Source organism: Leguminivora glycinivorella, chromosome Z, assembly GCF_023078275.1.
Source record: "Leguminivora glycinivorella isolate SPB_JAAS2020 chromosome Z, LegGlyc_1.1, whole genome shotgun sequence".
Lineage (NCBI taxonomy): Eukaryota > Metazoa > Arthropoda > Insecta > Lepidoptera > Tortricidae > Leguminivora > Leguminivora glycinivorella.
Window position 1 is genome coordinate 1,727,967 of NC_062998.1, and position 144,179 is coordinate 1,872,145.

The 144,179-nt window shown below is 37.7% G+C and overlaps 2 protein-coding genes across 2 annotated transcripts; one reads left to right on the forward strand and one right to left on the reverse strand.

The window, feature by feature from the left end:
* The first annotated feature begins 20,913 nt into the window (after positions 1–20,913).
* Positions 20,914–22,657, forward strand: LOC125241620 (innexin inx2). Its single transcript, XM_048150182.1, has one exon. The coding sequence runs from the start codon at positions 21,014–21,016 to the stop codon at positions 22,100–22,102; it is 1,089 nt and encodes a 362-aa protein (XP_048006139.1). The 5' UTR covers positions 20,914–21,013; the 3' UTR covers positions 22,103–22,657.
* A 25,679-nt stretch (positions 22,658–48,336) lies between these two features.
* LOC125241428 (dual specificity protein phosphatase MPK-4-like) lies at positions 48,337–106,894 on the reverse strand. The gene is made up of 11 exons (XM_048149919.1): positions 106,412–106,894; positions 106,211–106,242; positions 104,451–104,511; positions 103,261–103,360; positions 101,951–102,004; positions 93,546–93,669; positions 89,819–89,876; positions 67,628–67,801; positions 63,212–63,372; positions 54,139–54,325; positions 48,337–49,627 (listed from the first exon to the last, which is right to left on the reverse strand). The coding sequence occupies exons 1-11, from the start codon at positions 106,515–106,517 to the stop codon at positions 49,524–49,526; spliced, it is 1,161 nt and encodes a 386-aa protein (XP_048005876.1). The 5' UTR covers positions 106,518–106,894; the 3' UTR covers positions 48,337–49,523.
* Positions 106,895–144,179: the final 37,285 nt, after the last annotated feature.

The following is a 144,179-nucleotide window of genomic DNA, read 5'->3' on the forward strand; positions in this document are numbered from 1 at the left end:
GTATCTTGTTTTTTTTTAATGCATGTTAATTATAAGATGTAATGTTTTGAAAAGAAGTGGCCCGCCGAGTTTCTTGCCGGTCCCATAGTGGATACCCTCCTCCAACTGAGGGGGGACTGAAATCTTCTCGAGGCTGAGGCGTAGGGTTAGAGCCGGCGTAGTTTTATTTGACGTTCATAAGCGCATTGTAATATGCCTACTTGGAAAAATAAATATTTCATTTCATTTCATTTAATTTCATATAAAAACTATAAATTGCTATTATGCATTACTTAGGTATGAATATGAACAAGTTAATAATGGAATTTATGGAATAATTTTATATTATAATGAGGATAATAAATGTAGACAAGAAATAATAAACGCGTTAATTAAATTATATTAATGATTTAATTACTACGGTCGGTTGCGATTACCGTGATAAAAATAATTATAAATTCAAAGCATTTTTTATTACATTTTCCGCAAAGACTTCTATTAAGATTTGCGATTGAGGGGATGTAAATGTGAATGATGGGTATAAATAAATATTTAATTTAAACATTAATAAAACACATTGGTAAGTTTTTTAAGTTGCAGGTAGGTAACTTGAATTTGAGTTAAATTTTAACTATCCATACTATATATATTAATAAATTAATATTATAAATGGGAAAGTGCGTGTGTCCCTTTGTCCGTCTTTCACGGCAAAACGGAGCTACGAATTAACGTGATTTTTAAGTGGAGATAGTTGAAGGGATGGAGAGTGACACAGGCTACTTGTTAGGGTTCCGTAGTCAACTAGGAACCCTTATAGTTTCGCCATGTCTGTCTGTCCGTCCGTCCGTCCGCGGATAATCTCAGTGACCGTTAGCACTAGAAAGCTGAAATTTGGTACCAATATGAATATCAATCACGCCGACAAAGTGCAAAAATAAAAAGTGGAAAAAATGTTTTATTAGGGTAACACCCCTACACGTAAAGTGGGAAGTGACTTTTTTTTTTTATTGCAATCCTAACGTGTGATATATTGTTGGATAGGTATTTAAAAATGAATAAAAGTTTACTAAAATCGTTTTTTAATAATATTCATATTTTCGGAAAAAGTGTCCCCCCCCCCTCTAACTTTTGAACCATATGTTTAAAAAATATGAAAAAAATTACAAAAGTAGAACTTTATAAAGACTTTCTAGGAAAATTGTTTCGAACTTGATAGGTTCAGTAGTTTTTGAGAAAAATACGGAAAACTACGGAACCCTACACTGAGCGTGGCCCGACACGCTCTTGGCCGGTTTTTTTCTGTTTTTAACGCGAACGAAGCCGCGGGCAAAAGCTAGTTCTCTGTATACTCGGTTCTGGTCATCCAACCCCAATTTACACCGAAACTTCGGTTTCTTTACGTTCCCACGCCATGCCGGAGCAATACGATTCGTGTCCCATTGTCTTAACGTGAGCCGAATACAAACATCGACTCATTCGATCATTCCCGTTATTTGTGGCAACACTGGCTGTTGACGCGTAAAAAGAGAACTTGCATATTGTAAAATTAAAAAGTTATGAAATTTTACTAATGAGGAGGCACATTGACATTTTATCCCGCCAGGCGGCGCCTCTGCAAGTGTCTAGGTATGTCACTGTCATTCATATGTGAGAGAGAGAAAAAATATCTTCTGAAATTCTTTATAATGAGGTGGCGCCATCTGTCATAATTTTTGAGTGTGCCTCCTCATTTGAGTGATTATTAAGCATTCGTTTTGACATTATCCGATCAATTATCGGACTTTGACATCCAGCCTACATCCGATATCGGATTGGATTAGTGTGCCAACGCACTATTTAGTTTATTATCGAAATAAAAGCACAAAAATAAAAAGTATGACCTAGAGCTTTACTTCCATAGAACATTTTAATTTGGCGGCAAATTTTAGTGGCAATATTTTAAATAGGTACATTATTACCGAATAACTTTCTCGGTATCTTAAAAGAATGCTTAAAAATAGTCTATGGCTTGATTAAGCCCATTTAAAAAAAACCCTAAAACAATATTTTATTATAATTCTTTATGTCTAAAAGATTAAAAAATATATTGTCTTCGGTAAAAAGATTAGAATTTACTCTTTCCTAATCCCAGATTATTTTTATCATAATCAACTGTTATTGTCTTATTGTTGTACATTGATTTCGGTGCCTTTTGGTTTTTTCTTCGCTTGTTTTTTTGGCCTTAGAGTTTTTTCGTCTAAATTAATTAAAAATAGGAAGGATTTTCTAAAGGAATTTGTCAGCAAATACATTTTGTTTTTGTTGTTATTATTATTTGACGACCGGTCTGGCTCAGTCGGAAGTGACCCTGCCTGCTAAGCCGCGGTCCTGGGTTCGAATCCCGGTAAGGGCATTTATTTGTGTGGTGAGAACAGATATTTGTTCCTGAGTCATGGATGTTTTCCATGTATATAAGTATGTATTTATTTACCTATTTAAGAATGCATATCGTCGCCTAGCACCCATAGTACAAGCTTTGCAAAGTTTGGGGCTAAGTTGATATGTGTAAGGTGTCCCCAATAATTATTTATTTTATTTATTATTTATTTATTATATGTTTAAACACCGCCCACGTAAAGTTTTCTGCTAAACTACCTAATGCTTTTAATTTATTTATTTTTTAAATTTTCGAAAATAGCTAGCTAACATTCTAAATAGCTACGGACACCATAGTATTAAAAGTAAACCTAATTGATGATTAATTTAGCCTTAAATTTAAATCATAAAAGTTGCACTAGACTTGAGCAGTCATGTGTTCTGGCTACCCCTTTTGGAAATACAGACATGAGTTTACACGTATGATAATCTGATTAATAAACCTCTTGTTATGTTGCAAAATTTAATAATATACTATAATACCCAAGCAATAGGGTACAGATCTCAACATTCATAACTATCGCAGCTTCTGAACTAGCCAAAAACCAAGCAGTCAAACATAAAAAAAAACATTAATAAAACAAGCCAGACACGTAAACTTTTTTCAACGTAACCTCTATTTTATTACTCAAAATGACTTAATTCTTTTTAAATAACGAACTCGGCCGTTCTGAGAATTTTAAAATTCGAACACGGTTCTCAACTTACGAAAAACCAACCTTCAAAACGTCTCAACAGCTACTTCAAAAACATTACAAAGTCAACTTTGTTCTCAATATTTATGGTTGATTTTGGAAAGCGTTAAAAAGTGCACAGTACAAGAGATCTTATGTCACAGACATAGCGAGTTGGAAGTTTCATTTAAGGCTCAAAAGACGTAAAAGGAAGAATAGAAAGGCGATCCATTTCACTTCAAATTGAACCTTAAACTTTTCTACATAAAGATGGTAAATCGTATGTAATTTTAAGAAGGCATTTCGCATTGAAGTGGGGATGTGGATAGACGGGTTCCGTGTTACTCCCCCTTTCCCGCTGCGTCTGTTCTCAGGGCCTACCGCGAAGTACATACGAGGATCTTACCTCTCTGTACCACTTAGGTACCACTACATAAGTGAGAGAGAGTGGGAAGATTTTTTTAGTCTTTCGTAGTTGGTCTCGGAATGTCTTTTTGAGCGCAACTCGTTTGTCTCATGCCAACAAGACACATGATATTTGCTTATGTTGCATCCTCTTTTTCTGTATGGGAAATGATAGTGATGGTATGCTACGCGATAACCACGGAGTGAACTGGCTGCTTGATAAAAGCAGTTTAAAAAGTGTCAATAAGGTATACAATAACTATGTAAATAGGTATGTAATATATGTATAAAATAGGTAACATATAACACTCTTCAAATTCTAATCAACTCAAGATCTCCAAAATTACTTATCTGGTTTTATATTGATAAGACGAAATGTTAATGATAAGCCGCACCTTTTTGATTGTCATAAACGAATAAAATAAGGCGCGGCCGATTATTATGAAATAATGATTAATCAAAAGTGTGATAACCACAATAATGGGTGAAAGGGACAGAGTTATATTTGTAAAAATTAGATTATAGAATTTACGCATTTCACCGACCATAAAAACGTAAGGTACAGCGGGGCAAATCTCGACTGGGGGGCAAATGTAACTAAACCATTTTTTTTGCATTATTACACTATGATGTTGAGTTCAACATGTATCCAACACTACCATGTATAACCGGTGGACACTATATTTAATAATGAAAACATTGTAAAACATGGATAATGGACCAGTTACATTTGGCCCCCAGTCGAGATTTTCCCCGCTGTACCTTAGTTCAAACAAAACAAAGTTCATCCTCACTTTCTCGACACATGGCAAACCAAGAACAAACGGGCCTCTCGATCGTTTTTGCTCAGAATCAGGGGCGGCTCACTCCGCGATTCTATCGCCGCGCTACAAGTACATGCTGGCGGCCGCGAGTTCGCGGCCTAATCAGGTGTGGCGCGCGTTCTCACGGAACGCACGTTCGCATTTTCTATTGTTTACATTACGTAGCGAGTTTTTTCAAGGTTCATATGCGATGTCCACATGTGGAATGGCTAATAATGCTTAGTTAAATAGACATCATGAATAAAATAGAACAATCTTACACTGATCTTATTGATTAAGTCCAACGGAAAAGTTCAATAAGGCTTGTGATGCTGAAAGCTGTAACAAAAATATATAAATACTGTATTATATATCTAGAAAGTAACCAAGACTTTAATATATAGTATAACTATTTATCTGAGAATTAATGCGTTTTAATCCATAGGCAACCCTATCGTCCGACGCTGCGCACGTGCGGCTCGTTTCTTTGTTAGAATTTTGTAGGCATTTAAAAAGGCGGCATTTCGTGAACATCAAAGCAGTGGGCCTTCTGTACTTGTACTTATATATATTCTGTGTCAGAATGTGTAAGTTGTGGAATGAGCTACCTTCTGAGGTGTTTCCCTTGCGCTATGACATGGGGTTCTTCAAGAAGCAGGTATTTAGGGTTCTCAAAGGTCGGCAACGCATAAGTGGCTCCCCTGATGTTGCTTATGTCCATGGGCGGCGATGACTGCTTCCCATCAGGCGGCTCGTCTGCTCGTTTGCTGCCTATTTCATAAAAAAATAAATCGCTCGTTAGTATCCTACAATATGAACATGCGTTTAGACGACTCGTAAGCGTCTTCATTCCGCGTCAATAGGTTTGGGGAAACCCTAAGAGTGTTTTCACACTATCCGGTCCGATATCGGATGTAGGATGGATTTCAAAGGCAAAAATCAAAGATAGCGGCTCAAATACATGGGATATCGGTCCTACATCCGATATCGGATCGGATAATGTGAAAACAGACTGTCTCGAAGTAACTGAACGCCTACCTATCAAATACTATAAACGTTAAACGTTAACACTTTTGTTCTTGACCGTCATCACAGCACTATCAAAGAGGTCAAGGTCTGATAAGCGAAAGTATACTTTAATTCAACGCAGTAGTGTCAATACTACGTTGATTGGTTGGTGACAACTGTTTTTTTACGAAGTACATGCTTGAAATAAAAACGGTTTAAATGACTTGATCCGCAAATTTATAGCTTTTTATTTATTATAATGTTAAATAAGTTACATATAATACAAATCTTACACATCTTATGCCAAATCTTGGGATTAGTTGTCAAAGCGGACCCCAGGCTCCCATGAGACCACGTGACCCCCCTTGGGGCCCCAGGCCTTTACCACGTGACCCCCCCCCCCAGCCACGAAGCTGGATCCGCGCTTGCGTTCATTGCCTGCTCAACAAAATATTGACGCTGAGTTATCCACCCACAAATAGGCACAGAATAAAATTGTTAGTGTCAAGTGTCAATGTCATTGCGGTGGAACAGGCCACAGGTGTTTGTTGTGTCAGACAACAAATGTTTTTTTCAGAATTATAAAAAAAAACAAGCATCTGGGTTTTTTTTCTAAATATAGTTTTTTTTTTCAGATGAACAAATAATACGACAATAACGGTTTTTCGTGATTTGTAACGTTTCAATAACAATAACTTACATTTATTTTTAATTCGATAAACATACAGTGTACAAACATTTATTGGGGAATCCCCGATGCGGCGTGGAGAGGCGGTGGTGTTGCCAACAGTAAATAGCGATAACTACTAACTACAGATTGTGTAAATGTTAGTTTTTTAAAACCAGAAATTAAAGTTATAGAAGTTAAAATTGTTTAATAGTTAACATAAAGTCTGAAAAACCGTATAAAAGTATTAACTGTTCTGCAAAATTTTGAGATTTCGACCTTTAGAAAAAAAACGTACTCCAGAAAAAAAAACTGTTTTTTTTCCGGTTCTTTTTCATGATTTTTTTTCAACCCTAGATATAGGTATGGTAGACGAAGAGACGTGCTTAAACGGTACCGTCTATCGTATGGGTAAATTTTCTGACTCACTACAGTCAATGAATCTGCTATTATGAATGGGTTTATTGAAATGTTCATACTTACAAGGAAAATTGTGATTTTTTTATAATACTACTACAATTACGACAATATAGTATTGATATTTTTCTGGCAATAATAGTTAATAAAACGAACCATATTTTTAAACCCCGACGCAAAAACTACGGTGTGTTATAGTTTGACGTGTCTGTCTGTCTGTTTGTCTGTCTGTGTGTGTGTCTGTCTGTGGCATCGTAGCTCCCGAATGGCTGAACCGGTTTGGATTTAGTTTTTTTTGTCTGAAAGCTGAGTTAGTCGGGAGTGTTCTTAGCCATGTTTCATGAAAATCGGTCTACTATCACAGAATATATAATAGTACAAGTACAGAAGGCCCACTGCTTTGAAGTTCACGAAATGCCGCCTTTTTAAATGCCTACAAAATGATTACAAAGAAACGAGCCGCACGTGCGCAGCGTCGGACGTTAGGGTTGCCTATGGATTAAAAAATAATAATACTCAAATAAAATGTTATGTTATTATATTCAAGTCTTGGGTACTTTCTAGGTATATATACAGTATTTATATATTTTTGTTTAAGTCCCAACGTCACAAGCCTGATTAAACGTTTCCGTGGGCCATAAATGACATAGTCAATAGTAGATCTGTGTAATATTGTCCTATTTTATTCATGATGTTTATTTAACTAAGCATTATTAGCCATTCCACACGCGGATATCGCATATGGACCTTTAAAAAAACTCGCGACGTATAGTAACAATAGAAAGTGCGAACGTGCGTTCCGTGAGAATTCGAGCCACCCCTGATTAGGCCGCGAACTCGCGGCCGCCCGCATGTACTTATAGCGCGGCTATGGAATCGCGGAGTGAGCCGCCCCTGCTACTATGTAGCGGTCGGGGGTATTCTCAAAATCAAGATTTTAAGGATTATTATTAGGGGTAGTTAATAACCTTATGTAAGGCTATTTATCGATAAAAGGATTGTCGATGTTTTTATTTTCTCAAGCACTAACAACGTGACGTTCGTGCCAGAAGAATATCTACAGGTATAACGACAATCGTAACGTCTAAGTACTAGTACAGTCAACCAATTGAAACCTTAGGCCACTCTACAACCATGACAAAATGACAAGCAGTAAGAGATTTCTTACAATCTGATTTATAACGTCACTGTGACATAGTTCTACAGTGGCCTAGGGTTCCAATTGGTTGACTGTAGTAACAGTAAAACTAAGAATATGGGCCAAATTGTCAAAAAGTTTTAATCTTGTCGAGAGATGGCAATCTTTTCATTCTGACTACGCATTTTACTTTGACAAATCCTATGGCTAAGAACACTCTAGACCAATTCACCTTTCAAACAAAAAATTCTAAATCTATATCCATACTTCCATACTAATATTATAAATGGAAAAGTGTGTGTCTGTTTGCTTGATTGCGTGATCTTTTAAGTGGAGATAGTTGAAGGGATAGAGATAAACATAGGCTACTTTTATCTCTTTTTAATGCCTCACTGCCCTAAAAGGGGGGGGGAACTTGTATGGAGCGTTTCGCAATTATCGCATTTAACGCAAGCGAAGCCGCGGGCAAAAGCTAGTTTTATATCTATCTATTACTTTGATCACACCGATCACGTCTTTTTCTTTTTGTACAACATAAAGCATGGCTATACTCTGTCGCGGCGAAATAATCTCGCGCCAATCATGTGCTACCATCTTGATGTGTATCATCTTGGGGCGAATGAATGGTAAACGCGCTTGGGGTGGGGCTCGTAAGAGATGGTCTGACTGTGTGAAGAAGTCGACTGGCGGCAGCCTATACCGTGCAGTCCACATGGCTTATGACCGCGTTCAATGGAGACACGCTACTTGTGGTCGCGATCCTCAGCATTGAGGGAACGAGGAAGAAGAAGAAGAGTGCTACCTCTGCACACAATACCAACTCCATTTTGTTTCTCTTATCTCATTTAAAGGATAACGATTCGCCGTTATACAATTACTAATACAATAATAAATGGAATTACTATAAGGAAAATTCAATCGTTTAGATGTCTTTCCCTGTTTTATGAATTAGTAATAAAAATCGGTCAGGCCCGAGTCCGTCTTCTGTACCGAAGGTTCCGTACAAAGTTATTTTTCATGAAGAATAACGTCTAATAATATCGTCGAATAATATATATATATATATATATATATATATATATATATATATATATATATATATATATATAATGTATTGTAAATTTACACCTTCCTAAAAATTAAATAAAAATATAGTAAATCTGATGATTGTTAAAATAAATACCTCAAAAACATTAATAAACAAATTTACATAAAATACAATAAAATAATAATATTAAAATACTACTAAAACACCATACCTAATAACTCACATTGTAACTAGTTCCTTAACGTAGCTTACGTAACTTAAGTAACACATTAACAAATACTCCAAAAAAAGTCTGTATCGGAAACCGCCAATTAACTACTGCCTAAAAATACCGTTTTCACCACACCAACTGTTAAAGGCTTACTTTGCTATTCGAAAACAGATAGCAAAATTGCATTTTATCCACAAGAGTGCAAAGTAATTTCATACAAATTTTAACTTCATGTCTCAAGCTGGCTGGTAGAATTTACCGATGAATGATGATTTTGAATCATAAATATTGAATACATTGACAGATTTGATTTAATTTGATGTTTTATAGTTAGTATTTTGTTCATGTTGGTGTGCTGAAAAATTTTGTGTTTCACTCGGTGGCAAAGTTTGTTTAACCTTCGTGCCTTGAAACCCTCGCAACGCTCAAGTTTCCACTTTTTGAACCACTCGCTACGCTCGCGGTTCAATATTGGAAACTTTCGCTTGCTCGGGTATCAATATTGGCACGTGCGGTTAAACAACTACATTGCCCCTTGTAAAACAAATAACTATTAACTGGCCCTGCAAACAGTGTAAACAATGTAGATGTTTACTAAACAACTTGCACAAGTGCATAACTTCGTCGTAAGTTCCTACTAGTGGACAATTACATATAAACCTTATGATAACAACATAGGGTCGATTTCTAGTTAACATTATTGTATCATTATTACATTAGTTATAATAATGCAACTGTTTATTGTTAAACATAATCACACGTGCTTGTTTAATAAACAAGCACTTGTGAAACAATGTTTATTGCGTACCTAACTTGTAATATCTTTAAGATAGTATTTATAAGTTGTCTTGTAAGTGAAATTTCTGTAATTTCTTAGACAATAAAGTTTCTTTAAACCGAAATAAATTTTACTTTACTTTACTTTACTTTACTTTATAATAGTTCAGGTCAGGGCATGGCCGTCCGGCGGTCTGGGCCCATTTCTCGAAGCTACAAGTTACAATTCACAAGTGCATGGTTGTCAATGTTTTATGTGACAAGTTGGAAAGAGACTTCCGCTTGTAACTTGTCACTTTCAGTTTTGAGAAATGTGCCCCTGATAGTCAGTGGGCATCTAAACCCTAAGGCCGTTTTCACATTATCCGATCCGATATCGGATGTCGGAAGGATTTCAATGGAAAAAATCCAAGATGGCGCCTGTAATGTATGGGATATCGGTCCGACATCCGATATCGGATCGGATAATGTGAAAACGGCCTTAAGGTTTCCTTGAGAGCGTTTTCACATCCTATATCGGATGTAGGATCGATATCCTATACATATATGAAAGGCGCCATCTTGGACATTTGCCGTTTAAATTTTTCATACATCCGATATTGGATCGAATAATGTGATAACGCACTGAGAGTGTAAAAATTATACATTGACGACAAACTACCCGCCAGTCGGGGTCATTTTGTATTGAAAATGGGGAGCTTGGCGTTTAATGTAAATTTTATTCCACAATTTCATGAGACTTCTTGTACATTTATTATCCATTAGATACCTCCACAACATCTTGACATATAAACATAATTAAGTAGGTTATGTTCAGTGTCTTTTGTATAGGTATATTTTTACTTTGATTGTTTTATATGACAATAAAAATACAATACTATAAACAGACTGATGGACAAAGTAAACAACAAAGTAAATAAGTAATCTTATAAGCGTTCAGTTTTCCTTTAGGCCTAGCACATGATGGCCGCGGGAGTATGTCGCCGCGAGATAGATGACACGTCTTTGTCTAATTGTATTAATGACATAAGGACAGGTAGTCTATCTCGCGGCGACATACTCCCGCGGCCATCATGTGCTAGGCCTGCTTGTGTCGTACGGAACCCTAAAAACTTTACATTTCAGACTTGAAACGAAGATAAGATATAAAATGACGCGGCAAAATGTTGAAGTCTAATACGTACCTATGTGTTTTACTTTACTATTTATTTTCATTTTTAACCGCCGCCTCAAATCTCTCAAGGAAGGTAGTTTTCAATTCGTCGGTATGTTTTTTTTTTTTTAATGTTTGTTCCTCGATAACTTTGTCATTATAGAATAGAATAGAAATCGTTTATTCGTGGTAAATTACAATAGGTATTAAAAATACAAACATTTAATTATTAAAACATAATATAAAAATTATCGTTTACCACGAAATGGTCCCGCCTCAGCATAATGCTAACCATACAGTCAGCGCTGGTCTTCCGGCGACACCATTTGTGGGCCACGGACGCAAACGAATAGGCAAAAAACGCTGGACCGATTTTGAATTTTTTTTGATTGAATGTATTTGCATACAGATTGGTCCCATTTTTCTCAGAACCCAGTTCTGATGATGGGATCCTGGAGAAATCGAGGGAACTCCTCAAACCTGAAAGGCACACATGATGATATTATGAACCCCCAACGCAAAAACTACGGGGTGTTATAAGTTTGACGCGTCTGTCTCTCTGTTTGTCTGTCGTATTTAAATTACAATTTTCAAAAGTATTTTGTAAACGTATGTTTTAGCAATTAAGATTACAAATAAAAATTATTTTGGCCATTTTGGAGTTACGTGCATATTCCTTATTCTATGCCCGGTTTAATTTATCATCCGTATATGTCCGTTTACACATTATCTGATCCGATATCGGATGTCGGAAGGATTTCAATGGAAAAAATCCAAGATTGCGCCTGTAATGTATGGGATATCGGTCCGACATCCGATATTGGATCGGGTAATGTGAAAACGTACTGGCTAATAACACCGTAATGACCTAACTCTCATTTCTGTTGGTTTTCGGACCATGTTCCATACAAACGCCCATGGTCCTTTATAACTGTTTAAATTTTAAAACATGAATACGTAGCTACCTGAGGTTTCCGGTGACTCAGGTACAAAAAGCATGATTCATGGCACCTTTCAAATGCGGTTTTTATATGCAGATATTGCTGATGTCTGATACATTTAGGTTTAATGCTTAGAGGTAATACTTACTATGAAAAATATTTTTTCATATGCGCATTGTAATATGCCTACTTGAAAAATAAATATTTCATTTTCATTTCATTTTCATTTGGCACAGTTTTGTCACACCTCGGACACTGGCGATCAAATAAAGTGACGCGTTCCTAGCACACAGTCTAAGCTCGTGTAGGTGAACGCGTACTATGCTTGTAAGAGTGAAATATGACAGTTCGACTGTTCGCGTTTTTGACAGGCGGTAACTGTGAGGTAACCCAGAGGGGGTGGGCGGCACTTTCAGCGGGGAGCGGGAATGGCCATACTGTACGACAGTCTACGTGGACCATGAGATTTTAACATGTGGAAGCATATCGATATCGTATGCAACGCATTGCATTTCGTCCACTGATAGAGTGCGGTCAGTTGTCGCACTTGTAAGACTTTCTAAGTATACAAAGAATACAAAATGCGATGCGTCCAATACGTCTTCTGTGGACCTTTACTTTAATACCTAATTACTCCTAACTCACAAGCCCGCTCCAGTAGGCCTAGCACATGATAGCCGCGAGAGTATGTCGCCCCGAGATAGATGACACGTCTTCTTCTAACTGTATTAATGACAGGAGGATGGGCAGTCTATCTCGCGGCGACATACTCTCGCGGCAATCATGTGTTAACCCTGCTGCTAAGCCGCGGTCCTGGGTTCGAATCCCGGTAAGGTATTATTTTATCCCGATATTTATTTGTGTGATGAGCACATAATATATTTGTTCCTGAGTCATGGATGTTTTCTATGTATATAAGTATGTATTTATCTATTTAAGTATCTATATCGTCGCTTAGCACCCATAGTACAAGCTTTGCTTAGTTTGGGGCTAAGTTGATCTGTGTAAGGCGTCCCCAATATTTATTTTATTTTCTATTCAGAGAATACAAAATTCTATGCGTCCGATGCGTCGGTGGACCTTTAATACATAAAATTACTCCTAACTCACAAGCCCGCTCCAGACTAGAAATTTTCATACCTTTGCCGCGTTTGCTCCATATATTAGTTGGTTCGTGGTAGTCTGGAGCGGGCTATACAGGCAAAAGGCTAAATATAGCAATTTGGCAACACAATTGCTAGTAACCAACATACGATTGCCGCATTGGTTCAATACGAACCAACTAATATAGGAACTATAGGGAGCAAACGCGGCCATGGTATGAAAATTTCTTGGGATCGTGTTGCCCGTGCAAGAGCACCGTAAATTTTCCTAATAGGCTTGTTTCCTATACTTAAAATACAATGTTTTATGCAGTGCACGAAATAACGCACTATACTATTAGAAGAAAAATATGGACAGTAGTTATGTTTAAACATAATTTCTATTTAATAAGTCAAAGAGAAAGATATAAAGTAAATGGATTGACCGTGACGTCACTCCTCAGTATTTCATAGTAATTCCATATAGCAAATCGTTTTGACAGTTCTTAAAAAGAAGCTGATTTGACTAGTAGGAAAGTAGCATATTCCTATTTTTAGTTCCAGTTTAAAAAATGGGGATAATATTCTTCAAGGTTGTAGATACTATTATTTAACTATATTTTCCACATGTAAAAAAAAACTACTGTGTAACCGTTAATCGCTTTTTATCTATAGATACCTACATTTGCAATATGATATGTACCTATGGTTTTTAACAGTACCTAATCACCCAAATTACTATGAGTGTAATTCAGTAGAGTTATTATCTAATCGCTTGGCCATGATACATTTATTGATTCATTGCTGACATTGATATTTCGTGGTTTTGATATGACCAAATAATGTGGAAAAAGCGATATGATTAAACGCGAAAACTGACGGGTGAAATGGAAGGTGATTCGATTTGCATAAAAAATCTATATTTAAAATATAAATACATTCCAATATTTCCAATATTAAACATGTAAAATCGGGTAAATAAAAGAGCATTATTTATCTATTCCATAATACAATATTTATTGATGGTCCTGTTTCATTTTCCTTTATCGCTATTGGCCGCATTGTTTTTGATCTATGTACATTCGTAGCTGTGTTGTTATAGTATTTATATATGTACGGTATATTTAGGTTTATTTTAATTCCTATTTATGTATGTTTATTAGTATTAAGATTATTTGACGTTTTCTATCACTCACTGCATCACCTACTCAAATCAGTTGTTTTTTGTGTCTTGTCTCCACTACCCAAAGGTTGTCTAGAAGAGATCGCTCTTTAGCGATAAGACCGCCTGTTGTCTACCATAGTTAATTAAAGTTATGTGATGTAATCTTGTTATATTGGTGAACAATCCATACTAACATCCAAACTCTGTCTGTCTGTCTGTCTGTCTGTCTGTTACGCTTTCCCGCTTAAACCACGCAACCGATTTTGATGAAATTTGGAACAGACTATCTTTAGACCCTGAGACAGAACATAGGCTACTTTTTATTTCGAAAAAAAGGGATGAAGGGGTTGAAAAAGAGGTTGAAAGTTTGTATGGGATTTCTTAATTTTAAAAGATAAAACCATGAAACTTTATATTTTAGCACTTGATAAGAAATCATTAAACATATATTTAAAGTCACATACAGGTCGAACGCGATTAATTAACATTATTTTTACCTTTAAAATAAACATGGTGAGAAATAAACATTAACTAAAAGCGGGTAGATTATATTTATTTGTCTACCCCGAACATTTATATAAATTAATATCGGGTAGTTTTGTGTTGTTTACATCTCCGGTGACATTTTGCTGGGACGTCAGTCTTCCGCGACCACGGCCAGTGCAACCTGGCCGAAACGTTGGAAAAAAAGGTAAAAATAATGTTAATTAATCGCGTTCGACCTGTATGTGACTTTAAATATGTGTACAAAGCGCGAGAACTTAAAGTGTTATATCATTAAACATCTTGATAAGGGATAGGGATAGGGATAGGGATAAGGATAGGGATAGGGATAGGGATAGCAATAGGGATAGCGATAGGGATAGCGATAGGGATAGCGATAGCGATAGCGATAGCGTTAGCGATAGCGATAGCGATAGCGATAGCGATAGCGATAGCGATAGCGATAGCGGTAGCCATAGCGATACGGATATGGATACGGATACGGATACGGATACGGATACGGATACGGATAATATGGGTATCGTTAGAGGGATACGGATAATCGGTCGGCGGTCTCTTACAATCAATGTGCTCTAAGACGATCGTTGTTTGCTTGCTTGAAGATTACGTTTGCGATAAGTATAAGCAAAATGTAAAAAATTGTAAGGGATAATAGAAAAAAGTACTTTTTACCCACCGATCATAGTGTCGAAATACGGGCTATGTGGGATGTTTATAAAGGTTTCCCCAGCGTATATAGAATTACCTACGCTGTAGTCGATGTGTAATATTTCTACAATCATTGCAAGCAAAAGTATTATGTGCAATCGAAATAATCGCAGATAAATATACCTACAGAGAAACATACGGTCCCTACGGATCCAAATGAAAATCTTAATGAATACTTTTATTACGCGGGCGAAGCCGCGGGTAAAAGCTAGTAAAGAATATTTGTATTGTATTGTATTGTAAATAGAAAATTTTGGGAGCATTTTTTTGTCTCTTGTTTTTTATCCTAAATTGAAAGGGCTCGTGACTCTGAGTAGGAAAAACATAAAATTTACCTACCTATAGATAAAAATAATTTTGTGATTGTTCTCGCGAAAATGCCCAAACATGAAACAAACCAGGGGGCCGATTTTTGAGTCTCACGCGTTCGAATTCAGAAAATTGTCACTGAAAATAATAGGCAAGTCACCGTTTTCAACCGGTATTTTAGTGAAAGTGAGATTCAAAAATCGGCCCCCAGTTGGTAGAATTCGAAATCAAGTAAAAATTTGTATGATATTTTGCACTCTTGTGGATAAAATACAATTTTGCTATAAGTTTGCGAAGAAAAACAATTTAATTTAAAATTATTATTACGTGCGCACTTAAGAATCCCAGGACAATACCAAGTTATGAAGTTATTTAGCCTATTTTCGCACTGTGGTTATGAATCAGTAGAATTACTACATTTTATTACAGGAAAACAAATATGTCTTGATGGGTTTTCTCAATACTCAAGAAGGCATAGAAGATGAAATACAATACAATCTTAGGTATGAAAATAAAGGCATACTTGAAAAATATAGCTCTCACCGGCCAATGAGACACACACTGACATTTTATCCCGCCAGGCGGCGCCTGTGCAAGTGTCTAGGCATGTCACTATCGTTCATATGTGTGTGAGAGAGAAAAAAATATCTTCTTCTCGCTCTCACGTACGAAATTATTTATCTGTGCAATGGACTAAAAAGGTGGCGCCATCTGTCATAACCTTCGAGTGTGCCTCCTCATTGACTTCATGACACGTGTGCCTATCTAAACCTTGACTTTGACGGAATCATCGACATTTAAAAATTGATTATTTAATGTAGGTATTTATGTTATTTAAAAGGCGGCATTTCGTGAACATCAAAGCAGTGGGCCTTCTGTACTAGTACTATTATATATTCTGTGGTTTAATTCCGATGGAAATTTTGAATTTCGCGCTATTTTTTAGCGTCAAGATTTGCTTGTACGTGTAAATCCCGACCAGAAATAATGACTTTTATCAGGAGGGCGCTGTTATTCTGATGTATGGAGTGACAGTTCAGTTTAGTATGTAGAAAATAGTTGTAATGAAATTCCGCAACATGGCGCCTAGTCATATGAGCATTTCTTTTTTTTTGCCGCTTTTATGAAGTGTGATATTTTTGAAAAAAAAAAAATGCTATTTCTACTCAGAATTACTAGCCTTTTCAATCCTAGTAGTTAAAAAAATTGTCCCATACGATTTTTTCTTATTTTGTTACCATTTTCCGTACATTTTGTATGGGGCAACAAAAGAGGAAAGTAACAAAAATGTATGTAAATTCTAGGACACTTTTTGTCTCCCAGTGAGATTGAAAGTACTCGTGATTCTGAGTACAATTGACCTAAAATTCCCTAAAACAATAAAAAAAAAAATTGGCAAAAAAAAATGCTCATATATTATTTCTGGCCAGGCTTTGCAATGTAATTCTTGTCATTTCGGGTTGTCCGCTCCACTTCTATTCGGTTGTGTTGGACACAGGCGTTGCCAGATAACGGTTATGGTAATCTCAACCAGTATTGGACACTGCTAGTTTTGGGTTTTGACACGTAGCACATTGGATTGGAATATAGGCTTTGCAATCGGATATGTATCTACCTATAATATTGCTATTGTACTGAATTCAATAAATAGAATAAAATGTAAATATGTAGGTATATCCAGCTTCATTGGAAGTCGGTCAAATTTAATTTGCAAGACCCATAAAAAATCGGAAAATTACCTATTATTATTTCTAAAGATTATTTTTAACCCCAGGCGCAAAAACGACGGGTTGTTATAAATTTGACGTATCTGTCTGTCTGTGTGTGTGTCTGTCTGTGGCATCGTAGCTCCCGAACGGATGAACCGATTTAGATTTAGTGTTTTTTGTTTGAAAACTGAGTTAGTCGGGAGTGTTCTTAGCCGTGTTTCATGAAAATCGGTCCACTATGTCGCGGTCGGGGTTTTTTTCAAAATTTTAATTTTGTGGTTAGGTTATTTACGATGTGACTCAAGTAGGTCATTCATTGATGCATATTCAGGCACAAAAAAATAAAATTTAAATACTAAAATAAATACAAATAGCACTAGTTACTTGACATTGACACACATTCCGTGATTACAATCATTTGTAACCTAAAACCGACCATAACCTAAAATTGAATTTCAACAAAACAAAAATAATGCAATTCAGACCGCACCAAAAATCTCCGTTAAAATTAGACTTCTCTTACAGTGACTCTAAACTAGAATCAACCGATACATTTCCCTTGTTAGGATTAACAATTGACACAAACGTAAATTGGAAAGACCACATACAGAATGTAAGCAACAAATTATCTAGATTCTCCTATGCCTTATCTGAATTGAAAAAGACAACTGATTTAAAAACTGCCACTTCCGCATATTATGCCTATGCCCATTCCATACTCCGTTACGGCATACTTCTTTGGGGTAACAGTACAGACATCAATAACTTATTCATTTTACAAAAAAGGTGCGTTCGAATTTTAGTTAATATAAAGCCTCTGGACACCTGTCGACCTCATTTCAAAAACCTGGAAATATTAACACTAACCTCTTTGTACATCTTTGAAGTCTGCACTTTCGTGAAACTAAACAGCTCTTTCTTCCTTTTAGCAAAAGACCGACATGCCAAACCATTAAACCTCCGCCAAAATAACCACCTTTCACTGCCCACATCTACTTTAAAAATATGTCACTCCGGACCACATATGATGTGCATAAAAATATTTAATAAACTTCCTCAATCTATAAAACAAATAGACAGTATTACATTATTCAAATAAAAACCGGCCAAGTGCGAGTCGGGCTCGCGCACAAAGGGTTCCGTAGCAGCAAATATAATAAACCAATAACTTAACCAAAATTACAGTTAAATCAACCTATCTCAAAAACTATAAGAGATACTTTGATCAAACCAAAAATCGTTGAAAGAGTTAATTAGCATGCATCACCTCTATTTTTTTTAGAATTTTATACCCCGTAGTTATAAAAATAGAGGGGGGGGACATACTTTTTACGACTTTGAGAGCTGATATCTCAAAAACCGTTCACTTTAAGAAAAATGTTTTTTAGAAAACTTTATATCATTTTAAAAGACCTTTCCATTGATACCCCACACGGGTATGTACATCGAAAAAAAATTTTCATCCCTCAGTTACATGTATGGGGGCCCCACCCCCAATTCTTTTTTTTTACTATTTAGTGTCATAATTTTGTAGCGGTTCATACAACACATATTCCCATCAAATTTCATCACTGTAGTACTTATAGTTTCCGAGTAAATCGGCTGTGACAGACGGACAGACGGACAGACGGACAGACGGACAGACGGACATGACGAAACTATAAGGGTTCCGTTTTTGCCATTTTGGCTACGGAACCCTAAAAATCCCTTAACACATATCTAATAAGCAAAACCTTTTATACATTGCAAGAGTTTTTTGATGACAGAATGTTTAATTAATACCTATTATAACAAAATTAAGTAGCTAAAAGTATTATTAATAACTTCTAAAACCTAATTTGTAATTTATTTATATACCTACTATTAAGTAGTTGTAAGATTGCTGCGCCCTTGCAGGGTCATATTACTCCCACATGTTATATGTTTGTAATATGTTTGCAATAAATGCTTTGTTTGTTTGTTTGTTAAGAGTGTTATGTGTTTGAAATGGGCCACAAAATATTTGCTTAGGTAAATACAGAACGTCTGAAAGATAATGTTATTGTGACAGATTTAAAACAATACGAATTCTTTAACTTTGTGGTTTAGTTCTGTGGTTTTGATTAGTAAAATAACTATCTTACCTAATTTATTTTAATAATATTAACAGCAATAATAGCAGATAAACAACATAAAACATTATTGTTGTAAATCCACCATAGAAAATCGCGAATTTACTTACGGTATGACTTTGAAACTAACTTTTCATAGTTGCCCTGCGTGTTAAAGCCACCCCGGTCCGGTTGACTAAAAGGGCCTTATTGTTATGTGGAACTTACTCCTTTTCACACATGAGCGTTTATCTTTTATCCTTTTCATCATACCCATAGTTTACATCGTGATCATCTAAGGCATTACATGTTACAGCCGCAGGTCTCTCCAGTCCGATCTACTTGCCTTCCTTCTCCAACTTTTCACTCTTAAGGTCCTGATGTCCACCAGGACATCAGGACAGGTTAGACGGCGTATACCAATACGCCGTCTAACCATCTGAGCTTGGGCTTGCTTCTATAGTTTACATCTGTTATTTTAAATATAAAGTTATGGTACTTTCGACAAATACAGCGGATTAAGGGATTTTATCGTAAGATGCTGAGTTTTAGATACACCGGCGATAAGATAAGATAAGATTGAGACGTTTGACTTGACGGAGATATATATCTTTTGATCAAAAGTGTGTTGATACGTATTAACTGATTATTTTCTCGAGATTAAGTGGGACTGGGCTGGACATGTCTGAATCATGCACCCGGAAATGTGCGCAAAAAAATTAGATGACAAATTAAAGTATGTATTTTTATAGAAATTATTTGTTCTTTTTTGGAAGTTGACAGACTCCTAAATTTCTTGGTATACTTACCTACCGAATTATTGCAGGGTAAACTCGCCTGATTCGGTGACTCGCCTAATTCCGTGAAACAACCAAAAATCGTCTTTCGGAATAGTGCTTCGAATTAGGCGTGTCACCGAATGAGGGGAGTTTATCAGTTTACCCTAACTCAGATTATAATATCGAAGATACTTTCGTTCAGCAATTTTTAAAAATGATGAAATCTTAAAAAAAATGTTTCAGTGCTTCGTGGTACTTATTCAAAAAGTTCTTTAGGGATTATTTTTTTGTTTTTTTATTTAAATTGACAATAATTGATACATAGTAGTGGACATTATACTTTGCACGTTGCGATTCGTAACATGCATAATGCTTATGCAGCATAAGCTTGATGCAAAATTCCTCGAAATGAGTGAAGTCAAGGAAATTCCACTGCCAATTTATTGGAATTACATAAATAACAATTAGCAGGTTTATTTGCACTCACTACCTGTTTGTTAGTCATTTCAAAATATTGTAGATTATTTTAGATGTTAAAAATTAGGTAAGGCCTTCAGCTTTTCAAGTTGAATAAGCGTCTTGGGCTTTCAGGGTGATGCAATTAAAACGATACGTATAAAGTGTCCCTGACTCCCTGTATGCAATGTTATTTTGTCTTCCCTCAGGCACGTCTGAGCCGATTGTTACCGACAAGTTCTTCCTCAAGCCAGGATTCCCAGGCAACAGGTGACACAGTGTCCCCCGCGTGACGCACAGCAGCGGCGCTACATTGTTTACAATCCTTAATCACAGCCCAGAGTTATTGCGTAAGTGAATCGACCATTTGACTCCAATAATCGGCGCGTCTGTTAATGGGGTCACTTCACTTCGTATTCTCCAGCCAGTCCGTCCCGCCCCGCGCCCGCACCCCCCGGGCCCCGCGAGCCGCCGTCCCCTCCGCGCCGCCGCCATTGCTCGGCCGACGCGCGTCCCGACCGCGCGCCTCTCTCTCGCGACTCAACGACGCGCCGCGCGCTCGCGGCTCCGACGCTATGTTTGACGTTTTCGGCTCCGTCAAGGGCCTTCTCAAGCTCGACTCGGTCTGCATCGACAACAATGTGTTCCGCCTCCACTACAAAGCCACCGTCATCATACTCATCGCCTTCTCTTTGTTGGTCACCTCCCGGCAGTACATCGGCGACCCGATAGATTGCATCGTCGACGAAATACCCCTCTCTGTTATGGACACGTACTGTTGGATCTACTCGACGTTCACGATCCCGAACCGGCTCACGGGCACCGTCGGGCACGACATCGCGTATCCGGGCATCGCGTCGCATGTCGACGGCAAGGACGAAGTTAAATACCACAAGTATTACCAGTGGGTGTGTTTTGTGCTGTTTTTCCAAGCTATCTTGTTCTATGTGCCCCGTTATCTGTGGAAGACATGGGAGGGCGGACGCATAAAGATGCTCGTGCTCGACCTCAACTGCCCTATCGTGGAGGAGGAGAGCAAATGCGACCGCAAGAAGCTTCTAGTCGACTACTTCCACGCGAACCTGCACACGCAAAACTTCTACGCGTTCCGCTTCTTCATATGCGAAGTGTTAAACTTTATCAACGTCGTGGGGCAGATCTACTTCATGGATTTCTTCCTGGACGGCGAGTTCACGACGTACGGCCGCGAGGTGGTGAGTTTCACCGAGATGGAGCCGGAGGAGCGACGGGACCCGATGGCGCGCGTGTTCCCGAAGATGACCAAGTGCACGTTCCACAAGTACGGTCCCTCGGGCACCGTGCAGAAGTTCGACGGGCTGTGCGTGCTGCCGCTGAACATCGTCAACGAGAAGATCTACGTGTTCCTGTGGTTCTGGTTCATCATCCTGTCGATCCTGAGCGGCATCTCGCTGATCTACCGCGCCGTGGTGGTGGCGGGCCCGAAGGTGCGGCTGTACCTGCTGCGCGCTCGCAGCCGCCTCGCGCCGCAGGAGCAGGTAGAATCCGTGTCCCGTAAGCTCCAGATTGGGGATTGGTTCGTCCTTTACCAGCTCGGAAAGAACATCGACCCTCTAATTTACAAAGAACTGATGGTGGAGTTGTCGGAGAAGTTCGATGAAGCGAAAGATTCGGTTGTCGCGTAAGCGTTGTTGCGTCTTTAAGATGCATTCTGTCGAATGTGTTTTAAAGATGGCCGGGCGCTGGCAACGTCGCGTTCCCACATTCCATTAGTGCCCGGGCATGCTCCCCAGACTGCTTTGTTCTTTCCAAGCTATACAAGTTCCGAGTGAGGCGTGCCAGCGTATATCGTAGTATCTCTGAGGCAGGTCGCGGTCAGGGGCCGTGGCAGCGTTGCGAATGGGTTCTTGACATGTCTGGCAAAATGGAAGCCTCGGCGCCTGATCTCGTGCCTTTTAGTGTGACTATGGGATGTCTCATTGTGATATTGTAATTAATATAAATCTAAATTAAGTGTTTATCGTGGACGAATGAACTGAACAGCTTATCCCTAAGTTTTAAGATAGATAACTTCGTTATGCTCGATATGATTGTAAAAAGCAATAATTGACTATTATAAGTAGGAAACTAGGGTTTCCATCGACAATAGATTGTACTTTTTATCTTGTCTACACTTTTTTTATTACGCCAGAACGGCGATACGGTTCATATTTTCTGAATATATTTACTGCCACATATAATCTTTGTTTTATTTTGTGATTCACCCCGTTCTTTGTGCTCGTCGGTACGGGTGGCGCCATCTATGGACAGTGGCCTGAACTAAGGGAGTTTCGCTACTGTGCAAAAGATGGCGCTGCGGCGGTCACGTAATCGATGAAATTATTAGTTTATGACATGACATTGTGACTTGAAACGTTTTGCACTGCGAACTGCATTGGCTTATTATATAATGTATTGTAATTTGCTTTGCGAAAGTACTCATACAATTTAGGCCGTTTTTACAACCAAAAAACTTTATATTCACTGCCCAGCCTTGCAATTTTAATTCTTTGTAATTAATACTTACTAATTATCATCAAAATTTGTAATTCTTGGAATAGAACGACGATTAAAGATTTGTTTGTTTATTTGTATTGTAATTACCTATAACGGTATGCATAGTTTCAATGAATTGCGTCAATAATTTGTTCATTAGTTAGACTCAAAGTTCAAATTTAATGCCGTTTATGTACCTAAATCTAGGAAAGATCTATAAGTTAATAGTTATTTGTTTTACAAGGGGGCAAAGTAGTTGTTTAACCGCACGTGCCAATATTGATACCCGAGCAAGCAAAATATTCCAATATTGAACCGCGAGCGTAGCGAATGGTTCAAAAAGTGGAATCTTGAGCGTTGCGAGGGCATCAAGGCACGAAGGTTAAACAAACTTTGCCACCGAGTGAAACACAAAATTTTTCACCACACCAACACGGACAAAATACTGACTATAAAACATCAAAATAAATGAAATCCATCAATTTATTCAATATTTATGATTCAAAATCATCATTTATAGGTAAAATCTAGCAGCCAGATTAAGACATCGAGTTAAAATTTGTATGAATTACTTTGCCCCCTTGTGGATAAAATGCAATTTTGCTATCTGTTTTCGAATAGCAAAGAAAGCCTTTACCAGTTGGTGTGGTGAAAAAATTATTATCATGGGATATAAAATTTTGCAATCTTGAATTCCTGTAAAGATGGTTTTGATAATAATTAACAGAAGAGCTGTATTCGAACTTACAAATCCATTTTTGTTTTGATATGTATGCCATAGCATCATACGCTTAAGGCCGTTTTCACATTATCCGATCCGATATCGGATGTCGGAAGGATTTCAATAGAAAAAATCCAAGATGGCGCCTGTAATGTATGGGATATCGTTCCGACATCCGATATCGGATCGGATAATGTGAAAACGCACTAATTTGACATCAAATCAGCCTCTTTTTGAGAACTGTCAAAACGAATATGAACGATTTGCTACTCGTATATTGAATTAATATGAAATCGAGTCGAGTGACGTCACGGTCAATTGTTCGACTTATGAAATATAAATTGGATTTAAAAGGATGAAAAACTGAACAATGTTTTTTTATATAATTGGGGCCCATTTCTCGAAGCTACAAGTTATAGTTTACAAGCGGTTGTCAACGTCTGATATGACAAGTTGGAAAGAGACTTCCCCTTGTAACTTTCAGTTTTGGTAAATGGGCCCCGGATGCTTTATTTCATGCATGGTATAAAATATTTTATTTTAACGACAGGCGCCGCAATCTTTAGATGGACAATAGTTATTTGTTATACAAGGGGGCAAAGTTGTATTTTAACGCCGAGTGTGGAATTGAAAAACGAGCAAGTGAAAGGATTCTATAGTTGAACCACGAGCGAAGCGAGTGGTTCGAGAATAGAATCCTGAACTTAGCGAGTTTTTCAATACACGAGAAGTAAAATACATTTGCACCCGAGTGTAACACAAAACTTTTCCCCTCGCTATAGCGAGGAAACTACAACGCAAAAAATGCATTTATCACTGCTTCTAGTAGTTCCACAGGTGGTAAATCATCTTTATTACTAGATTCACCTACTTTTATCAATTTTAAATCAGTTAATTTGACTTTATTCAAGGTTAAATTACTTTACCCACTAGTGGATAAAATGCGTTTTTACCCGCTGGTATTAAAGGACAAAACACGTGTTTCCGAGCTAGTGAGGGGAAAACAATTTTAATATTTAAAAAATCAAAATTCCTTCCCATTTATAATAATTAAAAAATATATTTAGTATGGATGCAGAAGGCGAATAATTGGGATTCGATTCGGCGAAGTAATGGACGCCAGAAATACGGCAGACTTTAACGGATTCTAAACCAAAATCTGGTCATACCTCTTTGTCCTGTTGTAAAGGGTTTTCAACAAACACTGCATCTCTCTCAACAATACCAGATAGAAAGAGACAACACACAACTAATACAAGCACTTGTCAAACAATGGAAACAAAGAAAGGTACCTGGTAAAGCTTACCTGACTTGTGAAGTTTTCTACTTAAAGATTTATTGTGAGCTGTAAATAAGGCGGTAATTCCATGGAGATTCAATTGGATATGGACCTTGTTGATAAACGACTGTGTAGTGCCCTTTTCTTGTGAACGTCACATTTATAGGCCAAGAGCCAAATGACGTATACGTATTTCGTTTTACGCAGGATTATAGAATGTATTATTCTTCTATTAAAGTTCCGAAGGAGTGATGGTGGTGTAAGTTGGTTTTTGAATAAAAAGGTGTGAAATACTGATTATAGGAAGAAGGTTGTAAGTATATGTTTCACAAAATGCACTTTAAAGCTATGGCATTAAGTAAGTTAATTGAAAAAGATATCTACCGTTTTTTTTAGTTAAGCATTTATGAAAAGTGATCTTTGAAAAGTAAGTAAGCAAGCGAGTTGTAAAACATGTAATTATTTTAAGAATAAGTAGTTCTTTTTGGCACTGGATTTTGTAGGCGAGCCTTCATCTAAAGATCTTTGTTCTACATGTCTTCTTCAAATGTTATTTAAAAGTTATTTGTTTTACAAGGGGGCAAAGTTGTTGTTTAACCGCACGTGCCAATATTGATACCCGAGCAAGCCAAAGATTCCAATATAGATTAGTATTACGATTTGCCATTGTTACTTAAAACCACTAGATTCCATATATTACTTATTATACTTACATACAATTAAGTATTACATTTTACAACACCATGTGTAACTGTTATAGTTTTCTCCGTTGTTGATTTGTAAATTTTTAATATTAATATACATATAGGTAATATTATAATTAGCACATCTATAATTAATTAAGGAAACTGTAGGTCTTTAGCGTAGACAGTATCATTGTAGACATTTTTGTATATGACCGTTTGTTTCTTAAAATTAAATAAAAAAAAATAAAAAAATATATAAAGTGGAATCTTGAGCGTTGCGAGGGTTTCAAGGCACGAAGGTTAAACAAACTTTGCCACCGAGTGAAACACAAAATTTTTCACCACACCAACACAAACAAAATACTGACTATAAAATATCAAACTTAATCAAAGCCATCAATCTATTCAATATTTATGATTCAAAATCATCATTTACAGGTAAATTCTACCAGCCATCTTAAGACAAGTTAAAATTTGTATGAAATTACTTTGCACTCTTGTGGATAAAATGCAATTTTGCTATCTGTTTTCGAATAGCAAAGTAAACCTTATCTTTAAAAAAAAATATAAACGCCCGAAGAGAACAACAGGCACAGGAATTAAGAAATACCTTCGCATTAAAATTAAGTACTTAAGTTAAAACAGTGTCTATTTCATGTTTAATTAGACAAGTCTCCTATTTTTATCATATGTTTTAGCATTAGCTAGGACCATATAATACCGGGACATACAAAGCAAAAAAGCATACCCTGAAATGTATGGGCATTTGAGGTTTAAAACTAGATGGCGCTGTTTTGCAACCTGGACGTGGCCAATATCATATTTTCCCCATATATTTTTGCGTTTTTAGGGTTCCGTAGTTAACTAGGAACCCTTATAGTTTCGCCATGTCTGTCTGTCCGTCCGTCCGTCCGTCCGTCCGTCCGTCCGTCCGCGGATAATCTCAGTAACCGTTAGCACTAGAAAGCTGAAATTTGGTACCAATATGTATATCAATCACGCCAACAAAGTGCAAAAATAAAAAATGGAAAAAAATGTTTTATTAGGGTACCCCCCATACAAGTAAAGTGGGGGCTGATATTTTTTTTCATTCCAACCCCAACGTGTGATATATTTTTGGATAGGTATTGAAAAATGAATAAGGGTTTACTAAGATCGTTTTTTGATAATATTAATATTTTCGGATATAATCGCTCCTAAAGGAAAAAAAGTGCGTCCCCCCCCCCCCTCTAACTTTTGAACCATATGTTTAAAAAATATGAAAAAAATCACAAAAGTAGAACTTTATTAAGACTTTCTAGGAAAATTGTTTTGAACTTGATAGGTTCAGTAGTTTTTGAGAAAAATACGAAAAACTACGGAACCCTACACTGAGCGTGGCCCGACACGCTCTTGGCCGGTTTTTTATTTTTTATAAGAACAAATAGATGCCAATTCTCCATCTTTCTGACGCCTGTACAGCCAACCAATTGGAACCCCAGGCCACTGTAGAACTATGTCATAGTGACGTTATAAATCAGATTGTAAGAAATCTCTTACTGCTTGTCATTTTGACATGGTTGTAGAGGCCTAGGTTCCAATAGGCAAGACGACTAAAAAAAACTAATCAGTCCGTCAGTTAGATTATCAAAGAATTTTAGACACGTATTTTTTCTTTTTTCTCGTAAACGAAAAATGACGACGGTACAGTGCGTTGAAGTTTCGCGTGACGTCACGCCTAGGTACAATTTTTACTTAAAGTGACGTCACAAGCCCACACTCCGGAACTTTGATGCTCTATATCTTTGTATTTTTTCATTATTAGAAAAAGCGAAAAATATTAAGTGTTCAGTATTTTTGGACGATCTAACTGACGGACCAAACAGAATGCCATTTTTTTATGTAGTCGTCATCCGTATTGGTTGGCTGTAGGTACATTATCACTATCAGTAGGTATTACGACGTTCGTAATGTCCTCGTCCGCAATTATGACGTATGTTTCCTCTATTGTACGGGCTACGGTCGACAGTATCCATACTATTACAGTACATGTAATACAAAGAATCTCTCGACACAAGCTTAAAACTTGAACCTCAGTTTTGACAATTTGGCCCATATTCTTAGTTTGATATGTTTTAAAATGTCAAATATTAATATGAGCGCCATCTAGCCGAGCGTACCCCAAAGGTGTATCGCCATCTAGCTCACCGTCCCTTTTTCTGTATGGTTTTGGGGTACGTTTTTTTCTTAGACTTTATCGGTCTTTACGAAGTTATATAGGTCTTTGGCTTAAATATTAATATTTGGCATTTTAACACGTACCAAAGCTAACAATATGGTCCAAATTGTCAAAACTGAGGTTCAAAAGTTTTAAGCTTGTGTCGAGAGATGGCAGTCTATGCACTGTGATTACACGTTTTACTTTGACAGTAACTCTCTATAATACTCGAAGTCCTTTGACATGTATGAAGGCAGTATAATTGTGAGTGTGCACGGGAAAACGTCCCAATTTGTCGATTGCTATAAAGCCGCTTTGTCAATTTATTCATATAAAGCTACAAGTAGATAAATCTCGCCTTAATGGTAACCGACAAAGTGGGACGTTGTACTAAACACTCACATAAATAGTCTTAATTCGTAAATGTACCAAAAAGATAAGTACTCCGTGGATAAGTACTAAGGTACCAGCAGGCCAAGCACATGATGGCCGCGAGAGTATGTCGCCGCGAGATAGATCACACGTCTTCTTCTAACTGTATAAATGACATAAGGACGGGTAGTCTATCTCGCGGCGACATACTCCCGCGGCAATCATGCGCTAACCCTGCAGGCTACTCTAGAACCCTGTCTTACTCACGCCGTGCATTATTGGCTATAGAAGTCACTTTGGACGTTGACACTGAAAAGGTTCTACAGTGGCCTAATAGGACTCAAAGTGGTTGACTGTACTTTGAAACAAGTGGACATAAAAATACCCTGACTAAGGTAATGGCGCCTATTAACGTGGTACTTAAGGAAGATTTCAAAAGATACCAAAAAATTAAGTGTATCAATGTTCATTAACGACCACAAATATTTTTTTTATGGAAGAGTATTTATTGAACTATTAGTTTTGAAGAGTTTTAGGATCATTTTAGTTTATTATATGTCATAAAATGATTATTGAAGCCAACATACCTAAATTTTCTATTACCGTGGTAATGAACAGGCTGCAGTTCTATTAACGCGAATTGAGATTTCATTACCGAGGGTATGAATGACAATGTTTTTCTGCCATCGGTAAATAGAAACCCATCTCAAAATTCGGAGCTTAATACCGACGGTTGAATATACAAATTATGACAAATACATATACCTATACTATCCTCCTTTATGAATACCCACAGAAGACTCAGTTTCACCTAAGAAATCTGTACTTACGGTACACTAAATGTCATATTTTGATACAAGACTAATATGTCGCTCGGTAATAGATACTTCTATAGCAACCCATTACCGACCCAAACAAATATTGCATGGATCGGTAATAGATTCTTATATATTCTATTACCGATGGTTATCTGATCGTACCATCGGTAATAGGCATAAATTGGAGTATTATAAAATCTAATTCCGACCCATAAAAACAAAGTCATACAGATGTATTTTCATTACAAATCAAAATAAAATATTGCAAACTTATATTAAAACCAAGTTTACATAACTGGTAAATAAGCATCAGACTTTATGTCAATGTTTAAAAAAATTGACAAATTAACGGTTTTCATAGAAACTACGAAATCAGTCATGAAGTTTTTGCTAAAAATTAAGGTTTTGTTGAATAATTTTCATACCGCGTAAATAGTTCTTTGATAGCGTGAATAGATCAAGATTGAAACAACTGTAAGACATTATATAACTGATCACATATACTTAAAATAAAGCAAAAAGAACTAATATCACTACTTTAACTATTACTGTGGTATACCACAGTAATAGAATCTACTCACGAAATGGCGCCTTTCACCGCTGTCTTTTAATTTCCACTTTAAACACATTTCCAGGCTAAACAATACGTAAAAAGTACTCAGAAGTCATGTAGAAAACTATAAACAATAATTTGAAATGCATAACTTTCACCTGTTTGCCATAATTATTACGAAAACTACTAAATGAGATTGGAGTTCACTTAGGTTCAGCGTCACACGTCAGTATGACACAACCTCTTCTCGCGGCCCCGTGGCAAAAACTGTCAAATAGCGAGCGTCTTCTTTCATTCACACTCTCTATCGCCTATATGTGCGTTAGTCAACTAAACAGGCTTCCTTTGTGTGAGTAACTTTTTTTAAGAAATTGGTCGGTTTGCCTATAAAATGCGTATTTGCAAATGCGGCGGTAATGGACGTCGATTTCGATACCCGCGTTGATAGCCGCCGTTACCTTAGCTGACTCCACCACTTCATACGGTGGACACACCTCGGACACTGGCGATCAAATACAGTATGTAAACCAACGAAAACCATTTACTGAAGCCTGGCCCCGTAGCCGAATGGCATTTCTCCGACGCCAAACGAAAGCGATACGCCGCTGGCTCTGTCGCGCCAATACGCAAGCGCGATAGAGATAGATATCTACTAGCGCTTCGTTTCGTGAGCGTTTCGTGAGCGATTGTGCCATTCGGCTAGCCACCCTGTTAATATTTAAGTTACACAGAGCAACTTTTACTATGGGACCAACACCCAAAACGCGAAATAAAAATTTACTCTCCCATAGGAAATACTTACTATAAAATAAAACTACCTATGAAACTGTCAGAAGATATTTTCGTGATTTCGGGGTTGATCCCATAGTAAAAGTTTCTCAGTATCACCTGGATATTTACGGGTTACAGTAAATGGTTTTCGTTAGTTTACATACCATATATGAAAGAGGCGCGTTCCTAGGACACAGTCCAAGCTCGTGTACGTGAACGCGTACTATGCTTGTATGGGTGAATACTTTTTGTATGCTTGTATGGGTCGACTGTTCGCGTTTTTGACAGGCGGTAACTGTGAGGTAACCGAGAGGGGGTGGGCGGCACTTTCAGCGGGGAGCGGGAATGGCCATACTGTACGATAGTACACTTTATTATATTGTACCTTGGAAGAGAAAGAAGGATTTCAAAAAAACTGGAAAATTTTCAGCTGATCTCATGATGGAAACAGGAGAACTAGTGCAGTGGTAGGCAAAGCACTGCAGTAAAAATGCATTGACGACCGGTCTGGCCTAGCGTGTAGTGACCCTTTCTGCTAAGACGCGGTCCTGGGTTCGAATCCCGGTAAGGGCATTTGGGCCATTTTTTTTTCAATGTTGTCCACCCCACTTTTTTTGTAACATAGGTATTTTTTACGCGAGTATACTCAGAATCGCGAGGTCTTTCGATCCTGACGGCCTAGCACATGATAGCCGCGAGAGTATGTCGCCGCGAGATAGATGACACGTCTTCTAAGGTAACTGTACACTATTCCGGGATAGTAAAATGTGGTACATTATTCCGGGATACTTTGGTTTTTGTCGCATCGCAAACTAAGGAAACTATCAGTAAAATCATAATTTAATGCAGTATTTTATTAACTATAGATCAAATAGAACCGAAAAAGTCGATTTTCGAATATGTATCATATCTTTTGAAGCCGTGAGGTACCTCCAAACGCGTCAGTCGCAACCACGCAGTGGTTTCTATGGGCGTGTTTGACAGTGAGCTTAACGCGGCAGCGGAACTTCTTAAGGGTTTACTGTGATGCGGGTAAGTTTATTTATATTAAATTTGTATCATATAGGGATCATCCACATATTACGTCACACCAAATTTCAGGTTTTTGGACCCCTCCCCCCCCCCCTATGTCACGCTTTTTTGTATCCCTTTAACAGGGATTGTCACATTTAGTATGACCCCCCCCCCTTACACTGTGACGTAATATATGGATGACGCCTAATGGTCTTATAGTTATTAAAAAATATTTATATCATCTTTTCAAATTAATTTAAAGCATATTTTAATTAAAATACCCGCTCCCGGGATAATGTACACCATTTTGACGCGGTGTACATAATTGCGGGAGTATCACGGAATAACGGAAACACAGTCTACAATGTTTTTATGTTTTATTACTATTTGCGGTGAATTATATTTATATATTTGATGTAAATATATTGAGTAAAGATTTCAGATTTATAGTGACATAATTACGGCACATATATTTTTTAGATTTTAGTCTCATAATTGAGTACGAAATGTATTCTCGTTGAGTAATACGTGCGAAATATTGGAGTGTGGCATCGACATTAAATTTGTTTTATTTCATAAAATTAAAGCACAAAGGTTACTTATTTCGATGTTTTGAGTATAATTGTTATATAATCTTCCAATTTACTAAGAATAAAATCTTGTTTGTCTTTTAATATAGCCTCCGTTTTGACTGCCGTAATTAAGTAGACGACTTTATATAAGTGTATCTTATTCCGGTATGCCCATATAAAGTATATTAAAATATAAAAACACAAAATAAGGTATAGAGACCCGACTATTATTATGTTTTTAAACTTCCTTAGTTAGCTAAAAATCTTTATACCGCACATTGGTTTGTCCGTCAGTCAGTCTGTCCGTCTACAATTTAGCTCAATCATTATTAGTACTAGAAAGCTATATAAATATCAAATAGTACAAATTCGTCGGACAGTCAATCTGTGTAAGAACGGCCTATAATATTTATTGAGTACTATTTATTTATATATACATACTTGAATAACGTATCACCACCATATATGTATACGGTGTAGCTCAGTGATCACCAGTAACAAAAAACTGAAATTTTCACGAGTACCTTGCAATTTTTACAACCGGCAATAGCTTCTGGATTGAAATTAAATTTTGAAAAAATAAACCCCGACATTGTGAAGTGTTTTTCATCAAACATGGCTAAGAACACTCTCGACTAATTCAGCTTTCAAACGAAAAAAACTAATCTAAATCGGTTCATCCATTCGTAAGCGATGCCTTAGACAGACAGACAGTAAAACTTATAACACCCTGTCATTATATCATACAATCGTTATACCGTAAAATATCATGTTTCCCATCCCACCCCAACCCATCAAAACATTGCCAATTATAAAAAATACACTCTGTATAAGCATCTATTAAAACGATATGTGCATTTATATATTTATGTAAACAACATTTTTAATTCATTTTCTTACATTATGCTTAAAGAACGTCGACTTTAAAGGTATCCCGTAATTACGTACAACGACTCCCGGAATTGAAGCCATACCAAAATTGTATCCCGGAATAATGGGCAAACTAAGGGTTAAGTAAAACAACGGTAATTTCTATAAATTAGAAGTTACGATGGAAAATAGTGTCTTAAATCCATCGTAGAAGACTTATCTTTAAAATAAAATAATTAACACGACTAGAAACTTCGCATTTTTTTTACAATCTTCACTCAAAGTAGGAAACGTCTTAAGTTCCCGTAATATGGGACAGTTACCTTAACTGTATTAATGACAGGAGGACGGGCAGCCTATCTCGCGGCGACATACTCTCGCGGCCATCATGTGTTAACCCTGCTGATAGGAGAAAAAAAATTGTCCCAAGATTTCCATACATTTTTCAAACCTTCCATTCCGTTACCGCCATACAAAATGTATAAAAAAATGGTAACGGAATTGGAAAAAACCTTGGAACACTTTTCTCCTATTAGGATTGAAAGAGCTCGCGATTCTGAGTGGAAACCACATAAGAATATCCAAATACAAAAAAAATGGCCCGTTTATTTGTGTGATGAACAGAGATACTCGCTCCTGAACGAGTCATGGATGTTTTTTATGTTTGTATTTGTAATACTTAGAGAACCTTAATGACGAAATAAAACTTAAAATAATATAATAGCAATATAAAACAGCAATTCATCAAAAACATCTTGGTAACAAAATAGGAATAAAACTAAAAATTTAACTTTTTCCTTAATTTTTGTACAAACCTCCTGATAACTACTGAAGAATGTCCTATAATTTATCTTTGTTCTAAATCTGGTCCGCTTCTAAAATTCTTTAAATTTTGGCCCGCAATGATAGTTTTCCTTATTCTACCACTGGTCTATAATCCAAAGTGACCAAAGTCTCATAGCAACAAGGTTTTCTAGCTGAAGTCATACTAACCACCTGCGCTCAACCAACATAGCGCTATGTTTTCAAAACAATCACGTCTCGCCTACAGATGGTTTATCAAGATCTCGTAACTCGAGACTGTTTTATAACTGTCGCGACATCGCTTTCAAACAATGTACGTACAGACGCACGCTGTATTCCCAAACGGGGTAGGCAGAGCAAATGAAAAAGTCTCAAGTTTTTTTTAATTATAAATGGGCTTACTCTTGGACACAGACTAGCCGAAGGCAAAGACGTGGCCTACGATGGAGTGAGCTCGCTCGTTATACGAGCTTAGAAATATAGCCGCCGGCAAGGAATTCCACTCCTTGGCAGTGCGCATAGGATTCATAAGAAAATAAGTTTCAGCTGCTATTGACCATTAAGGGGTTAAAAGGAAATGAAATTTTGATATTGCAGTGACATGTTGCCAGCCCATCGCTCACACCAATGGAGCGTATCCTGCAGTCGACTTTTACAACACCCAAGGGAAGAAAAGTCAAGTAGGTAAGGTAAGAAAGTATAGAAACGTAAATAACAAGTTAAAATCTGGTTTGGTGAAAATAGGTAAATATATCACATATAGGTATCTAAGAACAGAATATTAGTGCATTACGATACCTGTGCGGAAAAGAGGAAGTTCAAACCGAGTTAAATCAACACGAATTCATTCATTCATTGTATGTAGGTAACTATTTTAAATGAATCATGATAGCGAAATAAAGTTATTGGGCTAAGTATCCCCTGGATAACAGTTACAAAGAAGAAAAAACACGAATTTCCTTTTCGCACATAAATCTTACGACGTTTTTCAGTACAGCAGCAGTTCTCGAAAAGTTTGTACAAAAATTAAGGAAAAAGTTAAATTTGTTTTTATTATTCCTATTTTGTTACCAACATTTTTTTGATGAATTGAAATTTTACTAAGTTTTATTTCGTCATTAAGGTTCTCTAGTATCAATATTTTCTTAATTATAACAATAATCCTGTATATATCTTACGAAAGTCGACTTATATTACTAAATGTTGGTAACAAAATACGATCAATTAAAATTTGCTGACGTGGCTATGTACAAAGTTGCCGGTTGCTGCTCACAGATGGCCCTCTGAAGTTTCGACCTGACAAGAAATGACACTTTGCGCACAAAATCATATGTACGCAGCGGGGCAAATCTCGACTGGGGGGCAATTGTAACTAATCCATTTTTTCCATGATTACACTATGATGTTGAGTTCTACATGTCGTCACTACTTTTAAAAAATCTCGTATCTCACGCTGCTTCCCAAAGTTAAAACGCAGTAAGTCTATATGCATTCCATACATACTTACTACAATTTTCTTTTCATTGACAGACGAAGATACAAGTTTTTTTAAAAGTAGTGACGATGTATCCACTGGACACGCGTGCCATATATACTCGTAACCGGTGGACACTATTTAATAATGCAAACATTGTAAAACATGGAACAAATGGACCAGTTAAATTTGTCCCCCAATCGAGATTTGACCCGCTGTACCTTATTGAAAAAGTATAATGGTGTCGATATACGAGTACTAGATGTCGTTTATTGAACGGATTGGATTGGACACAAGCCGGGATGCGTGGGCGATAAAAACGTGTCTAAATATGGCGTAGAGGATGGCTATAAATAGCCATAAGATGTAGTTCAGCTGGCGTTTGATTTCTGTTATTACCAACGAGCTAGGATTTAGATATGAAGTTTACGAATTAAGTGCTGAGTTTTATAATAGATTTAGAACCGCACCGGCGGCGGTCTGGGAAGTTGAGCCCAATAGTAAAACACGACCCAAGAGTAAAAGTGGCGCAGAGGCTCCCAAGCACGCGAAGATAAGAGTTTAAACTGATCGACGCTGTAGGTAGTGATACAGAGTAGATCTGAAATGCATAGCACTTAACTAGTAGGCGCGAGTGCATGTCGGTATCTGAACTCTCAAACATTAAAGTTTGAGAACATAATTATGATGACTTACTTGACTTAATGTCCTGTGTCCCCTAGATGGGGCAGAGGGCATCCACAGTGCGTCGCCATCCCGAGCGGTTTTGAGCTTCGCGCTTTACTTCGCTCCAGGTCATCCCTATCGCCTTCGCTTCTGCAGTGTCGTCCGCCGCCAGGATTGCTTAGGACGGGCACGTCTTCGCTTTCCTTGGGGATTCCAGTCTAGGGCTTGCCTCGGTATGTGGCCGGGGTCCCTTCGGAGCGTATGGCCAATCCAGTTCCATTTGCGGCGTTTGATCTGCTGGTTGATCAGAGTCTCACCGCAGCGTTCCCACATATAATTATGATACCTACGTAATACATTTCCGACACAGACATCAGCTGTTAAGACAGGACTATTGAGACCATAGAGGCATAAGTAAGGGAAGAGTTGTAACTCCATACATCAGTAAATGCGGGTTTTCTGTAGTGACATCTAGCGACAGTCACGAGTCAAATAGACTATCAGTACTGTTACTTGTCAATAGATGTCGCGACGAACGAAGAGTCTAATACTCATAAATTTTTAGCTTATAAATTACAAATATTACAATAGTATTAATCAGTATTCTGTTTTCAATTCTTTCTGCTTGCAATATTAGTTGTAAACTGTCCTAATATTAATTTTTTGGCAGACGAGACACTGTTGATACCTAGTATCAAAGAGGATCGAGTAATAAAGAGAGTTACTGTCAAAGTAAAATGTGTAATCACAGCTGCCATCTCTCGACACAGGCTTAAAACTTTTGAACCTTTGTTTTGACAATTTGGCCCATATTCTTAGCTTGATATGTTTTAAAATGTCAAATATTAATATTAGCGCCATCTAGCCGAGCGTACCCCAAAGGTGTATCGCCATGTAGGTCACCGTACCCTTTTCTGTATTGTTTTGGGGTACGTTTTTTTCTTAGACTTTATCTGTCTATACGAAGTTACATAGGTCTTTGCTAGTATCGAGTAGTGGTACTGATAATTTACGCTATTTGACGCGTGATTGTTGATTCACTGTTGAACAGTAGGTAACTTTACAGCAAGTTTGATATATTTTGCATAGAAGTTAGGCCGTTTTCACATTATCCGATCCGATATCGGATGTCGGACCGACATCCTACATCCGATAGTGTCGGATGTCGGTCCGATAAAACGCATTGTTCCAAATCAATGAAGTATGATTTTGTGTCAAAAAATATTTAAAAAATGTTTTATATTTAATAATTATAAGCACTATATCCTAAATATTATATTGTAAAATTAAAATAACGAGCATAAAAAATACTCAGGGTGTCAGGCAAAATAAATAATTTTACATTCAACTATATCTACAAAAAGATGAAAAAACTAGTATCCGCAATTCGGACCGATGCATTACAACCTTTTTTTTTCAATGGAAATTGTCAACTAATTTGAATTTCGATCATTAGCAGCTGTTTAATAGACGCCATTTTTGTCACGCACACTACTACAAACGTATACATACATTATATATACGCACACAAACAAATATTATCGGCCGACAACTGACGGGGGTCCGGCATGCCAAAAAATGTCGGAAGCGTCCTGCCGATATCGGCAGTTCCATGGTGCCTCGGACAAAAACTGTTGTAGGAGAGTGCCATCGGCATTAAATCCGCAAATTTTGCGTTTTATATCGTTTTTTAGTAATAGTGATCTATTAAATACATAAATGAAGACCTGGAAGCGCATAAATCTTATATTTTACATCCTTCCTACATCCGATATCGGATCGGATAATGTGAAAACGGCCTTAACGCTACAGCTCACAATACTATTCGTCAAAGATGGTAATCACACTAATCACAAGGTCGACATTGGATCTCCAATTTGCAATGTTATTGAGAAGATGCGGGTAGACTATCAGAGAGTACCTACCGACGTGTATACCTACCTACATATAACATGTGTAGTGTATAGGTATACGTACAGTCACCATTAGATATATGTATCTGAGCGGCCGAGGCGCTCAAATATATCTGAACATATCGCCTCGACTTTAGGCGTGTTCAGATATTTGTGAGCACCTCGGCCGCTCCGATATATCTGATAGCGATGTGCATTTTTAACTGATATTAATCATAAAGGTACAAGAATAGTCCAAATTTTCATTTAACATTCAACGTAAATGTATGGACTTCAACTCAAAGAAAATGTTTCAAAAAATCGCTTAAAAGGCGTACTTGATGTACAGAGAACGAAACATAAAGAAATAAATCAAAACAAACAGGTCATAAAAATTCGTAATTAAGTTAAAGGTAACTGAGATTAGGGGCCCATTTCTCGAAGCTACAAGGTACAATTTACAAGTGGTAGACAATGGGCCCGTTTCTCGAAAGGTACAATTAAGCCTTGTATTACAAGTGCGTGAACTGTCAAATCGTATGGGTTGTCATGGGAACACACTTGTAATACAAGCCTTATACGTTTCGAGAGACGGGCCCAATGTCTAATATGACAAGTTGGAAAGAGACTTCCGCTTGTAACTTGTAACTTTCAGATTTAAATAGGCCCTAGGTACAAAATAGAAAGATACAAGCAGTTGGCATAATAATATAATTATTAACACATATACATTAAAGCTTCGTCTTATTTTCAAACATGAGTTTAACCCGTTTCCAGCGCACAATTATACAATGTTTTACCAAAACGTTATAACTTTTATATGTGAGTGTGTTTAGTAAAACGTCCCAATTCGTCGGTTACCATTAAGGCGAGATTTACTTGTATCTTTATATGAATAAACTGACAAAGCGGCTTTATAGCAATCGACGAAGTGGGACGTTTTCCCGTGCACACTCACATATGGTTACAGTAAAACATACTATGCCCGGAAAAGGGTTAAACATTTTATAGTATTCGTACGCTCAGAAAATCCCATTCTAATGCCATACTTATACATGGGCCATTTTTTTCAAAGTTGTCCACCCCACCTTTTTGCAACATGGGTATTTTTTACGTGACTCATACTCAGAATCGCGAGGTCTTACGATCCTGATAGGAGAAAAAAAAATGTCCGAAGATTTACATACATTTTTCAAACCTTCCATTCCGTTACCGTCATACAAAATGTTGTATGAAAAAATAGTAACGGAATGGGAAAAAACCTTGGGACACATTTTTTCTTCTATTAGGATTGAAAGAGCTCGCGATTCTGAGTGGAAACCACAAAAAAAATTCCAAATAAAAAAAAAGACGGTAGACAAATTAGAATAAATTGGCCCACATCCAAGTGGGGTAAGACTAATTAATATAGTTTTAATAGAGATGGGCCGAATACGAATATTCGGTTCAGCTGTTACCGAACCGAACATTCGGCCGAATATTCCGTTGCGCCATATTTTAAATTCTGGCTTAGAGTTAAAAACTTTTCAATGATTGGTAATGGGTAGGTACATTTATCTTACTAAAGGCTCTTAATATTCCTATTATTTAACGCATAAGAAAATATTGGATTTTGTTTCTTAAACTAGGTACGTTATTTTTACTTTTTTAGAATATTATTGTATTTGTATTGATTTTGTAGAGCTAATGGCGGTGCCTAATATAATTGGCGAGATCAAAGCCACACGACTCCGCTGGCTTGGCCACCTGGAAAGGATGGGAGAGGATCGTGGTGTGAGAAGAGCATATGTGGGACGCCCAGGTGGAAAACGTCCGCGTGGGCGTCCCAGATATCGCTGGTGCGAGGAAGCCCTGAAAGACCTGTCCGCACTTGGTGTACCCAACTGGCGTGAAGTGGCGCAGGATAGGGCAGAGTGGCGATCTCTTGTGTCGGAGGCCAAGATCCTTTTTGGGTCGCTGAGCCAGTGAAGTAAGTAAGTAAGTGTATTTCGACACATTTTTAACTCCCTTTGGTAAATATTAAATAAATGTCATATACAAAGAAAAAATGGCCAATGCCTTCAAGTGTTCCAAGCTGGATTCGAACCAGCGTACTCCGTTAACCGGACGGATGCCTGAACCACTCAGCCATCGGTACACGAAAGCAAGTGTAGAAATTTTCAAGTATATTTCATTATCCGATGAATTACGAAACAACTTACGCTATTCATTTACTTTACTCATTATTCGGTAAATATTCGAAAATGTGACCGAACTATTCGGCTGAATACGAACGTTAAAAATCTTGCCGAATATGCCGAATACCGAATATTCGGCCCATCTTTAGTTTCCAACATTTCACCACACCAACTTTAAAAAAAAAGTTTTAGTTTTAATTTAGGCTATATACCTAGGTCCTATAAGATTTACCTAGGTCAATTTACTTGGTTTATAACTTATTAGTTTATTATTTTTGATGTCTTTTTTATCACTTTCTTAATAAAATTGAACTGGCGAAGGCTGTCAAAAAAGGTAGAGAGAGTTCCATTTTATCCACATGAGTGCAAAGTAATATTATAAATATTCGAACTTGATGTCCTGAGCTGGCGGGTAACCTTTTGATGTTTGATATTCCTACCTTATGTGGTCTAACATAGACACAGTAAGAACCGCTTTTTAACACGAGAGCGGAAAACTTTTCTTCCACATCAACCAACAATTTCATAGTTTCATTCACTAAAGGGTTCTACAATAAATATTTATAACAATATTTAACATTTATTACGTGTTAGGCACCTTACACTTATTTATACAATAGGCGAGACGACTAAAAAAAACTAATTAGTCCGGCAGTTAGATTATCAAAGAATTTTAGACACGTATTTTTCTTTTTTTTTCGTAAACGAAAAATGACGACGGTACAGTGCGTTGAAGTTTCGCGTGACGTCACGCCCAGGTACAATTTTTACTTAGAAGTAACGTCACAAGCCCCCCACTCCGGAACTTTGATGCTCTATTAATTCTATTATGTTTGTATCTTTTCATTCATTGGAAAAAGCGAAAAATATGTGTTCAGTATTTTTGGACGATCTAATTAACGGACTAAACAGAATGCCATTTTTTTATGTAGTTGTCATTAATATTTTCGTAATTTTAATCTTATTTTAAGAATTCAGTACCTATTTAGACAACAAAAGTGTTATGATTGGACATGTCTATAGTAGAAGGGGTCATATATTTACAATATAAGTATGCATCTATGTATTATTGTTGCAAAACCTGACTTTTTCAACTATTGAGATAAAATGTAAGTACCATTATTTTATATTCGAACATTATAAACCTAAACTTTTTTCACTCGTTATATAATACAAGGTTTTTCGTATCTATACACTAAAGTAGGTATTTTACACCGCTATGTATGTGCGTTTAACATTTACTATACAATTTTCTATAAAATGTACATTGAAACACAAACATACAGAAAAACCCTGTACATTTTGTATTATTTTATTTTTAATTTTAGAGTTCTAAACTGTAAAATTTAAAACTAGGTTCGTATGATACCTTTTAAGGTAAGGTCAATAAAAATAAATAATCTTATGTATTTTATTCTGTAAATTTTTTTCCTCTAATAAAAACCCAGATTAGCAGAAGAAATTGAAGAGCGTTTCTATTTTTGTCTGTTTTTTTTTTTAATATTTTATTGATTTTAAGTGAAAATTTGGTAATTTCTACGAGAGCTTAAGAGCTTTCTCTAAGAGAACTTTCTGTGTCCCAGAATTTCCATACATTTTTGTTATTTCCTCTTTTGTTACAAACTGGCAAACTGCTAACACACAAATTGTAACACAATAGGAAAATATGGCACGTGGCACTTTTTTAACCTATTATTATTGAAAAAGCACATTTTCCGAAAAAACTAATGAGTCTTAGATTGAAACATAAAAATTTAAAATTTAAATAATAATTGTAAGCGTGTATACGAGTATGTTTTATTTAAGTTTATGCATATCGAGAATGATTTAATACTGGACTGACAAAACCCATACTAAAATGCGTACCCCTGAAATGTATGAGCCTTTCAGGCTTAAACCTAGATAGCGCTGTTCGCAGCTTGGAAGTGGCCAAAATCATATTTTCCCCAAATATAACCAATGAAATATTTCTTTTTTCTATTTCCTCTTTTGTTACAAACTGTAGCCTTTTGTTACAAACGGTCGGGGGTTTTTTCAAAATTTTAATTTTTGATTTTCATGGAGCTCCCGATATTGTTTTCCGTGATCTGATGATGCACGCAACTGCGTCGAAATATCGGGAGCCTAGTAAAAATCAAAATGGTAATCACGGTCTATATCCCGGTCAATATGTCCAATGAAAATTGGCCGCGAATCATTTGAAACTGGCCGATTGCATCAAACCGTCTGTCACCGTTAAAGCGTTCGTTAAATTTTATTGTATGGGAAGTTCCATAGACATCTGCTGCGTGACGATGATGTGTCCGTCAAATATGGTTGATGCAACTGGCCCTTAATGTTGTATGTATTATAATTACAGTGTTAAATGACAAAAAGGCTGAAAATAATACAAGAAATTAACCATTTTATTTTTAAAGACTTATTTTCGTAACAATACAGGAAGACTTATTTCTTAGAGGCCTGTCTAACACCTTTTTCCTTTATTGTAAAATATAACAATTTGATAAAATGTATTTATAAGTAGGTAAGGTCAATCGATTTGAATCATAGGCCACTCTAGAACCCTGTCTCATTGACACCGTGCATTATTGGCCATAGAAGTCACGTTTGACGTTCACTGTGTAAAGGTTCCAGTGGCCTAGGATTCAAATTGGTTGACTGTACAAGATTTACTATTTCAGTACATATGGCGGTTTATTTTCACACTAGTTCGCAAAGTAGTACTTTTCTTATCATGACGTATTTCAAAGGGCCATATGTACTGAAAAACATCGTACAATACAAGAGGAAGTTCGTAACTCGTGACGATTTAAAACACTCCCTTCGATTGCACTTCCTCTTTTCCGCACTTGTATCGTAATTTTGTGACACATGTAGGTATATTTACGATTTTTATTCATTATTATTTGTATGTGCGGGTTATAAGAGCATTTTCAGAATGGGAAGGCCCAATTAGCGTAAGTCGTTAACAAAAATTAACTAACTGTCAGTTTTGTGACGATAAATTAAGCATGAAATTTCAATAAAAATATTGTTTTTGTGTTAATTACATAAACTTTAAGACGCTGACAGCACCCAATGGCCTTGACGCTAGCGTACACTGTCTAATCGTATGGGAGTAAGTGAGAGCGCGATGTCACTAAAAGAGGGCGGATAGGTACGAAAAGTGCGGAAAAATATTAAAATAAAATAGATAGATGCATTATTTGTGCAAAATGTTTCGTTAGTGTTTTAGATATGTATATATGTGTTATTATAATATTAACTAAAGACAACTAAATGAATAATTGAACGACACACAACCGTTTAATGACGAACTCGAGACCAATCTTTGCAATTTTTTTCTATCGAGCCGATTTCATTAAATCGTGTATCGAGTACGGCTATGTTCTTTGAAATATAATTATGACATATAATTTACTTGCCTTACTAAGACTAATAGTTTGTCTTAAAAAACTACGCAAGTAACATCAATTTTACCCAATTGGGTGTTGTCAGCCCCTTAAGCGATAAACTACATTCAGAATGTGAAAAAAGACATTTTTTAGACAGATTTTATGCTTAATTGTCGTCACAAAACTGACAGCGAGTTGATTTTTAGGGTTCCGTAGTCAACTAGGAACCCTTATAGTTTCGCCATGTCTGTCTGTCCGTCCGTCCGTCCGTCCGTCCGTCCGTCCGTCCGTCCGTCCGTCCGTCCGTCCGCGGATAATCTCAGTAACTGTTATCACTAGAAAGCTGAAATTTGGTACCAATATGTATATCAATCACGCCAACAAAGTGCAAAAATAAAAAATGGAAAAAAATGTTTTATTAGGGTACCCCCCCTACATGTAAAGTGGGGGCTGATATTTTTTTTTCATTCCAACCCCGACGTGTGATATATTGTTGGATAGGTATTTAAAAATTAATAAGGGTTTACTAAGATCATTTTTTGATAATATTAATATTTTCGGAAATAATCGCTCCTAAAGAAAAAAAAAGTGCGTCCCCCCCCCTCTAACTTTTGAACCACATGTTTAAAAAATATGAAAAAAATCAGAAAAGTAGAACTTTATAAAGACTTTCTAGGAAAATTATTTTGAACTTGATAGGTTCAGTAGTTTTTGAGAAAAATACGGAAAACTACGGAACCCTACACTGAGCGTGGCCCGACACGCTCTTGGCCGGTTTTTTGTTAACAACTTACGCTGATTGGGGGACAAATTCTGAATTTGTCCATAAATAGCAACGACAGACATGCTAAGAATTATTTATATATTACAAGATTTCGGAGATTTTCCTATATCAAGAAGGCCATTCAAATATTATCTAAACAATTAACATTATTTATACATAACACGTACCTATAGTATCATGCGAAAATCCCTCTATACCTAATAATATAAGGCTAACACGAATTCGAAAACATTTTCGCTAACGTCTGCGTAACTTAATTTATACATTATAAATTACTAGCGACCCGCCCCGGCTTCGCACGGGTACTATACCTACATGTAAACCTTCCTCTAGAATCACTCTATCTATTAAAAAAACCGCATCAAAATCCGTTGCGTAGTTTTAAAGATTTAAGCATACATAGGGACAGAGAAAGCGACTTTGTTTTATACTATGTAGTGATAGTGATACATCTCGGTCTCTCGGAGGAGATTACAGGAGACACCTTGCGTTATCCCGGCATTTGCCACGGCTCATGGGAGCCTGGGGTCCGCTTTTGACAATTAATCCCAAGATTTGGCATAGGCACTAGTTTTTACGAAAGCGACTGCCATCTGACTTTCCAACCCGAAGGGTAAACTAGACCTTATTGGAATTAGTATTTCCTCACGATGTTTTCCTTCACCGAAAAGCGATTGGCAAATATCAAATGGTATTTCGCACATAAATTCCGAAAAACTCATTGGTGCGAGCCGGGGTTCGAACCCGCGACCTCCGAAACGAAAGTCGCATGTACTTACCGCTAGGCTACCAGCGCTTTTTAGTAAGCCCATTTATAATAATAACCACAAAATCGCTTCTCCACAGACTACTGATAATTATTAATTAAATATGATCGCAAATTTAACATTAAACACTCCGCCACCTCAAGCTTAAAATATTACATTCCATTTGTATGTAATTTTAGTAATTTTGTATTGCTCTTCTATTATTCAGATGAAAACATTTTTTCACCACACCAACTGGTAACGGCTTACTTTGCTATTCGAAAACAGATAGCAAAATTGCATTTTATCCACAATGGTGCAAAGTAATTTCATACAAATTTTAACTTAATGTCTGGTAGAATTTACCTATAAATGATGATTTTGAATCATAAATATTGAATAAATTGATGGATTTGATTTAATTTGATGTTTCATAGTCAGTATTTTGTCCGTGTTGGTGTGGTGAATAATTTTGTGTTTCACTCGGTGGCAAAGTTTGTTTAACCTTCGTGCCTTGATACCCTCGCAACGCTCAAGATTCCACTTTTTGAACAATATTGGAATCTTTCGCTTGCTCGGGTCTCAATATTGGCACGCGCGGTTTAACAACAACTTTGCCCCCTTGTAAAACAAATAACTATATTTTTATCTATTTTTAGCCGGGTGGCACTGATCGAGGTGACGAAAGCCACGAAGGGAAAATAGGTAAAGTAATGCTAGACTCGTGTGTGGCTTTAAAGAATGTGTGTGTGTGTGTGTGTGTGTGTTTTTTAATCAAAATGTGCATTCGTGAGTTATAACTGGGATGGACTGTGTGAAAGATGATATTAAACGGAAACAAGTGAATGATGAGATGACGGGTGAGAGAGGTATGGAGAGAAGTACATGAAAATGAAAATGAAAATGAAATATTTATTTTTCAAGTAGGCATATTACAATGCGCATATGAACGTCAAATAAAGCTACGCCGGCTCTAACCCTACGCCTCAGCCTCGAGAAGATTTCAGTCCCCCCTCAGTTGGGAGGGGGGTATCCACTATGGGACCGGCAAGAAACTCGGCGGGCAACTTCTTTTCAAAACATTACATCTTATAATTAACATGCATTAAATAACAACATACAATTTAACATGCAAAAGTATTCATCAAAGAATATGAACAGACTAGGTACTCTATGGAAATCAATTTCAATAAATTATATTATTGCTTAATAATACGTCGTTCTTCTTCAGAGAAAACATATCAAATTGTCATAGAAGAAAAAGATAATATGAATCTCAATATCATTAAATATGTAATTTACCTACACAACATAAAATATAAAATATTTGATGTGCTTTCTTATCTGAACTGTGTCCTCTATACATAATACAATTATTTTAATTGCTATTCGTTTTTTGTAGTTTCTGGTTCGGGCCATGCATGTTTGTCTGTCAAATAGTCCTCGACTCTGTAATAAGCCTTTAACATCAATGATTTTTTTAAGTAGTTCTTAAGAGCTGGGAGGGGTAATCTCAAAGCAGTGTCAGGTAACTTATTATAAAAATGAATGCATTGCCCAACAAATGACTTCTGTACTTTACGGACACGAAACTTCTTTATGGCAAGCTTATTTTTGTTTCTAGTGTTATAATTATGGATATCAGAATTCTTAGTGAAACAGTCTAAATTCTTAACAACATAAATTATACTATCATAAATGTATTGGGAAGCTACAGTTAAGATATTAATTTCTTTGAAGAGTTCTCTTACTGATTCACGTGTTCCTAAGTTGTAAATAGAACGAATGGCTCTCTTTTGTAATACAAAGATAGTCTGTATGTCAGCTGCTTTGCCCCAAACCAGAATACCGTATGACATTACACTGTGAAAATAACTATGATACACTAGGCGAGCTGTCTCAACATTAGTCAGTTGCCTGATTCTCCTAACGGCGTATGCGGCTGAACTTAATTTGCTTGCTAGTTTCTTTATATGAGGACTCCATTGTAGATTTTTGTCCAATGTTAAACCAAGAAACAGTGTTGTATCTACCATCTCTAAGCATTCATCATTCAAAAGTATTTTTGTATCGATTGGTTTAACATTCGGCAGAGAAAATCGAATACATTTGGTTTTCTTAGAATTAAGAAGTAAATTGTTGACAGTAAACCACTGCAGTACATCAGCTAACGTGCTATTAATTACATTGTAATCCGTAGATTTTCGGTCAACATTAAAAAGCAGTGATGTATCATCAGCAAAAAGTACTATTTCACAAAAGTTTTTCACTATACATGGCAAATCATTTATATAAACCAAAAACAGGAATGGACCTAAAATTGAGCCTTGTGGCACTCCTAATTGGACTACAGTCCCGCTAGAGCGAGTTTTGTTAACAACTACTGTTTGTGTTCTATTGCTAAGGTAAGAAGACATAAAGTTTAGGGCATTTATAGACAAACCATAATGTTCTAATTTCAAAATGAGCGTTCCATGATCCACACAATCAAAGGCTTTTGAAAGATCACAAAATATGCCAATTGCATCACAAGAATTTTCCCAAAAATTATATATATGTTTAATGAGTACCGAAGCAGCATCGGTCGTGGAACGGCCCCTTGTGAAACCGAACTGTTTGCTTGTAAGTAATCTATGTCTGTTGAAGTGTCCCAGTAGATCATTTAACATTAGCTTCTCAAAGACTTTACTTAGTACAGGAAGTATTGATATGGGACGGAAATTGGTTATATCACTCGAATCACCCGATTTAAAAAGCGGTATGACTTTGCTACATTTCATAAGATCTGGAAAGGTGCCTTGTGAAATTGAAATATTATATATTACGGCCAAGTAAGGTGCTATTATATCTATGACATGACTAATTACTTTAACTGATGTTCCCCATAAGTCTTCCGTTTTCTTTAAATTGAGTGACTGAATGTTTTAACAATATTTACAGAGTCTACTTGACTAAATTCAAATGAATTATTACATTTCTTAACATTAGCACAAAGTAATGAATGGGCTTGAGCCGCAGAAGAATGTAAACATTTTGTGGTGTTAACGGCTATATTTGAGAAATAATCTTCGAATTCCGAGGCAACATCGCTGTTCGACACTATTTGTTGATTATCTGATACAATGTTGACTTGACAATCGCGTGATTTACATTTACCAGCTTCTTTATTTATAATACTCCAAGTTGTTTTCACTTTGTTGTCCATGTGGTGTCTTTGGTGTCCATTTCACCATGCTGCGCCGACCCCAAATAAATGGGATAAGGGCAAGCGAATGAATGATTCGTGAGTCATAACTAGAGAGCGGATTTCATGTAGCGATTTAAATATTAATATGGATATGACTCGCATAATTTATTATTTTTTCTACACACAAAAAATGTATAAAAGTAAAACCCTTTTTGGATGCTTTTTTGAATATTGTGCAAAAATAATAATGATAATAAAATTAATAAATAAAAAAATGTTTGTAAATTTTTAATAATTTATTTATATAAATTCTTGTAAAAACTTCTATATTACGACTCAAAGAATAGAAAAATGAAAATAATTCGCTTCCTGTATACAAACTCCTTTATTTAGAATAAAATACTTGTCTTTAAATGTAGTTATTTACAAAAAAAAACCTACATTTAAAGAAAAGAAAAATTACATTTACAAAAAATAACATTAATTTAATCATTAGTTAGCGAAGTTTGCGGTGTGCGATGTGGATGTGATAGATTGTAAGACCTTATTATAATCCACATGACAAGTAATAAAAAAAATGCACTAACATATCCATATTAATATTTAAATCGCTACATGAAATCCGCTCTCTAGTCATAACATTATTTTACCTTTTTTCCGACGTTTCGGCCGAGTTGCACTGGCCGCGGTGATGAGAGACACGAAACGTCGAAAAAAAAATGTGTGTGGCTTTAGAAAGAATGAGAAAGTGTGTGTTTTTTATCAAAATGTGCGGGTGTACTGTCAAAGATAATTTCTGCATTAGTGAGTAATATTTTTCATGTGTATTTCCTTAACCCCCGCGAGATTCAGCAGAATTTTCTATAAACAAATGCAACATGAAGGCGTCTCTATATTTCCAGTATTGTTTCCGAAAACTCACCTGGTGTTTCTTAAAATTTCCGCTTGGTGCGCTCTTTTCTCATACAAAATGCGACTTCATATTTTTCAATGAAATGTACACTAAAGATAAATTACTATTAACCCTTTGAACACTCGTGCACGTCACTTAACCCTTAAATGCATTATCTTTAGGTTTCACTCGCAAAATGACTTAGAATTGAGATTCACGTCAATTTTAAACTTTGATACAGTAACATCTCACATTGACATCAATCTGTCAAGTTGTGTCATTCTGATAGTTTCGTTTTTGATAGCATATGCATTTAAGGGTTGCGTTTCTTATTTTTGACAATTTTTTATGTTGTAAACTAATTCAGTAAAATTAAAATTTTAGGTCGATTCTACTCAGAATCACTACAATAGAAGACTAAAAAGTCTCAGAATTACCATACAGTTCTGTTACTTTCCTCTTTTGTTACCTCATACAAACTATATGACAAATGGTAACCCAATAAGAAAAATATCGTTAACATTTTTCTTACCTATTAAGGATTGAAATAGCCAATGATTCTGAGTAGAAATAACACAACATTGATCAAACACATAAAAAAAATAGTAAAAAAAAAGGAAACGCTATCAAAATGTCGTAATGAAGGTATCCGCGCGTGTTTTCACGTCATTAGCGGCCAAAGGGTTGGTCCACAAACTGTCCTAAACCGTGACTTGTACGTTTTGTACAATGTTCGAATATTCCACCTTCGAGGGCACGAGGTAGAACGCTGGCGCCACTTTCTGCCCGCACGGACATTTGCAACCTGGAAGTAGAGAAAATAATGTCATTAGTATACTAGTGTAGTACAGTCAACAAATCAGCTGTACACATGTGGCCAACGGTTCCACCAACCCTTTGTGAAACCCCTTGGCCAAGATAAGAGCCGCTGTTTACACATTGGCGAACCAATCACTTGGCATTGGCTCTTCATGAAAGATGGACGTGGAATGGAAAAATCTAGGAAATTCTAGGTCATAGACGTTGTCAGAAAAAATTGATTAAAAAATAATAACCCCGTAGTAAAATTAAATTATTTGAAATATTAACAATTTTTTGAATATTCTGATAAGAACATTTATCTTTTTTAGGAAATACATTAAACATTTGCAAGGTTATTTTATTTCCTAAAATCTACACTATTATTGGCATAGATAAACTTATTATTTTCGTAAATATATCACTACTGTCCTCTCTGACGGCTGACGACCAACTGAATGAAGCGCCAACGTGTAAACGCAGTTGGCCATTGGCGCCAAGATCCTTTGATGTGTGGACAAAAAACCGACACCAATCGGTTGGCCGGCAAGCGCAAGCGCCAACTGCCAACTTACGGCCAAGTAGCCCTCTACACGCTTAGCCAAGGGGGTTGGTGGAACCGTTGGCCATATGTGTACAGCGGCCATAAGTTGTCCACCCCACTTTTTTGCATTTGGAAATGTGGTTTCCGCTCAGAATCGCGAGCTTTTTCAATCCTAATAGGAGAAAAAAAGTGTCCCAAGGGCTTGCCGCGGATACAATACGCGGATGCGTTACGCGCCAATACGCAAGAGCGACAGAGATAGGGTCACCTCTGTGTTTCACGTCACAGAAATGCCATTCGGCTACAGGGCCTGACACTCTTTCGCACAGTTCAGCAGTCTTTAAGCGTAAGCACACCTCGGACACTGGCGATCAAATAATATGAAAGAGGCGCGTCCTAGCACACAGTCTAAGCTCGTGTAGGTGAACGCGTAGTATGCTTTTTTTTTTTTTTTCAAGTAGGCATATTACAATGCGCATATGAACGTCAAATAAAGCTACGCCGGCTCTAACCCTACGCCTCAGCCTCGAGAAGATTTCAGTCCCCCCTCAGTTGGGAGGGGGGTATCCACTATGGGACCGGCAAGAAACTCGGCGGGCAACTTCTTTTCAAAACATTACATCTTATAACTAACATGCATTAAATAACAAGATACAATTTAACATGCAAAAGTATTCATCAAAGAATATGAACAGACTAGGTACTCTATGGAAATTAATTTCAATAAATTATATTATTGCTTAATAATACGTCGTTCTTCTTCAGAGAAAACATATCAAACTGTCACAGAAGAAAAAGATAATATGAATCTCAATATCATTAAATATGTAATTTACCTACACAACATAAAATATAAAATATTTGATGTGCTTTCTTATCTGAACTGTGTCCTCTATACATAATACAATTATTTTAATTGCTATTCGTTTTTTGTAGTTTCTGGTTCGGGCCATGCATGTTTGTCTGTCAAACAGTCCTCGACTCTGTAATAAGCCTTTAACATCAATGATTTTTTTAAGTAGTTCTTAAGAGCTGGGAGGGGTAATCTCAAAGCGGTGTCAGGTAACTTATTATAAAAATGAATGCATTGCCCAACAAATGACTTCTGTACTTTACGGACACGAAACTTCTTTATGGCAAGCTTATTTTTGTTTCTAGTGTTATAATTATGGATATCAGAATTCTTAGTGAAACAGTCTAAATTCTTAACAACATAAATTATACTATCATAAATGTATTGGGAAGCTACAGTTAAGATATTAATTTCTTTGAAGAGTTCTCTCACTGATTCACGTGTTCCTAAGTTGTAAATAGAACGAATGGCTCTCTTTTGTAATACAAAGATAGTCTGTATGTCAGCTGCTTTGCCCCAAACCAGAATACCGTATGACATTACACTGTGAAAATAACTATGATACACTAGGCGAGCTGTCTCAACATTAGTCAGTTGCCTGATTCTCCTAACGGCGTATGCGGCTGAACTTAATTTGCTTGCTAGTTTCCTTATATGAGGACTCCATTGTAGATTTTTGTCCAATGTTAAGCCAAGGAACAGTGTTGTATCTACCATCTCTAAGCATTCATCATTCAAAAGTATTTTTGTATCGATTGGTTTAACATTCGGCAGAGAGAATCGAATACATTTGGTTTTCTTAGAATTAAGAAGTAAATTGTTGACAGTAAACCACTGCAGTACATCAGCTAACGTGCTATTAATTACATTGTAATCCGTAGATTTTCGGTCAACATTAAAAAGCAGTGATGTATCATCAGCAAAAAGTACTATTTCACAAAAGTTTTTTACTATACATGGCAAATCATTTATATAAACCAAAAACAGGAATGGACCTAAAATTGAGCCTTGTGGCACTCCTAATTGGACAACAGTCCCGCTAGAGCGAGTTTTGTTAACAACTACTGTTTGTGTTCTATTGCTAAGGTAAGAAGACATAAAGTTTAGGGCATTTATAGACAAACCATAGTGTTCTAATTTCAAAATGAGCGTTCCATGATCCACACAATCAAAGGCTTTTGAAAGATCACAAAATATGCCAATTGCATCACAAGAATTTTCCCAAATATTATATATATGTTTAATGAGTACCGAAGCAGCATCGGTCGTGGAACGGCCCCTTGTGAAACCGAACTGTTTGCTTGTAAGTAATCTATGTCTGTTGAAGTGTCCCAGTAGATCATTTAACATTAGCTTCTCAAAGACTTAGAACAGGAAGTATTGATATGGGACGGAAATTGGTTATATCACTCGAATCACCCGATTTAAAAAGCGGTATGACTTTGCTACATTTCATAAGATCTGGAAAGGTGCCTTGTGAAATTGAAATATTATATATTACGGCCAAGTAAGGTGCTATTATATCTATGACATGACTAATTACTTTAACTGATGTTCCCCATAAGTCTTCCGTTTTCTTTAAATTGAGTGACTTGAATGTTTTAACAATATTTACAGAGTCTACTTGACTAAATTCAAATGAATTATTACATTTCTTAACATTAGCACAAAGTAATGAATGGGCTTGAGCCGCAGAAGAATGTAAACATTTTGTGGTGTTAACGGCTATGTTTGAGAAATAATCTTCGAATGCCGAGGCAACATCGCTGTTCGACACTATTTGTTGATTATCTGATACAATGTTGACTTGACAATCGCGTGATTTACATTTACCAGCTTCTTTATTTATAATACTCCAAGTTGTTTTCACTTTGTTGTCCGACACTTTCAATTTAGAACTAATAAAGTTTTTCTTGGCAGTTAAACACACACAGTTATATGAGTGAGATATGACAAGTCGACTGTTCGCGTTTCTGACAGGCGGTAACTGTGAGGTAACCGAAAGGGAGTAGGCGGCACTTTCAGCGGGGAGCGGGAGTGGCCATACTGTACGATAGTACTCTTTATTATACTGTGTCTGGGTAGAAGGACCTTATTGTATATGGCGCTTACCGCATTATGACCGATGTTCTTAAAATACAAATATGACGTCGCGGGACGTACATAAGCGCCATCGATATTATTATCCCAGAGCTGTAAGAACCTCTTTTTGACACATGACAGCGTCCACAAAACGTAAACTCGCGCAACCAACTAATCTTCAATAGGGACTGAGCTCACACTTTTTTATATATGTAAAATTTATTAGGGTCAAACAAGAATACATGTACAAAAATTACACTTCAACCTTAAAATAAAACAGTACTTAAGCTACTCCCATGCGAAAATTCATCCGCAACGCAGGCTTCGTCAGGTGGCCACAAATCCAAATCAACAACATGCTTCGTCAAACAAACCAATGATGATATCCGCAACAGGCTTCGTCATACAGGGTGTAAACCTAATACGGGCGAACCTCTTAACGGTGGTGAGTATAGGACATAAAAAATGGAATTAGATAATTTTTACTTAAAATTGAAATATTTTTTTTATCCATACAAATTAATTCGGCCCGCAACGTAATGCAAACACACTCGCGTTAAACGCTCGTTGACAGTTGTCATTGATTGTCATCGCAACCACGTTTACAGTACATTGCTGCTGGGATTTTTTTCAAAAATTCATTATGGGGTGAAAATTAAGAGTAGCTCAAAAACACTTCTTAATGAATGATAACAATATTGAATTATATGCCTGGTTTCATTTATCGCCCTTATTAGGTTTACGCACTGTATATAAAATAATAACTTTAAGCTAAATGAAACCGTCCCGAATCGTACCTGGTTCAAATGTCCCCATCACACCGGCAGCGTTATCACGCTGAATAGCCAATGAGATATGTTGGACCAGGTACGATCCGGACCGAGGTTCACATCCCTTGTCCCTTAGCCGCCGGCCCAAATCCCTTATAAACTCCTTCGCCTCCAGAGCCCAAGGTCCCGCAGTTTCGACTGCGACTGGCACAAAGTCGTACATTGGTTCTTTTTTATATTGTGGCGTAAGCGAAATGATAGGCACTCACCGCAAACCCAGCTGAAGCTGCCGATCTTGTTGCTGCACTTGGGGCAGTGCAGCTTGCCCTGCGCGTCGTGCGTGACGCCGGCCATCCACGCCATCGGCTCCACGAACACCATCAGCCGGCATATGTCGCTCGAGTCGAGCGCCGCTATGGACGTGTCCACCATGTTCTGCTCGTGGTAACCGTCCAACTGAAAATAAAAATAATGTGTTTGACGACCGGTCTGGCGCAGTCGGTAGTGACCCTGCCTGCTGCGCCGCGGTCCCGGGTTCGAATCCCGGTAAGGGCATTTATTTGTGTGATGAGCACAGATATTTGTTCCTGAGTCATGGATGTTTTCTATGTATATAAGTATTTATATATTATATATATCGTTGTCTGAGTACCCACAACACAAGCCTTCTTGAGCTTACTGTGGGCCTCAGTCAATCTGTGTAAGAATGTCCTATAATATTTATATTTATATTTTACAAGGGAGCAATATTTGATACCTTTGACAGACACATCATCGTCACGCAGCAGACGTCTATGGAACTTCCCATACAAAATTTAACGAACGCTTTAACGGTGACAGACGGTTTGATGCAACCGGCCCTAAGTCAAAAGTTCCAATATTGAACGTAGGATTGCGTTGCGAGGCTCGGACGGTTTACAGGCACGCAGGCTAAACAAATTTTGCCAACGAATGGAACAACAACTGGTTAGTGACGACATCTGTATTTTAAGTTCTGTCAATTTGTCCAATTTAGCTCCCTGCCTACTCTGTAACTATTTAGTTTTAAACGACCGTACGTAATATGCATGATTTTAAGGATACACTTAAGAATAATATACCTATTATGTACTACTACCAAAACCGTTTAAGATGGACAAAATTAAAATGTTGAAAAAACCCCCGACCGCGACATAGTGGACCGATTTTCATGAAACATGGCTAAGAACACTCCCGACTAACTCAGCTTTCAGACAAAAAAAACTAAATCGAAATCGGTTCATCCGTTCGAGAGCTACGATGCCACAGACAGACACACACACAGACAGACAGACAGACAGACAGACATACACACAGACAGACACGTCAAACTTATAACACCCCTTCGTTTTTGCGTCGGGGGTTAAAAAAATATTCACCAAGAGGAAAATACTAACCATAAAACATCAAACTAAAACAAATCCATCTATTTAATAAACATTTATTACCGGTAAGGGCATTTGTTAGTTACTTCATAAAATATAAGAAGATATTGTGATAAATGGGACTATCATGCTGCAATTCAAGTGATAAAATGTTATCTCAAGTGTCCATGCATTGTAAGAAGCCAAAAATCGACGACAAAAAATAAGTCAACTGTCAACGAAGTAACGTCCGAAATTTAAAAAATACACCGTTTTACAAGTGTTTCTGCGAAGATATTTACAGATGAGTATTGCTTTCATAATCTTTACATACAGTTTTCATGTAATCTTTCAAATTGCTAGTAGTCATTAGGTATTTGGTTATGTTTGTACATGTTTTGATGACAACTTGTTTAGTGTTTTAACTTACCGTGTTTCTTAGTTCATTGTTAAATCTCTTCAAAAACAATAAGACTACACACAGTGGAAACCAGTTAAACTTTCAATAAAGTGGATTATAAAACCTATTACATGTTATCATACACTAGGAATTAAGATTAGTAAATTTTGATTTCCTCATTAAAGTCATATTGTTATTATTGAATAGTGTATCAAGTGCAAGTATTAAGTTAATAATTACAAATTCTCACTGCCTATACATATATTTTATTGGCTATATTGTCTCAAATTACAAATATGTCTTCAGAACAACCTACCAAGATGACTACAAGGAGGGACGTCCTGATTGCCAAAATGCAACAATTACAGAAGGAGCTCAAAACAGCCAACGAGCTGAACAAAAAGCTCCTTCAAGAACAAGAAGAGAGTGAACAGGAGATTGAGCGTGTTGTAAGAACAAACACAACACTAAAAAATCAACTCGCCAACCAAGACGTTGAGTATGAAGACTTGCAAGGGCAGCGCGATGAACTGCAGGCCATTGTCAACCAGTTCCAGCAATGCCAGGATATACACGAGCTGGCGTTACAACGCGTCCGGGACTTGCAACAGCAACTGGAGGAGTCGGAATCAAAACATATTTGCAAGTATTGCTCCGGCAACCCCGTGCCCGCTGACAATAATATGAGTATTTTTGCTGAATTAAATAGTTTTGATGTAGATTTAGTTCTTGATAGTACAGTGTCCTCTCCAATAATAGAAACTTTAGATATTAAAAATTCCGTGCAATTTGAGGACCACAGTGGTGTTAGAGTTACATTGAAAGGTAACAATAAAATTAAAAAATACTTGAAATTGAACAGATTCATTAAGAAATCAAAGCTTTTGCTGAAACGTCATACTTCACTGTTTAAGACAGTGCAATCTAAATGTAAAAGTGTTTCCCTCAGCGAGGAACTTTTAAACTGTCAATATCAACTAGACAGGACAACTGAGGAGCTGAATCTCCGCTCCGATGAATTAAAAAAATTAGAATTAAAGTTGATAGACTTAACTAATAGGGATGAATTGTCAAGTAAAGCTTTACAGGAGTACATAGCCTTTATGAATAATGTTCTAGAACCGGGCAGCGGCTACAACCTGAGCTTCGAGTCACCACGGCCACCGACGCGCCCCGCCGCGCCGAGTTCGCCCGCGCTGCGTGCCGTCCTAGCCGCGCCGGGATCGCCCGCGCTGCGAGCGCTGTTCGCGTCGCGCCCGAGCCCCGCGCTCGAGCCCAGCCGAGACCTTCACCCCGTCTCGAGCTTCGGGGATCCTGCGCCAGTACCGGCTCAACCGCCATCGTCACCGCCGGGCGTCGTCGAGCGGGTTCCATCGCGACCGTCCATCGCCGGGCCGGCTCCATCGCCGCCGGCCCTCGTCTCGCCGGCCTCGTCGCCGCCCAGCCTAGCTACGCTGGCTCTGGCGCTGCTGACCTATGTCTCGCCCGCTCCGGCGCCGCCACCCCTCGTCTCGCCGCCGTCGCCCCGCCTCGCGCCGCCATCCTCCCCGCCGCCCCCGGCCGCCGCCGCGCGCGTGCTCCCCGCCGCCGCCGCGCGCCGCCCGCGCCCGCGCCGTGCTGTACAGCGACGAGGCGGGCGCCGGGCTGGGCGCGCTGCTGGCGGAGCGCCTCCACCGGCGCGTCATCAACCACTGTCACCCGGGGGCCACCGTCGCGAGTTTGGTCGAGTGCATCTCTGCAGGCGAGTTTGACCGCGATTCGACGCTTATAGTTTTTGTAGGGAACAGTTTAGACTGTACTAAACGCGATATTTTAAATTTGTCCGCTACTCTGTCGGCGCTCGATCGGGGAGAGGTAGGGAAAATAATTATGTGTGCGCTCCCATACAGAAGGTCGAGAAAGGTGAATAAGAGAGTTTACCATTATAATTCTTTGTTATACAATCTCTCAGTATATAGTAGTACGATTTCGTATTTTGATACGAATAAATTTATATATGATTTTGTAATGCCCTGTAACAGAACCTACCTACCGAAAAGATGTCTAGTGGATTGTGCTAACCTGTTAGCATATAATATTGAGGACTCCGTCGTATCTAGGGCGGCGTCTAGTAGTTTTACTTCGCGTAGCTCTTTATGTCTCGGTAGCGTGGGTTCCGAGACGGAGTCGCCTGGTGATTTGTATTTAAACTAACCGCTACGACAACGTCTGCACCGGCCGGCTCTGCTCGTATTGATGCTAGTATGCTTAGTGAAACCGAGTTATTAAATTTAGTTCACCAGAATATTCAAGGCTTTGCCAGCAAGGAACTCGAAATAGATTTGTTTTTACAGTCCTCGAATATTGACATTCTCTGTATAACCGAGCACTGGCTTAAAGGGCATGAATTTATGTTTAATTACAATAATCATAGTATAGTTAGTTATTTCTTCAGAACATCCTGCATTCGCGGCGGGTCATTGATAATGGTTAAACATAGTATAAAAAGTAAAGAGCGTAGAGACATTGTTGACTTGTCTGTAGAACGCGTTATAGAACTTTCTTGTGTCGAGTTGGAACGATTTATCGTTGTATGCGTGTACAGGCCCCCATCGGCGGACTATAATGTATTTGAATCGGTTATAGATGAAGTCCTTAGTCGTGTTTTTAGAAGTCAGAAAACTATAGTTGTATGTGGCGATTTTAATATTAATTTGCTAGAAAATTCGCCTTTGTGTGGAAGGTTACTAAATACCTTTAAATCTTTTAATTTAGTAAATTTATTTTGTGAACCAACTAGAATCACGGCAACCAGTGCAACATGTATAGACAACATCTTCAGTAACGATATTGCGATTAGTAAATCTGTAATAAACACCTTGAGTTCTGACCACTGTGGACTAAAAGCCTCTTTTGGCGGGAAGATAGAGGATATTCCACAAGACACTGTGTGCAGACTGATTTCCGAAAGGCGCTTACAGTCATTCAATCGTAATATTAGGAACAACTTACCTTTTCTTTCATGTAACCGAGAGAACCCTGACTGTCTGAGTTCTGAGTTGTTTAACTGTATAAAAAAGGAATTTGATGCCTGCTTCATCCCCAAGAAGATGCAGGGCAAGGTCAAGGTTAAATTTAGCGACTGGGCTACGCCGGATATTCACGATAAGAGACGCCGGCTCTATGATTTGTATGATCTGCGAACAACTGATAAAAGGCCGGAATTTATAGAGTACGTAAAGAATTTCTCGAAATCTTTTAAAAGGATGTGTGTCGCCGCTAAAGCTGATTATTTATCCAAAAAGATCTTAAATTCCAGCGATAAAGTTAAAACTACATGGCAAGTGATCAGCAGTGAAACAGGAAAGCGTAAAATAAAAGAACGGCACTACAACCTACGAGTTGCTGATACTTTAGTAAGTTCCGACCGTGAAGTGGCAGATCACTTCGAGCGATTTTTCTCGAATATACCGGCAGAGACAACAAAGTCTCTTAACTCATCGCCAATTGTCGCTGAAGAAATGCTGCAAGCTAATGTAGAAGAATGTTCAGAAATATTCACATTTTCTTATGTTACTCCGACCATAGTTATTAAAACGTTCAGATCTTTAAATTTAAAGAAAACTGAAGATCTATGGGGCTTGTCAGTTAAAGTATTACACTCAATAGTAGAATCAATCGCACCCTATTTAGCTGAGATTTTCAACAGATGTATTGAAACTGGCATTTTTCCTGATATTATGAAACACAGCAAAATTATCCCGCTGTTTAAATCAGGAACGAAATCAGACCCGACCAACTTTAGACCTATTTCAATATTACCAGCGCTAAGTAAGGTCTTTGAGAAGCTTATTCTTAATCAACTGTTGTCTCACTTTAACAGAAATAAATTGCTTGACAATAATCAATTTGGTTTTACCAGAGGTCGTTCAACTACTGATGCCGGTGTGGTACTTCTAAAACACATCTTTGACGCCTGGGAAAGAGCTCAAGATGCTGTTGGAATTTTCTGTGATCTATCAAAGGCCTTTGATTGCGTTGATCACGAGAATTTAAAGAGAAAATTGAGCCACTATGGGGTTAAAGCTGCTGCCCTTGACCTTGTTTCATCGTACCTTTCCGACAGAACTCAGCGAGTTGTTATCAATGGGACTCAATCAGCAGGTTCACCGGTAGCACTTGGAGTGCCTCAAGGTTCAATTCTCGGTCCCTTCCTGTTCTTAGTATACATTAATGATCTACCGAAACTAGTGCAAGATAAACATGATATAGTGTTATTTGCTGACGACACTTCTCTTATATTCAAAGTTGACAGGAAGGAAAACAGCTTCGATAACATCAACGATGCACTGTCTAGCATAACAGACTGGTTTACGGCGAATAACTTACTTCTAAACGCCAAGAAAACCAAGTGCATCAGATTTGCGCTTCCGAACGTTAAGCAGGTAAATAACAGTAAGATCCAAATGAAAGGTGAAACGCTGGAATTTGAAGATCGAACGGTTTTCCTTGGAGTCACTTTGGATTCAAAACTGCAATGGCATGCACATATAGCCACTTTAGCTGGCAAACTTAGTTCTGCAGCTTACGCAGTAAGGCGAATCAGACAACTAACAAACGTAGAGACGGCCAGGCTGGTATACTTTAGCTACTTCCACAGTGTTATGTCATATGGGATCCTGTTATGGGGAAAAGCTGCAGACATTCAGGCTATTTTTGTGCTGCAAAAACGAGCTGTCCGTTCAATCTACGGATTGGGCGGTCGAGCATCTTTAAGAGAAAAATTCAAAGAGGTGAACATTCTTACCGTTGCCTCTCAATACATATACGGAAATATTATGTATGTTCGGAAAAATATCCACGAATTCAAGCTTAACAGTGACATCCATAACTATAACACAAGGAACAAACATAAACTTGCTGTGACCGCCCACCGTCTCCGTAAGGTTGGTACGTCTTTCGTCGGGAACTGTACACGTTTTTATAACAAAGTACCAACCGATATAGTGGATTTGCCATTTGACAAATTTAAGGCACGCATTAAGCGTTTGTTGTTATGTAAGGCGTACTACACTGTGAAGGAAAAACGAGCTGTCCGTTCAATCTACGGATTGGGCGGTCGAGCATCTTTAAGAGAAAAATTCAAAGAGGTGAACATTCTTACCGTTGCCTCTCAATACATATACGGAAATATTATGTATGTTCGGAAAAATATCCACGAATTCAAGCTTAACAGTGACATCCATAACTATAACACAAGGAACAAACATAAACTTGCTGTGACCGCCCACCGTCTCCGTAAGGTTGGTACGTCTTTCGTCGGGAACTGTACACGTTTTTATAACAAAGTACCAACCGATATAGTGGATTTGCCATTTGACAAATTTAAGGCACGCATTAAGCGTTTGTTGTTATGTAAGGCGTACTACACTGTGAAGGATTTTATAGATGATAGGGATGCCTTTAAGGTGGTTGCTTGTCAATAGATGAATGAAGTCGTATATATTTTTTCATTTTCTCTGCATTGTGTAATTAAGCATACTAGTGTTCAATTGACGTATGAGAACATATTCTCGTCTGATTATATTGTTTTTATTTAAGTTTAGTTGTGGACACTTGGAGACCTTATACATCTCCAAGATTATGTGTTTAATGTTTAATGTTTATCTTACTTTAATTTTATTGTATAAATCTATATTTCCTTCCTTTGTAACATACGAGCACAGAATATAGTGTCTTACAGCTATGTTTTATTATTTGAATATTTAATTTAGCCTGGCAGCTTGAACATGTCATGCACATTTAAAAGTCTTTGCTGCGGTGGCGTCGTTGATCGGGTCGCCACCTTCCCGAATAAAGGTTGAGGGAGGCGATGGCTGAGATACGCGTCATACTCGTGAACGGGTGCCGTCTGTGAAGACCGGTCTGTTTAAGCTTACTGGGGCTGTTATAACTTAGTAACTTTAATTCTAATTTTTATTAAATTAGGACACTTTGTTCGGTTGTCGTTTGTTTCCTTTCTTTTAGTGAATATTTTAAATATATGATTTTGACTCATGGAGACCATATACATCTCTAAGGAGAATTAGATTAAGTAGATATACATTTTATTTTTAGTTGTGACATTTAGAGTCATTTGCACCTCTAAAGTAATTTTAGACTTTTTTTTTGTATTTGTACTTTTTATATTAAAATTTAGTGTAGTTCTTGGTTGTAATTCGACATTTAGAGACCTTCTACATCTCTAATTAATTGTATAGAGTTAACTTTAGTTAGAACTTAGAATTAGTATATAATAGTATCAATTGTAATTTCAACTCAATTTTAAATATTTTTTAAATACCTATGTACATGTGACGTGTAAAAGTGCCCCTGTGGCCTATTTGCTGAATAAATTATTTTGATTTTGATTTTATTTGTGTGATGAGCACAGATATTTTGTTCCTGAGTCATGGATGTTTTCTATGTATATCTATAAGTAATTAAGTATGTATTTATCTGTTTAAGTAGGTATGTATATCGTCGCTTAGCACCCATAGTACAAGCTTTGCTTAGTTTGGGGCTAAGTTGATCTGTAAAAGGTGTCCCCAATATTTATCTATGATTCACTATGATAATTTCAAGGTAAACTCTACCAGCCATCACCTTATGACATCAAATCAAAATTTGTACGAAATGACTCTGAACCATTGCGAATTACGTGCGTGCGTGTTTAGTTAGGAAATTTGTATGAAACTTTCCTTTTTTGTTACCGAAAATGTAACTGGTAACAAAAAAGAAATGTTTTTACAAACTTCGTGGGACTGTAGGAAAGCTGGTGGTTCATGCTCAGCATCATGAACTGTTTTTGGGAATAACTCACCTAATTGTTTGTGTGTGAATGTACTGTGTATGTATCACATATTTTTTTTGAGAAATGAGTTTTTTCGCAAAAAAAAATACAGTTTTGGCACAAGCTTTTATCGCCGACTGTACTTTTCTTTCAACAGTCACCTACTGTTCTCCGAGACGTTTCTATAAACCCCTTACTCGATGGCAAAACGACATTTCATTACAGAGTTCCTAAGGCCACCTTTCTGCTCCATCATCAGATCAACTTCATGATACCATAATATTGCATTGTCACGCGATTTACATATGTGTGCAATATTTCAGATCAATCGGAAACCGGGAAGTGGGTCAAATTTAACTTGCAAGATTTGATTACAGACAGACAACGGGACAAGTTTTTTTTTATACTGTCGATGGCAAACAAGCATACGGCCCGCCTGATGTAAAGCGGTCACCGTAACCTATGGACGCCTGCAACTCAAATAGTGTCACATGCGCGTTGCCACCCCATTAGAAACTTGCACATTCCCTTTTGCTGTTTAATACACAGCAAAAAGGAGTGTACAAGTTTTATGGAGGGTTCGGGTGGCCGACGACTCAAAGGACAATAGACGGAACAAGTTAGTTCCGTAAGTCCTCCCGTCATCAGCACACCGCACCCTCGTTGAGCTCTGGCAGCCTTACTCACCGGCAGGAACACAACACTATGAGTAACAAGTGAAAGTAAATAAAAGCTTGTAAAATACCAACATGACTTGGCCCCTCCTCGCTTTCTTGCGCGCTCTCGGCGGGCTGCCCCGTCGTGTCGCTGTCCAGTATCTGGCAGGCCAGGCTCTTCAGCTTCTGAATCAGGACCTGCCCGTTCTCCGCGCAAGGGAGGCCTGTCAGCTTCGATATGGACGGCCTTATGCCTGGAAAGAAACAAGCAGTTCGAAACTTTAGGTTTAATCCGCGGCAAGGGTAACATGAGTCACGATTTATGGCATGTTCCATTTATTCACGATGCAAGTTCAAGTGATAATCTAAGTATCTCTAAATAAGTGTTACTTTCCCGATATTTGCACATGGGGCCGATTTTTGAATCTCACTGTCACTAAAATACCGGTTGAAAACGGTGAATTGCCTATTATTTTCAGTGACAATTTTCTGAATTCGAACGCCGTGAGACTCAAAAATCGGCCCCCTGGTCCTTTCATTTGCGGCTGTAGTTCAAGTGCAAGCAAGTACTTTTGAAATCCACGTACACGACTCTTGAGCGTAGAATTTTTTATACAATATATATATATATATTTTTTTTTTTATTGTTCAGAACACATACAGGCATATATCAAATAACATTGGTAGCAAACATGTATAAGGGATAAAAGACCTGGAGGTTCATAAATGTTTTAAAAAGTAGGGTATACATCAAAAACATGCAAATGCGTCTTAGCGAGGACAAAAACATATGATAAATTTACTTTAACAACAAAAGTTTAGATCTAATAAGTCCTTTTAAAGCAGGAAGTGAATGCATAAATGGATCGATGTCATAGAAACACTCATTGTAATTTTTAGATACACCTTTGAAAAAAGTATGCCTAGAATAATTAATACGTGCGAAACTCACATAAAACAAATTACGAGTACGTAAGGAACGATGTGGTACATTAAACATAATATTTTGTAGTAGATTTGGGCTATTAATTTCATTTTTTAAGATTTTAAATAAAAACATTGTGTCTATAAAAGGTCTTCTATTACAAAGAGAAATTATGTTGAAATGCTTAGCCGACCTGGCTGATGACTCAAATAAAGTGCCGGTTCTGTAACAGAGTGCTCGTAAGAAAACATTTTGTATTCTTTCTAGGCGATTAAAATGGATGTGGTATTGAGGAGACCAGATCACAGACCCAAATTCCAGAATACTCCTGACATATGAATTAAATAGTATTTTAAGGGTGCAGGGGCGCCTGAAGGGTTTACTCATTCTTAGTATCATACCTAAATTTTTGTAGGCTCGGTTACAAATGTTGTCAATATGAATATTAAAATTAAGCTGTGTGTCCATAGTAATAGGTTGTCTGGTAGAGATCGCTCTTTAGCGATAAGATCGCCTGTTGTCTGCCTCTATTTATAATCATTTGTTTTGTCACTGTATCTTTTGCTGAGGTGTGCCAATAAAGAGTATTCTATCTATCTATCTATCTAATACCTAAATCTCTAATAAAACTAACTCTAGTTATCTGCTTCCCATTTATGAAATAATTAAAATTTATTATATTTTGTTTTCGGGAGAAAGTAATCACAAAACACTTGTCTAAATTTATGCATTGGCTTCGTGGGTAGTGCATGGAGGGGGTAAGTAAAGCGATCGCAGTGCTTGTGAAAACCATGGAGGATAACTAGTGTTGTGACTTATACTTTTATGAGGTATAAATTTCAAAATCAGTTTATTTATAATGAGATACAAATAACACGCAGACTCATTAACATTAAAATTGTCTAAACAAGACCAGTCAGTATTAGAAAGGGCTGCACGAATCGATTCATAATCTCCGGAATGAAACATAGGTTTGACACTTTGATTAGGCCTCAGTTCGGGCAAGTATGACGATATTGATAAGGCTAATTCGATAAGTAGGGCCCTGTGCTGAGAATCTTCGGCGGTGAGGGGAGAGGGGCCCGCAGTAACAGAACAGTCACCATTAGACATCACAAGGGCAAGAATCCGCCCGGTTACATTAGTACATGAGTTATACTGACGCACACCTGTTAAGGTCATAAAATCAGACAAATAAAGGACCGTTCTATTATCAGTAGCCCCCGGCGATAAGTAGTTTATATCGGGACTCGCACCCCAAGTAGCATACGATATATTGTAGATCGCTTAGAAGAATAAAAATGTCATCCAGGTTATTGTGCATTAAAATAGAAGCGTTATCGAAAAATCGAATTAGTGACGAGTTATGATTATCATTGTGCGGGAAATACACGCGAGCTATGTGTATGTGGGGCCGGCGCGGCTGGCGCGGCGCTTGGGTGGCGGCGGCGGGAGCGGGCGCCGGCGACACGGTGAGCCGGCGCTCCTCGCGGCGCGGCGCGGCGCACCAGTCGTCGCGGCGCGCCACGGCCAGCCCGCGGCGCGCCGCCACCGGCACCCCGCCGCCTCGCCGTCCCCCACTCGCCGCGCGGTCCCGTCTAAACACACTATACCTACCATCCAAATATTCACCGCTAAACAAATCGGAGTTAAGCCAGGTTTCAGATAAACAAATCAAATCATAATTAGCATTTATTACACTATTTAAGAAATCGTGAGATTTTGTCCGCAGACCCCTTACGTTTTGGTAGTAAATAGCTAAACTGTTAGAACCTATAATTGAATAACAAGTTTATAATTTTTAAGTATATATATTATGTTGAGTGAGTTCGCAAATGATTAGGTACATAATATATGTGGTTATTCCAATAGTTAAACTTTACAGATTCGCTGACACTTGCAAGAGGCATATAAACAATGACATCAATTGATTTGAGTAAATACTTTAAAAGAGTAACAAGTACTAATAGTAGTACATTCAAGAGATCACAACTTAAATGAGAAATAGTAATAAGCAGTCATTTTAACTTAGCAAGATCAGACTCACTGCAAATTGTATACACTTTCGACTTATCATTCTTCCGCATATGAATTTTACATTGTTTTACCCATAAGTAGGTATAGTTTTTTTCGAGCTTGAGATCACGGGCGCGCTTAAGTAGTAGTTTGTTGGAAGAAGTGAGATGCTCGTTAACATAAACAGCAGTAGCGGGGCCCGGCAGGCCGGCATCCGCGGTGGTGAGGTTCCGACGGGCTCGCACGGCAGCCACCACCTCGTCCTTCCGCCGCCGCTGAGCAAAGCGAACGATGATGGCTGGGAGCCGCGGGTCCGCGGCACGCCCCCCACTGGTAGAATTGAGATACCTATGAACCCTGTGAATGGTGTCAACATCTGTTCCGCGCAGCTCGAAACCTACCGTGACCGCGATATTATTTAACACAGTTAACAAGTTTTCAACATCTTTTTGAGGAATCCCGCTAATCTCGACATTATTTAACCTGGAGAACTGGTCCCTTGCATTTTCATTCGCCTTCAATGCTGCAAATTCCGTTTCCAGCGTTCTTAGGCCGGATTCAATGGACAGCAAACGTTCTAGGTTACCCTCCACGTAGGCGAGTCGCGAACCAAAACCGTCAAGTTTCCGTTCCATATCCGCAAACCTGGTCTCAATATTGTTGATTCCTTGATTGGCCCGGTTCAATCCATCCTGCATGGTGTTAATTTGAGTTTTTAAGACCTTTATTTCCATTACGAGTTCAGCAAGTGAGTCATTGTTCTCGGGCGCGCGGCACGCGGAACACCGCCAACTGGACTTTTTATCCGCTGTCCACTTCTTGTATATGGTTTCCTGGACTTCACAGCATCCATAATGGTAACAACCACCACAACGGGAACACCGCACCCCTTCATCGTCCTTAAGTCGAATATAGCACTGTTTGCACGATGTATGTCTGTATGTCTACTAATATGAATCTTAAGCCGTATCGCAATAAGGTTTAAGTTATGTATTAACCTATAAATCGCGATGATAATTGAACGGGAGAGGTAAACCACTAGACCGCTCGCAAGCGCATTCGATCGCTGACTGATTTTTTTGTGATAAATAGAACCGGGAGTTTAACAACAATATGCTCCCTTCAAAATAAGTTTTTGTCATAATTGCTTGACCCGTTTCCTGCCAAACAAATAAAGGGTGAATCCACGTAAAAGTAACGTGAGTCACGACTTCACTGAGTGTTTATTTGAACTACAGCTGCAAATGAAAGGTTCTACGCATATATCGGAAAAGTAACACTTATTCAGAGATAGATTTTCATTTGAACTTGCATCTTGAATAAATGTTACTCTGGCCGCTGATGGACCCCGTACAGTTTGACGACCTTCACGCCACGCAATAGAACATAATGTCAGCTGCTCGCAGTCCATTGACAGTGAGCCTTCAGCAGGGTTAGCACATGATTGCCGCGAGAGTATGTCGCCGCGAGATAGACTACCCGTCCTTATGTCATTTAACAGTTAGAAGAAGACGTGTCATCTATCTCGCGGCAATCAGGTGCTAGGCCTTCTGTACTTGTAAACTTACCTTTCTTAGCCAACTCGACTTTGACTTGCTTGGGCACGTGTGGTATAATATTCCTCTGGCTAGCGACGACACGGCGACATTTCTTGCACCGATACACAACTGGATCCGGACGTTCCCGAACTAGACCTGGATCCGGTTTGATCAGATCCGCAAAGAGTTGAGGAAGAATCTTCACTGAAAATTAAAAAAAACACAGTGCCGTTACAAGATGTAATAGTCTGTCGGTAGATGTCGCTATACGCCACCCTGGGGAGTGTGCACATAAAGAAAAAGTGCACAAAAAAGAAAGGCATGGAAAGATTTGCGAGGTCCTGCGCGGCTTCCGTGGCTCAATTACTTAATGTCAAGACTACAAATATACAGATTGAAATAAAAAGGGCCGTTCAATCTTTGCATAGTGACTTTTGAGCTCATAATGAACCACTTTCAAAATGGGACCAATGCTGAAATCGCGAAAAGAAATTCGGCTGTAGGTACCAACGAAATGTAGGAACCATTAATTTTTTTTTCGCGATTTCAGTATTGGTCCCATAATAAAAGTTGTTCATTATGACCCCAAAAGTCACTATGCAAATTTTGGACCTTTTTATTTCACCGTGTATAAGGAAGGAGGTTAAGAAAAAAAGCGCCGGTGGCCTAGCGGTAAGAGCGCGCACATTTTAATCCGGAGGTTGCGGGTTCGAACCCCGGCTCGTATCAATGAATTTTTCGGAACTTATGTGCGAAATGTCTTTTGATATTTGCCAGTCGCTTTTCGGTGAAGGAAAACATCGTGAGGAAACCGGACTAATTCCAATAAGGACTAGTTACTTTGGGCCGGAAGGTCAGATGTCAGTCGCTTTCGTAAAAAGTAGTACCTACACCAAATCTTGGGATTAGTTGACAGCGGACTCCAGGCTCCGTGGCAAATGCCGGGATAACGCAAGGAGGATGATGATAAGGGTCCTAGCCTCAAGGATCCTAAGGGTCGGAAATGCCGGACGATTTCTATCAAATACGCCTATCGCATGTTCTCGAACCCACACACACTTGTAGATGAACGCTCCTAATGCGTAATACGCTTATCATTTCCATGTCTGTGTACAGTCAAACAACCAATTACAATCCTAGGCCACTCCAGAACCCTGTCTTATTGACTCCGTGCTGTATTTGTCATTAGAAGTCACTTCCTGTTACCTACCTGTTAGATAAGGCGTATTATAATATTAATGCATTTTTAGATGAACGCTGCGCTATTGACCCAGCGATGTAACTATTACATTACTTAAATTTTTACCTATTGAATGTTAATGTGTACCTAATGTCTAATTGTATCAATGTATAATGTGTTATAATTAATATAATGATTACAGGTATTAAATATGAATGTAAATAGTATTTAAGAAATGAAATTAATGACTTGTAAATGCATATTTTATCTTTTACCAATAAATTACTGTATCACTGTATCACTGTATCACTTCGACGTTTACTGTGAAAAGGTTCTACAGTGGCCTGGGACCGTTTGTCACGTGGAGCTTTTTAATGGTAAAAATAAAAATAGTAAAGGGCAATGCCTAGGGATAGTGCCTAGTGTGTGACGTTACCCGGCAGCGGAGCTGTAGCTGACTTTCACTAGAATTACGATACTAAGACCTTAACTTTAACGAGCGTGAAATAAAGTGTGATGGCGTTTTATTCAGAAGGGTGAATCCACGTAAAAGTAACGTGAGTCACGACTTCATTGAGTGTGAATTTGAACTACAGCTGCAAATGAAAGGACCTATAGGTATATATAGGGAAAGTAACACTTATTTAGAGATAGATTATCACGAACTAGCATCGTGAATGGGCCTTTTTTTTCAAAGTTGTCCATCCCACTTTTTTTGTAACATGGGTATTTTTTACGCGATTCATACTAAAAATCGCGAGGCCTTTCCATAATGATAGGAGAAAAAAAATGTCTCAAGATTTACATAAATTTTTCAAACCTCCCTTTCCGTTACCACTATACAAAATGTATGAAAAAATGGTAACGGAATGGGAAAAAACCTTGAGACACTTTTTTTCTTATTAGGATTGAAAGAGCTCAAGATTCTGAGTACAGAGCACATAAAAATTTCCAAATCCAAAAAAGAAGTGGGGTGGACAACTTTGAAAAAAATGGCCCGAATAAATGGAACATGCCATAAAATCGTGACTCATGTTACTCTTGCCGCGGATTGACCCAGAAGCGTCTGTCGAATATTCTATTCTTTGATAATAAGTTATTTATTTTTCAGTACAGATGAAGTTTTTTTTACGCACTAGTGCGAGAAGTGGTTCATTATATGCCAGGTCGAAACTTCGGAGGCTTATCTGTACTGAAAAACGTCGTACGATACACGTGCGAAAAGTAACTCGTGTCGATTTAAAACACTCCCTTCGGTCGTGTTTTAATTTATCGCCGCTCGTGTCGAACTTCCTTTTTTACGCACTTGTATCGTATTGTACTATTATGACGATTCCACGATAATTCCTAATTCATTGTAACGCTGTATGAAACGTATGGTTATTTGCATTTAAGAGATAGGTGACCAACGATCAGGCAGATCGCCTGATGGTAACCCACCACCGCTACCCATAGACACCCGAAACACTAGAAGTAACGTGATCTGGGTACCGGCAGAATATCAGTGCCTCACTCGAAAGGGTGAAGCGTATAGCTGAGTCGGAACCCTTTTGTTTTTGCTGCAATGCACACAGAGTGTAGGTAAACATTTTTTTTTGTTTTTTTGTGTACGTAATTTTAAGTCAATTGTATGTTTGATTTTTTTCTTATTGTTGTTCTGTGTTGCATTTGTAATTGTGTGTTATTGCATCATTCACATAAAGCTTCTATCTGTCTATAAATTGGGCGTTTTCCAAATGTAATCCCGAATATCGAATTTCACCAGATCTGGACGTGTCTGGGCTCATTCTTCTCATAATCACGAGCTGATTCGATCCCGACGATAAAAAAATATGTCCCAAATTTTCCATACAAAATTCGAGTTTCCAATACGTCACGCTGGTAGTAAGTTCATACTAAAATCGTGACGTAAAAGGAAAAAAAATTAGGACACATGTTTTTATCATCGGGATCGAATCAGCTCGTGATTCTGAGAAGAATGAGCCCAAACACCCAGATCTGGTGAAATTCGATATTCGGGATTTAATTTGGAAAACGCCCCTTTTAGAAGTTTTTAAGTACGTTACCGGCCTCTAAGATGGGAGTACGATTAGGTACCTGTATATTTTCGTGGCTACACATACAATAACTGGGTCTTACGAGTCAGCAGAGGAAGATGATGTGTCTTGAGTGGTTACCGATGAGGCATCATTGCATTCGGTTACATCGCCTCTCGATATACATGGGGGCCTTGGGGGCTTTGCTCTGAAAAACGGGAGACCTACTGAAGGGATGTACAATTGTACAGTCAACCAATTGGAGCCCTAGGGCACTCTACAACCATGTCAAAATGACAAGCAGTAAGAGATATCTTACAATCTGATTTATAACATCACTATGACATAGTTCTACAGTGGCTACTAGGGTTCCAATTGGTTGACTGTAGTACCAAAGCTAAGCGAGCGGTTTTTCGTCCATTTTTTATTATGATATTTTTAGAGAATTTAAGGTCAGTTCGTCTCAGAATCAGGAGTTCTTTCTATCTCAATAAGAGACCAAATCTTTTCTAGAATAGGCTAGTTTCCTATACTTAAAATAAAATATTTTATGCAGTGCATGAAATAAAGCACCACATAATTAGAAGAAAAATGTGGACAGTAGTTATGTTTGAACATAATTTATATTTAATAAGTCAAAGACAAAGATATAAAGTAAATGAATTGACCGTATATAAAGGAAACTAGCCTACTTCGTTATATTTTTGTTACTTTCTTATTATGTTATCCCATACATACAAACGATATGTAAAATGGTAACGTAATAGGAAAATATCGTATGGAACATCGTCGTCGGCGATATAAATGTACCTAATATACATATACAGGGTGGAAAGATAAGTCAATCCTCCAGGGCGGAGAGAAACTACCATAAATCTTTATGCTGGCTCATTTTACTTAAAGAAGACATTCCTTTTTAAAAAGAAACAAAACTGCATATTTTGACAATCATTTTTATTTTTAAGACCAAATGTTTATTAGAGAAATTTTATCCTGAATAATATTGCTATCGACTAGCATAATAAAAATCCCTTAAAGGGATAAGTTCGCCTTTGTACTGTCTATCCTGTGTCATATTTGTGTTTTGTACAATAAAGAGTTTATACATACATACATACATAAAATAGCGTGTGTTTTTTATTTAGTTCGAATCCAGGCCTTTGAATGCAATTTTGTTTCTTTTTAACAATGAAGGAATGTCTTAAAGTAAAATAAGCCAGCTTAAAGATTTTAGCCTCACCAGAAATATATGACTATGAATTTCATTAGAAATGTTTTCTTCATACTAAACTGAACTGTCACTGCATACATCAATAACAGCGCCCTCCTGACAATAATCATATATTTCTGGTCACGCTTTAAGGCAGGTTCCCTCCAGAAGGGTTAGCACATGATTGCCGCGAGAGTGTGTCGCCGGGACATAAGACTACCCGCCCGTCCTTATGTCATTAACCCTTAAATGCATGAATTTTTATTTTAACGAGATATTAATATATGTTGATAGACAATGGTTTTCTGACACTTGGAAAAAATAATAAAAAAATAATAATACCGATTTTAATACTAAATCAGTGTTAGAAGTTAAATAGGCTAAAACTTATTTATATAAATATAAAATTATTGGTAAGTTTTATTTGTAAAGTTATAATACTATTAGAAAGTTACACTATTTGTGAAACCTCTATGATGAAATGTTTAAACATGTTTTTTCGGAGTTAGTAATTAGTTTTACTAACTCCGAAAAAATCTGCCTTAATCACATACTAAAAATCCTGTTTTTCATCAATCATCCTGTTTTTTCACACTTTTCCGCTATTTCATCTTTGTCCTTAAATAATAAATAGTAAAACATTATATTTTTTAATTTATTTAATTATTTATTAAATAACAATCAATACTGAATAATAATTAAGCTATAAATGTGATTTTGGATAGCTACATCTTGAGTCATAGGACTCACGGGCCATCAAATATATGATGCATTTATACATCACCATGCATTTAAGAGTTAATACAGTTAGAAGACGTGTTATCTATCTCGCGGCGACCTACTCTCGCGGCAATCACGTGCTAGGCCTACTGGGCCTGACTTATCTTTCCACACTCTATGTATAGTGATCAATTTGTTTACGATTATATTATGTATTGATAATTTCGAATCTCATAACATATAACAACTGGGTTTTCTTACAGCGTGCGAGGCGCGCGTGTTTCCGAGCTAACTTGATTACAGGACACAGATGAAGTGGTGCCAGTAGTTCCTGAGGTATCGAACCCTCCATAGTAACTGCGATATTCTTCACTGAAAAACGATAAGGGCCTGAGTCGCAGCATATTAAGGACTCAGTAGTTACTCTCCGGCTGCGACGACGCGAAAGGTACCTATTGCGTTCGAAAGCACGTGGTAGAACATTTTTTTTTATATCAACTTAGCCCCAAACTAAGCAAAGCTTGTACTATGGGTGCTAAGCGACGTTATACATCCCCATTTTAGGGAAGTGAGGAGTTAGAAAGGGACAAAAAGTAGCCTATGTCACTCTCTATCCCTTCAACTATCTCCACTTAAAAATTCACGTCAATTCGTCGCTCCGTTTTGCCGTGAAAGACGGACAAACAAACAGCCACACACACTTTCCCATTTATAATATTAGTATGGATAAGTATAAGTATATAAGTATGCATATTATACATAGAAAACTGGGATATCTTACGAAGATGTCATATTGGTTTCGGACACTCCAGAACTCATTAAATTGTACTCAGTCTCAGCAGGCCCGCAATAATCTTGAGATATTGCACTGAAAAACAGTAAACTTGTGAAAAGTACAGCCGTAGCCGAATGCACAAACGCTCACGATAATGTTTCGTGGCTACTGGCTTTCTATCTCTATAGCTCTTGCGTAATAGGGCCATTTTTTTTAAAGTTGTATACCCCCTTTTTTACATGGGTATTTTTACGCGATTCATACTCAGAATCGAGAGCTCTTTCGATCCTCATAGGAGAAAAAAAATGTCCCAAGATTTACATACATTTGTTCGAACCTTTTACTCCGTTACCGCCATACAAAATGTATGAAAAAGTGGTAACGGAATGGAAAAAAAACCTTGGGACACTTTTTATCTCCTATTAGGATTGAAAGAGCTCGCAATTCTGAGTGGAAAACACATGAAAATTTCCAAATCTAAAAAAAAAGTGGGGTGGACAACTTCGAAAAAAAAAATGGCCCAATAGCGCGACAGAGTCAGACTGAATTTTCGTCGGCGTCTGGCCTCGACGATTGCTATTCAGCTACGCCGACAGAAGTAACATTTAAAATCAAAAATTTACTGAATATTTTCAGTGGGTAAGTTAATAATAATGGTTCTAGTACAATGCAATTATGTATGGATTGTGAAAATTTGACAGATCCGGTAAGCCGGCCGGATCCGGCACTAGCATAGAGGAATAAGTAAAGGAAGAGTTGTGACTCCATAGCAGTAAATGCGAGTTATTTGTATAGGCATAGTTATAGTGACATCTAGCGACAATCATGCGTCAATCAGGCGTCAACTAGCGTAAACTAACAGTACTGCTACTTGTCAATAGATATCGAGACGAACGAAGAATCTAATGCTCACCAATTTTTAGCTAATATTACAATAGTATTAATCAGTATTCTGTTTTCAATTCCTTCTGCTTGTAATATAAGTTGTAAACTGTTCTATTTTTTTTTGGCAGACTAGATAATATTGACACCTAGTATGTATCGAGTAGTGATACTGATAATTCTACTATTTGACGAGTGATTGTCGCTAGATGTCACTATAACTATGCCTATACAAATAACTCGCATTTACCATAATTTACTGATGTGGTGCATACATCAGCGATGTATGCACCTTTAAAGTACTTTTAGACTTTTTTTTGTATTTGTACTTTTTATATATTTTAGTGTAGTTCTTGGTTGTAATTCGACATTTAGAGACCTTCTACATCTCTAATTAATTGTATAGAGTTAACTTTAGTTAGAACTTAGAATTAGTATATAATAGTATCAATTGTAATTTTAACTCAATTTTAAATATTTTCTAAATATGTACATGTGACGTGTAAAAGTGCCCCTGTGGCCTATTTGCTGAATAAATTATTATTATTTTTTTTATTTTTTATTATGGAGTTACAACTTTTCCCTTACTTATTCCTCTATTTTTCCTCTATCTTTATATACCACCGCGTAATTCCGGCCACATGGCTAGTTAAGTAAATACTACCTAAGCACAGTACGTTATGCATTTAGACGATATAAGTGCGACTTAGGGCCACTTGGCACCCGCATAACTCAGGGTTAGTGGGCTGACAACTGTCAAATTCCATATAAAATGGTGGGTTAACCCCGGGTTAATTCTTCATTTTCGGTGGTACAAGTGACCCTTAAAGTTATAAAATGTTTGCGTTCGTCATTTGCGGAGTTAGGATAAGTATACGATATTATAACTGGGATATCTTACGACGGTAAATTTGCATTACTGCGTTCATACGTTCTTGAGGTTTGGTACAATCGGCGACAACTTGAGGAAGGTCTTTCACTGAAAAACAATAAATTTGTGTGTAAAAAATTGTATCCTGAGACATAGGTACAGAGCATTGTACTATCTCAAAATCCAAGAAATGCTTTCACTTTTAACTCAAAACTTGCAGTAAGTATAATGTTCCCAGCGAAATATAACGCTATATGCAATTAGTGATTGCAATCCGACTCAGCAGATCCGGTAGAGGCCGGATCTGGCACTTTATAGGGTTACCGGATCCGGCACCTGTCATCGGATCCGATTAAATTAATACACACCACGTTATGGCACGGCGTAAAGGCGACGAATAGAATGAATAAGTTAAGGAAAATAACGAATGAAAAAGTTATCCTTACTTACATTACATATTTTCATTTTGATAATGAAATGACTTAGATTTCTAATTTAGTATTTAGAATCAGATCGCCTTTAAATATAATACGATCTTAATTGTTATAAAAGTTCATAAGTATCATATACACCGTGTTTCCGGTATCACTCAAAACCTCAGACAACCCAACTGATTTTTATTTTTTTAAACTCATCTAGAGTATTCATCTTTTAATCTGATGGTTACTTTTTTTTTAATTGAATTTTTAATTTTCTGTACAGCTCTACTTGACTTTTAGCTCTACACTCAATAAAATAATTGCTAACTACCATCATAAACCATAAAACTAATTATTTGTGTACGTTACTGCAACGACATAAGGTTTACCAATAGACACCTAAGAAAACTTCAAATTGGACAGGTAATCGCAGTAAGCAAATTTAAACCCAATATTCAAAATGACAAGGTTGTAATTAGGTACGAGTTCAATTTGTTATGACTTATGATAAACATTAAGATTAAACTGACAAACAACGTCAAACTCGTAGCGGAAAAAATAATCGCCCAAGTAACCAGCCAGTATTAATACCCCCAAATACTGAAAAAGGTAAACAACCTCTATCAATGCGATGTTGTATTGCGAATATGTACACAATGTTGTATTACGAATACAATAGAATAGGCACATAAAAAATACCTAATAATACTAATTTAAACAAAAATATTACCCCCATTAAGATATAGCTCAATCGATTTTACTCTCGATTCTGAACAAACGGTTTTCAGGTTTTTAGTGTTAAGTGAAACACGGTGTATACCACTATTACCACGCAAAAAAAAATCTGTTTCAATTATATTTTACATCCGTAGAAAAACCGGATCCAGTCAGGCCGGATCCATCCGGACTAAGGACGATATTCGGCTGGATTGGCAACCAATCCTGTTTGCGATTCCTGTATTTTCACAGACTAGGAACTTAGGATACAATTCAACTGGGATATCTTACGAAGGTAAAGTCCCGTTACTGGATGTTGGCGTTTTTAAGCAAGTTTTGGATACGTTTTGGCCCGATCGGCAATAAGTTCGGGCACCTTTTTCACTGAAAAACAAAACATTGTGAGAGTTGTGAGACACATACTATACAGTTCGAGAACTTTACAGTAAATTGAATATGGAATGATGTGGACATTATGTGATTAAGTATATTTGAAATATTTAAAATCAAAACGATTTGCTGATATGGAATTACTATGAGATACTGAGGAGTGACGTCACGGTCAATTCATTTACTTTATATCTTTCTCTTTGACTTATTAAATAGAAATTATGTTTAAACATAACCACTGTCTATCCATATTTTTTTTTTCTAATTATGTGGTGCTTTATTTCGTGCACTGCATAAAATATTTTATTTTAAGTAAGGAAACTAGCCTATTGTATACAATGTAAGATTATGAGTTACACATAATTATGTGGTGCACATTTTCTCGGGATATTATTTTATTACATACAAGTGGGATATCTTACAACGAAACAGTCGGAATACTGGGTACAGACGCTCTTGGACACATTTTGGGTCTAGCTTGAAGATGTAATCCACTGAAAAATAAGAAATCATGTGAGTCTTAGAATCAGGTAGGTATCTTTACTCCTAGAATATCATAAAATATAACAATTACTAGCTTATGCCCGCGGCTTCGCTTGCGTTGAATTCGAAAATTACTCTTAAGTGGAGGGTTATAAAGTGACAAAAAGTAGCCCATGTCACTCTCCATCCCTTCAACTATCTCCACTTAAAATATCACGTCAATTCGTCGCTCGGTTTTGCCGTGAAAGACGGACAAACAAACAGACACACACTTTCCCATTTATAATATTAGTATGGATTTTCTCTTTCTTTGATATGTGTTAAAATAGGCAAATATTAGCACCATCTAGCTCAGAATCAACCAAAGGTGTAGTGGCATCTAGTTGACCGTACATTTGTCTTAAATGGTTACGAGGTAGGTACGTTATTTTAAGACATTATCAGTCTATACGGAGTCCCATACGTCATTGGTAAGGTTATGATCGAGTTAGAACATACTAGCCCCGATGCAGTGGAGTTCGTCTAGTAATAACTTTTACACTTGTAGGTATATCACGACCCAGTAGTGAGAATTGTAAAAGTACTATAATATAGTATATTTTGATTATAAAATAAAATTACATGTGACTTATATTGTATAAAAAAAGAACTAAAAAAATGTTGTCCTAATCACGTTCACCTCTCCTATAGCAGTTCTGCATGCATAGGCTAGAAGAATTGTTTTTAGTTTATTAGCAGAACTTAGTAACTTCCTTTGGGCCCCCTTACATCTGTCATGTATAGGCTACTTGCCTCCTAGTCAAATCAGCTTCTTTTTAAGAACTGTCAAAACGAATATGAACGACTTGCTAATATGGAATTTATATGAAATCGAATTGAGTGACGTCACGGTCAACTCAGTTACTTTATATATTTCTACCTGACTTATTAAATAGAAATTGGATTTAAAAATAACTTCTGTCCATGTTTTTCTTATAATTATCTGATGCTTTATTTCGTGAATGGTATATGTTATTTTAACTACAGTCAAGTTCCCTATTATAATACCTATCCATAAAAGATAAAATAAAAATCGTCATTTTCTTCCTGTCAGTATCAATGATAATTCCTGTATTTAAATTTAGTTAATGTACAATACTACTATAAAAAAAACCGGCCAAGTGCGAGTCGGACTCGCCCACCGAGGGTTCCGTACAAACTTTCTTTCAAACTACCTAGTAAAAATAATCTCATATTTTCATATAACTCTAATGACTTGACTGGAAGACAAAAGTATAGGCACTAATGAGTATTATAGTGTATAGCGCCATCTCCCGGTCAATTTGCTAACTAATTTGCGCGACCTGGTTTTTCAGGGATAATTCTTTATAATGTTAACCGATTTAAACAGTTTTTACTTTATTGGACAGAAGATGGTTTACGTAACATCTCGTATTAATTTGAAGTACGATATACATCCGCAAGGGTGGGTAAATTGAAAGTAAAAATCTAAAAGTTTTTTGTGAATTAAAAAAAAGTATTCAAAATACAAACACGATTATATTTTTCCTGTAATATATAGCATAAAACCAATGTTTACTAAAATTTTGATAATTTTTCGTTGGTAAACTTCGGAGATAAGGGGGGGGAACGGTATTTTTTTTTTACATTTTCCTTCAAAATTCTTTTTTTTTTTCCACAACAAAAAAAATATAAAAAATAGCCTATTTACGTTCAATTTGAGCTCTTTCCAACGATACCCCACTTGACCTAGTAACTTGAAATTTACAGTTTGCCCCCCTTTCATTTTGGCCATTTTCTACAGTTAAAATTAATATATTTTAAAAAATTATACTTTCTATTTGTAGAGGTTTACAATGTTCACAACTATTCCAAATTTCAAGTTGATAGCATATTTAGGAATGTGACAGACGGACAGACAGACGGACAGAGTCGCACCATAAGGGTTCCTGTTGTACCTTTTTGGTACGGAACCCTAAAAATGAACTAGATTAGTATTAGCAATAAATATTAATGATTTTTGAACTAAGACATTATTTTTGTACAAAATGGTCTGACTAGACGAATACATATGGATCGGGGCTCGTACAATACAACTGAGACCTGCGTAAAGATGTTGACATACAAGAAAAAATATTGTATTGTTATCTTACGTCGGATATTGCGTATTGCAGGGTGGTCGCGGTTTTGTGCAAATATTGAAATCGCTATGGTACGATCGAGGATAACTTTTGGTAGGTTTTTGACTGAAAAAAAAAAACATTGTGAGCTACGCTATATGAAATGGTGAATTCAATAAAAATAAATATTGGGGAATAATTTTAGAGTTTTAATAATAGATCAACCTAGCCCCAAACTAAGCAAAGCTTGTACTATATCCCCTAGGCGACGATATACATATATAGGATAAATAAATACTTATACATATAATACATTAATGACAGGAACAAATATCTGTGTTCATCACACATATAAATGCCCTTACCGGGATTCGAACCCAGAACTGCGGCTTAGCAGGAAGGGCCACTACCGATTACGCCAAACCGGTCGTCTTGAATATGAATTATCGTTTGATATTTTGGACACAGATTTCAAATATACCATAGATCAAGCAAACCATCATCATACCATCCCATATATTAAAATGCGACCGCCTAAGAACGCGCATACACGACACCACACATAAATGGCGCCACAAAAAAATGCCTTGTTGCCATCGATTATTTGTAGATTGACGTTAAGTGTCACTTTCGAGCCATACATCTATTTCAAAAGTGACACTTAACGCCATCTACAAGCATAATCGAAAGCAACAAAACATTTTTTTTGTGGCGCCATAGATCACTCGATACACCCAAAACTCTACTCTCTCTTAGAACGGGTTAGTTGTTAATTGCTCTACAGGTGTTGTGAAAAACAACTGGCTACTTCTGAGTAAAAGATACGCCAGATTTGTCACGGATGACAACTTTACTGGTTCTGAGCCTGAGCTCCCTATATATTATCTAGGGATGTTACGAATATTTGCATTCGCATTCGCATATGCGAATGATTCGCATTCTTTTAAACATTTGCATTGACATTCGCATTCGCTTCAAACGATGCGAATGTTTTGCGAATGCGAATGTGTGCAAGTCGCAGCTTGTTCCTCGCCCGCGCCGGCCGCTCCAATTGCTACTTGTCGACTGTCGACTCGCGCATGCGCAGATAGGTCAAATTCGTACGGCGTGAAGTTCGTACTCGGCATTTTGACCAATAGTAAGCATTTTAAATTTTTTACCTAGCGGGTTGTTGGTGATTGCTTGGTTTTTATTTTGGTTTTTTATGAAATTCAGCGATATTCGCATTCGCATTCGCACATTCGCATTCTGAATATTCGCATTCGCATTCGCATTCGCGAATGTGACACATGCGACATTCGTGACATCCCTAATATTATCAACTTTGCCTGTAGTGCAGTGACTGTGTGGTGTATGCGCGTTCTTAGGCGGTCGCATTTTAATGTATGAGATGGTATGATCTTCTTATATCGTCACTACTTTGAAAAAATCTCGTATCTCACGTTGCTCCTCAAAGTTAAAACGCAGTAAGTCTATATGCATTCCATACATACTTACTACAATTTTCTTTTCATTGAAAGACAAAGATACAAGTTTTTTTTAAAGTAGTGACGATATATAACTGAGATATCTTACAACGATACAGTCGGAAAACTGGATGCTCTTGGACACGTTTGGGGTCTGGTTTGGTTAAGTCGAAGATTACGGGGTATTTCACTGAAAAATGAGAAACCTTGTGAGTCTTACGATCAGTCTGCGTAGCCGAATGCACAAACGCTCACGAAGCGTTCACGAAACGAAACGCTTGTAGATATCTATCTCTATCGCTCTTGCGTATTGGAGTGACAGAGCCAGACTACCTTTCGCGGCGTTTCGTTTTCGTTTCGCATCGTAGAAATGCCATTCGGCTACGGGGCCAGGTATCTATCTATACTGCCTAGACGTGACTGACGTACTTGACTGGCGCGCTAGATGGCGCTACTAGTCGAGAAATTCACTCGATTAGGGCTGAGTTATGAAGGTGTTAATCTCATTAGTGGTTCAAGCGAAGGCACGGATACCTAAATATGGCAACTATTTTATCTTTCGTTGATATGGTATGAAAATTGTCAAATCAAATAAATATTAATATCTATTATCTAACTTCTTATGAACCTATATAAAATTTTGGTACTATTACCGCCCACAATATCTCTGCTTTCCCTAGGTTGACTGGTAGAGAAAGCTGTTTGGCATTAAGTCCGCCTTTTGTACTATAAGATTTTCTTTCTTAGTGTACAATTCATTGGCCTTAACGTCTATTGCAGACGATTTATAGTGTAATATTCGAGAAGCACCTTTTCTAATGACTTAACAGACCGATGCAAGGCCGACATAGTCTACCGCAGGACTGACAAGAGAAGTTTGCGGAAATCGGCGCTGAAACACCTTGGCGTCGCTTCTGTCTCTTATCAACGAGAGTAAAGATCAACCCCCTTATTCATAAACGTACACTAAAGTTATCAAGACTATAAAGTTCGTTTGTCCTTTTCTATCACGCCAATACGTCGGAAAGGGACAAGCGAACTTTATCGACTTGATAACTTAGTACGTTTATGAATAAGGGGGTTAATAAATAAATAGTTTATACGTTGGAAACTTTCACGGTTTAGGACATACAATATAACGATTGGGATATCTTACGGGCGTAAACTCGCATTACTCCGTTCAGGTGTTATTGTTCTTGTGCAAATTTTAGAATCGCTATGGTGCGATCGTCGATAACTTGAGTGCGGTTTTTCACTGAAAACAATCAATTTGTGAGACGCTCGCGCTAGATTAGTATTAGGGAATGCAGAACCGGTACCAGTCCCAGAACCGGGACTGAGATTTCCGGTACTGGGAAAGAACCGGGAAATCCCGGTTCTTCGGTACTTTTCGGTACTGAGGGTTTACTAGTACATTTGTTGTAAAATTATGATTAAAACATAAAATGGAAGTCGTCGATAAGTTTTGCTACCTTAGGTCGACCGTATATCCAACAATCTCTCGCTTGATGCAGAGATTGTTGAATACGTATTAGCCAAGCGGCGACCATGTTCGGGAGGCTACGTTCAAGAGTATGGTGTAACAATTAAATATCTCATTATGTTTTATTATTATTAAGAGCCTGCGATGTCCCACTGCTGGGCAAAAGCTTGCCCCCGCTTTTTGCATTCCTCCCGGTTTTGTGCAGTCCTCGGCCATTCTTTCATAAAGGAGTCCAACTTGTTCCGCCATCGCATACGTGGTCTGTCGGGTCCCCGTTTAGGCCTGGGCTGCCACTCTGTGGTAATCTTGGCCCATGGCTCATTCGGCATTCGGCAGACATGACCGGCCCAGTCCCACTTCAGCTTTCCGCTTTTCGAACTACGTCGACTATTTTTGCTTTGGAGCGCAGCGTGGTGTCCCATGTCCATGAGTTTTCGCTTAAGTGACAGTGGCAAATCGCCTTTCATGAGATGTTTTATGGACCAATAGCTTCTCCAGGCGTTTTCAGTCCGTCTTTCGACTTCTTTCTCTTGTCGCGCCTGGAAATAAATTAGTTGGCCCAAGTAGATGGACATATTCAACTGATTCTCCGTTTATCTCAATCCTACATGCGGTGCTATTATTGGTCATGAACTTGGTCTTCGACATGTTCATCTGAAGTTCAACCTCGAGGCTTGAGTCGCTAAGGTCTTGAAGCATTGATCGTAGTGCGGAGGCAGTTGAGGAGAACAGAACAATGTCGTCCGCGAATCGAAGATTAGCCTTCTATTCCCAACGATAAGGCCCCGATCTTTCCAACTTGGCATAAGCTTCTGGAAGACTTGTTCAAGTGTGCTGGTAAACAGTTTTGACGATAACGGATCTCCTTGCTTGACTCCTTTTTGAATAGAAAATGAGAAACCTGAGGACTGTAGTTTTATGGCGGCTGTACTATTTTGATAAATGGTGGCTATGACCTGAATGTAACTGGGATCTATATCTTGATTGCGTAAAGCTGTGAAAATGGAATTGTGATGAAGACTGTCGAAAGCTTTAGAGTAATCGACAAATGCGATGTTGATGTTGGAAGCTTTCTTCTAAATCAGGCACAGGCTGTGGGTGTGTGGGAGATTCTGAGTAAATGGTTTTGTAGAATTTGGTGGCTATTGTTAGAATTTTATTCCGGTCGCCTATTAGGACCAAAATTATAGTATACCAGACTGCGTTCTAAGCATACTTTCGAAACCTGGACGACATGTGCAAGAAATCATTACAGACCTCAACTAATTCTAACATTAGCAAAGTTAGTTTGGTTTACCCTCTAATTATAACCGACGCCGAGGTCCCGATCATAGCCGATGAATACCGAGCGGGACTCGTCTAACGCGTTTGAAACTATTTTCATTACATTTTGTACAGCATTCAATGGATATTCCGTCGTTTACAATCAAATTTTTGAAGTGATTAAATGCGTTTTAGTTTGTAATTTTTGTCCATTTTTCAGTACCGAAAAGTACCGAAGAACCGGGATTTTATAATATCAGTACCGGTACCCAAAGAGTTCAAAAATCCCGGGAATTCCCGGTACCAAAAGTACGCATAAGTAAGCATTCCCTAATTTAGTATCCCTTGACGATAGAATACAGAGCATTGTCATGTAATACGAGTATCTTAAAATCGAATAAATGCTTTCAATTTTTATCTTTAATCAATGTGCACAATATAACGCTGTGTGCAATTACGGATTGCAATTCGATCCGTCGGATCCGGTAAACCGGCCGGATCCGGTACATATTAGAGTTACCGGATACGGTCAATATCACCGGTACCTGTAATCGGATCCGGTTAAAATAATACACCTGAAGGTGACGAATGGAAGGTAAAAGTTAAACATAAAAAGGACAAATGAAAAAGTTGTACCTACAGTAACAATATTTTCATTGAGATGATATATTTAAAATTTAGTGGTCTTGTATATTCCAGTGGAGTTTTTGCTAAGGGTCGCGACATTTTTATTAAAAAGAGGTATAAACCTCTTTTTAGTTACCTACTCACTTAATAATGTGTTAGTTTAATATTTAAGCTATATTACAGACTTATACGTAAAAACAAGAGGTGAATACTGGACCACCGTAATACAGTCTATACTAGTACGGTGAACAGAATACACACATAACTTTCTCTTGGTTTTTACCATAGTAATAGTTACAAATAAATATGTAAGTAGTTTAAGCACCTTTTCTGGCTCAATAAAATATTTTTCTGATAGAAAGTTAACGCAAAAAAAAATATGTCGTCATTTATATTTGGTAACACTTTAAAAACCGGTTTGGCCGGATCCGTCCGGATAGAAAACCAATCCTGTTTGCAATCCCTATATGCAATTTAAGGTTATATATAATAAGCGAGGCGACTAAAAAAACTAATTACTCCGACAGTTAGATTACCAAAGAATTTTAGACACGTTTTCTTCTTTTTTCTAGTAAACGAAAAATGACGACGGTACAGTGCCTTAAAGTTTCGCGTAACGTCACGCCTAGGTACAATTTTTACTTAGAAGTGACGTCACAAGCCCCCACTCCGGAACTTTGATGCTCTATATAGTCTATATCTTTGTATTTTTTCATTAATTAGAAAAAGCGAAAAATATGTGTTCAGTATTTTTGGCCGATCTAACTGACGGACTAAACAGAATGCCATTTTTATGTAGTCGTCATCCCTATTTATGTTTTTCCGCGGGTCAGAACATACAATATGTATAAGTGGGATATCTTACGACCGTAAACTCGAGTTGCTCCGTTGTGGTGCTGGGGTTCTTGGCCAAATTTTGGGATCGCTATTGTGCGACCGGCGATGACTTGGGGGAAGTTTATCACTGAAAAACAACAATCCTTGGGAGTTTTGAATGATTGATTACCTTTTTGATTTAACGACGCGCGCGAAGGAGGGTAGATCGCGCACTGTCTACGCAAGTTTGACCTCCACCCGCCTTCGTCAGTTTCCCGTGATCATGATGCATGCAACTGCGTCGAAATATCGGGAGTTCGACAAAAATCAAAAAAGTAATCACGGTCTATATCCCGGTCTGAGTAAGTCTAATAATCCTTAGGGCATAGGGTACGGCGACACTAGCGCCAATTTGTGCCTATTTTTTAAGTCTTCAAAATTACATATTTTTTCAGAAATATCTCTACATCTCTAATAAAACACCTTTAAAATAAATAATAAAAATAGCCTTTACCCTACCATAATTCATAAACAACATTATTTCATTTGCATGCATCATCTTCAATTTATCATTAACTAGCGACCCGCCCCGGCTTCGCACAGGTACTATACCTACATGTAAACCTTCCTCTATAATCACTCTATCTATTTAAAAAAACCGCATCAAAATCCGTTGCGTAATTTTAAAGATTTAAGCATACATAGGGACATAGGGACAGAGAAAGCGACTTTGTTTTATACTATGTAGTGATAGTGATATGTAGTACATAATTTAAATTTCATTATTTTCTATATCTGTATAATTAATTAACATACATGGGTGAATCAACTTTTTCTTGCCTGTTATTGCCATGGTTACGGTCCCCTGAGTCACGCTGGTTTTATGCAAAATTATGCTATCGAAATTATGCAAGTATGCATGTAGTCCATGTTTGTAGATGGCAAATTAAGGAAAGGGCTTGTTAACACCAGAAAAATGCATGTTGCATAGCTTAAGTAGCATAATTTTGCATAAAACCAGCGTGACTCAGGGGACCGTAACCATGGCAATAACGTACAAGAAAAAGTTGATTCACCCACATACAATCACGCCTGTATCCCATGAAGGGGTAGGCAGAGCACATGAAACTACTCAAGTTTCAGCGCCACTCCTGACAAATAAGGGGTTGAAAGAAAACGAAACTGTGACATTGCAGTGACCGGTTGCCAGCCTCTCGCCTACGCCACAATTTAACCCATATCCCACAGTCGCCTTCTACGACACCCACGGGAAGAAAAGGGGTGGTGAAATTCTTAACCCGTCACCACACGGGTTAAATAATAATTAATTAAATGTGTAACATAAGTGACAATTAATTTAATATTGTATATCCTCCATCCATTATCTATTTATATAACAGAAACAGTTAGAAAGAGACAAAAAGTAGCCTATGTCACTCTCCGTCCCTTCAACTATCTCTATTTACTTAAACATTACGATAATTCGTCGCTTCGTTTTGCCGTGAAAGACGGACAAACAAACAGACACACACACTTCCCCATTTATAATATTATTATATACATATTAGTACCGATTTTTATCATGTTATAGTGTAATTTTTATCATGAAATTAAGAAATCTAAATCTATTACATAAAATAACTGGGATATCTTACAACGACACAGTTGGAAAACACAGCACAGACGATTTTTGACTGATTGTGGGCCTGGTTTGGCGATCTCGAAGATAACCTGGTATTTCACTGAAATATAAGATTCCTTGTGAGTCTTACAAGCAAGTAGGTAATAGGTATCTAATTTTTTTTTTTCTATAATGTGTCCCTGTCCCCTTTTTCTATAATCTACTGGGTAAAGGCCCGTTTTCCGCCACTCGTCACGGCTCTAAAATCTTAGACGTCAAATAATAAAACATAAAAATTATTTTCTCTTTCTAACCCAAGACAGAAATGAAGTTAACATCAAATCGTTTCACCGTGCATATAAACCCACGGCAGCTGACGTACACGAGGGTTTAGCACACTGGTCTTTTACCACAATGATATATTACCACCTCGCTTTTATTATGAAATTTCGTGAACTAAACGTCACCCAAACTGAAAAAGTACATTTCGATACAAGTGCGAAAAAGAGGAAGTTCGAAACAAGTGGCGCTAAATTAAAACACGACCGACGAAGGGAGTGTTTTAAATCGACATGAGTTACGAATTTCCTTTTCGCACGTGTACCGAACGTTTTTCAGTGCAGATGGACCTCCGAAGTTTCGACCTGGCAAGAAATGAATCAAATGAACCACTTCTCGCACTAGTGCGAAAAAGAAGCATCTGTACTGAGAAAATCGTTAATAGCACTCCCTCCTTCCATTTTGCAGCTATGCAAAATCTATACAGTTCGAATAAAGGATAAATATTATCCGAGTCACAGTTTTCTTGTCTATCGTATTCATCGTAGATATACATATTATCGTAAAAACATTACCTACCGATTTTCATATTTTCTCTTGAAACCATACGTTACATACAGCGTCACGTCAGGTATAAATAAAAACACTAGATGAGCATTTGTTTTTTTTGCCATTTTTTTTTTATTTTCATTTTTTTCACGGAATTTTAGGTCAATTGTACTCAGAATCACGACCACTTTCAATCTCACTGGGAGACAAGAAGTGTCCCAGAATTTCCATACATTTTTGTTACTTTCCTCTTTTGTTACCCCACACAACATGTACGGAAAATGGTAACAAAATAAGAAAAAATCGTATGGGACAATTTTTTTAACAACTAGGATTGAAAAACTAGTGACGCTGAGTAGAAAAAGCATTTTTTTTAAATAACACATTTCATAAAAGTGGCGAAAAAAAAAGAAACTCTCATATATGTATTTAATGATTGAACTCAGAGCTTCGTCGCCTAGGTTCATATGATGTGACTACCATCAAAGAATTAGGAACACGCTTTACCGCCGACATGCCACGAGGCCCTACGCCCTACGCAGCGTATGGCGTCATTCGACAGACGATATACGCACGCATCAAAGGAACTGAGGCTACGCCACACACTCAGCATCTCTGTGTATCCTTGTTGTATCATTTCCATCGCTAAAACATATAAATGACTTATGGGTTAATGCTAGTGACGTATCCGGTCGCTATCCAGTATCCGGTCTATATATCCACATATTGCTATACGACCAAATAAAGGATAATTGCGTAGTATACGGCCTGAAAACGGATAGTTGCGTAGTATCTGGCCGGATACCGGATAGTTGCGCAGTATCCAGCCGGATACAGATCAGTGTTCTGGTCATAAAAACTTGAGTAACATTAATATGAAACCTTACAGTAATCAATATTAACGTCAGTTTCCTCTCACAAAAATAAGTACAAAAATTAGAAAGAACAAAAACAATTCATTTTCGATCAAAATTTGCCAATATCATGCGTATTTAAATAATATTTTATTTTAAACGGGTTACTCACGTGTTAAGTCGATGTAGCGTTCGACATGTTTCGATCCACTTTTGAGGATCTTTCTTTCTTTCTCAAGAGTAGTGACCTACTTAACACGTAATCCGCTTAATTTTTTTTATATGTTTGAGTCTCACGGGAGTTTTCTAGTTAATATCATGCGTACAGTAAAATTATCAAACACAGATGCGGGCAACGTGCCAAAAAGATTTATACATCACTTTATTGCTTATACTTTAAGGATGTGGACACATATTCTTGGCACTTTGCAACTATATTTAGCAGATGAACTGAAACGTTGCAACCTGCACCGCAAATTCACTCCATTTAGATAAAAGCTTTAGGCCGGATATCCGGAGTCTCGTGGCTGAATATTCGGTATTCGGCCAAGGAACTATCCGTTGCATCTCTAGTTAATGAATGTGTAACAACTCGGTTAAAATGCGTGGGTAAATTCGTGTCTGGGGCTTTCAAAATGCTAAAGGCAGCAATGTTTCTTATTCCTTTTTCACAGCATGACAATCTTAGTACTATACTCTGTCAAACAAGTCTGTCAGTAAATAAGAACAAAGAGAACTATATGCACCCTTTTCTTTAGAGTACTAGAGAAAAGGACACCTATAGTTTTCTTTGTTATTTACTGACAGACTTGTTTGACAGAGTTTATTATGTATAGCTTTAAAGAGAAAATTACTGTTCTAGTCTAGATCTAGAGAAGATACAAAATCGACATTAATACAGAACCAAACGCCATCACAGCCTAAGGGCCCATTTAGACGGTACGAGAACTCGCATACGAGTTTAATTACATTGCGGTATTTGATGGCTGTGCAAAATTTTATGTAACCTCAACAGCCCGCAATGTAACTAAAATCGCATGCGAGTTCGCACGCCGTCTAAATCAGGCCTAACGGCTCAGCCTCGACATTGGTCTAAGCGCGACAGCGGTGAGCGACGGCCATACATTGGAGCGAGACACAGCGATGGGACTTTTCACTCGCACGTATGGCTGCCGCTCACCGCTGTCGCGCGTAGACCAACGTCGTGGCCGGGCCGTAAGACACTGGTCCTACCAAAAGCAAGTATGCGCTGAACTAACGGCAATAGAAACGAACAAAAGATAGTCGCTCTCATGTGCATGAAAGAGACGCGATGATATCGCTTTTGGTGCCGCCGATGCTAGCCGGGAGTTGAACCCGCGACCTTCGGATTAAAAACCCGCACGCTCTTACCACTACGCTACCAGTGCTTCAAAACATGACTTTAGTTTTCATTATGAACACTTATTTTATAAACTTACCTTGTTTCAGCTTCTGTCCCGCCATTTTTAGCCGAAACTGTTTGTATCTCGGATCATCCTGAAAACATATGTTGAATTGTTAAATTAAATTAGAGATGGGCCGAATAATAAAATATTCGGTATTTAGCATATTCGACAAGTTTTTCAATGTTTGTATTCGGCTGAATAGTTCGGTTATATTGCCGAATATTTACCGAATAAACAAAATGAATAAATAGCGTATGTTTTTTCGTAATTCATCGGATAACGACATCCTATTTTAGCATTCTAAGAAACCACCAGACGGAGTTAATGCGTAAAATATAAGTATAAGTACCTACAATAATTAATTTAAAAATTAAAATAACGTAGCTTAAGAAACAAAACCAAAATTTTCTTATGCACTAAATTATAGGAACATTAAGAGCCTTAGTACCCATTACTTACCGATAATTGAAAAGTTTTTAACTCTAAGGGCCAGTTGCACCAAACCACCTGTAAATGTAGGCTCTGTTCGTAAAATTTTACCGATTACGTGGGGGACTTAACGATTTGTTAATGAATTGCGTTGCACCAACCCAAAAATTACTGCACGTAACCGCTAACTGTGATGCCAGGTCGTGAATGAAATCCTACCAACATTTTTATGGTAGAATTGATTTTTCATATAGCAACCCAATCATATAAATGTCAAAATCTTTATTTAAAAAAAAACTTTGGCGCAAACTAAACTTTCCTTGCAGCTCTTATCGAAATATTTAACAATTTACACCACTTATGTACAATTGTGTTCGTGGTTATCTTATTTGTATATTCATGACGCATGAAAAAGATGCATCTCTACGACTTTCAAGTGGCTATTTCCAACCTAAAAGCCTTTGTAACAAGGAATGAAGGAACCAATTACCAGGCAAGTTTTCTCATGAGTATTATAATAATTATAGGTAGCTTATTACAGACCTCTTACCCAAATGCATAGCCTTTATTCCGTGAACTGGCTATGAAACAATTTAGCATACTTTTGGTGCAGTACTAGGTAAGTTCAATGTCATACACAGCACACAGCCTATGGCAATATTTCCAATAAGATTAATGACAAAACTGTTTGTAGTAGCAGACATTTAAGTTTATTTATGTACTTTTACTTAAATTTTGTTGTGTTTGAAAAGGATTATTAAGTACTAAATATAATAATAAGTTACATATTGCTTTCTTTTCAGAGTTGATTTACACCATTTGATATGGACTACAAGATGAAAGTTCTACAAGTGAATCTGTTCTAGAAATCAACAAATTATACTATGAAATTAACTGGAAGTCTGGAAGAAACTTGTAGAAAATAATGTTTTACAAATTATTATCATCAGAATTTCAATTTTGTTAATAAAATATATTTTTGTTACTTTATGTGCCATTTCACACTAATATCCTGTTTAGGTAGGGAGAGTAAAGGCCAAATAACTATACTGTCTCACACTAATAGACCCCAACCCATTGAAAATTGTGGTTGTAAAGTTGGAAATTGAATGCTTATTCTAAAGACCACATTTTCACTGCAATATGTTTGAGGCTGGCATCTATTGGGATCAATCCATTTATTCACATGTTAGAGAACAGCACTGATAGTTTAAATGTGGCCGGCAGACACATTTTTTCCAGAGTAAGTATGTAAGTTTTCTATGTTATCAAGTGTTTACATAATTATATTATTGTCTGAGTAACCCACAACACAAGCATTATTAAGCTATCATGGAACTCAGTCAATCTGTGTAAAAATAAGGTTCTACCTATAATATTTCTTTCTTTTTAACTTATCTAGTGCCACAGTTTATGATAATTAGTACTTTATTCATGAACAATACAGGATTTTATCTACCTTCCTGTATAGTCATTGTTTCCCACTATACTCTTATTATAACTATCTGCTTATTCAAGTTATAATTTCCTTTTTTTGAGGTGTGGTGTAGATAAATTACCCATGAAATTACTGTTTTAATTTCACATAGGTATATTTCTTCTTTCCAGAATAGTAAGTAAAGTTTCCAAATTAGCATGACACAACTAGAAATTATTTTGCCCATATATACTGCTACTGAAAAGTCTGATAACGCTCTGACATGCCACAAAATTCACAAGCCCACCCTCAACACTATGCTGAAAAATAAGTACAGAACTATATGTGCCTACTTATGAAATCTTAGACTGGTTTATTTTAAAAATGTTCAGCTGCATCATTTATATCAAAGCAACACAAATTATGAAATACAATTTGAGGACTTTTAGTAGTAGGTAATATTATAATACTTTAAAATTGTTAGAACATTTTGGTGTTAAGAATGTATCCCTGACCGACATGAAAAATTTAGGTCCAAGTAAATTTCAAGCAGATACTTACTATTTAGGATAAAATCTTTATTGCTTTCATGTTGGTTAGCTTTATGTATTTAATTAGCTGAAATACATGCTTGATTGAATTAAAATAACCTTAAAAACCACTCTGGTGTGTCACTGTCACTTTTTTATGTTTAGTTACTTCCACATTTTTACTGTTTGAAACGTTTTATAAGTATTTTACATTGCTAATAGCTCAAGTTATTTTAAAATAAGCATAAAATCGTGAAATACGGGACAAATTCAAAACATTGGCCGCCATTTTGGTTCCTAGATTTACCTAATACGAGCCGTTAACCGGTGCTCTGGCACCGGTTAAATGAATCGTAACCCTTTTACTGACGGATGGCATGGTGCAACGCAAATAAGCAGTTAACGGTCGTCGGAGCCATCTTTAACGATGAAGGAGGCGTCAAAGTGTGCTGGTGCAACCGGCCCTAAGCCAGGGTTTAAAATATGGCGGAACCGAATATTTGGCCGAATGTTCAGTTCGGTAACACACGATAGCGTAGTTTATAACGTTTAAGTTTGACAAAGCCTGTTACGGATTACTTCATTTGTATGTAGATGACAAAGCCTGTAGCTGATTTGTTTTATGTCCACTTGACGAAGCCTGCGCTGCTGATCTCGAACTATTTTTGTTGGTATTTGGGTTTGGTTGTGACTTTGATAGATTAGATTTGAAAGCATTAATATTTTGTTCCATTACTATTCGCTAATTTTATCTGGTTATCATCCAAATTGGTACAGCAGTTATTGATTCCACTTCCCTCCTTTTTGACACCTTTTAGGGATTTTTTTAATACAAATGCTTACTATAGTAAGCATTCTATGATCTATCGATTTCCCCGGGTCTCAAACCATCTACATGTAATCATGTACATATACCAGATTTTTCAATTTATGTACATTTATTTACAAGACACTACCTACATCACTGCATCATAGAAAACCAAGTCCCCCGTCGCGCCTGTTTGTTTGTATGTTCGCGATAAACTTAAAAACTAATGAACAGATTTTCATGGAATTTTCGCCAGTAAATCAAATGATTCTTGAGGTTTACATATTTTTAATTTCTTAAGGTTTTTTTGACAATGAAATATGTCGATTAGTGCTAATTAAGGAGTAAGGTACAGCGGGGTAAATCTCTACTGGGGGGACAATTGTAACTGATCCATTTTTTTTTTTTTCATTTTTACACTATGATGTTGAGTTCTACATGTATCCACTGAACACGCCTACCATATAACCGGTAGACACTATGTAATAATGCAAACATTGTAAAACGTGGAAAAAATGGACCAGTTACTTTTGTCCCCCAGTCGAGATTTGCCCCGCTGTACCTTATTTGACATACCTTATTGAGTACATAACCCATCTGCCCGTACAGTTTGAGTTGAGCAATGAAGCCAGGATTCGGTCCGACGAAGCGGCGGTGTGACTTCACAAGCAGGAAGGCATCCTCATAGTCCAGGAAATACCTTCAAAATAAAGATTTTCAATACAAGGAAGATATTCAAACTAAAAGCAAAGAGGATCGAGTATTACAGAGAGTTACCATCGAAGTAAAATGTGTAATCACAGTGCATAGACTGCCATCTCTTGACACAGGCTTAAAACTGTTGAACCTCAGTTTTGACAATTTGGCCCATATTACTCTGGTCTACATGGACTCTGGCAACACTAGCCAGTGACAGACGTCAAATGTGGTCTGCGTATATCAATATCAATATGTAATATAATTAGTTACTTCATAAAATATAAGAAGATATTGTGATAAATGGGACTATCAACGTCATGCTCCACGGCAGCGCCACCTTAGCTTTGATGAACATAAACATATGGGAAAATATCTATATAAAGTCTATAAAATTCTAGACTAGTTAAAAAAATATCTATGTTTCTAGTTTCGTCGTGAGCTCTTATACATTGTGGCGCTGCTGTAGAGCATACTCCACAGCAGCGCCACCATAAAATATCAATTACTGCATATGGTACAGGCAAATATATGGCTTCAAATAATTCTATAACAATTCTATATTGGCCTAGCTTACAAAATCCCTCCTTTTATTTTGCATGTAGGAAAATACGATGCCACAAATCTTTTATAACAAATGATTATCGCAGCGCCTTAATAAAAAATCAAGGATAACACACTAACAATTTTGCCGAGATTTTCAATAAGGCGCTGCGATAATTATTTCTTACAAAAAGTTTGTGGCATCGTATTTTCCTAAATGCAAAATAAAAGTAGGGATTTCGTAAGCAAGGTCAATATAGAATTGTTATAGAATTATTTGAAGCCATATACGTGCCTGTACCATATGCAGTAATTGATATTTTATGGTGGCGCTGCTGTGGAGTATGCTCTACAGCAGCGCCACAATGTATAAGAGCTCACGACGAAACTAGAAACATAGATATTTTTTAACTAGTCTAGAATTTTATAGACTTTATATAGATATTTTCCCATATGTTTATGTTCATCAAAGCTAAGGTGGCGCTGCCGTGGAGCATGACGTGACTATCATGCTGCAATTCAAGTGATAAAATGTTATCTCAAGTGTCCATGCATTGTAAGAAGCCGAAAATCGACGACAAAAAATAAGTCAACTGTCAACGAAGTAACGTCCGAAATTTAAAAAATACACCGTTTTACAAGTGTTTCTGCGAAGATATTTACAGATGAGTATTGCTTTCATAATCTTTACATACAGTTTTCATGTAATCTTTCAAATTGCTAGTAGTCATTAGGTATTTGGTTATGTTTGTACATGTTTTGATGACAACTTGTTTAGTGTTTTAACTTACCGTGTTTCTTAGTTCATTGTTAAATCTCTTCAAAAACAATAAGACTACACACAGTGGAAACCAGTTAAACTTTCAATAAAGTGGATTATAAAACCTATTACATGTTATCATACACTAGGAATTAAGATTAGTAAATTTTGATTTCCTCATTAAAGTCATATTGTTATTATTGAATAGTGTATCAAGTGCAAGTATTAAGTTAATAATTACAAATTCTCACTGCCTATACATATATTTTATTGGCTATATTGTCTCAAATTACAAATATGTCTTCAGAACAACCTACCAAGATGACTACAAGGAGGGACGTCCTGATTGCCAAAATGCAACAATTACAGAAGGAGCTCAAAACAGCCAACGAGCTGAACAAAAAGCTCCTTCAAGAACAAGAAGAGAGTGAACAGGAGATTGAGCGTGTTGTAAGAACAAACACAACACTAAAAAATCAACTCGCCAACCAAGACGTTGAGTATGAAGACTTGCAAGGGCAGCGCGATGAACTGCAGGCCATTGTCAACCAGTTCCAGCAATGCCAGGATATACACGAGCTGGCGTTACAACGCGTCCGGGACTTGCAACAGCAACTGGAGGAGTCGGAATCAAAACATATTTGCAAGTATTGCTCCGGCAACCCCGTGCCCGCTGACAATAATATGAGTATTTTTGCTGAATTAAATAGTTTTGATGTAGATTTAGTTCTTGATAGTACAGTGTCCTCTCCAATAATAGAAACTTTAGATATTAAAAATTCTGTGCAATTTGAGGACCACAGTGATGTTAGAGTTACATTGAAAGGTAACAATAAAATTAAAAAATACTTGAAATTGAACAGATTCATTAAGAAATCAAAGCTTTTGCTGAAACGTCATACTTCACTGTTTAAGACAGTGCAATCTAAATGTAAAAGTGTTTCCCTCAGCGAGGAACTTTTAAACTGTCAATATCAACTAGACAGGACAACTGAGGAGCTGAATCTCCGCTCCGATGTATTAAAAAAATTAGAATTAAAGTTGATAGACTTAACTAATAGGGATGAATTGTCAAGTAAAGCTTTACAGGAGTACATAGCCTTTATGAATAATGTTCTAGAACCGGGCAGCGGCTACAACCTGAGCTTCGAGTCACCACGGCCACCGACGCGCCCCGCCGCGCCGAGTTCGCCCGCGCTGCGTGCCGTCCTAGCCGCGCCGGGATCGCCCGCGCTGCGAGCGCTGTTCGCGTCGCGCCCGAGCCCAGCCGAGACCTTCACCCCGTCTCGAGCTTCGGGGATCCTGCGCCAGTACCGGCTCAACCGCCATCGTCACCGCCGGGCGTCGTCGAGCGGGTTCCATCGCGACCGTCCATCGCCGGGCCGGCTCCATCGCCGCCGGCCCTCGTCGAGCCGGCCTCGTCGCCGCCCAGCCTAGCTACGCTGGCTCTGGCGCTGCTGACCTATGTCTCGCCCGCTCCGGCGCCGCCACCCCTCCCCTCGCCGCCGTCGCCCCGCCTCGCGCCGCCATCCTCCCCGCCGCCCCCGGCCGCCGCCGCGGCGTGCTCCCCGCCGCCGCCGCGCGCGCCCGCGCCCGCGCCGTGCTGTACAGCGACGAGGCGGGCGCCGGGCTGGGCGCGCTGCTGGCGGAGCGCCTCCACCGGCGCGTCATCAACCACTGTCACCCGGGGGCCACCGTCGCGAGTTTGGTCGAGTGCATCTCTGCAGGCGAGTTTGACCGCGATTCGACGCTTATAGTTTTTGTAGGGAACAGTTTAGACTGTACTAAACGCGATATTTTAAATTTGTCCGCTACTCTGTCGGCGCTCGATCGGGGAGAGGTAGGGAAAATAATTATGTGTGCGCTCCCATACAGAAGGTCGAGAAAGGTGAATAAGAGAGTTTACCATTATAATTCTTTGTTGTACAATCTCTCAGTATATAGTAGTACGATTTCGTATTTTGATACGAATAAATTTATATATGATTTTGTAATGCCCTGTAACAGAACCTACCTACCGAAAAGATGTCTAGTGGATTGTGCTAACCTGTTAGCATATAATATTGAGGACTCCGTCGTATCTAGGGCGGCGTCTAGTAGTTTTACTTCGCGTAGCTCTTTATGTCTCGGTAGCGTGGGTTCCGAGACGGAGTCGCCTGGTGATTTGTATTTAAACTAACCGCTACGACAACGTCTGCACCGGCCGGCTCTGCTCGTATTGATGCTAGTATGCTTAGTGAAACCGAGTTATTAAATTTAGTTCACCAGAATATTCAAGGCTTTGCCAGCAAGGAACTCGAAATAGATTTGTTTTTACAGTCCTCGAATATTGACATTCTCTGTATAACCGAGCACTGGCTTAAAGGGCATGAATTTATGTTTAATTACAATAATCATAGTATAGTTAGTTATTTCTTCAGAACATCCTGCATTCGCGGCGGGTCATTGATAATGGTTAAACATAGTATAAAAAGTAAAGAGCGTAGAGACATTGTTGACTTGTCTGTAGAACGCGTTATAGAACTTTCTTGTGTCGAGTTGGAACGATTTATCGTTGTATGCGTGTACAGGCCCCCATCGGCGGACTATAATGTATTTGAATCGGTTATAGATGAAGTCCTTAGTCGTGTTTTTAGAAGTCAGAAAACTATAGTTGTATGTGGCGATTTTAATATTAATTTGCTAGAAAATTCGCCTTTGTGTGGAAGGTTACTAAATACCTTTAAATCTTTTAATTTAGTAAATTTATTTTGTGAACCAACTAGAATCACGGCAACCAGTGCAACATGTATAGACAACATCTTCAGTAACGATATTGCGATTAGTAAATCTGTAATAAACACCTTGAGTTCTGACCACTGTGGACTAAAAGCCTCTTTTGGCGGGAAGATAGAGGATATTCCACAAGACACTGTGTGCAGACTGATTTCCGAAAGGCGCTTACAGTCATTCAATCGTAATATTAGGAACAACTTACCTTTTCTTTCATGTAACCGAGAGAACCCTGACTGTCTGAGTTCTGAGTTGTTTAACTGTATAAAAAAGGAATTTGATGCCTGCTTCATCCCCAAGAAGATGCAGGGCAAGGTCAAGGTTAAATTTAGCGACTGGGCTACGCCGGATATTCACGATAAGAGACGCCGGCTCTATGATTTGTATGATCTGCGAACAACTGATAAAAGGCCGGAATTTATAGAGTACGTAAGAATTTCTCGAAATCTTTTAAAAGGATGTGTGTCGCCGCTAAAGCTGATTATTTATCCAAAAAGATCTTAAATTCCAGCGATAAAGTTAAAACTACATGGCAAGTGATCAGCAGTGAAACAGGAAAGCGTAAAATAAAAGAACGGCACTACAACCTACGAGTTGCTGATACTTTAGTAAGTTCCGACCGTGAAGTGGCAGATCACTTCGAGCGATTTTTCTCGAATATACCGGCAGAGACAACAAAGTCTCTTAACTCATCGCCAATTGTCGCTGAAGAAATGCTGCAAGCTAATGTAGAAGAATGTTCAGAAATATTCACATTTTCTTATGTTACTCCGACCATAGTTATTAAAACGTTCAGATCTTTAAATTTAAAGAAAACTGAAGATCTATGGGGCTTGTCAGTTAAAGTATTACACTCAATAGTAGAATCAATCGCACCCTATTTAGCTGAGATTTTCAACAGATGTATTGAAACTGGCATTTTTCCTGATATTATGAAACACAGCAAAATTATCCCGCTGTTTAAATCAGGAACGAAATCAGACCCGACCAACTTTAGACCTATTTCAATATTACCAGCGCTAAGTAAGGTCTTTGAGAAGCTTATTCTTAATCAACTGTTGTCTCACTTTAACAGAAATAAATTGCTTGACAATAATCAATTTGGTTTTACCAGAGGTCGTTCAACTACTGATGCCGGTGTGGTACTTCTAAAACACATCTTTGACGCCTGGGAAAGAGCTCAAGATGCTGTTGGAATTTTCTGTGATCTATCAAAGGCCTTTGATTGCGTTGATCACGAGAATTTAAAGAGAAAATTGAGCCACTATGGGGTTAAAGCTGCTGCCCTTGACCTTGTTTCATCGTACCTTTCCGACAGAACTCAGCGAGTTGTTATCAATGGGACTCAATCAGCAGGTTCACCGGTAGCACTTGGAGTGCCTCAAGGTTCAATTCTCGGTCCCTTCCTGTTCTTAGTATACATTAATGATCTACCGAAACTAGTGCAAGATAAACATGATATAGTGTTATTTGCTGACGACACTTCTCTTATATTCAAAGTTGACAGGAAGGAAAACAGCTTCGATAACATCAACGATGCACTGTCTAGCATAACAGACTGGTTTACGGCGAATAACTTACTTCTAAACGCCAAGAAAACCAAGTGCATCAGATTTGCGCTTCCGAACGTTAAGCAGGTAAATAACAGTAAGATCCAAATGAAAGGTGAAACGCTGGAATTTGAAGATCGAACGGTTTTCCTTGGAGTCACTTTGGATTCAAAACTGCAATGGCATGCACATATAGCCACTTTAGCTGGCAAACTTAGTTCTGCAGCTTACGCAGTAAGGCGAATCAGACAACTAACAAACGTAGAGACGGCCAGGCTGGTATACTTTAGCTACTTCCACAGTGTTATGTCATATGGGATCCTGTTATGGGGAAAAGCTGCAGACATTCAGGCTATTTTTGTGCTGCAAAAACGAGCTGTCCGTTCAATCTACGGATTGGGCGGTCGAGCATCTTTAAGAGAAAAATTCAAAGAGGTGAACATTCTTACCGTTGCCTCTCAATACATATACGGAAATATTATGTATGTTCGGAAAAATATCCACGAATTCAAGCTTAACAGTGACATCCATAACTATAACACAAGGAACAAACATAAACTTGCTGTGACCGCCCACCGTCTCCGTAAGCTTGGTACGTCTTTCGTCGGGAACTGTACACGTTTTTATAACAAAGTACCAACCGATATAGTGGATTTGCCATTTGACAAATTTAAGGCACGCATTAAGCGTTTGTTGTTATGTAAGGCGTACTACACTGTGAAGGATTTTATAGATGATAGGGATGCCTTTAAGGTGGTTGCTTGTCAATAGATGAATGAAGTCGTATATATTTTTTCATTTTCTCTGCATTGTGTAATTAAGCATACTAGTGTTCAATTGACGTATGAGAACATATTCTCGTCTGATTATATTGTTTTTATTTAAGTTTAGTTGTGGACACTTGGAGACCTTATACATCTCCAAGATTATGTGTTTAATGTTTAATGTTTATCTTACTTTAATTTTATTGTATAAATCTATATTTCCTTCCTTTGTAACATACGAGCACAGAATATAGTGTCTTACAGCTATGTTTTATTATTTGAATATTTAATTTAGCCTGGCAGCTTGAACATGTCATGCACACTTAAAAGTCTTTGCTGCGGTGGCGTCGTTGATCGGGTCGCCACCTTCCCGAATAAAGGTTGAGGGAGGCGATGGCTGAGATACGCGTCATACTCGTGAACGGGTGCCGTCTGTGAAGACCGGTCTGTTTAAGCTTACTGGGGCTGTTATAACTTAGTAACTTTAATTCTAATTTTTATTAAATTAGGACACTTTGTTCGGTTGTCGTTTGTTTCCTTTCTTTTAGTGAATATTTTAAATATATGATTTTGACTCATGGAGACCATATACATCTCTAAGGAGAATTAGATTAAGTAGATATACATTTTATTTTTAGTTGTGACATTTAGAGTCATTTGCACCTCTAAAGTAATTTTAGACTTTTTTTTTGTATTTGTACTTTTTATATTAAAATTTAGTGTAGTTCTTGGTTGTAATTCGACATTTAGAGACCTTCTACATCTCTAATTAATTGTATAGAGTTAACTTTAGTTAGAACTTAGAATTAGTATATAATAGTATCAATTGTAATTTCAACTCAATTTTAAATATTTTTTAAATACCTATGTACATGTGACGTGTAAAAGTGCCCCTGTGGCCTATTTGCTGAATAAATTATTTTGATTTTGATTTTGATTTTGATTATTAGAAAGTTATGGAAATCTGAAGCTAAGTTTTGGGTAGGTAAGGACCAGTCTGGCCTAGCGAGTAGTGACCCTGCCTGCTAAGCCGCGGTCCCGGAATGAGCATTTATTTGTGTGATATTTTTGTTCTTGAGTCATGGATGTCTTCTATGTATATAAGTATTTTTATATCATGTATATCATTGTCTAAGTACCCACAACACAAACCTTCTTGAGCTTACCGTGGGACTCGGTCAATCTGTGTGAAAATGTCCTATAATAAGTATTTATTTATTTCAGTATTTTATTTTATTACTTTAACTAGCTTTTGCCCGCGGCTTCGCTCGCGTTACATCCAAAAATTGCTGAATACTCGATACAAAGGTCCAACCCCCCCCCCTTTAGGGAAGTGGCGGGTTAGAAAGAGACAAAAAGTAGCCTTAGGCCACTTTCCATCCCTTCAACTATCTCCACTTAAAAAATCACGTCAATACGTCGCTCTGTTTTGCCGTCAAAGACGAACAAACAACTCCCCATCAACAACCCCAACCCCCATCAACTTTCCCATTTATTAATTTTCTTTTATTTTATTTTTATTTATTAAGGTCTGCCAATAGGGGCCGGTTACAATGATACATTGTTAGGTATACATACATGCATTAGCATTTTAAGCTTATTGCACAACTAATTATGTATTGGCAAACACCACTTGTGTAAACTTTATAATATTAGTATGGATTTTATTTTATTACTTCAATAAGAAAGACATGTACCAGGGGCCCGTTTCTCGAAAGGTACAAGCCTTGTATTACAAGTGTGTTTCCATGACAACCCATACGATTTGACAGTTCGCGCACTTGTAATACAAGGCTTGTACCTTTCGAGAAACGGGCCCCTGATCGTTAACTTTGATAAAATTGTAAACAGAGGAGACATAAATCTAAAATGTGTTTCCCAACAGAATATACTAACCTTTTCATAATATAGCCAATGACTACAGCCGCTGAGCGCGAAACTCCAAAATAACTGAAACACACAAGAATCATAATTAGACTTATATTGACCGGGATATAGACCGTGATTACCTTTTTGATTTTTGTCGAGCTCCCGATATTTCGACGCAGTTGCATGCATCATGATCACGGGAAACTGACGAAGACGGGTGGATGTCAAAGTTGCGTAGACGGCGCGCGATCTACCCTTCTTCGCGCGAGTCGGCTGCGTTCACTTTCAGCGTTATTATTGGTCGCATTCACACTCGAAGAATCAAAAAGGTAATCACGGTCTATATACCGGTCAATATAAGTCTAATGAAAATAACCGTGAATCATTCAAAACTCTTAATAATTATAATTACAATTTGTACAACATACTAGTACATAAAACCCATTTCATTGTAAGCGATAACTGCAACTTATAGTAAATAGTAACATAACCTAACCACAAAAATTAAAATTTTGAAGAAACATATGACATATCCATACCCCCAACCATAACCCCCGATTGTGATATAGTAGACCGATTTTTATAAACATGGCTAAGAATACTCCCGATTAACTCAGCTTTCAGACAAAAAAAAATTATCTAAATCGGTTCATCCGTTCGGAAGCTACGATGCCACAGACAGACACACACAGACAGACAGACAGACAACCAGACGAACAGACAGACAGACAGACACGTCTTAAAAATAGGCACAATGGTTGTCGACTTGCGGATGCGGAACGTCCCCAATAAAACTAAAAACTAAACCTATAGTAACTCTAGGGATGTCTTCTTACCAATGAACTAGGACATTGCCTACCGACTCAACCGCATTCTCGATAAATTCGTTGCACTCGGGCAGACAACATACTAGTACATAAAACCCATTTCATTGTAAGCGATAACTGGTAAGGTGTCCACAATATTTATTTATTTATAACTGCAACTTATAGTAACATAACCTAACCACAAAATTAAAATTTTGAAGAAACCCCCGCCTGTGACATAGTAGACCGATTTTTATAAACATGGCTAAGAACACTCCCGACTAACTCAGCTTTCAGACAATTTTTTTTTATCTAAATCGGTTCATCCGTTTGGAAGCTACGATGCCACAGACAGACGTGGGTCTGTCTGTGGCATCAGACATACAGACAAACAGACAGACAGACAGACAACCAGACGGACAGACAGACACGTCTTAAAAATAGGCACAATGGTTGTCGACTTGCGGATGTGGAACATCCCCAATAAAACTAAAAACTAAACCTATAGTAACTCTAGGGATGTCTTCTTACCAATGAACTAGGACATTGCCTCCCGACTCAACCGCATTCTCGATAAATTCGTTGCACTCGGGCAGATGAGAGATCAGGTCGTCTTTTGGTACATCGGCCACTGAAAAAAATTTCATTTCATTTCATTTACATTACGATACAAGTGCGTAAAAAAGGAAGTTCGAAACGAGTGGCGATAAATTAAAACACGACCGAAGGGACTCCTTAACTCAAATAATCTTTTCAATTTAAGATTAGCAGTTAAGTATATTATATATGCATGTACGTTTCTTAGAAATAAACAGATTAAATTTTAATTTTTTTTTTTTAAATCGACACGAGTTACGAATTTCCTTTTCACAGGTGTATCGTACGACGTTTTTCAGTACAGATGAGCCTCCGAAGTTTCGACCTGGCATATAATGAACCACTTCTCGCACTAGTGCGTAAAAAAAACACCATCTGTACTGAAAAATAAATAAGGATGTCTGCTAGAAGGTATTAAAATTTTCCATTTGAGTTTTGTTTGTCAAAAGCAGAAAAATAAAACCTTTTAGATTCTCTGTTCATCCGTCTGTCATCAACCTTTTGTCTCTGGAATGTTTTGAAGTTTTACACCACCTACCTCCCATGTCATTAAAAATAAGCAAAAGATCCCTGGCCCTTATAGTATTTGAACAGCCGCTAGCCTATTGTCCACACTACAATTTGATTGACCTCATATATCTGAGTCAACTTCTACCACACCCAAGGGAGGAAATGGGTTGATACATCATCATCCTCCTTGCGTTATACCGGCATCTGCCACGGCTCATGGGAGCCTGGGGTCCGCTTTGACAACTAATCCCAAGATTTGACGTACGCACTAGTTTTACAAAAGCGACTGCCATCTGACCTTCCAGCCCAAAGGATAACTAGGCCTTATTAGAATTAGTCTGGTTTCCTCACGATGTTTTCGCAGCGACTGGCAAATATCGAATAACATTTTGCACATACCCTTCTTCTTCTTTGCATCCTGTTACCCTCTGCTGGGGTGTAGGGCTCGAATCATATTTCTCCATTTACTCCGGTCTTGGGCAGTTTGGGTAACCTCGCACATAAATTCCGAAAAACTCATTGGTACGAGCCGGGGTTCGAACTCCCGATCTCCAGTTCGAAAGCACGCTCTTACTGCTAGGCCACCAGCGCTTAGGAAAGGGGGTGATACTTACATTTAACATATTTAAAGTTGATGTGACTGATCCTGTCCTGCAGACACCTCGGCAGCAGTAACTATAAACATTCTTTTATTTACATGGGAGAGTGATTATTAAAGATCGTTATCAGGGTGCACTTTTCGTGGCAAGTGGTACGGTTGGCAAAAAAACAAATACATTTAAATATTCACTTTGTTCTTAACTACAAAATAAATACTTCCCTTCTTAGGATTACACCTATATTTTTGAAACAATATACGTCAAATGACATTAATTATGTATGCTATAAAAATACATTACGCGAAGTGTAATTATATTATTTAAATCCAAATAATCAAATGCACTCTAGATACGACTAATTATCTAGAATTGTTATTCAAGTAGTTCTAGTCAAAAGTAGTGCACAAAGTAAGACGAGCACGGAGGAGTGTAATAAAGTGCACGAATAATCCCAGTATCTTCATTCACAGTATGGATATGACACAATACCTAGATTACAACCAACAACCTTCTTGTAACTTTTGTCAACGTAGAAAGGTCATTTAGTTATTTAAAATGGATTTTTTCTAATCGACGTGAACGACTGACAGCCAAATATGTTGAACAAATTTTAGTTATTTATTCAATGTAATTTGGCTAAGTAATTATAAATATGTATATATTTCATAATTTGTTAAGTATATGTAGTGTTTTAAATACTTGTGTATTTGTTTTTTTGTCAACCATACTCTGCCACCAATACAGCACGCTGATAACGATCTTTAGTTTACTAGCTCGCAGTGGGTCCAGTGCCAATTATGTTGATTTTAATAGGACATACAATACCAAATAACCGGAATCTGCAAACTTTTTTTGCCTCAGAAAACATCACAAGCCAAACCATGGCATCAGGTTTATAGGTCTACAGTTTGTGTGTGGCCTATTATAGCTGACACATGTTATAGATGTCAAAGTTAAATTTATAATACAACTAGCTTTTGCCTGCGGCTTCGCTCATATTAGAAAGAGAAAAAAGTAGCCTATGTCACTCTCCATCCCTGCAACTATCTCCACTTAAAGGTAGAAGTATATAGGAACAAGTATCTAGGTACGCCAAACACACTGAAAGAGGTATTTAGCAACCTGAAAACACTGCTAGGATTTGTAGAGGAGCTGGGGTGGTTAGAGTAGTGCTACCCCGTCTATTTCACGCAAAATAGGCACAATGGATGTCGACTTGCGGAAAATGCCCAATAAAACTAACTAACTCCACTTAAAAAATCACTTCAATTCGTCGCTCCGTTTTGCCGTGAAAGACGGACAAACAAACAGACACACTACACACTTTGTACACCGATTTATAATATTAGTATGGATATTGAAGTCTTAAAATATTGCAAGGCAAATGAATCGTAAATAGCTAAGTATTACCTCTCGCAGTGCACACTCAATGAAATTCATCTACTCCAAATTTAAGTAATTCTTGCAGCAATGAGAAATAATTCATCATAAAAGAATAAACTTATATTGATCGGGATATAGACCACCGTGATAACCTTTTTATTTTTGTCAAGCTCCTGATATTTCGATGGAAAAGTCCGTGATCATGATGCATGTAACTGCGTCGAAATATTGGGACAAAAACCAAATAGTAATCATGGTCTATATCCCCCGTCAATATGAGTCTAATGAAACTAACCATGAATCATTCAAAACTTTTACAAATGAATAAGGCAGCACCATAACCCATCCAGGTTATAATAACTAGATAGGTAGTATATGGTGATAAAAATTACCTCACGGCACATTTTGAGAAACCCTGATACAGCTGGCAGATAATTATTAATTATAATAAACTTAAGGCAGAATGTCATGAATGCAAGAAAACATTAGCTTGATTTTATCTGAAATGCAATAATAAAACTGTTTCGACAAAGACGAGACATACAAGTCGAGCCCATGTGGGCTATTAGTAAACAAAACGGTAATCAACTTACCAAGGAATAGTCCGTCGTCGATCTTATCCACACTGATCTCCAAGTCGAGGCCTTCGTCTTCAGCCTCCGCGGCGTGCACCTCTGCGTCTGTAGAACACTGGGCCATGCTTGCTGTTTGTTCTTCTAAACATCCAACATATGTTCCACAAGCTTATAGTCTTTCAACTCGTAAATACGGCGCTTAACACCCATTATCAACAGGAATATTACGAATTTACACCCAAATGTAAAGGAAAAACTGTCACTTTTAATTTATTTTTAACGTGCAACTGCAGTTTCGTATACAATCTCCAAAAATCAATAATGTCATCTCGATTGTTGTTGTTAACAGTTCACCCAGTTTGCGGATTAGCCATGTTTGGTTTAAATATTTAGCACATTATATTGACTGCTTCTGTAAGTTATTATCGACATGTTGCTGAAATATTTTGCTAACAATTTCTCCCGCGAAAATGTACGAACGAATTTATAAGACTACCGAAATAATTTTGAGTTGACATTCACACAAACTAAAAGCTATTGACGCTGATGAAGCAAATGTCATAAGATTTTTCGTTGTCACGTCTAATAATGTTAATCTAACTTAGACTTTACTCCCTACACATAGAGATTATTTTTTCTTCATAGTAAAAACATAATAAATACGTTTTACGTAACTGGAATAACTCATAATTTTTCCGAGACAAAAATGACAGCTACAAGTTTTAATGCCGTAGACAATATATTCAAACAGCCAACAAAGAAAAACAATTATAAAATTCCACTTTAATTTATAAAATTGTATATAATAAATATCATTATTGCATTCGTTTCTAATCGTAAACCAATTGTATAAAAACAAATTCAGCAGCAAAAATAAATTCACAGTCTAAGTCATAGCGATTGTCTGTCAAGCCATTTCAGTCAGTAGAAAAAACCGGCAAATGTAAAAATATAGACGCGAACATTTTTATATATTTCAAAAACAAAATTCATTGCGTGCCTTAATTTGTCTAGTGACGAACTTATTTGGCTACATATTGAAAACCTTAGTATGAAATCAAGTAAAGAAGAAACTACATTGATTCCTTAAAGAACACTGGAAGAACCCAACGTGAACCCAACAATAAGCGTAGCAAGTTTTATTGCCAAACAACCTCTTTGAAGTTTTCATAGGAAAGCACACCTCTAATATTCTTCATGGAAAGCACCAAGAAAGCTGGTCGCGAAAAATTGGGATCCAGAAGATTGCCCGTTAGATTGCAATATTATCACAGGCAACATGCCGTCCGTTTTCTTCACGTTGGAGAAAAAGCGAGTCATACAGACCTATGATCATATTTCTATGATAAACATGTGATAGTGGACTATCGGCACAGTATAATAAAGAGTACTATCGTATCGTACAGTATGGCCACTCCCGCTCCCCTCTGAAAGTGCCGCCCACCCCCTCTCGGATACCTTACAGTTACCGCCTGTCAAAAACGCGAACCATATTCTTCATGACGCGAACCAAGAATCTTATATACCATGGATATTGCGTGCCGAACATTACGTTGAAGCCAGAAAATTTGACCTTGAATTACGTCACGCCGGTCTTGCATCTCTTTCTTTAGGGTGTCCATGATTAAGCATACATTAGGGATATCCCGCGGAATTTGACGTATTACGTTTATACGACTGATTAATTTTGTAACTTATTAAATTCAAATCCGATCAATCGTTTTATCACGAAAGTGAACATCCATCCTCACAAACTCAAAAAGTAAGGTACATTAGGGCAATTCCGAAAGTCGTCTAATTAGGAAAGTCGCATAGAAATCACCATTATTTCCGTCATATCAAGATTCCCCTTTCGGAATTATCTGAACATTTCTGTCATTCGGAATTACTCTAATGCACCTTACTAATTTGTCAACCGCCAATAAGGTCCATTTCTACACCACTCTGCAGTTACTTTGCCTTACGCCACAAAATACGGTACAGTTTTTACCAGTGGTAAACTACTGGGATTTTTTTTTCAGAACCGTTCCAGAATAAGAGCGTGGTGAGTGTTGCAATACGAGGCTTAAAATATAACTTTTCTTTTACTAACTGACACCTGTATTTATTAAAAAATGTTTCAGTCACTTTAAACCATCACAACAATATTTTGGTAGAACTACTGGGAAAACTAATTTAACTAGTCAACTACCAAACCAGGTGGTTTGGTAGTTAACAATGTGGGAAAAATCCCCGTAGTTAGGGCTGGTAAAAATTGGTGGTAACTAGTGGGAATAGTCCCAGAAATATAAGGGAAGTATTTCGTCACTACTTTTCAAAAATCTCGTATCTCATGCCTCTCCTCAAAGTTAAAACACAGTAAGTCTATATGCATTCCATACATACTACTACATTTTCTTTTAATTGACAGAAGAAGATACAAGTTTTTTTCAAAGTAATAATTTTTTCATTGGGGAAATAATGAAATACTAGAACGTTTTACAACAGTATCTTTATTTTTAAGCGCCGCCCGTGTTTTGTATGTTTATTCCACGATATCTCCGTCGTCACTGGACCGATTTTAAAAATTTCTTTCTTCCTTTCAGTGCCATAATCTTCAGGCTTAAAGTGCAAAGCTGCAAATTGTCGAACGCTCTGAAATCTTTCCCTTTATCGGCAAAATTGACAGCCAAAGCTGTCTCCTTGCTTCATCTTTTGGAACACTGAAATGTTTAATATTATTCATGTTAATTTGTAAAGACACGAACAATAAATTTGGTATTATATACTGTGATATGAATTATGAACATAGAAACCGTACCAAGTTGATAGATTTAGCTCCATGCATGAAAAAAGATTGGTCACCCTAGTCGTAAAACCACACATAGCATTATTTTTCTTTAAAGGTCATATTTATCGTTCTAAACCTATTCGCGGGAATTTTGATATCATTTGAGACAATGAAAACAATATAATGATTAGAACTAACCAAGATTACAAGCAAAATAGAAGAAAATTGATTACCAGTGAGGTTTATGAACATTTTGGTAAAATAAGTACTTACTTGTGAAATCTTATGTCGGATTTCGGTTTCCATTTACTTCCACAATGCTGCACTATGCAATACATTGCGCATAACTTAAGGAAACCGACGAAAAATGTTTATATCACAAAAGAAAACTCTGAATTGGTGAATTACTTTTGACAATTCTGACATATCGGGCATATTTCTTTATTATTAGTGTTCCCATAGTACGCAGGAGGTAAATACCGGAGAAATAAGGTTTTTGCTTGAGTGCTTTTTTGTATAATACAAAGAAAACTAAGTCAATTTGATTGAAGAATGTTTTATACGTTTCTTTTTAGTAACTAATCTGGCAATACATCACAGTGTCGGAAAGAGATAGAACATAGGAGTAAAGGTGAATGAACCTGGCTTCAACTCATTGGTCGGCACGCAATATCCATGGTATATAAGATTCTTGACGCGAACAATCGACCTGTCATATCTCACTCATACAAGCATGATACGCGTTCACCTACACGAGCTTAGAATGTGTCACAGACCAACCCCTATAGACATCTATTACAAGACGACTCGCGGTGGCCAGCCTTCCTAGTATTTGCACTGATATAAGCGCGGGCGCTCGCCGTGCCCGATCAGTATCGACCAAGTAACAGACCCGAAAGCAGCGCGTGTTTTTCGCACAAAAAAATTGGAAAAGGGTATTTTGATGCCTTAAAGATGTCCACCTGTAGTGTGAAATGGTGTGGAAAGGTAACAAGAAGCTCAAATTTAAAAACAGACGGCATTACATTCCACAAATAAGTCATATTTATAATTTATTCAGAGCCGGCATAGGTCAACTTACATTGGCCACTTACGCGTCAGTAGAGGGACAGTCATACTTCTGTCCCTTTTCATCTGGCGCGACTGCCCGCCGTCCTTGAAACGGCCAATCACAGCGCGCTTAACACATTCCCCGCCCGCTCCTCGCACCCCAAACACTGGTGACTCGTATCGCGAACCAAATATACAAGACTGCCACTCTATAGGAGGTTCTCTGTGGAATGTGTGCTAGGAACGCGCCTCTTTCATATAATGATCGCCAGTGTCCGAGGTGTGCTATCGACTTAACTGCCAGAGTTGTGCCAGAGCTACCTATGACAGCTATCTATCACACTTTTGGACAGTTTGTCAAACACTATTAACGCATAATATACATTTTTGCAACCAACTTTTACTAAGTATTTTCTGATTTTGTGTTTCTATTTATTGCTACGTATGTACAATGACTATAAATTGTCGAAACTTTCACAAATTGTAGACATTTTTCTCTATCACAAACAGTATTGTACATGAATTGAAGTAAGAAAAAGTAGGTAAGTCCCTAAAATAGCACTAAACTTATTAGATTTACAGTCTGACAAAAAGAGTAGAAATTAAATAGTATTTTATGCAACAGGCGTTTAAAGGAGGTCAAAAAAGACGAGTGGCGTGGGCACAGAGAACCTCCTATAGAGTAGAAATCTTGTATATTTTGTTCGCGATACGAGTCACCAGTGTTTGGGGTGCGAGGAGCGGGCGGGGAATGTGTTAAGCGCGCTGTGATTGGCCGTTTCAAGGACGGCGGGCAGTCGCGCCAGATGAAAAGGGACAGAAGTATGACTGTCCCTCTACTGACGCGTAAGTGGCCAATGTAAGTTGACCTATGCCGGCTCTGAATAAATTATAAATATGACTTATTTGTGGAATGTAATGCCGTCTGTTTTTAAATTTGAGCTTCTTGTTACGTTTCCACACCATTTCACACTACAAAGTGGACATCTTTAAGGCATCAAAATACCCTTTTCCAATTTTTTAGTGCGAAAAACACGCGCTGCTTTCGGGTCTGTTACTTGGTCGATACTGATCGGGCACGGCGAGCGCCCGCGCTTATATCAGTGCAAATACTAGGAAGGCTGGCGACCGCGAGTCGTCTTGTAATGGATGTCTATAGGGGTTGGTCTGTGGGCGTGGGTAATAAAGACGCCACGAGTATTTTTTGACTCAGTTAAACGCCGTTGTCATACAATACTTTTTCTACGACCATGGACTTAGTTTTGAACCCCTCGTATGCGGCCTGTCAATTTTGGTTGAAATATAGTGACCTTGACATTTAAAGCAATAGATTAAAATTCCCACGCTCGGATCCGTATCTAAGCAGGGGGTTAATAGTTTTCTAGAATACTTTTGTGAAATTCACACTGTTTCCTATATTCTGCACTGCCAGCTGCGCAGCAGCCCAAAGCCATCCCCCGCCGGATTGCCGCGTTGCCATGGTTACAGAGCCAAACAATGCGTTTTCAATTTTTTCGTTACTGAGCGCGTGCGCAGAAGCCGGCGAGCGTTGGCTTTGGGGAATAGACTTTTATGTAGGGTTTTAAAGATTTATGCACAAGCCTGTAAATGACGAAATAATAGTTCGGGAGTAGAAAAAAGTGGCAACATCGTAGTGTTGTCCCGTTTTCTCACACATAGGTATCATATTGATTTAAAACGGATGACAATACCTACAATGTTGTCACTTTTTAATTTCTATTCTTTCTGGTCAGACTATAGTCAGGTCCTCACAGAAAACCAGCGCTGCGGTTTGCCGCATCATCATGCTGAATGAGGACCCCATTAGCGTCATTTATAGCGTCCATTTTTAGTTTTGTTTGCGCTGTTGGTGGCCTATATAAGCGGTAACAGCGTGCGACTATCAATCCGGTGGTTGCAGGGTCGAACCCCGGCTCGCACCAATGAGTTTTTCGGAACTTACGTGCGAAACGTCATTTGATATTAGCGCTATTCGGTGAAGGAACACGTCGTGAGGAATCTGGACTAATACCGAATAAGGCCTAGGTTACCCTTCGGGTCGGAAGGTCAGATGGCAGTTGCTTTCGTAAAACTAGTGTCTACGCCAAATCTTGAGATTAGTTGTCAAAGTGGACCGCAGGCATGAGCCGTGGCGAATGCCGGAATTTTAACGCAAGGAGGATGATTATATTTGTTTTATTTGCACGTCGTCTGTGTGTACCATATTTGTAAATATAAATGTTTATATTCATATTCTTTGACGACCGGTCTGGCTCAGTCGGTAGTGACCCTGCCTGCTAAGCCGTGGTCTTGGGTTCGAATCCCGGTAAGGGCATTTATTTGTGTGATGAGCAAAGATATTTGTTCCTGAGTCATGGATGTTTTCTATGTATATATTTTATTATTATTATTTATTTATTATTAATGCACAGTACAGGTCTTAAATCTAAGCTAGTTCCTGCAAAACTGTATATACAGTTTGACTGCAGGTATGAGTCTCTTTATATCTCATGTTTATACTTATATTTTATTTTAATCTAACTGTTCACGTAAGTATATGTATGTATTTATCTATTTAAGTATGTACATCGTCGCTTAGCACCCATAGTATACCTTTGCTTATAGTTTGGGGCTAAGTTGATCTGTGTAAGGTGTCCCCAATTTATTATTATTTTTTATTATTCTATTAATTCTAACGCATAAACGTTCACTAAAGTCAAGCCGATAAAGTTTGTTTGTCTCCGACGTATTGGTGTGATACGAGTAGAAAAGGGACAAACGAACTTTTCCCCTCACTAGCTCGGAAACACGTGTTTTGTCCTTTAATACCAGCGGGTAAAAACGCATTTTATCAACTAGTGGGTAAAGTAATTTGACCTTGAATAAAGTCAAATTAACTGCTTTAAAATTGATAAAAGTAGGTGAATCTAGTAATAAAGATGATTTACCACCTGTGGAACTACTGGAAGCAGTGATAAACGCATTTTTTGCGTTGTAGTTTCCTCGCTATAGTGAGGGGAAAAGTTTTGTGTTACACTCGGGTGCAAATGTATTTTACTTCTCGTGTGTTCAAAAACTCGCAAGTTCAGGATTCTATTCTCGAACCACTCGCTTTGCTCGTGGTTCAACTATAGAATCCTTTCACTTGCTCGTTTTTCAATTCCACACTCGGCGTTAAAATACAACTTTGCCCCCTTGTATAACAAATAACTATTATTTCTCGTGTGTTAAAAATAGTTATTTGTTATACAAGGGTGCAAAGTTGTATTTTAACGCCGAGTGTGGAATTGAAAAACGAGCAAGTGAAAGGATTCTATAGTTGAACCACGAGCGAAGCGAGTGGTTCGAGAATAGAATCCTGAACTTGCGAGTTTTTTAACACACGAGAAGTAAAATACATTTGCACCCGAGTGTAACACAAAACTTTTCCCCTCACTATAGCGAGGAAACTACAACGCAAAAAATGCGTTTATCACTGCTTCCAGTAGTTCCACAGGTGGTAAATCATCTTTATTACTAGATTCACCTACTTTTATTAATTTTAAAACAGTTAATTTCACTTTATTCAAGGTCAAATTACTTTACCCACTAGTGGATAAAATGCGTTTTTACGCGCTGGTATTAAAGGACAAAACACGTGTTTCCGAGGTAGTGAGGGGAAAACAACTTTACCCCCTTGTATAACAAATAACTATTATCGGCTTGATAACTTTAGTGTGCGTTTATGAATAAGGGGATAAGTATCTACGTGGTAATGTTTTCCAATCTGAGAGATGTTTCTTGTAATCGAATTAATGCCAATCCCAGGTTTGTTCTCATTGCTTAAGTTCTTGCTCGGTTACATGTAAGTTTACCCATACAGAACGGTGCGTTTTTGCCTTTATTATGACTGGGGCGACATCCAGTACTTGAGCGAAGCGATACGAACTGGTATTTGCTGTTGTAAGGGCCACTTGAACCAACGAAAATGGAGTGTTAACCCACCACTTTATATTAAATTTGACAGATGACAGCCCACTAACCCTGAGTTAAGTGGTTGTTGCAATTGGGCCTAAATAACACACCCCGCAAAATTGACAGTAACCCATACTCATATTATAAGTAGGAAAGTGTGTGTGTCTGTTTGTTTGTCCGTCTTTCACGGCAAAACGGAGCGATTAATTGGCATAGTTTTTTAAGTAGAGATAGCTGAAGGGATGGAGAGTGACATAGGCTACTTTTTGTCTCTTTCTAACGCGAGCGAAGCCGCGGGCAAAAGCTAGTAAACTTATAAAAACGTATATAAATAATTTTGGACAGCTTTTTTAGTCAAATAACCCTATGTGAGGCGTCCATAGGTTTCATCGACTGCTTACCACGGAGCAGTGATGGAGCACGTCTATCTCCCCCCCACAAAAAAAAAACGCAAAACGCAAAACTTTTATCTTATAGTTATATTTAATAGCATAGCGTAGCATCATCACTGGACCGCGGCCTCACAACTCGCAAGATGCTCATTCTCATTACATAACCGTACTCGATTTCGAGCAAATTGCCAAGACACGTAGTTACACCGCTGCGGCTGTATGAATAAAGCTGGTTTTTGTGAAGACTGGTGGGAACCACGTCATCGGGTAAAATGTACTGTCAACCAATTGGAACCCTAGGCCACTCTACGACCATGTCAAAATGACAAGCAGTAAGAGATTTCTTACAATCTCACTTATAACGTCACTATGACATAGTTCTACAGTGGCCTAGGGTTCCAATTGATTGACAGGATTGACTGACGATGTTACGGAGATTTATATGTACTTTTGAGGATATTAATATCTGTCTTGAATAGAAAATAAACATCCATATTACTTATTACTAATATTATAAATGGGAAAGTGTGTGTGTCTGTTTGTTTGTCCGTCTTTCACGGCAAAACGGAGCGACGAATTGACGTTATTTTTTAAGTGGAGAGAGTTGAATGGATGGAGACTTGGAGAGTGACATAGGCTACTTTTTTTCTCTTTCTAACGCGAGCGAAGCCGCGAGAAAAAGCTAGTAGTATTAGTAGAGCGGCGAGAGGGTCTCGGAAAAAGTTGATGTGACTGGAGAGTATACTGCTGACAAGTGGTATCGTTGTGATCGGTAGACTTTACTGAGTACGAAATAATGACTTGTCGCATTCTCAGACTGTGGGGGGGTTAACTATGACGTCACAAAGATCGCGGTCCCGGGTTTCATTTTTTTGCCAATTTGTCTAGAACCCCTTATCCAATTTTGAAAAATGAGGTGTCGATTGAAAGCGTATAACATGCTGATTAAGATTTCTTATATGTGAAAAGTATAGTTTTGTTAGTTATTTTTTAATTAACAATAATGCAAAAAATACTTTTTTTTTACTCTCTTTTTTGATTTTTGTGACTCAAAAGGCAATGAAAACGGCCACTTAGCTAAAAAATATGTTATATAAATCATTTAACTACATTATTAAGCTATCTGTTGCTTTTTAAATTTCTACGATCGGATAATAAATAAGCAAACTACAACCACATACCTGTAGGCGGGAGTACCGCTTGACACGCGTTCCCATACATTCGGCGTCTATCAAATTACACCTCGCGCAAAATTCGTTTCAAGCAGATATACCTCTAATCTTATTCATCGTAACCTATCAATATTGGTATCATTTGAAAGGACAATTAAAGTACTTTAAGAAACAGTGTCAATCATTTTCTTAAAATCAATAATCGCCAGTCTGCGGTGGTTACAAAGGAAAAAAGTGGGTATGCAATTTGACTGGTTTCCTAGGTTTGATACCCTAGACGAGTTTAAAAGGGGAGGTAAAGGTGACATATGGGTTTTTCTCTGGCCTAAAAGCTACACAGAGGGTCAGGGGAGAAAAAAACTAGGGTTTAAGTTTAGTTTTAAGTTATTTTTCCTTTATTTGTTGATTTTATTGTGTTTAATTTTTTTTGTAATTTTATCAAGGATACACGTTGGTTTCTTTTGCTAAAAGTTCCCTTTTTTATGAGAAATGTTATGAATTTTATGGCATTTTCCGATAGAGACTAAAATTAACTTTCAAATAAGGCCAAATAGTCATACTTTTACTTATATAATATTAAGGGTATGGCTATGTATCAGTAGGCCACATAGTCATACTTTTACTTATATAATATTAAGGGTATGACTTTGTATCAGTATGACTATGTGGCCTTATTTGAAAGTTAATTTTAGTCTCTATCGGAAAATGCACTGAAATTCATAACATTTCTCATAAAAAAGGGAATTTTCAGCAAAAGAAACCAACGTGTATCCTTGATAAAATTACAAAAAAATTTAACACAATAAAATCAACAAATAAAAGAAAAAATAACTTAAAACTAAACTTAAACCCTAGTTTTTTTCTCCCCTGACCCTCTGTATAGCTTTTAGGCCAGAGAACAACCCATATGTCACCTTTACCTCCCCTTTTAAACTCGTCTAGGGTATCAAACCTAGGAAACCAGTCAAATTGCATACCCACTTTTTTCCTTTGTAACCACCGCAGACTGGCGATTATTGATTTTAAGAAAATGATTGACATTGTTTCTTAAAGTACTTTAATTGTCCTTGCAAATGATACCAATATTGATAGGTTACGATGAATAAGATTAGAGGTATATCTGCTTGAAACGAATTTTGCGCGAGGTGTAATTTGATAGACGCCGAATGTATGGGAACGCGTGTCAAGCGGTACTCCCCGCCTACAGGTATGTGGTTGTAGTTTGCTTATTTATTATCCGATCGTAGAAATTTAAAAAGCAACAGATAGCTTAATAATGTAGTTAAATGATTTATATAACATATTTTTTAGCTAAGTGGCCGTTTTCATTGCCTTTTGAGTCACAAAAATCAAAAAAGAGAGTAAAAAAAAAGTATTTTTTGCATTATTGTTAATTAAAAAATAACTAACAAAACTATACTTTTCACATATAAGAAATCTTAATCAGCATGTTATACGCTTTCAATCGACACCTCATTTTTCAAAATTGGATAAGGGGTTCTAGACAAATTGGCAAAAAATTGAAACCCGGGACCGCGATCTTTGTGACGTCATAGTTAACCCCCCCACAGTCTGAGAATGCGACAAGTCATTATTTCGTACTCAGTAAAGTCTACCAATCACAACGATACCACTTGTCGGCAGTATACTCTCCAGTCACATCAACTTCAAAACTAGACGACTTTTTTCAATTCCGCCGCCTTACTATATATCAAAACAAAGTAGCTTTCCTCTGTCTGTCCCTATGTATGCTTAGATCTTTAAAACTATTCAGCGGATTTTGATGCGGTTTTTTTAATAGTGATTTAAGAACAATCTTGTGGTATAATAAAAAGTTATACAATAATTAAAAATTGCTAGAATGCTTAGTCATTGCAATGTGCAACTTTGACCGGGTTTGTGACTAACCCCAAAATTGCAAATGACTTGTTTCATTTATATTTTGGCAGCGTAGCATGACTTGCATTTTTATCATAGGCAATATTGCCAACAGTGTGTCTGAATTTGAATCTGTAGTTTGTATGATTGAGATACGATCGTTGAAAAATATGGACGGTCAGTCAAATCTTGTCAGTGTCACTAAAAGAAGGTGCGAAATACATTTTTCTATGTAACAGTTAACCTTCATCCATACATATTTCAAATTTGCCACCTTTTTACAGTGACATGTGACATGATGACGACTACATAAAAAAATGGCATTCTGTTTAGCCCGTCAGTTAGGTCGTCCAAAAATATTGAACACATGTTGTTCGCTTTTTCTAATTAATGAAAAAATACAAAGATATGGAGCATCAAAGTTCCGGACGTGACTTCAAAGTGACGTCATTTCTAAGTAAAAATTGTACCTAGGCGTGACGTCACGCGTAACTTCAACGCAACAACGCACTTTCTTTTACGAAAAAAAAGAAAAAATACGTGTCTAAGTACATCTCTTTGATAATCTAACTGACGGACTAATTAGTTTTTTTTAGTCGTCTCACCTATAATATTATTATGAATACCTACCGAGCAAGTCATCTTCAGTTCAGACCTACTAAATACCTACTGAAATATTAGCCCAACAGTTGTTTATTCACAAGCTAAATTGGACGTAGTTACGCAGAAACGTTCCATTACACATGAAATTGTCATTAAGAGGGCTTTCGTGTGAAAAACAGTGAAATCGAAATGTGGTATCAAATTAAAGGGCTTTGCGAGTAGTTTACAAATATATATCACGTTGTAGGACTTTTTCTACTTGGTCTAACAAAATATGAGAAAATGTCCAAAAGTGGTAATAATTGTACCGGTGAAGGCTCGTTTTCAAAAAATTGCCAAAAATAAATAATAGCAATTTATTATCTCTAAGGCGTAACAGCAATTTAAGTAAACGTTGCAGATTAATTAAGTACAAAAACTATTTCGATGTGATGTAGATTTTCAAAGAAATTGTCACTTAATTTTAGGTAATTTCTGAAAAAAATTGAATTCGTCTTAGCCTCGTTGACTCTTTTTTTAAAACCTTATAATCAAAATGTAGTCTGAGAAGTTTGTAGTACAGGGTATACGAATTATAAATTGACCTATAATTATAATTGAGTAATCAAAATTGTCCAAATTTTACAAATAAAATCGACTAATTCAGCTCTATACGTGAGTTTTTCTAAACGTGCTTTAGAGAAAAATTCATAATTAATTTAGTGACTTGGTTTTCAAAAATCCAGTCTTATAAAAATCAAGATAATAAGATGCTCTAACTGAAATTTGAATTAAATAAATCTATTGAATAACGGAAAGTGTAGTATTTCACCGACTAAAACTATCAATTTTACATTATTTTGACGTTTTTTTTTAAAGCAGCCTTAAGTTTTAGACCTTGTATGAAAAACAAAAGTATTTCATTTCAATAACAATTTCAGATGGATTGGAACGTTTCTGCGTAACTACGTCCAATTAAACAAAATATAGATGTCAAACACGTGACAAAAAGTGTTGCACTAGAATGTTTCAAATGCACTAAAAACGGACCGGTTTTAGCCATTACATAATAACTATGTTATGCTAAAGTTACATAAGGAAGCATATTAATATATCACAACTAAGTATAATTATATATTTTTAAGAGACAACTGGCAGTAATTGTGGTAAGAAACGTCATAAATATAAAAAATAAGGTCGTTTTCTTTAAACAGTCGGCGTCATCAACGCATGTGAACGAGGGCCTTATTCGGAGAAATCTTATAATGTATTACAAAGTTGTTCACGGAATACTGGGGCTTTGAGAACGAATCCCAAGATTTGGCGTAGGTACTTGTTTTACGAAAGCGACTGCCATCTGACCTTCCAACCCGAACGGTAGTCCGGTTTCCTCACGATGTTTTCCTTCACCAAAAAGCGAGTGGAAACTATCAAGTGGCATTATTAGTATTATTACCAAACATCGACATATATCCATAAATTTAAAACAAAACCTTAACAAATTATATACTTAAACCTTCCTCAATAGTTATTTGTTATACAAGGGGGCAAAGTTGTATTTTAACGCCGAGTGTGGAATTGAAAAACGAGCAAGTGAAAGGATTCTATAGTTGAACCACGAGCGAAGCGAGTGGTTCGAGAATAGAATCCTGAACTTGCGAGTTTTTTAACACACGAGAAGTAAAATACATTTGCACCCGAGTTAACACAAAACTTTTCCCCTCACTCCTCACTATAGCGAGGAAACTACAACGGAAAAAATGCATTTATCACTGCTTCCAGTAGTTCCACAGGTGGTAAATCATCTTTATTACTAGATTCACCTACTTTTATCAATTTTAAAGCGATTAATTTGGCTTTATTCAAGGTCAAATTACTTTACCCACTAGTGGATAAAATGCGTTTTTACCCGCTGGTATTAAAGTACAAAACACGTGTTTCCGAGCGAGTGAGGGGAAATAGTTATTTGTTATACAAGGGGGCAAAGTTGTATTTTAACGCCGAGTGTGGAATTGAAAAACGAGCAAGTGAAAGGATTCTATAGTTGAACCACGAGCGAAGCGAGTGGTTCGAGAATAGAATCCTGAACTTGCGAGTTTTTTAACACATGAGAAGTAAAATACATTTGCACCCGAGTGTAACACAAAACTTTTCCCCTCACTATAGCGAGGAAACTACAACGCAAAAAATGCGTTTATCACCGCTTCCAGTACTTCCACACGTGGTAAATCATCTTTATTACTAGATTCACCTACTTTTATCAATTTTAAAGCAGTTAATTTGACTTTATTCAAGGTCAAATTACTTTACCCACTAGTGGATAAAATGCGTTTTTACCCGCTGGTAATAAAGGACAAAACAAGTGTTTCCGAGCTAGTGGGGGAAAAAAATATTGTACCCACTTATTCATAGATGAAAACCGCATGAAAATTCGTTCAGTTGATTTTTGAGTTTACCACGAATACACACATAGGTACTTACACAGACAGACGCGGCGAGCAACATTGTTTTGTAAGGTGTATGATGATGATGATTTCCTCTCGGGGCAACATGACTCAGCAAGTCATCATTTTAACAGCAGTATTGGCACATAGGTACGAACTGACTGCTCTCTGTATGGGGAAACCGCAAGCATTGTGAAATGTGAACTTAAAACTTAAAACAACATGCAAGGAAAAACCACAAAGCTATGTGTCTTAACAGGCCTTAAGCTTAAAACTTTTGAACCTCAGATTTGACAATAGGCTAGGTACTTTCCTATACTTAAAATAAAATATATTATGCGGTGCACAAAATAAAGCATATGGACTGTAGTTATGTTTAATAGTTATTTGTTATACAAGGGGGCAAAGTTGTATTTTAACGCCGAGTGTGGAATTGAAAAACGAGCAAGTGAAAGGATTCTATAGTTGAACCACGAGTGAAGCGAGTGGTTCGAGAATAGAATCCTGAACTTGCGAGTTTTTTAACACACGAGAAGTAAAATACATTTGCACCCGAGTGTAACACAAAACTTTTCCCCTCACTATAGCGAGGAAACTACAACGCAAAAAATGCGTTTATCACTGCTTCCAGTAGTTCCACAGGTGGTAAATCATCTTTATTACTAGATTCACCTACTCTTATCCATTTTAAAGCAGTAAATTTGCCTCTATTCAAGGTCAAATTACTTTACCCACTAGTGGATAAAATGCGTTTTTACCCGCTGGTATTGAAGGACAAAACACGTGTTTCCGAGCTAGTGAGGGGAAAACATAATTTCCATTTAATAAGTCAAAGAGAATGATATAAAGTAAATGAATTGACCGTGACGTCACTCCTCAGTATTTTATAGTAATTCCATATTAGCAAGTCGTTTTGACAGTTCTTAAAATAAGCTGATTTGACTAGTAGGAAACTAGCCTATTTTGCGCAGAAATTTGACGCCTTTTGGCCGCAGGTCAGAAATGATACATTACAAGTGCGGAAAAGATTAAGTCCGGAACGAGTGGCGATAAATTAAATCGATAGTTATGAATCCTCTTCGCACCCCTTTTCTTCCCGTGGGTGTCGTAGAAGTCGACTGTGGGATATGGGTTAAATTGTAGCGTAGGCGAGAGGCTGGCAACCTGTCATTGTACTTATTGTCACATTTTCGTTGTCTTTCAACCCCTTAGGCCCACTTGCATCAACCACTTAACCACAGTATAATAAAGAGTACTATCGTGCAGTATGGCCACTCTCGCACCCCGCTGAAAGTGCCGCCCACCCCTTTCAGTTACCTCTCAGTTACCGCCTGTCAAAAACGCTACCAGTCACCTGTGATATCTCACTCATACAAGCATGGTACGCGTTCACCTACACGAGCTTAGAATGTGTGCTAGGAACGCGCCTCTTTCATATATTTGATCGCCAGTGTCCGAGATGTGACTTAACTCACGCCTTGTCTTGCGTGGGCACGGTCGCGGTCGTTTGATTTCGTATGCGTCGCATCGCCGTCGCGCGACCATCGCGCGACCGTCGCCCACGCAAGCCACGGCGTCAGGGTCAGTGGGCTGTCATCTGTCAGGTTCCATATAAAATAAATTTTCGTTGGTGCAAGTGGCCCTTAATAGGCGAGACGACTAAAAAAAACTAATTAGTCCGTCAGTTAATTAGATTATCAAAGAATTTTAGACACGTATTTTTTCTTTTTTCTCGTAAACGAAAAATGACGACGGTACAGTGCGTTGAAGTTTCGCGTGACGTCACGGCTAGGTACAATTTTTACTTAGAAGTGACGTCACAAGCCCCCACTCCGGAACTTTGATGCTCTATATCTTTGTATTTTTTCATTAATTAGAAAAAGCGAAAAATATGTGTTCAGTATTTTTGTACGATCTAACTGACGGAATAAACAGAATGCCATTTTTTTTATGTAGTCGTCTTTCCCTTACAGGATTTATATGTACCTACATATATCTGCGTGTCTGCGTTTATATCTGCGTACCTACGCAGATAGTTGCGAAAAAGGCGCCTAGCCTTATCAGAGATAACATACACTAGGGAAATTTCGTCGGGTACCACGGCGGGCGGGTGGTCTAGTGGTAATGACGTTAGCCGCGTAAGGTGAAGACCCGGGTTTGATCATCAGTGGGCCTTGTCGTTTTTTTCGTGTATGATATCTATTTCAATTTATAGATAGTTGCTTCTGAAGAGTTAATTGTTTCACTAATTTTAAAGATAACGATAAAAAAACATTTATTCATGGCGACCACATAAACATGTACAAACATCATATTATATAAACACACACACACACATCTGACATAAAACAGCGAAGAACGAGATAACATAAAAGTGTTCATCACGAAATGGACCCAATTCAGCATAATGCTGCCTTTTGACCGGCGCTGGGGGCTATTTTTGAATCTCTGCCATTCGTTCAATAATATATCCACTACTAGCGATTTAAATTCTACTAACAATCGAAAACGAGTGGTCAATTACCACTAGTTTTAAAATTACTAGCCGTCCTTTTTCAAAAATAGCATTACGTCGTTTATGGCCGCTGTACACATATGGCCAACGGTTCCACCAACCCTTTGTGAAACCCCTTGGCCAAGATAAGAGCCGCTGTTTACACATTGGCGAACCAATCACTTGGCATTGGCTCTTCATGAAAGATGGACGTGAAATGGAAAAGTCTAGGAAATTCTAGGTCATAGACGTTGTCAGAAAAATTTGATTAAAAAATAATAACCCCGTAGTAAAATTAAATTATTTGAAATATTAACAATTTTTTGAATATTCTGATAAGAACATTTATCTTTTTTAGGAAATACATTAAACATTTGCAAGGTTATTTTATTTCCTAAAATCTACACTATTATTGGCATAGATAAACTTATTATTTTCGTAAATATTTCACTACTGTCCTCTCTGACGGCTGACGACCAACTGAATGAAGCGCCAACATGTAAACGCAGTTGGCCATTGGCGCCAAGATCCTTTGATGTGTGGACAAAAAACCGACACCAATCGGTTGGCCGGCAAGCGCAAGCGCCAACTGCCAACTTACGGCCAAGTAGCCCTCTACACGCTTGGCCAAGGGGGTTGGTGGAACCGTTGGCCATATGTGTACAGCGGCCATTACACAGACTTGCGAACGGCTAATTTGTGCGTTCGAAATTAAAAAATCGGTCCCCTGATCTTCCGTCGGTCCCATTTGGTGATGCCACGACAGGTGCTTTTGATGTGATTATGTGCGAAAAGTAACCTTGGTCGTTGATCGTAATTGCATGTGTTGCGTGCTATGTGCTGTTTCGGTGTCAGTGTTGCAAATACCCTTCTTATAATATTTCCCCTCAGGGTGCATGTGACAAGGAAATTAGTGTGTTTCGAAAAACAGTAATTTGAGAGTAATTGAGTTAGGCCATACAATACAATACAATACTCTTTATTGCACACCTCACATAGTTTACAAGTAATACACAAGAAACAAAACAAATTAAACAGAGGTAACAACAGGCGATCTTATCGCTTAAGAGCGATCTCTTCCAGACAACCTTTGGGTACTGGAGTTAATATAATCAGAATATATGGTAGGTGGCTCTAAGAAATATCAGAAGTAGAATTTAAATACAACCAAACAACACTCATTCAAATAGACATACATAAATAAGTATAACCATAAACATACATAAACATACACACATAAATACACATATAAAAAGGTTTATATTCATAAAGAAACAAACAACAGTGTCATGTCTTGAGTTAGGCCATAAATTGGCTACGATTTTGATAGCCTCTGCGTAAGTGAAGAATAAAGTTCTGTAGGAGGTAGGGCATAGCGAATGATATTCCGCTTTGTGTGGTAGGGCACAGCACAGCGGATATCATCTCGCTCGAATCTAGAGCAGAGCCCAACTGGGGTAGTACCTCCGCCTTACAGAAGACCGCAGCCAGCACTAGACCCTACTCATAGTGTTGTGTTCCTGCCGGTGAGTAAGGCTGCCAGAGCTCAACGAGGGTGCGTTGTGCTGATGACTGGAGGACTTACGGAGCTAACTTGTTCCGTCTATTGTCCTTTGAGTCGTCGGCAACCCGAACCCTCCTTAGAACTTGTACATTCCTTTTTGCTGTGTACTTAACACAGCAAGAGGGAATGTACAAGTTTCTAATGGGGTGGCAACGCGCATGTGACACTGTTTGAGTTGCAGGCGTCCATAGGTTCCGGTGACCGCTTTACATCAGACGGGCCGTATACTTGTTTGCCATCGACGTAGTATAAAAAAAAAAGTCATAGTGTGCTACTACTTTAGACTCATATCAAATTTGGCACAATAAATGATTGTATTTGACATTAAACCGACGACGATTTGACGACTGGTCTGGCTCAGTCGGTAGTGACCCTGCCTGCTAAGCCGCGGTCCCGGGTTCGAATCCCGGTAAGGGCATTTATTTGTGTGATGAGCAAAGATATTTGTTCCTGAGTCATGGATGTTTTCTATGTATATAAGTGTATAGATATTTATCTATTTAAGTATGTATATCGTCGCTTAGCACCCATAGTACAAGATTTGCTTAGTTAGGGGCTAAGTTGATCTGTGTATGGTGTCCCCAATATTTATTTATTTATTTATTTTATTTATTAAAGAACCGATATTTATATATTAAAAGTGTATGATGAGTTAATAATATAATTACAACACATTATAATACAATTACAACTTTTATTGTGGTTAATATAATATACATATTATTATTTTTAAATTGTAATTTTAGATGTAGAACAAAAGACATCAACGCGCAAGGGATCGATTCTGCTGTAGGTACTTGGATTTTCAATACATATCTATATTTCAGATCGATTCGAACATAATATACTTAAAATTTGCTCTCGATACGATATAGATTGCATAGGTACATGCAAAAAAAGTTTTTGTTCGAACAAACGTCACTTTTCCACTGACCTATCGCAGTGACATCTTAAATCTTAGAAGCTCGAATACGCCAATGTTATGCAAATTAATATTTTACACCAAAGACATATGTAACTCCGTATAGATAAAGTCTAAGAAAAAACGTACCTCAAAGCCATAGAGAAAAAGGTACGGTGGCCTAGATGGCGTTACACCTTTGGGGAACGTTTGGCTAGATGGCGCTAATATTAACACTTTCGAAACCGGGCTCTACGCGGCGCTACGACATTTTCGCTACATACGGGTTTCCCCATGTAATCGGCTACGCTTCTACGAGCGGTGTGCCCGACAGTCGGGTTCTTGGTAGCGAAAGTGTTAATATTTGACATTTTAACACATATCAAGCTAACAATATGGGCCAAAATGTCAAAACTGAGGTTCAAAAGTTTCAAGCAGGCTTCGAGAGATGGCAGTCTATGCACTGTGATTACACATTTTAGTTTGACAGTAACTCTCTATAAGGCCGGCAACAGACAGTCTTAATTTTCATAATCTTAAAAAAAGATTTGTATGCAAACTGACACTGACAGATCTGTTTGCATGCAAATCTTTTTACACATTTTAGTTTGACAGTAACTCTCTATAAGGCCGGCAACAGATAGTCTTAATTTTCATAATCTCACAGACTGACACTGACAGATCTGTCAGTGTCAGTTTGCATACAAATCTTTTTTTAAGATTATGAAAATTAAGACTGTCTGTTGCCGGCCTTATAGAGAGTTACTGTCAAAGTAAAATGTGTAATCACAGTGATTATGAAAATTAAGACTGTCTGTTGCCGGCCTAATACTCGATCCTCTTTGTTAAATCTTAGAAGAATGTTATGCAAATTAATAGTTTACACATTTGGATACGCGGAAACGAGTGCAGACCGTTTAGCAACGAATTCGCTGATACCGTAATTTATGTAAGCTCTTACTCAAGGTGTGTTTTACTCGGGTAATAAAGTTTGTTCACACGATACGGATACGACACGATCATGTCAAGACAATTCACGAGAGACTACAAAAGATGAACATTTGCTTGTTTTTCTTATTTGCTCGTTAGATTCCCTAATTTTAGCCTAATCTAATTACCTACTTAAATTCCATGGTATCCATAGTAATTATGCACAACGATGAACAAAAAAAAAACTTTAATTACACATGTAAATATTATAATATAAAAATAATTTAATGAAATAAAACTATGGAAATTCATTATACGCGATTTAATCCGTTTCCATAGTTTTATTTCATGAGTAACTATCGCGGTAACCGAAGACAATAATAATTTAATGCTCAAAATTATATAACTTAAGTAGAAAATTTCTTGAAATAACCACTAAATTAAAATTTTGAAAAAACCCTCGACCGCGACCTAGTTTACCGATTTTCATGAAACATACCTAAGAACACTCCCGACTAACTCAGCTTTCAAACAAAAAAAACTAAATCGAAACCGTTTCATCCGTTCGCGAGCTACGATGCCACAGACAGACACACACACAGACAGACAGACAAACAGACAGACAGACACGTCAAACTTATAACACCCCGTCGTTTTTGTGTCGGGGGTTAAAAATACAAGATACTAAGCATACATTAATGGGACATATAAAGCTGTTTTCCCAGTCCATTATTGAGTCGTGACCACCAAACTACTCGGCTTTGTACTGGACAGCTCATTGTGCTGGAAGGAGCACATCGATGGCTTGTGTGCGCGACTGGGTCAAGCATGTTACGCTCTGCGACGCCTCGCATCAACGGCCAGCAGGAACGTAGTCAAATCCTGTTATTTCGCCACCGTCCATTCGATACTCTCATACGGCACCGAGCTCTGGGGTCGAGCGGCGGATTTCGACCGTGCCTTTCGGATGCAGAAGCGTGCTGTGCGGGCCATTGTGAGTATTCGTACTGACGAATCAGTCCGCGACCACTTCAAGAACCTTCGCATCCTAACACTGCCAAGCCTATTAATTCTCCAAATTGCTACCTTTACCCACAAACATCTAGATACTTATAAGCGTAAAGGCATAGTGACGTCACATAACTTGCGAAGCAACGCGCATAAGGACCGTCTAGTGCCACCGCTTCATAAACTGTCAAAGTCGGAGCATTCTGTATACGTCTCAGGCCCTGCGATATACAACCGCCTCCCAGAAAATATAAGGGATGCATCATCCCACCAATCCTTTAAAATTAATCTGGAATCGTGGCTAATCACTAAAACGTTTTATAATTTTAATGAAATTATGCAACTGCCACTGACTTTATAATAAATACTACAAATATTAACTTATTTTGATTACTTATATTTATAATCGTATGAATTGTATTATATTACTATTGTATTGTTTGTTGTACCACAACTTGTACCTAATAATACTGTATTGACGTGTACCTGTATGTTACCAATAAAGATTATCTTATCTTATCTTATCTTATCATCTGACACCCGGCACATTGTAGTGTGTTTAACGAGTCGCATCGTGTGAAGGAGCCTTAATGCGAGTGCGGCAAGTGACGCGAGACGTGTAATTCTACTGTTGCCATTGTTTGTATGGCCCCTACTATATAGTCCGATAAATATGTCACACTAGCTTCTGCCCGATGTTTCGCTCGCGTTAGAAAGAGACAAAAAGTAGCCTATGTCATTCTCCATCCCTTTAACTATCTCCACTAAAAAAATCACGTCAATTCGTCGCTCCGTTTTGCCGTGAAAGACGGACAAACAAACAGACACACACACTTTCCCAGTTATAATATTAGTAGTATGGATTCAATAAACCAAACGACAATTTGACAAATTAAAGGAGCTGTCACTCGCTTTCGACAATAGTGCGAGTTCAAGTAGTACCTCCATGGAAATTATGTAGGAAACTGTCTCGGCCGAACTCCTGCAGACTCTTGCATTAACAACACTTAGATCCACCAGGTCCTAACAGACTACTGGCCACGTACAACCAATTTGAATCCTAGCCACTGTAGAACCTTTGCACAGTGAACGTCAATGTGATTTCTATGGCAAATGGAACACGGTGTGTATGAGACAGGGTTCTAGAGTGGCCTATTTCAAAAAGGTTGAGCGTAAACTTTAGATTTTTTCTATAGTTTACAGACTATTAGTACTTAGTATTACATACATACATACATACATACAATCACGCCTGCATCCCATATAGGGGTAGGCAGAACACATGAAACTACTAAAGTTTTAGTGCCACTCTTGGCAAATAAGGGGTTGAAAGAAAACGAAACTGTGACATTGCAGTGACAGGTTGCCAGCCTCTCGCCTACGCCACAATTTAACCCATATCCCATAGTCGCCTTCTACGACACCCACGGGAATACTTACTATTAGTACTACTATACTTATACTTAGTATTAGTAGTTACTTAATCATGAATTAGACTACAGTTACTCGTGCGAGTCGTACGCATCCTTTGCGTAATATGCATTATTTCTCAATTAATGATAATATATAACACTTTAAGTTCTCGCGCTTTGTACACATATTTAAAGTCACACACAGGTCGAACGCGATTAATTAACATTATTTTTACCTTTTTAGGGTTCCGTAGTCGACTAGGAACCCTTATAGTTTCGCCATGTCTGTCTGTCCATCCGTCCGTCCGTCCGTCCGTCCGTCCGCGGATAATCTCAGTAACCGTAAGCACTAGAAAGCTGAAATTTGGTACCAATATGTATATCAATCACGCCAACAAAGTGCAAAAATAAAAAATGGAAAAAAATGTTTTATTAGGGTACCCCCCCTACATGTAAAGTGGGGGCTGATATTTTTTTTCATTCCAACCCCAACGTGTGATATATTGTTGGATAGGTATTTAAACATGAATAAGGGTTTACTAAGATCGTTTTTTGATAATGTTAATATTTTCGGAAATAATCGCTCCTAAAGGAAAAAAAAGTGCGTCCCCCCCCTCTAACTTTTGAACCATATGTTTAAAAAATATGAAAAAAATCACAAAAGTAGAACTTTATAAAGACTTTCTAGGAAAATTGTTTTGAACTTGATAGGTTCAGTAGTTTTTGAGAAAAATACGAAAAACTACGGAACCCTACACTGAGCGTGGCCCGATACGCTCTTGGCCGGTTTTTTCCCAACGTTTCGGCCAGGTTGCACTGGCCGTGGTCGCGGAAGACTGACGTCCCAGCAAATAATGTTAATTAATCGCGTTCGACCTGTGTGTGACTTTAAATATAATGATAATATGTTTAGTACATACATATTATTTTGCACCACACCAACTTGTATTAATGTCTTACTTTGCTATTCGAAAACATAGCAATTGCATTTTATCGACAAGAGTGGAAAGTAATTACATACAAACTTTAACTTGATGTCTTACGCCGTGGCTTGCGTGGGCGACGGTCGCGCGATGGTCGCGCGACGGCGATGCGACGCGTACGAAATCAAACCTTATCGATATGGTAGTAGACGATGTGTTGAGACGCGACGGCGACGGTCGTGCGACCGTCGCCCACGCAAGACACGGCGTTAAGCTGGCTGGTAGAATTCACTAATAAATGATGATTGAATCATAAATATTGAATAAATTGATGGATTGTAGTTGTTATTTTGTTCGTGTTGGTGTGGTGAAAAATTTTGTGTTTCACTCGGTGGATAGGTTTGTTTAACCTTCGTGCCATGAAACCCTCGCAACGCTCAAGATTCCACTTTTTGAATCACTCGCTACGCTCGCGGTTCAATATTGAAATCTTTCGCTTGCTCAGGTATCAATATTGGCACGTGCGGTTAAACAACAACAACTTTGCCCCCTTGTAAAACAATAGTTATTTGTTATACAAGGGGGCAAAGTTGTATTTTAACGCCGAGTGTGTAATTGAAAAACGAGCAAGTGAAAGGATTCTATAGTTGAACCACGAGCGAAGCGAGTGGTTCGATAATAGAATCCTGAACTTGCGAGTTTTTTAACACACGAGAAGTAAAATACATTTGCACCCGAGTGTAACACAAAACTTTTCCCCTCACTATAGCGAGGAAACTACAACACAAAAAATGCGTTTATCACTGCTTCCAGTAGTTCCACAGGTGGAAAATCATCTTTATTACTAGATTCACCTACTTTTATCAATTTTAAAGCAGTTAATTTGACTTTATTCAAGGTCAAATTACTTTACCCACTAGTGGATAAAATGCGTTTTTACCCGCTGGTATTAAAGGACAAAACACGTGTTTCCGAGCTAGTGAGGGGAAAATAACTATAGGACACCACTTTCATCCGCTCGGTGTACACCTTAAATCAGCGGTTCTCAAACTTATCTTCCCATGAAACCCTTTAAAAGCAAAATTTCTGACGGAACCCTTAAGTTAAATTAAAAAAAATAGTTGCAATCTTTATTTTAGTAAGTAATCCTATTAGTAAAATCTAATCATTAGATTCTAGTGTGAAACCTGAAACTTTTTTTATTTTTTAACGATTGATGAATATTTGGTTTTGTGGAAGAAAGTTGAAGTTGCATATCAGGTAAAAAAATCACACGGAGCCCCCAGATAGGCTTTGCGGAGCCCTAGGGATCCGCGGAGCACACTTTTAGTATGGCTGCCTTAAATGTCATTAAAGTATCAAAAGGGACTCTACGTGTTAGCTTCGGCTCTGCGCACGCCTCCCAGTAGTCCGGAATATCCTATGATTTCCGTGATGGGAAAGATAATTTCGTTAAGAAATCGAGAGGTCAAAATTAACTAACCACAAAATTAAAATTTTGAAAAAACCCCCGACCGCGACATAGTGGACCGATTTTCATGAAACATGGCTAAGAACACTCCCGACTTACTCAGCTTCCATACAAAAAAAAACTTAATCCATCAGTTCATCCTTTCGGGAGCTATGATGCCACAGACAGACACACACAAACAGACACGTCAATCTTATAACACCCCGTCGTTTTTACGTCGGGGGTTAAAAATCGGTCCCAGACTACCTACTTGAGCAAAAGTTTTCGTAATAGTGTACATGTATACCTATTGACATCATAATCTTTATTGTATACATATAAATATAGATGTAGGTACATAATTATGGGAAAAGTTTCAGTAGGTGTAAAGAGTCAGGTGCGAAAATCCAATATTGCTCTGGGGGGTTACCATGACGTGCTAAAGCCGTTCAGTTTAGGTTGAGAGAGAGGGACGGAGCTATGAAACTGCTATAGCTGTGTCCCTTTCTCTCAACCTAAACTGAACGTCTTTAGTACGTCATGGTAACCCCCCAGAACACTAATCTGGAACGTTAAATTAACATGATTGTTGAGAAGGTGAAAATCACTTATTCTCGCTAAGGCACTGGTCCCACCGCGAGCTAGTAAGCTATGAGCTATCGGCTATAAAAATGAACAAAAAATAAGCACTCCCGTGCAAATAAAAGAGACACGGCGATATTGATAGCTCACCGCTGGGCGAGTAACTATAAACATCGCCGTGTCTCTTTTATTTACGCGGGAGTGATTATCTTTTGTTCGTTTTCATAGCCGATAGCTCACAGTTTACTAGCTCGCGGTGGGACCAGTGCCTGAGGCTGTTTCTTCGGAATCCGTCTCTAGTACAGGATCCCTGCTCCGTCCTCACATTCGAAGGCCCTTATAAGTCTCCGGGTGCGCACTCTTATTGAGACTGCTCGAATAAGGGAAATTTGGACCTTTACCTTCAACCAAAACATAATTTGCGAGTATGGTTTTCCCCATTTCGTATTTAATTTTGATGCTGTTCTTTACATGTATACGTATTGTATATTCCTCTAGTTAAGTATATAAGTCACATGATAAGTGGCTTGTTTTATTGCACTAGAGTGTTACGGTTATTGGGTAAGGTTACGCAAGAGACCGGATATCCTTGCGCGGGAGCAGAGGTTGGAGACAAGCGCGGGTCAATGGCTAGCCTTCGTACGTCTAAATATTGTAAATATATATGTATGTATGTCTGTCTATACACTGAGAAAAAATACAACCAGTTTTCATGTTCGTTCAACAAGTTTATTGGTTAAAATAGCGCCTACGTGCTCTTTGGTTCAAACAACAAGCTACTTGTCATTTGAATCGGCAATATATTTGAATCAACAAGTCGATTTTATAAAAACAACCTGACACATATTGTTTTAAACATACGTTTGGCTGATTCAAACGGATAAACCGCAACAAGTCGAACTTGTTAAATTCACAATGCAAATTTCTCTCAGTGTATCATTGACGTATCAGGCCGGAATTAATCTACGTATGGTAAACGCGAGCCTACTGACATTGTTACATGACTCGCGACCATCCATCATGGACTAAAAGCCCAGAGCCGCCGGACCTTCCTCATTATCTCAAGGATGAAACTTTGGGATAATGTAGAGTTCGTATCGACGTTGAAGCTAGGAACATACTACGCGGACGTCCGTCGTCGATCGACCGCGGACGGAGATCTGGACAATGAATATATACTTAACCGTGCAAACTATCGGTCGACGGACGTGGACGTGACCTTGAGCGCATGGACGTCCGATCGAAATCTGGCTCGCTGGATGTTTTGTGACCGTGCACACTGATCGGTCGCGGTCGCGGTCGATTTACGACGGACGTCTGCGTAGTATGTTCCTAGCTTTAATGTCTGCATATTACCTAGTCCAGCCCGTCGGGCATTTTTTGCTATAAGGTTTTTTAAAAAACACTAACTTTTTTTGATTTGTCAATGTTGATTTTTAACCCCAGACGTAAAAACGACGGAATGTTATAAGTTTGACGTGTTTGTCTGTCTGTCTGTGTGTGTGTCTGTCTGTGGCATCGTAGCTCCCGAAAGAATGAACCGATTTAGATTTAGTTTTTTTTTGTCTGAAAGCTGAGTTAGTCGGGAGTGTTCTTAGCCATGTTTCATGAAAATCGGTTTACTATGTCGCAGTAGGGGTTTTTTTTTCAAAATTTTAATTTTATATAGGTTATTATATAGGTGTTAGAAAATACTGTAAGGACTTGATAATCATCATTTCCTGACTATTTCCGCAAGCCCACTTACGAGATGCTTCAAAGTCTCTCTAACTTGCCCTAATTTATTAAGCTACGGCTGGATGGTAAGGAAATGATGATTATCAATTCCTGGCAGTCTTTTCTATCACATATTTCTATAAAAATCAGCCTAAAGAATGTAATGAAAGTTAGCGTTTTTCAAAAAAATCGTCATAGCAAAAAATGGCCGACGGGCCGGACTAGGTAATATGCAGACATTAAACGTGAATGCGAACTCTACATTATCCCAAAGTTTCATCCTTGAGAAAATGAGGAAGGTCTGGCGGCTTTGGGCTCTTAGTCCATAAGTTGCATCCATAGCTAGCACGTATCCAGGGCACACATCTTTCCATATAAAAGGCAAAGTTTGTTGAACTCGTTTCCACCAGTGCTATGCCACCAGTATAATAAAGAGTACTATCGTACAGTATGGCCACTTGCACTCCCGCTCCCCACTGAAAGTGCCGCCGACCTTTCTCTCGGTTACCTCACAGTTACCGCCTGTCAAAAACGCGAACAGTCGACCTGTCATACAACACACATACAAAGCATAGTACGCGTTCACCTACACGAGTTTAGACTGTGTTAGGAACGCGCCTCTTTCATATATTTGATCGCCAGTGTCCAAGGTGTGGCTGCTATTGTCACAAATTACGCGTCCATAGCAAGGTAGCGTAGATAAAGATAAAAGATAAAAGACATTTATTCATGACGCTCACAAACACGTACGTACATGTACACACAAGAATAGGACAAAAAACAGAGAACAGAACATTAAGTAAGTGCGCATCACGAAATGGACCCAACTCAGCATAATGCTAGCTGGAAGCCAGCGCTGGTCTTCCGTAGGGCCCATTCGGTGATGCCACGACAGATAACAAACACACAACAATAAAAAGAAAATGAAGAAAAGAGACAGAAAAAATAAAACTATTTACATAAAAAAACCAAGAATACACATAAATCACAAAACGGGAAAAAAAGGAAAACATAACAGAACACAAATAAAACATTATCAACTACATTACATTGCGTAGCACATCTCTGATGAAAAAGCACCCTAATAAGGGCACAGTCGCAGGTATACCCACGGGCCATAACTAGTGCAAACAGTTCATTGGTTAACCTTGCCACCTCGTCCAAAGGTTTCTCCAAAATATTTCATAACTCGTCCACCAAGTTAACTGTTACACACGACGAGACAAAATATACTCTTAAATTCAACGAAATACGGGCTAATTGACATGTATATTTATTCTGGTAGATTACTTGAACTTGTTTCATTATAAAAGTAAAATGGTAGAACTCTTATTTGGCAATAAGAACTTTATTTTAGAGAACTGAGGATGGAATTTTGAATGGGTTTAATTTGACCTAGTGTATATAGGTAATGAAAATATTATGTTTACCAACTTTATTGGTGCGAGATTTAATCAAGTATTAAGTAAATGTTTTAATACTAACTCGTGTTAAGTAACGTGATAATATGTGAGTGTGCACGGGAAAACGTCCCACTTTGTCGATTGCTATAAAGCCGCTTTGTCAGTGTATTCATATGTATAAAGATACAAGTAAACCTCGCCTTAATGGTAACCGACAATGTGGGACGTTTTACTAAATACACTCACATATAATGTGTAGAACAAACACTATGTAGGTATTAACTGTGCATTTTCGTTTTTCGTTTTCATTGAAATGTACGCGGCCTCTTTTTAAACCCCGACGCAAAAACAACGCGGCAAAAACTGTCTGTCTGTCTGTCTGTCTGTTTGTCTGTCTGTCTGTCTGTGTGTGTGTCTGTCTGTGGCATCGCCGGATGAACCGATTTAGGTTTAGTTTTTTTTGTCTGAAAGCTGAGTTGGTCGGGAGTGTTCTTAGCCATGTTTCATGAAAATCGGTTCACTATATCGCGGTCGGGGGATTTTCCAAAATTTTATCTTGTGCACTTTTTGTTTTTGATAGCCTAACCACAAAATTAAAATTTTGAAAAACCCCCGACCGCGACATAGTAGACCGATTTTCATGAAACATGGTTAAGAACACTCCCGACTTACTCAGGTTTCAGACAAAAAAACTAAATCGGTTCATCCGTTCGGGAGCTACGATGCCACAGACAGACACACACACACACAGACAGACAAACACGTCAAACTTATAACACCCCGTCGTTTTTGCGTCGGGGGTTAAAAACTTAGGTCATCAACATCATCAGTCAATCGATGATAATCTATGGAATATGATATTCTACCACAGAATATATAATAGTACAAGTACAGAAGGCCCACTGCTTTGATGTTCACGAAATGCCGCCTTTTTAAATGCCTACAAAATTCTAACAAAGAAAGGAGCCGCACGTGCGCAGCGTCGGACGATAGGGTTGCCTATGGATTAAAACGAATTAATATCAGATAAAATGTTATACTATTATAGTCAAGTTTTGGGTACTCTCTAGGTATATATACAGTATTTATATATTTTTGTAAGTCCCAACATCACAAGCCTTATTGAACTTTTCCGTGGGTATGTCCCAATAGTGGATATGTGTAAAATTGTCCTTTTTTATTCATGATGTCTATTTAACTAAGCATTATTAGTCATTCCACATGCGGACATCGCATATGAACCTTTAAAAAAAACTCGCGACGTAAAGTAACAATAGAAAGTACGAACGTGCGTTCCGTGAGAACGCGCGCCACCCCTGATTAGGCCGCGAACTCGCGGCCGCCAGCATGTACTTGTAGCGCGGCGATATAATCGCGGAGTGAGCCGCCCCTGATTCTACGGAATATTTAATTTTGACTAGGGACAATTTCAACTGATCTATTTCTTCCATGTTTTGATTTCAAAACTTGGAAAAAATAGATCAGTAAGTCCATCAGTTGAAAGATTACTATACAGTATACTATTACATTCTTCGTATACGAAACCTACTTTCACAGTAGGTACATATTTGAATTTTTTTTTCATATCCATACTAATAAATATTATGAGAAAGTATGTGTGTCTGTTTTTGTCCGTCTTTCACGGCAAAACGAAGCGACGAATTGACGTTTTTAGGGTTCCGTAGTCAACTAGGAACCCTTATAGTTTCGCCATGTCTGTCTGTCCGTCCGTCCGTCCGTCTAATCGATCTCATCGATCGATAATCTCAGTAACCGTTAGCACTAGAAAGCTGAAATTTGGTACCAATATGTATATCAATCACGCCAACAAAGTGCAAAAATAAAAAATGGAAAAAAATGTTTTATTAGGGTACCCCCCCTACATGTAAAGTGGGGGCTGATTTTTTTTTTCATTCCAACCCCAACGTGTGATATATTGTTGGATAGGTATTTAAAAATGAATAAGGGTTTACTAAGATCGTTTTTTGATAATATTAATATTTTCGGAAATAATCGCTCCTAAAGGAAAAAAAAGTGCGTCCCCCCCTCTAACTTTTGAACCATATGTTTAAAAAATATGAAAAAAATCACAAAAGTAGAACTTTATAAACACTTTCTAGAAAAATTGTTTTGAACTTGATAGGTTCAGTAGTTTTTGAGAAAAATACGGAAAACTACGGAACCCTACACTGAGCGTGGCCCGACACGCTCTTGGCCGGTTTTTTAATTAGAGATAGTTGAAGGGATGGAAAGTGACATAGGCTACTTTTAGTCTCTTTCTAACTCGAGCAAAGCCGCGGGCAAAAGCTAGTATGTACATATTGTGGACCCATTAATTATTTAAACTGCATATTCTCTTTTATTTTCAATTATAAAAAAAAAACTATGCTAAAATCGGTTAATTTTAGGTACAGTCAAGTGTAAAAAAAAATATGGGTGTACACATCTTGCTCAAAAATATGTCCTATAGCATCTTAGTCCGGTGTAATAAAAGCGTAGTACCATATTTATGAGACGATTATTTCGATACGTATTTTTGCACTTGACTGTACTTTCAATTGACGTTTTTGATCAAACAACAATAGCTTGTTTAATCGGTCATGCCCCCAGGAACCGGATAGAGCCTTAAACTGGTAACAGCCAGCTATTAAAGGTGTGCTCGTTATGTCTGTTCGGCGGTAGAGCCTAAACGTGGAGCTTTCCCGTGGCCACGGTACCGTGCACTTCTTTCCGTGACGTAGAGAACAACAGCGTGGACACTTGTTGAAAATCGCTTAAATTTTCAGAAAATTCGCGTTTTTGAGCCATCTTTATATTATTTTAGACTGTCAAGCAAATCTTAAAATAATATTTTTTTTTATATAAAATTGTCCACCCCACTTTTTCTTTGGTTTTGAAAATATTTAGCGTGTTTTTATTGTTTATAAGAACAAATTATATATTTTTTTTATTTTAAAATCATGGCATCACGTTAATACACATTTTGAAAAAAATAAATTTGTAGGCTACATCAGTGTAGTTAAATAGGTAAAATAAATAAATATTATAGGACATTCTTACACAGATTGACTGAGACCCACGGTAAGCTCAAGAAAGCTTGTGTTGTGGGTACTCAGACAACGATATATTACTGGGGACGCTATTGCACAACACCCTGCATTTTATGATTAAGCACTGAGACTTGGCACAGGTTGTTCCTTGGGTGGCCCTGAGTAGATAAAGATCGGGAGGCATCGAGAGCCCCCCTTAATTTAGGAGGGAAGAGGGGGGAAGGCTGGCGCCGCCGCGCTTCCTTTGAAACCATATTTCTCTAAAACTATACAAAATAGGGCATGCGATATATCATTTTCGGATAAATGAAGGACGAGGAATTCATTTTTGGAACAAAAAAAATGTATTTTAGAACAAAAATACAAAATAAAATGGGAAAATCTGAAAACGAGAATTTTTTTATACATATTATTGCACATTTTATGAAAACTGTAATGGTTTTTTTCTAAATAAAAAATATTATTTAATAGCTACATTTATCTAGTTTTATAAAATGTATAATTTGTTATAGAAATATATTATAGGACGAGTGATAAAAAATAATTTACATCGCCCGATAGGGTGATTTGAATGCCCATTTCAATAAGTTTTGTCAATGATTTCAGGTATAATCACTATTTTTAACACACGAAAGCCGTAATCATTGTAGTTTATGGCTATTTTAGTGATTAATGTACTTAAAATAAAAAAAAATACAAAAATTTTAAAAAATATTAAAAATGTGATAATTTTTTTTAACATTATCCTATTTTGTTCTTTCTACACAATATATATCTAAAAGCAATAAATATCAATAAAAAGCCACATTTATACAGTTTATAAAAATATATAGTTTGTTATATAAATATATTACGAAACGCGAGATAAAAAATAATGAAAATGATAATTTTAATGTACGGGTCAGCTTGCATTATTCGATGAGGTGAGGTAAAGGTACTACCCGCTATGCAGTGGAGTTCGTCTAGTAATACAGAAATATACTTATTCTAATAACGTACACATGTAGGTATATCACGACCCAGTACAGAAAATTGTAAAAGTCCTATGATATAGTTTATTTTGATTGTAAAATAAAATTGCATGTGACTTATATTGCAAAAAAAATGTCTTAATCACGTTCTTCTCTCCTAAAGCAGTTCTGCATGCATAGGCTTTAAGATTTTTTAGTTTACTAGCAGAATTTAGTTACTTCCTTTGGGCCCCCTTAAATCGGTTTTACCCATCCATAAAAGATAAAATAAAAATCGTCATATTCTTCCTTTCAGTATCAATGATAGTTAGTTATTGCGCAATAGTGCCATAAAAAATAAACTAGATTCGTATTAGCATTAAACATTAATGATTTTTGAACTAAGACATTGCTTTTTTACAAAGGAGAACCTCAAAAAATGGTCTGACTAGACGAAAACATAATTATGTATCGGGGCTAGTACTCAAGGCTCTCAAAAAATGTAGCTATTTTGAGTTATTCAAATAAAACAACATGAATAGTCTGAATTTAATTATGTATATATCACAACATCCACTGCATAAGCACATCAGCTCCGAACATTTAATTTAAAAGTCTTTTTTTACGGTTGCACCTTACACGGCACTGTTTTTTATTACACCTGCATCCGACAATTTCGAGGCATGTTTCTGCAGCAACAGGCAATGTTGCGGGCAAGTAGGCTCCCAAATCCCAATTGTTACAGACTTTCGTCCAGCCACAAGTAGCAAATAATGGCAAATTTTGAATTGGGTTTAGTTGACCCCATAAATGGACACCTTGATATACCTATAACCCTTACAAAAATGGTGCAAGGCAGCTTTTGTCGATGAAATGCTGTTAATTTGGCGGTCTTTTTTGGTTAATAACTATTTTCGGCACTCGTTAACCAAAGTACAGGACGCAGATCTGGAATAATAAGTATCTCAAGTAAGAATTATCCATAAATTATGCAAATCATATAGATAACTACTATTTCACAAGATGTATTAGGATCAGATGTATATATCTGACCTATCATATCAATCGATCATTTCATGTAATATAAATAGTTAAATTCAAACTATATAGGAGTACTTATGTTGTTTAATTTGAATTACTCTAAATAACTACACTTTTTGAGAGCTTTGAGTACCTTTACCTCACCTCATCGAATCATACAAGCTGACCTGTACCGTATATCAAGATCGCCCTGCCACGTCACTTTCATTATTTTTTATCTCGCGTTTCGTAATATAATATATTTATATAACAAACTATATACTTTTATAAACTAAATAAATGTGGCTTTTTATTCATATTTATTGCTTTTAGATATATATTGTATAGAAAGACCAAAATAGGATAATGTTATGAAAAAGTTATCACATTTTTATTTTTTAATTTTTGTATTTTTTTATTTTAAGTACATTAATCACTAAAATAGCCATAAAATACAATGATTACGGCTTTCGTGTGTTAAAAATAGTGATTATACCTGAAATCATTGACAAAACTTATTGAAATGAGCATTCAAATCACCCTATCGGGCGATGTAAATTATTTTTTATCACTCATCGTATAATATATTTCTATAACAAATTATACATTTTCTAAAACTAGATAAATGTAGCTATTAAATAATATTTTTTATTTAGAAAAAACCATTACAGTTTTCATAAAATGTGCAATAATATGTATAAAAAAAAATCTCGTTTTCAGATTTTCCCATTTTATTTTGTATTTTTGTTCTAAAATACATTTTTTTTGTTCCAAAACTGAATTCCTCGTCCTTCATTTATCCGAAAATGATATATCGCATGCCCTATTTTGTATAGTTTTAGAGAAATATGGTTTCAAAGGAAGCGCGGAGGCACCAGCCTTCCCCCCCTCCTCCCTCCTAAATTAAGGGGGGCTCTCGATGCCTCCCGATCTTTATCTACTCAGGGCCACCCAATGAACAACTGTGCCAAGTCTCAGTGCTTAATCATAAAATGCAGGGTTCCCATACAAGACATAGCAATAGCGTCCCCAGTATATATAATATGTAAATACTTATATACATACAAAATATCCATGACTCAGGAACAAATATCTGTTAGTTATGACAGTATTTAATAGGTGGCGCTACAAATCGAGGTAGGTACTATTCTTAGTATGAAGTATGTAAATCCTATATAAATAATCCTTGTAGTACCCTTGTAGGGTAAAGACATTTCAGAGTGCACACGCTGTTTATTTGTACACTGTTATCATATCGATTTCCGCCAGGCTACTCCGCGTGTAGTCATAATAATGCTTTACAATGATACATCCATCTAGATGTAAACTATACTGGGTGTTTCTTAGTGGGAACCATTGTGAATTTCACAAAAGTTATTCAAGAAACTGATAAAAACTAAGTGCATGGTCGTAGAAAAATTATTGTATGCAACGGTGTTTAACAGAGTCAAAAAATACTCGTGGCGTCTTAATAACAATTTTCGGCTTCGCCTCAAATTGTTACCCACGCCACTCGTCTTTTTTGAAACGCCTCTTGTATAAAATACTATTTCAGTTTTCAATACAGTGTGCGTAGCCGAATGCGCAAACGCTCACAAAACGCTCACGATAATATCCTTTTCATAGCAATCTATCTCTATCGCTCTTGTATTGGCGCGACAGAGCCAAACTACATTTCTGCGGCGTTTCGGTGGCGTCTCGCGTCGCAAAAATGCCATTCGGCTTCGGAGCCCGATGGTGTTTTTTGCCCGTACATACGTACTGGTTCATTTATTATCAGGTCGAAACTTTAGAGGGCTATCTGTACTGAAAAACGTCGTACGATACACGTGCGAATAGGAAATTCGTAACTCGTGTCGATTGAACAACACTCGTGATCGTGTTTTAATGAATCGCTAGTAAATCGCCACTCGTTTCGAGGAAATAGTAAATTACGATACAAGTGCGGAAAAGATAAAGCTCTTTTCCGCACTTGTATCGTAATTTACTATTTCCTCAAACGATGATTTGGACAGTAACTTTAAAATGTATGACGAGTCGTCATTGACGACTTTAGATTTGCTAGAAGTTGCTTGTAAATGTAACTCAATTCGCTATACGTTAAGACATTGGGTAGTACCTAGTTCGCGGATGAAAATTGATAAGCGAAAAATGATGATAAGATCCGGAAAATTGCAAAATTCTGGCGTGTTCTGATGGTTCGTTACTTTGTTTCAGATGACCGAAGATCAAACTGCTTAGCAATGAAGCCCCGCATTGCGGGGCACCGTCGACTCGGGTAACTATAAAAAGATTTTCACATTTCACGATATGCCCAGGGTACTTAGCCAAATGCACAAACGCTCATTAATAAATCTGTTTCGCAGCGATCTATCTATCGCTCTAGCGTATTGCCATTCGGCTACGTAGTACATTAACGACCTGCCGGATTATGATTATGATCTTAAGTGCGTTTTCACATTATCCGATCCGATATCGGATGTTGGACCGATATCCTTATATATTAAAGAGGCCATCTTTGACATTTCTCTTTGACATCCTTCCTACATCCAATATCGGATCAGGGTACGGAGCCGAATGGCATAAATGCTCACGGAACGCTCCCGAAACGAAACGCTCGTAGATATCTATCTCTATCGCCAGAGCCAGACTACCTTTCGCGGCGTTTCGTTTTCGTTTCGCGTCGCAGAAATGCCATTCGGCTACGAGGCCAGATAGGTAATGTGTAAAGTCTCTAAGATCGATCGCCGACATAAAAACAACAGCGATGTAATACCTTATGTTATTATTTTATTAATAATGGGCCATTCAGGCGGACCCTTTGAATTACTTGAGGACAATGTAGTTGCAGATGATTGTGTAGTGTGTTATTATATACTATACCTTAGCCGTGGGAAAGCCACGATTCAGACGTACCGGCATGCAATTGCAAATAGGAAATAGTATTTTATGCAACAGGCGTTTAAAGGAGGCCAAAAAAGACGTGGCGTGGGTAACATAAAGACGCCACGAGTATTTTTTTACTCAGTTAAAGGGTTACCCTTGGGTCGTCTCGTTCGTTTTTCGTCACGTTTCCAAATTTGTCCGATTCTGCTTTCGCCAGCCATTCTTTATTCGTCACGATCGTCGATGGTCTTTCTCAACTACGGTCAATTTGGTTGTTCATCTTTATCTCAATCCGTCTCGTTTTTCACTTATCATAATCTTCTTTCGGCGTGTTCGCTGTTAAATCTATGTTTTTCTCGTTTTTTCAGTCTTAGGTCGGTAGTAACTTAGAATATGACCAAATACGAAATGACGAAAAACGATTGAGTCGAAATAAGAAAAGGCCAACAACTCATTATGGCCAAAGACGATAATGACTGCAGGCACAGAATATATAATAGTACAAGTACAGAAGGCCCACTGCTTTGATGTTCACGAAATGCCGCTTTTTAAATGCCTACAAAATTCTAACAAAGAAACGAGCCGCACGTGCGAAGCGTCGGACGATAGGGTTGCCTATGGAATAAAACGAATTAATACTCAGATAAAATGTTATACTATTATATTCCAGTCTTGGGTACTTTCTAGCTATATATACAGTATTTATATTTTTTATGTAAGTCCCAACATCGTAAGCCTTATTGAACTTTTCCGTGGGACTTAATCAATAGTAGATCTGTGTAAGATTGTCCTATTTTATTAATGATGTCTATTTAACTAAGCATTAGCCATTTACACGCGGACATCGCATATAAAACTTTAAAAAAACTCGCAACGTAAAGTAACAATAGAAAGTGCAAACGTGCGTTCCGTGAGAACGCGCGCCACCCCTGATTAGGCCGCGAACTCGCGGCCGCCAGCATGTACTTGTAGCGCGGCGATAGAATCGCGGAGTGAGCCGCCCCTGCTGCAGGCTAAGTTGACCAATGAAAAATGGCTGACGAAAGTAGAATAGGACAAATTTAGGAACGTGACAAAAAAAGAACGAGTCGACCCAAAAGATACCGTTTAACTGAGCCAAAAAATACTCTAAATACAAATGACATATAGTGAACTTAAAAAATTAAAAAACACTTGCGTGATATATTAGACTATGAGTAGAGTCTAGTTTAAATGAGTATACCAGCGATTTTAATTTTTTTTTACAAATCTTCTA

What these genes read in the sequence shown, in the direction of transcription:
- LOC125241620 (XM_048150182.1), top strand. Translation starts at nt 21,014, where the DNA reads ATGTTTGACGTTTTCGGCTCCGTCAAGGGCCTTCTCAAGCTCGACTCG.
- LOC125241428 (XM_048149919.1), bottom strand. Translation starts at nt 106,517, where the DNA reads ATGGCCCAGTGTTCTACAGACGCAGAGGTGCACGCCGCGGAGGCTGAA. An exon ending in TGGGTTATGTACTCAATAAG is followed by an intron (nt 89,877 to 93,545) that starts GTATGTCAAATA and finishes ATATGTTTTCAG; the next exon opens with GATGATCCGAGATACAAACA. An exon ending in GCGAGGAGGGGCCAAGTCAT is followed by an intron (nt 54,326 to 63,211) that starts GTTGGTATTTTA and finishes TTTTATTTTCAG; the next exon opens with TTGGACGGTTACCACGAGCA.